The sequence below is a fragment of the Vidua macroura genome, chromosome 5 (assembly GCF_024509145.1).
Source record: "Vidua macroura isolate BioBank_ID:100142 chromosome 5, ASM2450914v1, whole genome shotgun sequence".
Classification (NCBI taxonomy): domain Eukaryota; kingdom Metazoa; phylum Chordata; class Aves; order Passeriformes; family Viduidae; genus Vidua; species Vidua macroura.
This window is the reverse complement of record NC_071575.1, coordinates 52,555,172-52,699,350: the sequence shown is the minus strand read 5'-3', so window position 1 is coordinate 52,699,350 and position 144,179 is coordinate 52,555,172. Positions and strand designations below refer to the sequence as shown.

The window sequence follows — 144,179 nt, the reverse complement described above, 5'->3', positions numbered from 1 at the left end:
CAAAAATATAACCCCAGCCAAAAAGACAAGTAAACAGCTGTCCTAAATAGTCATTAAAGAGCAACACCTCTGTGCATGTCTGGAATCACACATACTCTCCTGCAACAATCTTCAGAAAAACTATAACAGATCCACCTACTGAAATCCACTGTCTCTTTTCCATATTATTTATTTAATTTTTATTACAGAAGCAGCATAATAAAGACAAGTTAAACATAGAAGCTTCAGGGACTTATTTCACAGTGTATCAGGCAATTATATATTGAAGGACATGAAATAAGAGTATCCTTACTTCCCACCCAGGCCCTGCAAAAGAAACTGCTGGAAGTCAGAAAATAATAAAAATAAGAAAATTAGGAAGAAAAATAATTATAAAGAACTATCCAAGACTACCTTACTCTAATGTTCTTTTCTTTGCATTTGTAAGAGATTTAAACTCTTTGAAAAAAGACTAATAGAGATCAGGCAGAAAGGGGGGGATGAGAGAGAAAGGTTTGTAATTTTTATTAAATAGAAAAGACTTATGAAGGATTAACTCTACTGTTCATTATGCATATTAAAATATACTTGTATAATATAATTTAGTTTATTTTAGCTTTCCATTCTCTACATATCTCTGTGAGAGAGGGGCTGTATACTGAAGATAAACAGATTAGAAATACACAGATACTGCAAATAAAGTATTCCATATATGAAGAAAATATGTGTAAGGTTGACACCAAGAGAAAATATTAATTTGTCGGTAAATTTGTAATTGTAACTAGCCATAGATTTGGCAAGCAAAGAAAACATCCATGCAGAGGAATTTCAAGCCAGAAAATAAAGAAACTAAACTGAAGAAGATAAATTGCACCCCATCAGCAAACTGGCCAGGTATAGCATGAGCTTGTGCTCTCTAGCCAGTAGGAACTCAGGGCCAGCCCACAGATTTGCTCTATTTCTGGCAATGGCACAACCCTCAAAGAAATCAGAATGCAATAAACAAATAAACAAATAAATGTTAGAGTTACTGTCAGAAAACTAGGCCCTGGCATTTTGTTAAAAGGACGTTTTAGTGCTCAGCAGCAGACGTGCTGCTGTCTTACACAGCCTTGACAAATCCTTATAGTGCTTTGAACACCAATTTCAAGGAGAAAAGATATTACTTATTTATAACAGCACAACTTCCTATTGATGTCTGTACACAGGAGGCACAGGAAAGGGTGGTGCCTGCTGATTTTTGCTCAGCTGTAAGCTTCCAAGGCCTTTGGAATGGAAGCGGCTGCTTTCAAAACTCAGACATCACCCAGCAGGACCATGTGTTGTTACCCTCGTCTTAGAGCTGAGGAATCGTGGCCCAAGAAGCAATTACACCAGAATTTTGCAAAATTCTTATATTCAAATATAAAAATATAAATATTATATTCAAAAAATAAAAATATTATATTCAAAATTCTTATAAAAATTCTATGTTTTGCAAAATATAGCTATAGGGATCCCAAATTTCTCTGAAGTATGTATGTCTTCAATTTACCTTCCTTCTAACTACTGGCAACAAGGTTACCTCTGAAACCACACAGGCATTTTCTCCTTTTTGGCAATCTAGTCTGTTTTTACTCATAGATAGCTACTAATCTCTTTCTTTAAAGAGCTAAGATCAGTTTTGGGCTATGCATATCCCTACTTAACACTCAAAAGTGCAGAAGGTTAACAGATTAAAAAATAAAAAATCAAATGAGGAAAATAATCACAATCTTCCACAATAAACTACTGAGCTCCAGCTATATGGGAGCATTATGTGGCTTTCCAAGGGAAATAAAATGTGATGTGGGGCCCTGTACTGTTTTCTAAACTCCCATGTATATCCTAGATTCAAGAACACTGTGAGATGCTGAATTTTGTTTTCCCTAACAAAGTTAGAAAGTTAGGGTTGACCTTGCTGCCATGTGCTGTAACCACCAAAGGAAGCCTCCATATACTTTTTTTACAGATCATTCTACTGAAAGACCAGTAGAGAATATTCTCCTTATTAAATGTGATGAGAAATATATATTACTAGAATATGAGTTAATTTAGGCAAAGATGCTGGGTTAACTTGCAATGTAGGGTTGACTTTTGCTACTGTTGTACTAGCAAAGCTATGCAGCACAGAGGACTGGCTTCCATCTGCTCACTCTGTGCAGAATTTCACTTTATATTTTCATTAGTAAGGAACTACAGTGTTTGAGTCAGATAAGGAGACTAGCACTGATCTCCATGGTACTATTTTATCTTATATATTGTTGCTGTGTTTGCAAAACCTCTGGCAAGGATTTCATTCATATATATATATATATTCATATAAATATATATATTATATTTTCACCAGAAATTTCATCAAAATGCAGGTCAGAAAAGGGAAAATTACATGTATGGTGTATTAGCACTATTTTTCTCTGGACATGCATTATTTCTGCTTCATGACTGTGATGGCCACAGCAGAAAACAAAGAAAGCCATATCAAACTGCAGGAGTCTACTGGCTGCTATCAGACTGCACATGCTTCTGTGCACCACAATATATGCTGAACACAGCTGAGCAGGACAGCAGGCCTAGAGGAGACATCAGAAGCCCAATTATCACTAGTCTGTGTCAGTAGAGAATATCCAGACGATTTCTCTGCAGGTGAAATTAAAATGAACTTATCTAAATTTTTAACACATTTTGCATCTCCCTCAGATGGAAGGAAAAGCAAATTTACAGTCAGTATAACATGCTACATGGCAAATATTTGATCTAAGACAGGTTAGTGACTGAATTTATTGGGAAAAGATTTCATTAAAGCAAAAAAAATCCCATAACTGTTGTTGCATCTCCTGTAGTGAAAATATTGAAGCTTACATATTTCATTGTAGAATTGAGGACAAAATTCTGTTATACTTTCATGTTGCATCATCCTTAACTGTGCAAGATTTCTTTTTTTCTTCACCACCAAACTTTCAACTATAATAATCCATTAAAAGTGGCACAGGCTTCTGCAGTGCCTGATGAAACACAAAAACCCCAAAAATGCATTGTGACTATTAGTAACTAAAGAAAAGGCTACTATTGTCTTCTTTATGTTAGTCTATTCTAAATTTATTTAAAATTCATATTAAATTTTTGAGTTAAGAGCAGGCTTAGATCTGCCAGCTTCCTAGAGTTTACCTAGGCTCACTTTTCTTTTTTCTTCCTTAGATTATGACTGCACTTTTGAGAAGGCTATTTTACACTAACATCCTCTTAATAAATGAACCCAAAACAAGCAACTGTTTCTCAGATAAAACCCTTTCAGTACAAAGATGATAAAGCAAAAGGAGCAGAGGTAGCAAAAGCACTTGCCATTTACTTAATTGAAAGTAATATCTAATAAGTTTGATGACCTTATCTTCTTCCAAGACCCCTTTATTATCTGTGGATTAGTTTTTATATTGAGTAAAATTATCCTCTTGGAAATAATAATGCAAACTGTATTTACAATGGAGTTCTTGCAAGTATTAGTATCTTTATTTCAAATCCTTCTAATATGCACAGCCTGCTCTCCAGTCTAAAAGCATCAAGAAAGTCTTGAGACAGAAAAAGAGAGATCAAATTGTCTCTCTATAAAAATAAGATGAGGCAGTTTGCCCCAGTGAAGACATTGCAAAAACCTACTCATCATACAAACTACAAATACAGGATTCACATTTTGGGAGAAGGAAGCTCCAGTGCCTTTTGTGCAACAATTCTGGCCAGATCTAGCCCTGAGAAACAAAGACTGATTGAGAGATAGATGTGTTAAACAAGGTGATCTTGATCCTTGTCTAGGCTGGCATCCCAAGCAGTATGAAACATCCTCACAAGCCTCAGGCCATGTTTTTCCTGTTAATATAGGCAGCGTCCCTCTTTGTAGCCCTTCCATTCTGGAGCCCACAGGCAGGCTTCTACTCTCACCAATCTGCCCCATGTCTGAATCTTGCCATATTCTGTGATCATAATACGTGAAAAAGTAGAAGGACTAAATTCTTCCCCTAAAGTATTTTCAATAAATAGACTTCTCAGCTTCATGTGCACTGATAGATAGCATACAGCTTTCCTTTCCAAGTGTCTCTGGTGTTCCCTCTTCTTTCCAAGATTTATCAGTATCCCAGCCTACTCACATTTAACATTTTCATACAGTCACTGCCAAATTTCTCTTCATGTAAGATGCCTCCAAACCTTTGGAATGATGCACCAACATGCACCAAACCAACCAATGATGCACCATCAGTGCACCAAACCTTTCACTGATCTTCTTTCATTCATTTAAAATTCCCTTTCAGGCCACAAATTATTTTCATTCATTTCAGGAGTAGTTTTTAAGCATCCTCTGCCCTGAACCTTTCTGCTAGTTTTATTGTTTGATATTGCAAGTCCACCAGATTATATGGTGATTCTTTAAAATGTCACAAGTTAATCAGGGTCAATACTGAATAACAGAATTCAAGAGGACTGAATATTGGAGAAATATTGTGTGTATTCAATGCAGGTTATTTATTCCCAAAATTAAAAACCAAAACCATGAGATAAAAAGGGAACTGGATGAGGAAAGGACAATGTATTTCAACCAGAATAAGAAAGGTTTTGCTGGTTTGCAGGTAGTTGAAATCTGCTGGTGCTTACAGTATGTCTACCTAAATGTTTCAAACACAGACATCACTACTCATTTCAGAGTAGTTTGATTTCAGTTTACACAATGTCTAGTCCCTCTGGTGACTGCTACTTGATATTAATTCAGAGCAAAATTGCATGTCTGTTCTTTGCTGCTGCATGCCAATCTGAATTTTTCTGTGGTAGGTAAGTCCTGTTTACCTATATCTCCATGGATTTGTGATACCTAATTACTGCTTTAAAAGCTTTCTTAGATCACTGATTTTTAAAAACACCCTTCATCCCTCCTAAGAATCATAATATACTGCTCCTAATAACATTTTTAATTTGAAAGCCCCTATATTTCCTCAAAGTAGAGCTGAACAAGAAAGACATTATCATGATGCTTGCTGTTTTTGTTTGTTTGTTGAGGGGTTTTTTAAGCATAAAGATGAGCCAATTCAGCCATCACTGTAAAATATGTCAGGCATAAACTCTGTTCCTCCTAATACCAGTCTGATAACAAAATAGGTCTCTGACAGAAAAAAAAAAAATCTGTAAGAAGTCTATATATGGACCACAGAAGCACTTAAAGTCACTGTAATCTGGATCTTGACAAACTGGAGATAGGCATTTGTATTATTTATTTTCTATTTTACATGCTGAAACATCTCTGCAACTGGGCTCCAAAAAGAAAATCCTAAAGTACTTCAAGTAGAGTACAAAGAAATCCAAAACTAGACTTTGGCTCTGAAGTTTTACCAGTACTCTAATGCTAGATCTCACAGGCCACTGGAAGTGTTAAGAATTAATTTCCAAGATTTCTCTTGGGCTTCTGGGGAAAGAGTGGAAGGAAAAAGAAAAAAATCCCATACTTTTCTGGGCTCTACCAGAACAAGGAGCCTTATCAGCAATAGAAAATACTTGTGTGTATCCCAAGAATTCTGTTCATGAAAAGAACCTAGACACTACCACATTGGAGGAAACTTGAGCTGCTCTGTAAGAGATATTTCCAGTTCTTTTGTTGTTTTTTTTTTCCACCATCAAGTCCTCAGCTGCTACTTCTTAGAAACATATGCAGCTTCACTTTATTTCTTTCCAAATTCACCAACAAGAGGCTTATTCTTTTATCTCCAGAATCATGAACAGTTGCTTTTGTTTATTAAAAAATCGGTTTTTTCCCATAACTTGCACTCCTGTAGTTTACTCTAGATTATTATGATCTGTATTTTAATGTCTTACATCAGTAGAAACAGAAATAAGGAATTTATTAGAACATCTATCATTTGTTCCTCTTTAGGAACATAGTCCATGTCTCATTAAAAAAACTGATTATTTGTTGCCACAAATTTAGAGCCAGAAATCATTATATGAAGATATTTTCCCCAAAAAGTATTTTGGAAAAATAAAATCAGATTTTTTTGTCTTAATTGAATGTTGATTTCAATTAACATAAAACAAAAGAGAATATTTCTTTTTCAAAATCAATTTCCATGTCTATTTCTTCTAAATATACAGTCATATCTATATAAAATCACAACCTCATAAATTCAGTTATAAAAAAAGTCAATTCATTTTATGGGCTGTCACTCTACTTTCTGTTGCACTTCTTTATCAGACACATCAAAAGAAACCTTATTTCTTGAACAAACCCCATGATGTCAGTAACTTGACTGCCATCCCTGGGGATTTCCCATGCTGCCATTTGTTCTAGATGTTTAAGACTTTTTCTGACTTAAGAGTTACCTTTCCTACCATTAGACCATCATTCCTTGTCATGCCATCTTATCAGACAATGTAATTCCTTTAATTCATTTTTATTGTTACTTTGATGGTGTTTATAAACTTGTGATCATGTTGCTCTTGAGTCTTCTCCTTCCTAAACTATAAAATGTTGTTATTCCCCCCTATTTATCCTTGGAGTGGATTATTCTTGTTGGATCTCATTGTATTTTCTGACTTCCCTGGCTCAAGCTTGAAGTTTGTCAATAAGCATGCCCAGTGATGAGCCAAGTTCCTCCATATTGTTCTGGTGCATCAGAAAGGTACATGAGCTTTTCATTTTGGTAAAAAAAAACCTCTTATTGAATACTGAATTCAATAGATTCAATATTGAATCTACGGAATTTTATAATGGTTGTCTGTATTCTCACTTGCTGTCCCCAGGGTGGGAAGAACAGGACCTGGCAGCCAAGGTCCATTTGGCAGGAAGGCAGGTTCTGCCTGGGGTGTCCTGCCTTCTTTGCCAGCCAGGAACAGGGCAAACCACGGTTGCAGCAAGCCACAACTCCAGCTCCAGGTACCCTGACGAGGGGTGTGATTATTACTTTATTGACCTAAAATCACCTTGTTTCTACCTTTTGCAGCTTGTTCCATAGAACTTGTTGGTTTTTTTGGTATTGAAGGTTATTTTGCAATTGGTTTTCGTGTCTCAGTGTTTTCCTTACCAGTTGGTACTGATTTTCAGATAAACTTTCTCTTTTGCTGCAAATGAGACAGGGTACTGGATGAGACACACAAGATTCAGAAATGAAGTATTGAATTGTGCTGAGCTGGAAACTTCAGTCTTTCAAATCAAAAGAAATGTTTTTTAAAAATGTTTAATATGAATCTTGAAAAGAGGAGTGATAGATCAAAATCATACATATCATCACACAGGTATACCAAAACCATCACTTTTTACAAAAGCTCCAGCTCTATTAAATTATCTTCTACCAAGGGAAAAGAGATTCACTGAAAAAAAATGTTGTTCTGCTGAGGAGTACCAAACTGGTAGAAAAAAAAAAGATATAGCAAGTATTTGGAAAACTATAAAATAAACCCTTAATAGTTATAGTTGACTAGGTATGTCTGATGTCATCATTGTTAGGAATACAGCGTGGTATAGTCTTGTAAACTAATTTGAAGAAAAAAAATCCATACAAAGAAGCAAGCTAGAAATGGGAAATGAACAGTGACAGTAAGCAAGGACTGGGCGTGTTTCTGAGCATTGTGCTATCTTTGTACCACAATAGATGCTATCTACAAACATAATTGTGATTCAAGTTGCACTTTATTCTGCAGAAGTTCCATCCCTTTTACTCCAGTAATCCTATTTCCTTTCCTAATCCTGTTAAATTCTTCAATTTGCTATAGACATCAAATCAATGCCCCAGTATTTTGGTCTGGCTGGTATACATCATATAATGTGCTATTTTACAACTGATGGAAAGAAGTCCTTTACTGAATTCATTTTACAAGATAAGTCAGCTCATATTGAACACATGGGAATGCTATCATTTCACAAAATCACTTTAGTAAATCCATCTAGCTCATTAGACACCAAATATGGTCTCTTCCAAAAAAGAGTGGTGCTGTGCTGGACCTTAATCCCATGATGAAGAGCCCAGTGCTCATATATCAGTGGCTATATCTATATCTAATCCATATCTATATGTATATCTATATCATCTATATCTATATCTATCCATATAGTGCCAGTGGCACATTTACAGAACCTTTCCCACCTCCTCATCATGTTTCCTTATTGTTTACTTTTTCTTTTTGTATAGTCAGTTGGTAAGGGGTTAACACAGCTAACACTGTGTATTTGTGCAAAGAGAATAAAAGATTAAGCTGATAATCTTTCCATGTAGTTTTCTGTGTGTGCCCTATCAAGGATGGATTTTCTGGGGGAAGGAGAAATGTGGAGGTCATAGAGAAAAACCTCGTAGTGCTATGCAGAAGAGGGTGACATTCAGCAGTGTGTGGGTATGTATATGTTTGCTCACTGCTGTATTTTTTTCTTAAATTTAACTTATTGGAATTGAATTACAGTGACCTTTCTCTAACTCCTTTTTGACTCCTCAGTATGTAATATATGCATGTGTGTATATATATATATATATACACAGAAAGATAAATATTTCAGTTCTAATAACTAGGAGAACAGAATCATAGCCACTTACACAATTCCATTCCATGCTTGTCATTTCAGAAATACAAACAGACAAACAGTATGTGTCTTTATTTTTTTTCCTATTTTTTTTTTGAATATGAAACGAGACAGAGGAAACACATTTCCACACTGCCATCCACTGATAAACTCAGTAGGACTGTTATTAGCCAGATTCTTTTTGCAGCCTGCATGGCGTGCTGCTGGGAGAGCTGACAGCCAGAGGAGGAATGATGGTTTGGGGTCAAATTCTGCTCTGCTACCCAGGAGGAACCCTCCAAGTAACTCAAGTGACTTTGAAAGCAAAGAGTACATGTGTTGTCACAAAATGCCAATATGCATCAGGACGCAATGTAATCATTGAGCAGAGCATCTCCCTTCAGTAGATATCAAATTAATGTTTTCTGAGAATATTTTAGAAAACACTCTCATTTTCAACCCTGTTAGGCCATCTACAGGGACTGCCAAAGCCCGCTAGAATCTTAAAATAAGCCAGCCTGAACTCTCACTGGTATCAGTTATGTCCTTATGTTGAAGGCTTTCAAATGTTTCTTTCTTTATTTCACAGATGTCGGTCTGATTTTCCATTACCAGTCCTACTATGAAAGTTGAAGTAGGAACAAAATTATTTGTAGTTGTTGAATAAAAGAAAGTGAGTCAAAAGAAAATAAAACACTGCTCTTAGGGCTGATCTGTCTTGAAATTCTTCCTTCTGTTCACTCATTTTTGGCACCATTTCAAACATAAAGAAATAAATGTGAAAGTTCTTGTTCTAGTAAAAATCTCATTTATAGGGTAACCATGTATGTATTTGTTTCTCTACATTTTCTATTCTATAATTCTTAATTATTCAGCCTAACACTCTCTGTTTAAATACATTTGTTTCAAACAGCAGCAAAACCAGCCCACTACATTATCTTGCATTTCTAGTAGAGCTTTTTCTTTTTCATTTACAGCCTGTTTTCTTTCCATGCCAAGATTTATCTACAGTGCTGCTTGCAATCATTATTATGTGCAAACGTCAACTTCCCTGTGGGGCGCTGCTGTAATGAGGATCAAGAAATTCCATTTAAAAAACTGGAAGGGGAGGAAATGGGAAGTATTAGCACCACATTTTACTTTTAAAGATACTCCTCTGCCAGTCAAAGGAAATCAGCCAATGTTACTTTTTGTTTCCAAAAATGCATAAAAATTAACAGTAAGTAAAGCCCTTTTTTTTTTACAAAGTAATACCCAACAGATTTAATTATGAGAGAAAGCTGTGACACTTATGGAATAAATATGACATTATAGTCAAACCTTTAATATATCCTTCCTACACTAGAGATTGCTGAGCTGGCCCCACTGCCACAGAAGAGTAAGAAATTTGATTCTTAATGTCATAATCACAGCAATTAGCACATACTGTCTGGATTTTGACAGTTCAGGCAGGGACAGAAGAGTCTGTTAAGTATGATCTACTGAGAGGGGGAGAAAAAAAGCAAAACCAAAATATCCATACCCAAAACCCCACTCAAAAGAAAAGAAAACTCAAACAGAATTAGAACAATCCTGTAGAGCGTATTGTACATATGCAGAGGGATTGATTCCTCTAAGTGGCTCAACTTCATGGCCTGCAGTGTAATCAGTAAACTCTGGCTGCCAAACCTATGCTTAGCAATTTTTTTCAGAAAGAGTTGTTTAAATACTGACTTAATTTTCATCATCAAATCAAAATACATGCCTGGATGACTAGTTGAAAATTGCTTGCAGTATTTCTTGTGGGAGAACAGAATTAGAGCCAGGGGCTGCTGAGAACTTTTCCTTTGGACTTGAGCTGGTAACAGGGAGTAAGTGTCATTTTGCTCTCTCTTTGTTTTACTCTTCATTTCACCTGACAAGGTCAATTTTTTAAGGGAAAAGGAAACTGCATTACTGAATATAAAATTTGTAATAGGATAAAAAAAAATCCCTTATTATCTGAATGAGGTAACAATTCCTAATGTTCTATGGTATATCATGAGTGTCATCAGCCATTCTAACTCTGTGTTGTTATTCTGAATAAAAGAATCTGTACAGGAGCAAATCTGTATTATAAATGAATTTTAAAGTGTTTCAGTTTAAGAGAAATTGAAAGAGATGTGAGTATAAAAGACCATATTGTCTATTCTATTCCATCAACTTTTTTCAGCATCAGGCAGAAATATGGCTATACATTCATTTCTTACTTAATCTTTCTGCAAGTTACCTGCTTTGTGTGGACAGCTGTTGGAAGGCTACAATGCTGATGCAAATACTGATTAATAAGCTTTTAAGGTCTCTTATCAACTAGCCCAGATCATTTCAGGTCTAAGGTTAAAGTATGCTATGCAAAGTCTGCTACAGAGCAAAGTCTGCTCAGGAATCAGGGAGAGAACATGGGATCTTTTAGTCTTCCTTTTTTATCTCCATCTGGGTACAATGGGGAGAAAGGACCAAGAGACTTGATACCAAATAGTATGTAATTAGCCAAGATTTCTTCTCAGTTTTCATCTGTTGCAAAGTAGTGCCACTCTTCCAGCTTTTGCTGCTCACTGGGACAGGACTGAGTATAGTTTGGCATAATTTAGGGTATATTTTAAAAGGTTTTTTTCCTATGGTGGCAAATCTGGATAATGAAATGGGCTTCATGGCTAAAATATTGCCTGCTTTGAAGTTCATGGGATTGGATTTCTTCACCTGACTGGAGAAATGGGAACATGCTACTCAGCATGTTATAGTGCACAAGCTCTGCATCTCTTCATCATTCAGCAGTTTCAGTTTACAGCAGCTGCAGACCCTACTTTCTGTTTAACACAGGACAAAATTTCATTTTCAGTGGTCAATACACACATATGCATGAAATAAATTAAATAAGGGGTTGTGGTGAATAAACATCTGGTGAACAAATATCTCAGGACAATATATTCAAACTAATTCTGGAAGGAGAGTTAATAAAATTTCATCCTCTCCTTTATGTGTGTTTTGTTCACCTAGAAGTAGGATTTATGTCACTTAACTGTGTGCCTAGTTTGGACTTGTCATTGTGCTCTAACCTGTGGAGAGAAATGAGCACACCCAGAGGGAATTAATCCCATTCTGTATTAGAAATCTATTTCTGGCTGTAATGGCCCACACTGAAAATATCTTCACTGAGTAAAGAGCTGTCTATATAATCACCTTAGGCTGAACATGTAATTTCCACACAACTAAAGTTAGGTGAGACATATCCTATTAAAATGTTCATGAAGTTATGCTCATACCATTTTCTGGGCTAAAACAAAATGGTTATCCACAAAATTCATATGTAGAATTCTGTATTATCAACACATAACTTGTTTTTAATTAAAGTTTTCACTAGCTGTCAAGGAAGTATCAAGCCACCTACTTTCATGCTCTCCTCCACTTTGGAAGTGTGTAGCCCTCCATCAACAATAGCTATTGTTCTGTGACTAAAACAAATTTATAAATATTATTGCTCTGGATTCTTAAAATGTAACCTATACAGAGAGGAATCATAGTAAACAAGATCTGGACTCTTGAAGGATGGCAGGTAACATAATTTTGTTGTTAAAGGTGGATCTTAATTACCTTCCTGTATCTCCTTTTGTATAGTTGTTATGGACAAAGTCTATAACACTTGCTTCCAGAAATATGAGTCAGGCAAAATTAAGCTCTTAATTTCCCCTTTAGTTCACTTCAGCATCTGTAGAAGTAAAAAGCAGAATACAAATCTATTGATTGTTTATTTAAAAAAAAAAAAAGTGTTCTGCCACTAAATCCTCTAAGTAACATACAGTAATTTTTAACTGTTTAGAAAATCCAGAGATACATTTTTCAAGTGTTATGCAATTCTGTATGCAAGCAGTGTGTGATGGCAGTTCAAGGTACTTTTTTCTTATTGCCAAACACAAAACAAGCTTATTTCATTTTCTCTAATCTAGTCTTAAATAGAATATCCTCTTAAACAGGACTAACACTATCTGAGATATATTTACATTTTTAGCAGAAGAGTAAAAATGTGATTTGTAAGTCAAAAGATTTTTTTGAAATTATCTCAGACAGTGTTTTCCAAAGCCATCCCAGAGAGATCATGATTCTATTTTTATGCCAGGTCCTCTGTCAAATCATTTACACAGTCACTATAAGATTTTGTGATGAAAAGGAAGGCAGCAGTCATTTTTTTGTGTGTGACAGCCACACCAAAAACCGGCTCTTTTAGCTAAAAAATGTGAAATGTTTGTCATGTTATTGCCATGAATGCACCAGTCAACACAGCTCTGCAAAGATAATAACAGAAGATATGAACAATTCCTTTTTCTGTTATGTGTTTGTGTTACCCCCAGGTAATGTATGAGAGGCAATGCTTTCTGTGTCTGATCTAAATGGTATTTAGAGTTCTTACAGAAGACATTTAAGATCAAATTGTAATGATTTATGTTCACATGGCTGGAAATAACTAGTTTGATTTTTAGTGCATGAGAGAGCCATGGATATGGCAACAAAGAGGAGAGGACCAAGAACTGAGGCTTTGAGATTCCTGAAATTATGTATGGCAGAGAAAGGGTGCTCTTTAATGTTTAAAACTGAAAAAAAAAAAACCCAAACATGATTATACTGTTATTGTTCCCTTTTGTGCCTACTTGCACACTATGTGTAAAAGACTTACTGCAGTGAGAGACTACACCAAGGGCTGAATATGTTCTCTTACTCTTTTAACCTGACATATCTGCTAAAATACTTACTATGTTAATTCCAGAAGACTGAAAACTCTCAGAAGAATGCTCATGCATATTTCAAGCCTTCTTCTGTCAAGAGGTGCGTCCTATCTTCTAAAATTATGTGCCCTGAGCTACAAAAGTGCAATTTCCATTTACTTTGTCTGAGGTGTGTCAAAGGGGTATAATACTGTACAGTGCAGAATGGGCATGCACTGTATTTAATATATTCTTGCCTTTTCATAGAAAAGTCGTACACAGTAAATGTTTTCTGTTGACTCAGGATAGTGAGAGCAAACTAGATAGCATAAAAAGAGACAATAGTGTGAATGCACACTGCTGAAGCTTGAAGAAACTGATTCAATCAAATTTTTCCTTTTTCCTTTATTTCCTACTCATGTAAGAAGCAGACATACTATACAGATGAGCACAGTGTGAATGCTTGTATTAATAGGTTTTCCTCAAAGTATGCTTCCAAAAATATTAATTTCCTCAAATTATATGTGAATAGGGTAAATCACTTTAACAAACTAAAATCCTACAGTTTGACTCAAAATCCTATCATAGGTCATATTCACAAGTGTTAAAAGGCATACAACTGACATGAAAAAAGTGATATCAACTTACACCTGCTGAGCAGTAATATGATCTCAATGGATAAGGCATACTTTTGTGTTATCAAATATGAATAGAAAGACACCTCAGTAGAAATCCCTCAGTGGTCAGAGGAGGCTGGGCACACTTGCAAAGTCTTTTTAATGGCTAAAGGACCCTGCAATCAGAACAATGACACCATTTATAACTGCTTAAGCAGAGGAGACTATACTTAGTATAATGTTTTGCCACTAGTGTTTTCCACAAAGTTCACTGTTTATTTGCAGCCATGTGATGCAGGCATCATTGAGTTTAATACAGATTAGAATTTAATTACCACTTCAGTGTTTACATGCTGTATGAGTTTTAGTCCATAGACATGAGAAGCATCTGAATGTGAAAGAGTTTTGTCACTGTGTCAGATCAAGAACGTTTCTAATGTGCACTCCAATCTTTTGCACCAAATAGAGAAATTGATCATTCTATCAGAGCCAAAGGGAAAGGTAAAACTATGATATTTGGGAAACAGAAACATTTTCATTGAGTGCCTTAATGTTAAAGCATGGAAATATATGAAAAAATAGTTTTTCTATTTGAATTTAATGAATTCCAGTAAACTTCAACTACCTTTCAGATTTTTTTATTTGAAGAATATATTTTAAAAGATACAAAGGCATATGTGAATGTAAAATATTATTAATATTTCTAATTATTTCATTATTCATGTTAATTTGGACATCCCTTAAAGATATTAAATCTTAAGTCAAATGACTGACAGTGAGAAAAAGAACCTGGTCTTTGTTTCCTGGGGCCAAAAATAAAATCTTCTCCATTTCCAGGTGATTTTTTGGTCACAGCTGACAGTATCAATGACTTGTTTCAGTTTGAAGATTAGGAATTGCAGGTGGAGACCATGACTTGAAAGCTGAGAACATGTAAGAAACTTCTTGCATTTCACCACAGCTGATAGTCAATTCAAAATCCTAAATGAGAGTTATAATAATCTAGAGAAAAAAAATAAAAAGCTTTAAAAAATCACTCAATAAGTATAAGAACTTAAAGGATTTAGTGTCTGAGATCTGTAGATGAAAAGAAATCTGAAGAGAAGATCAGCAAGAATGCTGACACTTGGCAGAAGCATATCTATGTGAGTGAAACTTCATATTTAGCAATATTTTTTCAGGATATCATGGTAATGTTTCTAAAGTTACTTATTGCTCACCATGACTGAGAATATGCATTGTAGCTGGAAGGGCTGAAGAGAAAGGTAACTACAGGAGGTGTCCTGACTGTCCTTTACACCACAGTGAACAACTGCCAGTACCCCCCAGAGAGGGTGCATGGAAGTTTACACAGACCTGCAGGAGAAGCTTGCAGAAGTGAAGGCCAAAGCTTTTTCTAGAGGAGTAAGGAAAAGATAATGCAAATGAAAAGGCATTTCAATCATGTGAAAACTGGAGACGTCTTACCACTGGGAGAATTTATTTAAGCATTAATTCTCTCAACTGTCGAAATCTATGTAAGTACTTGAGAAAATACATTGAAAAGACAATTTCAAATTTCAGTTAGTAAATTGCTGAAGAAAGTTGTAAAAAATCATGTGGTGTCCATGTATTATTTCACTACAAAAGGAACAGAAAATCAGGCAATCAAAGACACAGGAAATAGATGGACTGCAAGAGGAGGAAAATGATAAGATTTATAGGCTAAAAGGGGCTAGGAATATAATCTTTGATAGATTGAAATCTAATATACTTGAAAAATTTCGTGAGGGCAGTAAAAGGCTAAGATAACTTGTGCACTCTTGCAAGGAACAAAACAGAAGAATCTGAATTACTGCCATAGAACATATAAAAATATTTTACAAGCAGCAGACAGATAAGAATAATAAATCATAGCTTCTGAAAGATATCTATTATTTAAGAGGTAGAAATAAAAGTGCTGGAAAAACATTAAGTAAATAATGTTCCAGAGAAAAGGGATTGAGCAGAAGAAACTATGTCAAGCACTGGAAAATCACATTAAAAAAATTGATCCAAGGTCTAAAATTAACTTTAAATACTGGTGGTATCTGAATTCCTATAACAATTCATTTACATTATGAAGAAGATTAAAATAGTCCTGAGAACAGAGGGTGGAACACAGATTTCCTATACTGCACTAGACCATTCAATACTTTCCTGTTCACTTTTTTGTGCACCTGGTGTGCTCTGAGGATCTTTGACCATGGGTTAATCCAGGTACTCTGGTTATGAAATAGGCACAGTTTTCTCAGATGCTGAACTGCTTCTGTGCATAAGGAGTCACAGAAGTTCAGTCACAGTTCAGACAAACCCTGAAGTTTAAAATGTTGATGCCAAAAGTGATAAGTTTTGGGGTATAAGCTTTTTTTTTTAATCTGGACTCAGCAAAATTTTAAAAAAATTTTGTTGAGATCTTCGTTTCATAAATATCTTGATCACAGCAGAGACATTTCTTATGGGCTTTTAGGTTTCTCATGGATTTAGGCCATCTTACTGGTAAGTATTAGGAAAGCCAGAATACATTACACTTCTGTGTATAACTTCTGCCCTAAGTCAATTGACATAGCTTGTGGAGAGGAAGAGTGTGAGATAGAAAGGAGACAAAACGAATCAAATTATTAGTAGCACATTTTATTAGACAGGTTAAGGAAATGGGTCCTGCTCCTCAAATATCCTACCTTTCTAGTCCTGGCCTGTTGCTAATGGAATACTTTGATGATTTATTTTTTAAAATAGAGCTAAGAATGGTATATATTTATGAATGTGGTGCTCCTTTCTAAATTCATTTACAAGTGTGTATATACAAATTTGAAGATATGTAAACAACTACCTGTTTACCTCAGGTGAAACTAATAAATATTTAATGTATTTTAGAGCAAAATAACTTTTTCAAGCCAGTGCCACAGCTGAATCTAATCCTTGCTGACAGACTGTATTTTCACAATTATTTTTAAAGGTCTGTTTCTCTTCATTTTATTAGTGAATGATAAAGTCAAGCCCTAAGGCATCCAATTTCTGAGCTAAATGATGAAATATAGTCGTTTCTGAAGAGGACTAAATTAAAAAGATACAAATTATGTTGGGAAAGAAACCTCCACACAGTGATTGTTTTAGAGACTTGGGATCTTACAAGGAGTATATAATGACTCTAAGGTGACAGTATTTTATTGACAGCCCATATGTTTTAGTTCCATTTCTATGCCTTTGAATTGTACCAGGTACATGTTATTGCAGAATGTGGGACAGAATATTAACCCCTCTGACATGCTGTTTACAGTCAGTTAAGAGACTTGATAGGAAACCTACTGAGAAAGGCAACAAGCTGGCAAACCAGCAACAGCTCTGCCAAGCGTGAGAAGATGCACCCTATCAATCAAAACCTCTTCATGTTAGAGTTACAACAACAGGGGCAGAAATCTGAACAGAAAAGCTCTCTATCATTTCGAAATATACCTTTCTGTCTAATAAAAAAATGAAATAAGTAATTGTCCCAGTTCTAGAGGTAGGAGGCAGAGTTTAGCTCTATTCCACATTACCTATGTCACCTTTGATGGGCTGTGTCTCTAATCACAGGCGGAAGCAGAAGCATGGCTGCTTTTCACTTGCCTGGAGCTCGGGGAGAGGGAGCCTTCATCGAGGACTGCACTGTCATCACTGCATGTTGTGGTTTGGTATTATTTAGTCAGGTGTTTTATTAATGTGAGTTAGGTTTGTTCCTTGTACTCCCCTATTTTTCCCCTCACAGTGGTTTGTTCCAAGTTGTTTACCCCGAGAGTTCCCGCCTCTCGGATCCACAGATACCTGTCAATCTCCTCACCTCTCCCTGTTTTCTCCTTATTTGGTCCCATCAGTCAAGGTTTGCTCACTCCCTGTTGGGTGTCAATCTTGAAACCACCCCCAGCTTCTTCATGAAAGTTCTGTATCAATCACCCCACCTTAACCTTTCTATTCGTCCCAGGACACTGTACCCACCTCTGTTATGTTACCAGTGGTTGTCATAATTGATGTCATTTCTCTATCGTTTGTTCCCATTGGGCGAGCTAGGTTTCCACCCCTGTCCGCCCACCCCCTACTTAATCTGCTGCAACCCTTTGATCTCCAGCATTTTGTCACAGCATTTTGTTCCGGGCTCGCAAACAATTGTCCTTCTCTTGTCCCTTCACCTCCTCTCAGCGTGTGAAGCTACCAAAGCTGTGTAACCCACGCCGCAGCGCTCAGCACTACCAGGGTGGCAGACGCCGTTCCCCTGGAGTGCCCACTCACGTGGCGGCCACCCGGCCTCACACGGACAGTGCCAGCTGGCGCTTCTCGACTGCTTGAGGTTGTGGCAGGCAGCCGCCGCAACTGCAGGTTCGCTGGTCATCATTTTTCCAGCTGGGTGGAGCCCAGGCATTGAAAAGGCAGCTGCTGTGTGGGATGCTGCCATGGGGGCAGCCCCAGGAGTCAGTGCCATTGCAGTCCCAGCCCAGGAGCCGCCAAGAGAGACCCTGCTCCTTGCAGACCTCACTTGGCTGGCACACTGGCAGTGGAGGCTCCTGTTTCAGAGGGTGTAATTTTCCCAGGTTTCTTTTTGCTTTGTCTCTGTCTCCCCATCGTTTGTCTGGTGGGAGAAGTGCATTGGCCCACAGAAATTCATTTACCACACTTTGTTCTCTTGGCCCATGTAGGCTAACACAGAAGCATCCCTGCCCCCCACCATATTGTCTGTCTCCTTGGGGCTATGTGGTGTGGGAACAGCAGCTGTCTTAGCTTTGTCCCACTGGTAAATGCCTTTCTGTGGGTAGGGCACCTTTTTTTGTGTACTTTTGCTGTGTGCATTGTTGTTGCTATTTGTGATTTTAGTAAATTGTTGTTTTTAATTTATAGTTTCTCAGTATTGTCCCCTTGTCAAGAGGGGTGGTGGATTGGAGAGCCCCTGAGGGTACACCACTAGTGACTTTCATCTGAATGGACTTTATGATCCCTTTGGTCCTGGCTGTTCAGTGAGCTTTTAATCCTTCCTCAGTCTCTGTTTATGTAACCCAGATTTTGTCATCTAATCTGTGATGATGTCATGGAAGACTCCATCAAAAACCCTACTAAAGTCAAGGTAAACACTCACATTTCTCCCTTCATCTACCAACATGGTCACCTCACTGTACAAGGCTATCAGGTTGGTTAAGCAGGATTTTCCTTTCATAAACATGCTGACTACTCCTGATCATCTTCTTCTGCTTTACTGTCTTGTGCTTCTAGTGACTCAGCACTTGTAGCTGCAACCACTCAGGCTGCATGAATTTCTGTATGTTCAGCTGAGTTCTCCTTAACATAGTCCTCCTCTACCAAGGGTTATTCTTCCTTGCTCCAGACTTTTCTCTGGTCTCAGGGGCTTGTGATTCCCAAAGGCTGGTCTTGCCAGTTAAGAGTGAAGAAAGAAGGCACCAAGTACCTTGTTTTTTCCCATACCTTTTGTCTGCAGCTCCTCTTCCCTGTGTAGCACTGGGGCCAAGTTTTCCTTAGTGTTCCTTTTGCTGTTTATGTACTCACATTATCCTTTCTTTTTATCCTTCTTATCCCTTTGCCAGATTCAATTCCAGGTAAGCCTTACCTTTCCTAACTCCATCCCTGCATGATCACACAAACTTTGCAGAGCAGCCCATTCCTGCTACTCCCTGGCACAGTGCTAACTTCCAAGGTTGGAGCAGGCTGCTCAAGGATTTGTGGGGCTCAGATTCTGCAGCCTGTCTGTGCTACTTGTTCCTGAACATAACTGCTCTCACTGTGAAGACATTTAATTACCTCCAAAGAGAGTCTAGATCCATTGTCTCTAACTCCATTTCAGAGGGAAAGACCTCCTTAAGCCTAAGCAAATTCAGCTTCAGAGCCCCTCTTCGTACACTATATTCCTCAGGCCCCCAACATCTTAATGGCCCTCCTCTATCTTCTTTTTAGTTTCCTGATACTGCTCTTCTACTGAAGTACCCAAACTGGACAATTGTAACAGGTTAATAACAAAAGATTTTAAATTATGGTCACCTTCAAAATTTTCATCTCTTCTGAGTAATTCCTTTATTTAAAGAAAATAACATCTGACATTACTAAAGGAAAAACTATGCTGACCTACAAGAGTTAAAAATTATTCAGTCTTTCTAGCTATCTGAGATGACATGATTTGGGATATCTGAGAAACAATTTAAACTCGCAACTGAAGCAACAGTTTCAGGAAACTGAAACTTGTTCATTGAATTAGGGTAAAGGTGAAACCTTCATGTTTAAACACCTTTTCTGCCACCTCAGACTGTGAAATTCTTCAACATCTGTTTTGCTTATTCTTTCCAACAAGAAAAAAGCAATTGACTGCAGTGATTTGATCATTTTAGACACCTTCAGCCAACGCTGTAGGTTTCAGAGTCAAAGTTTTTATTTCAGAAAAAAAAGTCCAGTAATTTAACAAAGTTTTCTTTTAACATGATCCCTTGGAAAGTTTGGACTTAGAATCTCAGGCTGATTGCTGAAACTTGTTGCATCCCGGGTTTGGGTTCAGATTAGGGGTTCTAATATATGTTAGTTAGCCAGTTCTGTGTACCCCTGTGCACCCCCCGCGTTCCCCCCCCACCACACGGTGGTCGGTCCCGAGTCTCTTGCCATTGGAGCTCACTCTGCCAGTCCAGTAACCACTCCCCTGTCCACTCCGGAGTGTTCAGTGTCTGTCACCCTGCTCCCGCTACCCCATTCGCCCCAGAGCCTGGTCCACCCCCGTCACGTTCCTGTTGGTCGCCGTGGTCCACATCACCGCCACGGCGCCTGTCCCCATTGGGCGGGAGGGCTTCTGCCGTCCTTGTCCCGCCACCTATAAAATCCCGCGCCTCCCTGGTCCTGTCGCCATTTTCATCCACGCGGGCGCAGGAGAGCGAGCCGCAGCTTCTCCGTCGCAGCAAGTCACGGCCATTAAAGCTTCCCAGCCTCCCACGAGGACGAAGTGGACAATTCCTTCTCTCTTTGCCTCGTACCCTTGCACAGGCAACAGAACCCGGCAAGCCACGACCGGCACGCCGTGGAAACGGCACCCCAGAGCAAGCGGCAGCCGCTGGTCCTGGAGAGAAGCAGCGCCCTTGCTGGGCACTGGAGCCGCCCGGGACCAGGGAAAAACAGTGCGACACCGCAAAACTCACAGGAAAAAATCAGGAACAACATGAAGGAAAAAACCCAAACCTATGTGATTTGCTTACATAAAAAGGACTAATACCATTATTAGCAATGCTCTAAAATATAGCAAAAAATGAAAGTAATTAATAAAAATACATGTTTAAATATAATTTAAAGCTTTAGCTAGACCTTGTAAGCCAAATGATGCAAGCTTTAACGTAGTTTCTTCCTACATGTTGCTACTACATGTCTTAACAGGAACTGCAATATTTTACAGTATAATAGGCAGAGATTATAATAAAATGCTAATTTCATATTCATGCTTTGTGTGAAGTGGGGACCTATGTATGATATGTTTATGATGAGAGCTTCCTGACAGCAAGAAAGATTTGCCCATTTTTTCCACAGGTAATTAAGAAACAGAACAATAAATCTAATAACATTAATGCCATGCAACATTTCTAGGCCCTGGTCTGAGAAGAGCTACTTCTTCCAAAATATAATTATTATCTATTATTATTTATTTATAATCTTTTTCCCATAGAGCACATCTAGGATCATTGATTCACTTTAGAACTTATCAGTTAATGTCTCAAAGGAAGACATTTAAAGCAACAGCAAATAGGAATGATGCTGATATGGAAATGATGTAGAAGAATTTAAACCAGAACAAAACAACACAAAAAAATATAATCAAAGGAAAAAGGAGAGTGTGCAAAATTTACATATTTGTTCTCACCTTCCAACAAAAATTGTAATATAACACCAATCTTAGAGTCTGCTTGTCCCTTCTATTAGATTTGCCTGATTGGTTTTATCTTTTAAAAACAGGTCTATTGATTCTATGCTTAGATTTTATTCTGAGCAAATTTTTTCATTTGTCATACTACAGAACTGATTGCACATAGTCTGGTTAAAGGATACACATTCACATTCCCCCTGGTACTCATATACAAACTAAGATTCTTCAGGTAGGATAGGGAAGAGAATTGGAAAAATGAGAATGCATGGCTTGAAATAATGACAGTCTAATAGGGAACACAAATGTCACAGGCATAAGCAAAGCAAAGCAAAACAAAGAATGTTCAGCTATATCCAGGAAAGCAGGGCTCCATCACATGACTGGGAAAGACAGATGTCATCACTCCAAAAGTCCCCCCCCTCCTTCCTTCCCCTCTCTTTATATGCTGAGCATGATGCCATATGGTCTGGAATGCCCCTTGGGCTGCTCTGGGTCAGAAGTCCTGGCTGTATCTCCTCCCACCATCTTGTGCACCCCCAGCCTCCTTGCTGGTGGGGTGGTACACGTAGCAGAAAGGTCCTTGACACTGTGCAAGCACTGTTCAGCAATAACAAAAACATCTCTGTATCATCAACACTGTTTTCAGCACAAATACAAACCACAGCCCCACACCAGCTGCTGTGAAGAAAATTAACTCTACCCCACTCAAAACAAACACAGATAAATAATTTTGTACTAAATCACAGGAATAATAGGCCATTGAAACAGAATTCGGCAGGGTTTTCATCTTAAAATGAAATGAGAGAATTGGGATTTGGGATATGTTCTCATCCCAATCACTCAGCTGAACAGTTCTCTGGGAGTCCAGATGCTGTAAGGGTATGAGCAGATCTTCAGGGTACTCTAGGCCACACAACCTGCCGAATTTGGCTCAGCAAAACTGGAACAGCCACTGAACTGACAAAGCTAAGCTCCATCCCTTGACAAAGCTATTGTTGAGCAGTAAGTCAGGCTGTTCCACAGGGAGGGCACACCTCAGCCGAGGCTACACCCAGCACAGGCATCACTGCATCCCCACCAGCAGATCCCAGACCCACAGTATCTGAGCAGGGTGAGCACAGCAGGGATGCCCACAACAGTGGGTTCCACCTACCATGCAAAGAAAGCCTAAGTAACGACTCAGTCCAATATCAGTCCAGGAAATCTAATCAACAGCTGGGGAATGATGTGGACAGGGCTGGAGACAGGCAGATGAGGTGAGACTAGGGGCTCAGGCTTGAGCTGCAATGAGACTTCTGGCCATGGCATGAGTGTAGAAGGGTAGGGGTCCAATGCTAAGCTTGACAGGGCACTAGAAATATTTCATAATGGGACTCAGGAGGCCCAGAGGAGGGGGGTTTTACTATTAGCAGGAGGAAAATGCTTTCAGCAGGGTCTCTAAGCTGTCCTCCAACGTCTGTAGCAAAACATCCCAGTGTCATTAGAGTTAGAATTACCTTGGGTAACCGACTGTGAAGGAAAAGTAAATGACTGTAGACAGACCCATAAAACCAAAGAAATAATTAAATAGGTCCTTGTGGATGAGGAGCTTTTCAGAAAACAGTGCAATGGTTGAGCCTATTTATCATTTGGTAGATGGTGTTCTGACTTTACGGGAAGAATTAAAGCTGCTTATTACCTCTCCCATTTTCAGTATTGATCCTGGTGGTGTAAAAAATAGTGCTTGGATTATGATGCCAACTGGTTCCTGGGAAAGTAGACAGTACACAAACCATAAATTTCACATTTCCCTCCTGATGCAACAGCATTGCCCATCTTGCCTATTTTACTCACAATTAGTGTTAGTTAAATTTAAAACTATTAAAACCCTGGAAATAAAGATTAAAAGAGACCATTCTGCTCTCTGATTCTAGCCCCCTTGGTTTCTGTTTTATAATGTAATTAATAAATTCCTTAGTTTAGTGTTTGAAGTAATTGGTGTTTTTGCCATCACTGTTTCTTCAAAGGCTATTCCAAGGTATTTTTTCACATAGCCTGTAGTCAGGATGTGAAACTGTCAATACTATTAACTCCTACAGTCAAATGTTCCTGACATATTTTTAAAATAAATTGCTAATTTTATGGCTGGTAATATAATATTATTTATTTTTTAAACAAAATGTGATCGATATGTGAATCTGTAACAAGGGAAGACCATTAAACATGTGATAACAAGGTCTCATCCTGTCAGGCAGGGATGGATGATCGGATCATCACCATTTCCACAGAAGCAGTACTAAGCCTCTTTCAAAGGTGTTTATTACGCAAGGTGAAATAATGGTCTGATCAAAATTAACATCTTCCCTTGTCATCCACATAGTATTGAAGTGCTGTAAGTAATTATGGTAGAGGGAATCTCTACCTGACAGAAATTCAAGAATAGTGAGAGTCTTCTGCCTATAAGTTTTGCATCATTCTCCATTCCTTTGCCCAACTTTTCTCCAGTCTGTGGCAGAGATATGCTAATACTTGTCCAATAATGGAAAAACATTGAAAAGACTCCTGTTTCCTCTAGCTCGGCATTTTTCAAGTCTCTGACCATTGCCACTCCCTATTTATTTTATATTTCATTTCTCTTTATCCTATTGTGGCTACAACAGTACTTCCAACAGTGAAAGAAGGTCACTAGGACAGCCTTAGTACTGGCACTAGGGGTCTTCTGTGACAACTGGTTGTAAGACCCAGGAGTACTCTCAGTATGTGAGTGCTGTAGTGATGGAATTGCTGTGTAAATTTGGATAACCTCAGGTGACTCTTATTCATAAGAAAGGAAAAAAACTGGCACTTGGCTTCTCAATACTACAGAAACAGAAACCTACCTTGGGCTATGGACCACCAGAACTCAAGGGAAGCTATTTAGTTAGTTGCTCGTTGGTCTTTTGTTGTCCAAGTATTAGTTAATACAACTATACTGCATTTTTGAAAAGTAAAAAATCTCATAGAGAAAGGGTAGATTCCTGTACTTCAATTGACAGCTTTAACTTTGGATGTTGAGAGCAGGATCCATATCTCTCTGAACACCTGCAATTACTTTTCTGTCAGGAAATCTCATATAGTACAAAAAAGAAAAAAAAAAAAAAAAAAAAAAAAAAAGAAGCAATCACTAGGCTATTCAGACGAGCTTGTAATAATTTACCTCTGGTCCTTAACAAATTCTTGTTGTTTCCTCTGAGTGAAATTACAATTTTCCATCATGAGAATCTGTAAATTACATTTTAAAAACCTGACGTGAAAATCTGATGAGATAGTTTTTCCTTTCTTATACGAACTTTCACTAAAAGAGAGATTTCAAAATCAGTAACTTCTTTTAAGAGATCTGACTCTTTGAGTTTTTTTTTTTATTTTGTGGTCATGAAAATTTCTGGTTTTTTTTACTAAGTCTGTTCCATGTGTCTATAGAATTTGAAAAAAAAAAATCTTCCTTTCCCTACATGTGATGCTGTTGCAATTACCAATACTTGTCCTTTATATCAGCCATCGTGAGATGTCCTACATATTTCACAAGGATTAGTTGTGTCAGTAATACTAAATGACTGCATCTGTGACTATAGAGAATTTAAAAGGATGTGGCACATTGATTACCGTATGCTTTTGAGCACTTCTGCAGTTAACTTTATGCGTCTTTTGCATTTTATGATATTTTGTTGCATATTTCATTTACAGAAAAGTCTATTGACAATATTTTTTCAAAGCATGGTGTATGGATTTGGGTGATTCACGAGGGGCAAAAGTGCTAAATTACTTGGCCTAGGTAGTTACAGAGAAAAGTTTGAACCTCTGATATATAACACTTATGGTAACTTGAAGCAATAAAAGCAACTTTGTTTCCTGAAGTAACCCTTCAGGCAGTTTCCTAAGTAGGAAAGATCCAACTCACTTTTCTGAATGCAGTCTCAGAAATTTTAGATTCCAAGAGATTAGACAGAATTTTATTGAGATCAAGTTAAAAATTAAGAGAAAATTAAAATGAGACATCTGAGAATTATGCTAGTCAATTAAATTTACTGAGAGTATTCCTTGGTCTTGAAACCAGGTGGTACAGAAAAGCTTGCTTCTACACTAGTAACCACTGTTATTCTGGGAAATTAGATGGTTCCATGCAAACTATCTATTGGCAGTCCTCATTGGAATCTTTCAATTCCAGCATCATGCCCAGGAATTCTTTGAGTAAGTTATGGCACATCAAAAAAATCCTGCCACACTAGCTGAAAAGATAAAAGATTACTAGCATTAGCAGTTGTGTTCCAACACTTAGAAGCATCATTACATACTCCATAAAGAGCTAGAAGTTTTTGTCAAGTATTAGGATTGTATGAAATATGCACATATAAAATTTTAGATCTACATAAAATAAACATATATAAATAAATGCCGTAACAGCCATATAATGTGGCAACAGCTCCTCTGGCTTCCTATGCACATTGCAATCTCAAACACTATGTTTATTCATCCTGATTCAATTTTACATCACCGCCTTATATTGGATTGATCTAATGATGTTTGCTTATTTGCTATTGATCTCACACCACTCTTCTTCTCCAAGTTACAGCTGAGGAGTCCCATTGACAAGGGAACCTGCTGCATTTTCACTGGAGCAAACCTACAGAACACACACAAAACAGAGGCAAAACACAACAATGTTCACATGTTCCTTTAGTCACACATAGTCTGATGTTGTTTATGGCCATTCTTCAAGAAAATCCTCTAACTAACCGTATTAGATCACAGAGTACTCTCAAGCTAGTTCATCATTCATCAGGAAAGCACCTTACCTGGACAAGGCTGGAGAACGTGGAGCTGAAGGCCAGTAGCTATTAGTAGGTTCCAAGTAGAATCTATGATAACACAAAACAAAGGGGAATTTCTCCTGTCTAGGAGACACATTACACTCTGTTGGTGTAATGTTAGCAAATACTTGCATGCACAGAGCCCAGCTGGACTAGACAAATAAAACTTGTTTCCATGCAGCTCCAGACAAATCCAAACTGTCTGGCTACTTGCAGCTCTCCTGTTCTATTATGCCTACCTTTGGAAGATAATTTTGAGTGCACAGATCTTGACTTAAAGCAGAGGAAACTTATTGCAGGAGACTATCAAACACTTCTTGGTAATAGAAAATAGAAAGAACACTATGGCTCTTGTTGGCCAAACCCAGCCATGATCATCTCCTGTAGCTGCTTCCAGTTGATTAACACACTGAACACTTTCTCAAGGCACAAGGAATTGTTGAAGACATTGTGAACAAACTGCTGCACAAGTTACAGGCTGGGATAAATGTCATGGACTCCAAAGAGTGAAAAACCATCCTCATATTTTGAAGCACTTTTCATCTTAAGGACAGAACATCAGGTCTGAGGAATTTATAAACTGCCAGGTGAAACAGACAAATTGATTTCCAGAAAAGTGTTTTGAGCAAGAGCAGTTTGATTTGTCAAATTTGATATTTCTCTGCTGACAGAGAAAATGTCAGGTGTACTAGCACAAATCAAAGTTTCTCAAGTAATCTTTGCATGCATGTCTCAAGAACAAAAGAATTTTGTTGTTACCCTGGGCTCTCTGACATATAACCACACAGCAGGGCCAAGTGTGGCCAAACGTGCAGGTTAGAGCTGAGAATGTGAGTCAGAAGCAATTGTATAAAAGATTGTAATTTCTTGTCCTGTTTGTGCCATAAATTGTCCAAGGACTTTTATGATTTTGTGAGTATCAATTACACATCTCTGCCCACACATTCAAGTAATCTCAAGCTCACACTCCTGTCACTCCTTTGGCCAGCACTAAAATATCATTTCTTGTCTTCTGAAGCATCACCATATATATATGTTGTTCTGCTAAGCAACAAATCTGCTTTGTCTTTGTTCAGAGCCTGCTATCGTTTTTCAGAAATCCTAATGCAGTTTTCAAAAAGCTGAACTGATCACTCCACCTCATGCAAGAGATTCAATCAGTACAGAAAACAGTAAGATAATTCCATCCCACAATATTTCTACGTCACGTCATGACGTGCTACAGTGAACAGGCTATCACTTCATTTCATAAAGTACAGTGATGTGAACAAAACTTAATAATTCTAGTTTAGAATTCCACACAATCCCAGTTGGTTTATATATTTGTATTCTTATTCACCCTCTTTTCCCTTATACCATGGTTTTAATCCCAGCTGGGGATGCAGTGATGCCTGTGCTGGATAGCTTCAGCTGAGGTTTGCCCTCCCTGTGGAACAGCCTGACTCGCTGCTCAGCAATAGCTCTGTCAAGGGAAGGGGCTTAGCTTTGGAGACCTTTGTCAGTTCAGTGGCTGTACTAGTTTTGCTAAGCTAAATTCAACAGGCTGTGTGGCCTACAGCACCCTGAAGATCTGCTCATACCCTTACAGCATCCCAGTGCACAATTCAGCCACATCATGAGGACTGAAGGATAGGGATGAGAACATGTCCCAAATCTCAATTCTCTGATTTCATTTTAAGATGAAAACCCTGTTGAATTCTGTTTCAATGGCATTTTCTCCCCACCACTGAATTCTGGAGGTTGAGTAAAAGTAAAGCTTGGAGGTTGAGATAAGAACAGCTTAATAATTAAAACCAAAGTAAAATACAATAATAATATTTAATAATAATAATAATAATAATAATAACAATAACAATAACAGTAACAATAACAAGGGAAAGAAAATAACAAAAAAAATTATTTATGCACAATACAATTGCTCCACCCGCTGACTGATGCCAGCCCCCATTCCTGAACCTAGATCAACCCCACTTCCAGGTAACTCCCGCAGTTTATATATTGGGCATGACATTCTATGCTGTGGAATATCCCTTCAGCCAGTGTTATCCACACCATTCTCATTCCAAACTACAACACTGTATCAGCTGCTGAGGAGAAATTAATTCTACCCTAGCTGAAACTAGGGCATTGTAGTAATTTACACAGTTTTGCTTCTTTTTTGTCATCTGTTAAAACATGGTAAAAATCAATTTCACTAAAATAACAAGAAATGTGTGAAAAGGAATGAGGGACAACTGTTAATATCCATCTTTTCCTGGTTAACTGACATACATATTGTAACAGCTTAATACCTTGCTCTTCTCTGCAATAGGGAAAAAATAGCAAAAAAAAAAAAAAAAAAGTGGAAAACTTCTTTACTAACACAATTTTAAAAGCATGACAATGTTTAAGGAATGCAGTACTCAAGATGTTTACCCAGACAGAAAAAGAAGTGGTTTTTTTTTGCTCTCCCAAGTGCTTAAAGGTTCTATCACCATCATTTTTATAACTCACACTCCAATACCTTATGAATCTGAACTAAATACTTTCTCAAAGGGAGCCCTGAGTTTCCCCAGACCATTGAAAATTTCAAACATAAATCCTTGCTGCACAGGAAACTCTCAGATGTTGTTAGACAGCTTTTAATGAAGACCTCCTACTACCTTCTAAACCTCATTCTTTTTTTGAGATTTAAAAGTATACTGCACTATTTCTAAATTTGTCACACTTGAAGCTATCTCCAGGGATTTCCTTCCAAGTCTCTCAGGCTGCACCACAGAAATGTTGATTATATGAACTGTGAATAGATTGGAGAAACTGACAAATTTGTCAAGCCTGAATTGGAATGTAAACACAGCTTGTTAGATGCAGTAAATCATGTGAAAACTATTTCCAAGGAGCCTTTTGACAAGCTGTCAGGACATTGGTTGGACAAGCACCAGGTAGCGTTACTCAGGACTGGAACAGCAACCACAGTGAGGAAACATGTCATTTCAGCTCTGTATTCCACTTCTTGAGAACCGACTGTCATATGATAGAAAATATCCTTTCTGTCAGATTGATTTTATGTGCTAGGGTTCTACAAACTGGCTGCTTTAAAAGGTGCACATTCCCTAAGTGTAACTTCAGGCATAAAAGCCTAAACTAGGCAGGTTCCCCTTTTCTCAGCAGAGGGGAGAGACAGGCTTTTCCAGAGACTCCTTCAGAGATCACAGGTGAGGTTCCTTCCATGAGTTCACTCTAGAATGGCTCATCTCCTGGGTTCTTCTCAGCTCACTTCTCTAGCCAGTTGAGGTCTTCCTGAAAAATAGGTAGCACAGCCATCAGCTGTTCTTCCCAGTTTTGCATGATATTCAAACTTGCTCAGGGTGCACTCTATCCCTTTGTCCAGGCCAATAACAAAAATGTTTTGGGCAAAAATATATCAACTGATGGTTCATTCCACTCACAAGTGTCCTCCTGCAGGACTTTTCCCTGATGACCACAGCTGGAACAGCCAACAGAAGAATGTGTTTTCTACTCTCTCAGACCAATCTTTGTTTTTCGATACTGTTTTACTGTTCTTCCAGTTAGAAAAGACAATGGCAGTTACTTATTCTTGCTTTCTGAGAATGCTTCTCTTCTTTGTGAAAAATTGTGAACAATTTTCAGTAGTATTTTTAAAAAGTGTAATTAATACTGCACTGATTTAAAGGAAAAGCATTATGTGAGTCTCATGGCCCCGCCCAATAAACTCTGATGTTTCACAATACCTACTGATATCCTTTGGTTTTCATAAGAGCCTTATAAAATTTTAAAATCTACTCTAGGAATATTCCTCTTTATTTATCAATAAAATGAAGTGGCTAATTGTTAGCCTCTATCTTGTTTCAGAGCTCTTTATCATCTTAGTTTATTCCCTAGGGGATATTGTATAGCTTTACAACAAGTTATACATGTCTGGTCAAATAGTAAAATGTTAATTGTATCTTTTATTGGTTTTTATTTTTCTTCTTGTCCTGTTGCTTTGTTACCTTGTTTTCCATTTCAGTTCTTCATAACAACTTTCTCTGATTTTCTATGTAGAAATGCCTATGAGAATAAAATAATTCATATAAGGATTGTTCATGAATTTCCACAAATATCCATTAATCTCTGAAATGTCACTCTATATAGAGTCCACATCAATTCTCAGATCACTACACGCAACACCTGTTGATATCAGAGGAAGCTGTGCTCTGTCATACATTAGCATTTGAAGTGGTACTGGTAGAATTTCCATTTTATCAGTACCACCCGACAAACATTTCTAGAACAATCTGATTCCTGAAATGAATATAAGAATGGAATATTTTTAATATTCTGAGTAGTGTATTACTTTATTTTGCAAGCACATTATGTGGGAAATCACTCTATATTACAGTGGTTATTAAGTTTAGAGTAAGATTATGGTAGCAAATAGACTACCTATCAATCAATGTCTTTCTATTATCTTGCCTAGGAACTTAATGACTGCCATCTCTGAATCTTTTTATCTGTGAGATGTGCCAAACCTCACTGCTCTAAGAAAACTCTGTAGAAAGTCCTTTCCATAGAGGCCAGAGACCCTGGCTAATCTTTTCTTCTTCTGATCCCAAGAATTTAATGAAACTGCTATGGAGAATGACGGATGAGAAAAAAGGCAGAATTAGGTAGCCAGAATTGTGGCATTTTCAAGAGTTTAAGAGATGCACAAAGTAATTATCCTCAATTACTACTGCAATCATTTTTTAATCATTTTTGCCTTTTTTATTTCTGTGATTTATACCATCATTTAATAAAATATACTGGTTGTGAGATATTTTAATCCTCTGAAATTGCAGTTGGCTATTTTTCCAGTGAAGGTAATATTGTACACTCTTTTTTATAATCCTTTTTTTACACCTTGTTCACCACTACTCGTGCTTTTGGACTTTTTCTCCCTCTTGACTTTTTCTCGCAAGTGGACAGTGGCTTCTGTCAGCTCAACAAGAAAATGGACAGATTACTCACTAAGAAATTGGACTGCTGACTGTGGCAAAGCTTAATTTGCTCCTGTGTTAAAACTACCTCTCATCAAGCTGACCTTATTATATTGCTGGCCTTCTCTTGTGCCAGTTGAAAGCACTTACTGTCAGTGGCTGGTGTTCTCCTCAGGACAATGCAGTCTTAGTTCCTTATAAATCTCCTACTTGCTAGAGTAATAAAACTAATAAATAAGAATAAAATTTGCCCATCCTGAAAGAAATTTAGAATTGGATGTCAAGGTTGAAACAAATGTGATCTACATGACTCTTCGTAATGTCTTCCTGGAAGAATGTCCTGTTTTCTTAGAAAACACTATCTTGGACATCTGTTATAAATAATAACATCAATCAATTTATGCAAATAATTTAACCACCTAATTTAAGAAAACACTATTTCTATTAGCAGAAGCTGCAAGCTCCAAATTTGGTATGCTATTGAGTTCCTTCAGGCTTGACTGCTTTCTTAAATATGCAGAAGTCAGTATCAGGAAGCTTTGTCTATATTCAACGTCACAATGCAGCATCCAGCTGCAATTTTTCAAAATAATTAGATGCTTGGTTGAGCACCTAGTCTTAGTCAATTCAGTTGAATGCAGTTGTAATTATGGTATATCAGAAAACGCTGTTTACAATGCTTATGACTTTTTGCTACTATCGAATAAACTTTAAAATCTATTTTTGAAACTTGTTAGCACTTCGTAGATTTTTATATTATCTAAAAAACGACAATTAAATAAATAACATTAAAACACACAAACCACAAAACTGAATGGCATTGTCAATATAAAAAAAGAACAAAGAACTAATGTGTCATGAAAATGGGGCAATGTGCGAACTGAGAATAATACAGCTTTAAGATATGAATAAATTTAAAGTAAGGAAAGGTTTCAAGCCAAATTTTAAAAAATCATAGAAAAATAGAGTTAAAATGACCTTCAGAAGGTATCTTACCTATCTATCCATCTACTCTGAGACAAATCATCTAGGTGAACTAAATATTTTATTAACCCGGCCCAAAAAAAATCCATTCAGTAATGCAGATCTCAGAAAAATTATTCCATGCCTCAACATTAATTTTTTTTGGTCAGAAAGTCTATCCTATTGTCAGATACAAATAATTCACTACAGAATTTAATGGTATTACTTCTTCACCTCTGTACCATGGACACACACACAAAAATCGTCTTTAAAAAAAAAAAAAAAACTTATCTTTTTATATACAAATGAATCCACATTAGAAAAATTTTAGGCTAAAAACCCCAACTCTTTCTCTCCATCTCTGGTGGTCATGTTTCCTAAGCCTTTCTTCATTCACACTGATGGCCTTCAGAATGCCTCCAATGGATCTATAGGGTTTTTTTCTTCAAGCTTTATGATAGAAACATGACACATTACTTCAGCTTATCAGAACTCCTGAACAAGAAGGTTATTTTATGCACATTAAAGGTTATTTGTGCAATTTGATTTTTTTTCTTTTTTTTTAGACCAGAATAACATGTCTGACTTGTCATTCATTCCTTCCTTCTCTAAAGAACTGCCACCTAGCCCATTGTTTATCCTTGTGTATTTACACTGTCATTATTTTTGTTGTAGTATCTTTTTCTTGTCTCTTTTGACTGCATCTTATTTTTTAACCATTTTCTTCAATTCAACAAAATACTTTTGTAGGACAATGAAGAATAAATATTATCAGTATCTGCTATTATAAAGAGTCTTCAATTTACCATACTTCCTCAGTGTGCTATATTTTACAGAGCACAGCAACAAGACCATTGCCAAGGTTGTAAGAACATACCAGCATATTCTCATAACTCTACAGGGCCTGAACATCTGCCCTGAGATTTCTGTGGAAATTGAGCTCATGTAGTACCTCTCAAGAGCTCAGCAGTCTGTTATATAAGGTCTTGACACAGGAAAAATCCTGATTTCCACGAGATTCCATGGGGCTTTAAGTGCCATTGAAGTCCAGAAGACTATGAAACATCATGTACAACACAGCTGCACTCTAAAAAATGTGAGCAGTAGTGGATGAAATCACAAGCACTCTTGAGTTATGATGTTCTGGTTCTAGCCAGGACAGGGTTTATTTTTTGCAGTAGCTAGGAGGGGGCATGGCGGGGACATGTGGTGGTGTATATTCTATACCACCTCATGTCATTGCTGGGGGTAAGGGAAAGGGACACTCTTCTGGGGAGAAGAGGTTACTGCTAGTCAAAAAAAAAACCAAAACCAAAATCAAAACCAAAATCAAAAACAAAAAAAAAAAAGAAAAGAAACAAAAAAAACACAAAACAAGCAAAACAAAAAAAAAAAAACCAAACAAAAAACCAAAACCAAAACCAAAACCAAAACCAAAAAAAAAAAAAAAAACCCAAAAAACAAAACAAAACAAAAAAAACCCAAAAAACAAAAACAAAAACAACAACAAAAAAAAAAAAAAGTGGTAGAGGTAGCCTGCTGATATTGTCTGTTATTGGAGGTTTTTTTTCCTATGTGAATAGTTTCTTTTGTTGTACCCTCTGTCATTAGTATTGTTGCTGTTACTGGTCATTTTCTTGTTCCATTGCTGTTTCCAGTAAATTGTTCTTATGGCAACGCCTTTCGTGTCTCTAATTCTCCTCTCCATCTCACTGCAGAGGAGGGAAAGGGGAAAATGGGGGAATGAGAGAGAGTGGAGCATGGTTTGAGAGTCTTGCTGGGGGCACTGAACTGGGGAGCACCATTCCTAAGCCGCGACATAAAAAAATATTAGAAGTAAAGATGAGTGTGAACTCATCACTAAACTGTTAGATACTAACACGGAGGTCAGTTTTTCTTGTGCTTCCCTCTTTTTCAGTTGCTGAGGGAGATTTTCGTTTCTGTCATGGTCAAAAAACAAATGGCATATTTTGCCTGATTTGAATAGTTTGGCTTTTCCAAATGTAAAATAAGGTTTATGTTTACCATGTTTTGGAAAATGCTGACAAAGAAGCTTTAAAAAGTAATCATCTAGCCCAGGAAAATAAACAGACAAAAATGTTTGGAAGACTGAAGACAAACACCTTCCAAGTTAGCAACATTTTTAAATAAGGTGGTCTGTTATTCCCGGTAGAGCAACTTCTGTTCAGTTTTTCACAGAATGTTGAAGCTGAAAAGGTTAAGAGCATTGGACACCCAATGCTTTAGCTTCAGGGTACTGAATAGCACTTAAGACTCTTTGAGTTAAAACCTGATGTAAAGATCTCTGAGAACACATTCAGAATATCTCAGGATAGAAGGTGAACTAATGTGACTAGATAAAATCATTCTGTTTAAGCCACAGGTTTTTTCCTCCTTTGTTTTAATTTTAATTTTAATTTTAATTTTAATTTTAATTTTAATTTTAATTTTAATTTTAATTTTAATTTTAATTTTAATTTTATTTTCCTTTTATTTTACTGAAAGCCAAATAAATGTGTTATTAAAAATACATTGATGCAAAAATGAATTGAGAATTTAATACAAACAGTGAAAAAACAGGGGAAAAAATTTGGAAAAATCCCACCATAGTCAATGAAGACAGAATTCTCAGAATTGAGCCCTAATAGCTAAAGGATTTTCAAGAAGTGAATAAATGGGTTTTGTGCTTTTGGGGTATTTTATGTATCTCAAAAGGTCCATATTTTAATAAATTATAATTCATTTTATGTATAGAAGTTTTCTCCAGGCTGGAGAACTCAATGATGTCTGGAAAACTGGCACCATCATCACACACATGAAGGCTAAATAACTTAATAGGAATAAGCTTCCCAGTAACATCTCTTCCAAAGTCTCCTTCAGCTTCTTGACATATTTTTTGGTTTCAAAGTAACAGCTCACTACATATTAAATTAACTCTAATTCTAAGTTTCAAAGTAAGCAGCTCACTACATATTAAATTAACTCCAATTCTCATTTTCTCAGTGTATTTTGACTACAAACCTGGTGAGGCAAAGACAGGCTCTTTTGTTCACCACCACATTGTTAAACACAATTATTTCAATTCATTATGGCATCTATAGATTTTCACAGTGAGGAAAGTGATGCCTGTGATAATAACCATAGTTAGACTTTCATTCTTGAAATGGAAGAACTTGAATTTTCCAGGTAAACTGGTTCATGAATTCTATTTAAAGAATATTTTCTAAAGAAAAAAACCCTCAGATTTTAGTACATGTCACAGAAAATAAATTGCTTCAGTTATTGAAAATAACAGAAGAAGAAACACTCTACTTTTTTACAAGTAATACATAAATAGCTTTTATAGAAATAGTTCTGTTTATCTGCCCTCACACAATTGTATCCTTTAATAAACTCTTTCAATGAGTTTTTTGAAAATGTATTCCTGGATTCCTGTCCATTCTTGTCTACAACTGATGCCCACATAACCAAAATTCACATGCAATAAATGGATATACAAACAAATGCTCCAACATTAAAAGATTAATCACTCCAGTGATGCCACTTTGTTTTTATTTACCTTGTAGTTATAAATGTTCTGCTTTTCTCAAAAAATATCTTAATACATCTCTGGTTTTATTTCTGTGTTTCCAACAAATGAAAAAATCCAGTGCTTCTGAAATGTAGGGGTTTCTTTTTCTTATCTTACTCCTGGGATAAGCATCACATTAACACATCAACTCTTTGGGAAATTATATAAATCAGATTTTTTTTTTTTTGCAGAAGCCTTCTTAGTGTAAGCTTATAGCCATCAATGAAAGAAGCACAAACCTCTATAGCTATTTAGACAGCTGAAGTTTTAGAATAAAGAACAGTATTTCACCATTCTTAGAGCTAGTGAATATTTCAACTGAAATACAGAAAAACTACTATGCAAAGAGATAATAAATTTCCATTGTTGGTTTCTACGGAAGGCTTTTGGGTAGATGCCTTATTAGAAAATAAAATCCTATTGCTAAGAAAATTAGCTAAGAACACAACCACAGAGCAAACATATTTAATGAGTGTATTAAATTTAGAAAAGAAAAATGTCTCATTTTAAACAAAGAAGCACACTTAATACCTGAAAACAAAAATCTAATCTGCAGTATCTGTGATGAGTCAACAAATAGGAAACCTTTGGCACAAGAATCCTTTGCAAGAGACTCCATGTATCACATATCATCTTCTTTTACAAGCAAACTTGGAGATTTCCAGATACACTTTAGACTTGCTGAACTGCAGAATTACCACAAGCAGATGTGACTCCAGGATCACATTAGTAGAGACTTTATTAATTTCCTTGCCTACATTCATCCTCTCCCATTTCTTTTTCCTTGTCTCCTAGATAGAGAAGAAAATTGTCTCCTGCTCAAAATTAATCTTTCTTCACCCAATACTCCATTAGTGAGTTATTTAAAGCTGTCTTCTTCTGATCAGGGAGCCAGTCATGAATCTGCTCATTGAGCTACTGAAATATTAGTCTGTGTAAGTATTCTGTGCTATCATACAACTTATACAAATCATAACCTATACAATTTGGTCTAATAAAAGATTTTTCCTACTCTGCAATCCTTGCTTCTTAAATTATCATAACATACCCATTAAATACTTATAAACATATTTATTTTTACACCCACATAAGTTATACCCATTTAAGTGAGCTTCAATCACACAGAACACTAATATAAGACAAACAGCAAAGAATTACTTTTTTTAGTACTTCATATATACTTACTTCAAACTACTCTAATTATGGCTCTGCATTTCAGATTTCCCAGCAGTTACAACAAATCAAGAATCTGACTGTTCTTGCCAGAAGGAAAATCCTTTAAGCAAAGTACTTTGTAATGAGAAGCATGCTATAGTAATATGATTTCTTATTGAGTGACTACACATTAACTATTTCCATAAAGATGCAATTAATCAAAATTAATCCCTGGAAATCATATAGAATTTTTTAAACATTTATACTGTAATAATAATTTATGTAATTTTAATAAATCTGGATTTTTGACTTCTCTTAGCCTATCAATTCTAGCATGCAACATGTAATTTCAGATGTACTGCAAAGGATCTCTGGCTGAATTTGGCTGGTATCCATAAAAGTTCAACTGAAAATCAAGTGCCATCATCAAAGCAAAGCAAAGTTAAAGAAGTAGAAAGGGCTGCATTTAGTCTGTGAAATGTCTCATGCTGAACTTGGAAAACATTATACCAAGGCAGCTGCTAATGAAAATAGCCTGTATTCCTATAGGACAATTCTTTTGCCACTCTTTACTAAGATATCCAAGGAAAATAAGATTGAAGAGATAGAATTTTCAATATTGCTTAAGGACCTGACTGACACTGCAATGTGTGTTTGGAAAGACATAATTGAAAAATTTGCCCAGTTTTTTGGGTGTGTTTTTTTTTGTTGTTGGTTTTTTTTTGTTGTTGTTTTTTGTTTTGTTTTGTTTTTTTGTGGTTGTTTTTTTTTTTTCCTAGGGTTTTTGGGGTTGTTTTTTTTTTTGTTCTTTAAAAAAAATGAATTCAAGGTTAGTTTCTAAAACCCTTATCTAGTTCTTGCCTCATTAAGAGAACAGTCTTCAGAAGCGCCTAAGACTAGGTATTGATTTAATGTATAAGGCTCCTATTCCTGGAAGCTTTGATTCAATGTCTTATGTTACATACAATTTTGATGCACAGGGGGACCTTGTGGTCTTCCTCAAGTGAATGGAAAGTTTTTATTATTTTCAGAGAGCTTAGAACTTCAGTTGCATTTGGGGATTTCCAAGGATTCCTAAACTGGTTAAGAGCATGTGTAACTTCCATGTGGACCCTGCACCAAAACATGGGTTCAAGAAATAATGCTACCCTCTTATTTATTTATGGACTTTTGTTTTGTACCGTAAGCAGTTTATTAAAAGCCACAAAGCAAACCAACATTAAGATCAGAATTATGGTTTTGGTGATTTTTTTTTCCTCTGCAGAGGTACTATTTTCTATTGTGATACATGTAAATTGCAGCACATTTCAAGATTACTGCAAGTAGTATGAAAATACACACACTTGTGTACAATACAATGGAACACCAAAAAACACCTTCTGATGTAATTCATCTAACTTCTCATAAAATGTCTTGAATTAAAACTAGTAACTGAAGAAGAGGAAGGTAACTACCACAAAATGCAAGGTTAAAATTAAAGAAAAACAGACTTCAGACTAAATTTTTGGCAGACCCAATTGTTTTTTTGACACATAAAACTAGGGTATTCTTTCATCAAACTAAAATTTTCAAACTAAACCAGCTTTTTCTCAGTTTTTCTCTTTTGATTATATACAAGACATAAAATACTCAAATTCTTCTAGGTTTAAGATTACTTATAGAATTAATTTAATAGTAAATTTAGAAAAAGTAACTGGAAAGAACCAGCAAAAGAGGAGAGAAGTAAGACCAGAAGATCGAGTAGCCATTTAAATTACTCTAGAGTGCAACTTGATGTTTCCAAATTATTTTAATTTAATTCACCTATAAGCTTTCCATGATTTCACTTCACCATAATTTTAATTGCTAAAGAGAACTTTCACAGACATGAGAAAAAGAAACCTAACAAAAAAGAGAAATGTACCAGTGGATTAAAGCACAATTTCCTCACCATAGTCTTTCAAATTATCTATTTTTTTACTGAATTACACAAGGCTCTAAAAATGTTTAATTCCTGAATGTATCCTTTGCCACTTGATCAACTTTTTATTTGCTGATGACTTTTACTTGTTGTTTTCTATATTGAAAACTATTGTTTTCAAAATGTAGATTTAAAAATAGAGGTCATAAAAGAAGACAGACAATATTCCACCAGAAATGCTTGCTTGACAGATTTTAATAGCCTAGAGGTAAGTTTGATTTCTCCAAATCTTTTGATGGAAACAAAGGATGTGGGCTAGTCACACTCATCTTCTCAGCCTATCTGCTATAGCTGGCTCTTCAAATGGCAGATCATTAGTCCTCCGTGTAACCAGCTGTGCTTAAATTCCCAGCTCTGACTTAGCTCTCACTCTGGGATACTTTTATCATGCCTGTATAACAAGGTCTTAACAATATTTTTGTTCATAATCAAGCATGGTACTTCAATACCCAATGGAAGGCACAGGATTAAAATTTGTTGAGAACTGTGATGATCAAAGAAAAAAAGCCTGTTCCAGAAAAGGTTGTCAATGGTGAAAATGAGTACAAAACATAGATGTCCCTCCAGAGGCTTCCTGAATATGGATGGATCCAAGTTCCATTTTTTGAATTAGATTTGAATTCTAAGTGTAACTTTAAAACACTCCAGAGAAATAACTAAAAGAGTTCCAAAACAGGAGGAGGGTTGTGAAGGAAATGATTTGAAGGTAGAGAAAGGAGAAAATTGTTTCCAGTGGGACTTCTTAAAAATCACTAAGTGATGAGAAACAAGAAAAAGAAAGCTGTCCCTGATATTCAGGATGCAGAGATAGGAAAGGAAAGAGAGAGAGCACAGACTGGCAGCAGACGTGTCTCTGAGGTACTGGAGACAGAAAGCTGAAATCTCTAAAGGAAGAAGCGTCACTGTTGCAATGCTGAGCCACGACTGCTGTAATTTTGAATTGGCAAGGGCCGCAAATGGGATCTTGGCATGTGTCAGTGGGATCTTGGCATGTGTCAGTGGGATCTTGGCATGTGTCAACTTGCAGCATCCAAACACCAGCAATCCTCAGGGACCCCGTGTCGCTGTCAACGATGAATACTGGTTTCCAAAGCCGTTTAAACATCAGACGCCAGCAAGCAGCAGGGTGTTCTTTTCCCCCGGATTTTTTAACCTTCTGCAGGTGACAGCTTTTAAGTTCGCCTGAACACGGCCGTGGCATCCACGTTTCACGGGCTAGCCCACATCGGTCCAGCGGCTGCCGGCACTGAACCTCCCGTTCCAGGGGGCTGGGAGCGGAGCGGAGGCTGGGGAGCCGCCGGCGGGGCCGGGAGGGGCTGCAGCGGCCCGGGGGACACCGGGGCCACAGGGACACGGAGACAGCCCAGCCACGGCCAGCCCGCGCTCTGCCGGCACCGCTCTTCCCTCACCCGCCCGCACCGCCCCTGCCCCTGCCCCGCGCCTCCTCCTGGAAAGGAATGTGACTACCGTTCAGAAACAAAACCCGTTCAAATTAAAAATTAAAGAAAAACAGGCTTCAGGCTAGATTTCTGACACACCAATTGTTTTGTTGACACATAAAACTGGGGTATTCTTTTCTCAAAATTCTGCGCTTTTTTTTCCTCTTTTGGACAGGGCGTAAGAACCTCCAATTCTTCTAGGCTTAAGACTACTTTATCTAAGAATCTAATAGTAAATTTTATGAAAAAGTAACTGGAAAAAGAAACAGCAAAAAAGGAGAGAAGAGGAGAAGACCGTTTAAATTAATCTGCAGTGCAAATTGATGTTCCCAAATAATTTTAATTCACCTATAATGTATAAGCTTTCCATGATTTCGCTTCACCGTAGTTTTAACTGCTAAATAGATCTTTTACAGACATGAAAAAAAACAGAACCAGAAGAGAAAACAGAAGAGCATCCGCGGGCTCCAGCCCGTCCCTGCTCCCATCCCCAGCCCTGTCCCCGTCCCCGTTCATGCAGGACGGGTGTGCCCAGCGCCGCCGGTGCGCATGCGCGCGTCGCCCGAACATGCGCAGTGCGCGGCCGGAGCGGGGGTCGGGCGGAAGTGGCGCAGGCGGCGGCGAGGTGGGACAGGGACAGGGACGAACGGGGTTAGCAGCGCACGGGACCGGCGGGCCTCTGGGCCCGGCTTTGCTTCCCTCCGGCCCGCAGATATCCTGCACACGGGCTCTGCTCCAGGAACTGAGTCCCCGCGCAGTGCTCCACGGCTTTGGAAGTTTCTTTCCGGGCACTGAGTAAACCGAAAGGGGAGTTTAGTTGATAGTTATGTTGATGGTCTTGGCTCTAAAGGTCTCGGCTTCTTGTAACTGGTGGATTGGCTTTCTGAAGCGATTAGTTCATATCGTGTGAAGTGTGAGATCTGCAGAGTAGCCTGCTCCTCCTGAGGCCGCTACTTTGCACTGGATTGCTGCTTTCTAGAGCTGAAGTACTGATGAGATAATAATGGCTGTGTAAGAATCCCTTTTCCACAGGTAATGCTTGATTGTAGTCTCTTTTGCAGTAAAAGTAAAGTAAATTAAAAGTAAATTTTAATCTGAAATAAAGGAAATTCTGTTTGCTTAAGAAACCTAGTTGTATTCTAAGGAAACTAAGTATCACCTTGTTCTTAAGAGTAAGAACAGCCGAGGACATACTTCCCCAAAAAAGATAAGGGCTCTTCATCAAGAGCAAGCTGAAGCCTTGCAGCTAAGGGAGTAAGGTGTGTCACACTGCTGACTTGATTCCTCCTCCTATTTTAGTTAATCCGATGTGATGTTTTCACTTCTTGAGAATTCTCAAGGAACTAATATATTAGAAAATTAGACTTCTGAAAAAAATCCAGACAGACTACACACTTTGTTCACTGATGGTCTTCTTGATTTCATTAAGACTGCTGTATGACAAAAGCTTTGTCTTGTGATGGCAGATTGGGTTTGTGGTAGTTCTGTACTGTCTATTCTGTTCAAGCCGCAGATGTTCATTTTTACGACAAAGTATTGCATAAAATATAGTAGGAATGTATGGCTGGTCTACACAGGTGTGTGCTTTTATAATGGAGCATGACTTACTTCATAATCATTTCGATTTTTGCACAATTAGCCCAAATATTGCACTCAGTAGTATTTGTGTTCACAGGGGCTTCAGGTATCTACCACTGTGACCACATCAATAAGATGCTGATGCTCTTGGCTATTCCTTCATTCTTCATGAGACTTTGATGAGGTTTCCTTCAGAAGTCCACATAGTCACGTGTTTTATTCTCTTCTGTTTCCCAAAATGACATTATTCTCTTAATGTAATTTTTGTGTGTGACTGAAGTATTCTTGGTAGTAGGGAAAGGACTCAATTTTCTAGTGAGTAGGCAGAATGTCAAGGATAGAGCAGAGCAGCACATAAGAGTTAAGACCATAGCCATCGTCAGTGTTATATTTTACTTGAGTGTTGCATATCGCATTCTCTCTGGCGGTGTTAAATTGTAGATTACATCCTATATACAGTATATAGTCTACTTTAAACAGTCTACATCCTCTCATATAATTCTTTGTTAAAGTTGTGAAGCTCTTTGTTTGCTCACTCTCCAAATTTTTGTCACTTTAATTACTGGAAGGCAAAAGGTATTTGTAGTTCACAGTCTTCTTTCTGCTCTGCGTATGTGTTGTATCTCACTCCTCTTCAAGGAGTGTCCCATGCTGCTGTCTGCCTTTCTTGCAGTCTCTGTTGGTTTTGTTTGGGGATTTTTTTCAATATCCGTTGTAGCATCCCATGAACCCAACCTGCTTTTCTACAGGAGAGGTTTGTTGGGAGCAGATATTAGGCAGCAGCACCCACAATCCATCTCCCGCATTTTCCATCCATCCTTCTGTATAGCTCTGTTGACACCACTTTCGAGCTTCTTAGGCTCAAGTTGGAATGATTCCTGTCAGCGTTAGTCAGGCTTTTGAGAGCAACAAAGGTACTTGACAGCCTTACTTACTTGCACTTAGTTGCTCTCCAGGAGAGTTGGGAACAGCAAGGACAGCACTAACAATATCTTCATGTGGATTTTGAAAGCCAACGCTCTTATCAGTTTGTTTTGGAAATTTACTTTTATAACTCTTAGAACTGGATATTCATATCTTTGGTTTTTAATTGCTGGGAACAAGAATCTGAAAGCTTCAGAGATTAGCAGTTAGAACACATGACATTAGTTTTATATATATAGGAGTTTAAGATCTGTAAAAACATCCCACTTGTTTTCTGCTGGAATGTTATTTACAATGCTATGTGTTGTTAAGACATCTTCATGGGAAAATAAAAAAACCAAACAGAAAAATCTATTTTTAATTGCCCAAGTAGTGTAACAGAGAGATACAGGATAAAAAAAAATAGTTAATCTGTTATGTTGTATGTCTCCCTGGCTCATTATACAATTGCTGGGTGAAGATCAATATTGCTGATTAACTTTGAAGTTGATTCTTTCTAGGTGGAATAGATCAGCTTCTTAGTCTGCTAGAATAAAGTGGGAAGTAGATGCTTTGAACTGAAAGGCTGTGTAAATCTTCCAGTTGCCAATTTTGCTGGAGACTTGAAATCCTAAGCTAATGACAGTGCTGTCATGGTGTGTGTTTGAAAACATATAGATAAAGGCATTTTTAGCCTCATTTAGTATCATCTTACAGAAACTCTAACTTTTAATACCTCACTAGTCAAAAGCAGGAACAGCATCTGCACCTTTGTAGCAGGCTTTTACTTCTGCTTCAGCTCAAGCAGAAATTGAAACCTGTCTGGTACTGCACCTCCCAGCTCTGTGCTGTCATAGGTTGACCCTGGCTGGAAGCCCCATTTTCTGGACATAGCTCCACTCCAATTTCTCTACCAGTTTCTCCCCCTGAGCAGTGCGGGGGACAGAGAATGGGGTTTGTGGTCAGTTCATAATGCTTCGTTTCTGCCTCCTTCCTTCTCATGTAAATTGGAAGCTAGGAAAAAACAAAAATTACTCCTGCTATATGTGCCATTGCAGCTGAGACATCCTCATACCAAAGTATTTTATTGATATGTCATGAGTGACTGTGACTTCTTGCTTATATCTGTTAGACAAGAGTAACAGCATTGGGGAGTTTCCTAGAAAATGGGAAAGGAGAAAGAAGGGTTGCTCACAACAAGAGAAATGAGTTATTAGTGAAGTCTGATATCTTTGGATACTAGAGTAACAATAAGGTGGAATTTTGATTTTTCTGAAGAATAAGTTACTGTTTAAAAGAATGTGTCTAATTTTGCTCTCTGCACCTGTATGTGTTGACTTATGTTTGTAGCTTATGAATCACTGGTCTTTCCATTTTGCAATGGTTTCCCAATTCCGTTTAATTATAACTGAATATTTTGTTGGAATTCAGTCTGCATTGCACTGCAAAAACTCTTTTGAACTGTAACTGAAATGTAGTTTAAGCTTTTAAGTTTTTAATTTTTTACCAAGGTTTTTTTTGTCCATTCAAAACTATAGGAAATACTTTCTTTCCTGTTCTTTACTATCATGTGAAAATTGCTAAAACTGTTTGAAATTAGGGCTGTGGCTATAATAATGCCATTTAGATTTTCAGAAAACAGAATTAGTTTTTTGCTTATTTTATTGAAACGTACTGCAAACAGAAGATTGATAATGTTGTGGCTTTTTTTAGATACCCACTTGAAATAAAAATTATACTGCAAAGACAAAGATAGCCCCAGAAGAAATGAGATGACAATGTAATGAGAAAATACAGCAATAGCTCCTTATTGCTAGATCACTTTTTTCTATTTCTCTTATGTGTAACTTCACTGCAATAGACTACTCTTCCTCTCCCCTATTCTCATCAATATAACACTGTCACTGGTAATTTATTTCATTGACTTTTGTTACAGTGAGGGCAGACCATAGATGACACAGTCATACATTTCTTACCTTGTTCCAAGTGCCTTCCATGCTTAGCATCTGTAGATACTCATCTTATTTTTTTTATTATTTTTTCTTTACTTGATTCCTTGATGAAGAATTTTCAATCTGTACAGAAGCATCTGTTGTTCATTTTAAGTTAAAATGAAAAATGTTTTAATTTCTTGCAGTCAAATTTTCTTATAGGGAAAAAACTGAATATGGGCTGTTTGTCCATGACCTTGTCTTGACTTTGAGTCATTCAAAGTCTTTGTGTGATTTTTATCTGTATTTCTGTACATAAAATATTAACACTGGTTACATTACTCTTTGCATTTATATGTATTTCTATTTATTTATTTGTAAAGAAATATTTTATTGCCATTTATGGTGTTTTTGAATGTTTGAAAAATCGAGTAATTTGGGTGGTTGTCTATTGCCAAGGAAATATTACTTTCTTCTTGCTGTGTGTGGTACTAAGAGATGAGGCTAGTCCCTCTGAAAATTCTTAGTTTTAAAAAATTAAGCTATCTTGTTGTGAAATAAGTAAATATTCCCCTTCTGAGTAAAATGCAACTTCTAGTAACTCTTAATTTGAACAAAATGAGGAGCTTCAGGACTCTTTTCATGATTTTTGTTTAGATAAAGCAGCTATGCCTGTTCAATTGCTGAAGATCATTGAAGGACAATCTGAGGCTCCACTACCAAGCCATTTGCAGAAGGAGAATTTAAAACATTTGCAAGAAGGGCGTGATCATACCAACAAATACATTCAGGTAAACTGACCAGTAAAAAAAAAATTGTTTTGCTTTGAAATAGCTCCTATTGCATTAGCAAGGCACTTTCATATTCCATCTCACTTGGTGACTTTCTGCAACTGTGTGTCTTTGTGTTCATCTGTTACATATTTTTAAGCAGTGAAAAATTATGACCTTCTTGAACTTCATTGCATGTTGCTATTACCTTCATTGATTCACAGTCCTATCCCTTTCTCTTATGTTATCAGACTAAAATTTTGTAGGGGTTTGTCTTTCCAGAGTTTATAAGCTGTGGACCCATTTAAAAACACATTAATATGCAGAATGTTTTTCTGAAAATGAAGGGATTGGGGGAGGTTAAGTGGTATTTTGTTTAAAAGAAATAATAATAAGCACCCCAATCCTGTTAAAGATCAGATTTCAGAGTAACAAAAACTTCTAAAGTAGTTCTCCTTTTGTATCAAATTATGCAATATCCAGTTTTATGAAAAGTGTTGTTTGTAGCAACTACCAGCATCAAGACACAATTAGTCTTTTTTATCATTACTAAGTGTGCACTTATGTTTGACTGTAATCCCAAATGTATTTTGGATTGCAAGTACAATCTTGCTATACTAGTGAAATGCAGAAATAACTTTTTCATGCCTACAGCATGAAAATTCTCTGTAAAATGCAGTGTCAATTCTTGAGTGTGTTCTTTTTCTATCCTGTTTAACTTTTTTTGTCTGTGGCTCTGAGAATCGTTTTAGGCATTCCTGATGCTTATGTATCAGGACATCAGCATTAACCCAGGCTTTCTTTCAATTTGTTAAAGGGGGAAAAAATTAAGGAAATTTGGTTCTGTAGAAAACCTAAATTGTCTTGAATCCTTAAAAAAAATGGCACAGACATTTTAAAAATATGAGCTGAACTGATCTAATGTTTTTCTGTAGCCGAAAGAAACATTTTTGCTACCACAGCTGTATATTCTCAGTTCCAAATGTAGTGCTTATATGACCCTGTGATTGAGTCCATTTATGAGAAAGAGACTGGCAGAAGACTATCCATATTGCTGGAGAGAGGATAATTTTCTGCTGCTGTCACTCTGCACTGGATCATTGTGGTGTCAAATTGATGCCAGGAGTGGTGCACTTCGGTATACTGAAGGAACAGAACTGCCCTGTTTGGAAGCAGGCAGCAGTTGAGTGGTGTAGGAGGTGATTTGATTGAGAATGATTCAGCCTCCCTCAGGTCCTGTAAAGGAACAAATGGAAACGTCAATAGCCACTGCTGCTAGCAAACAAGGTTTATTCCTCAGGGGGTAGTTTCCTGCCCCTGTTCACCTGCACAATACATAGACTTTCCTGCTTTGAAGAGCTATGTCTGCAAGCAGCCCTGACATGAGGAACGGGGATTCTTGTTCAGAAGAAAGTGGTGAAGGAGACAAAAATGCATTACAAATTAGAAAATGTTTCTGCCAAAATATATGTTTCCATTTGGAAAGCAGAGCAATTACTACCAGACTATGATTTAAAGCATACATGCAGTGCTATAGCTGAATCTGAAAGGGAGAGTATGTAGAATCTCTTTCTCAGACTTCTGCCTTATGTTAAGAGAACTTCATGCTGCTGCTGACATGGATTAGTAGGTGACTAAAACATCTTGGCATAAGCAGCCCAACTGGAGAGCTGATAATGCTGGTGCTAATGCACCATTAAATGTGAAGGAAAATCCAGTTCTGCAGGCTGAGCTTGAAGTGAACCTTAGAATGCACTGATGTTAGGTTATCTTAGTGGTGGCACGCTGTCACTCTAGACCTGCCAAAATAGGGATCAGGTCCTGCTTTGACGAGGAGGGAAGGGCAGAAGAGGATTTTTATGAAATGTGTTCTGGGAAAAGCAATAAAAAACATTTGGGATGCTTCTGTCTAACTTGTGTGCCTCAGTCCTTTCATTCTTCTGCATGGTTTTATCTTCCTGGCGCCTCTTTGAAAACTGCAAATTTCAAATTTGTGGAGAAACAGCACAGGCAATGTTTGTACCTCCTCAGTTGTGCCGTATGTTAACTAAATATGATGACTTCTCCTATTAGTTCATAATTATCTGCATTTTGCTGTGGCAAATCTGAACGAAACCTTAAAATCAGCTGCCAAATCAGCTACAGAACGAAACTGAGGGAGCGCGGCCTTACAAGGAAGGAGACACATGCAGCCAAAGAATTGTACATGGTGCGTTTGAGAGTGTGTCTGGTGGCATATGGAATGTCGAGGGTTTTGGAAAAATCCTTTAGGAAAAAGTTTGCTTCTGAGCTTAATAATCAGTGCAGGATTTGTGAGGGAAGAGCCAATTTGAGCAAGTTTTGCTAAGGTAGGTTCTTTTGAAGTTTGGAGCTCAGGAGTTTCAGGTGTGTGAAGAAGGCAATGGGGCAGTATGAGGAAATGGGTAGTAGCTGGAGAAGAGAACTATGCTAACACCTACTATAGTGTAGGTATTTGGGATACAAAGGAAAGTGGAGGGGACAGAACATTATAGCAAAGAACATGATCCCAGAATTTGAAAACCCTTTGGAATATACTGGGATATAAAAGGAAAAATAAAAAATAAAGATGGTCAAAAAGCAGCCACTATTGCATCAATGAACTTCACTTTTAAATAGTGTGCTGGTACAGATCAAAATTTCTTGCTAAGAAAGAAATATATCTGTAAATATTGAGTGTTCCTGAGGTGACTGTTTCATTGCAAAGACTTTATTACAAGAAAAATTCTGTAGTCTTGTGAGTACAATTCAAGACAATCTCAGTAAGAACAATTATATATATAATGTGTATATATGTGTTTGTGTATATATATATATATATATATATAGTGAAATTTTTAAAAAGGCTGTAATTTTGAAAACAAGTGAGAAACCTTTTTGTTTTTAACAGGTAAATTCCTGCTTTTCACAGAGAAGACTAATGAGTTTTGTTAAAGAAATTAAATTATCAAATTATTTTGGAAATCAGCATTTGTAAATAATGTTGAGGTTTTGTGGAGTGGTATTATTTCTTTATAAAACAGATAGTAAAATCTTGTTGAATTTGTTTTGGATTACTCCTCAGTTAGGACATTGTAGGACAAATTTTACTCTGGAAGACCTCTGGAGTAACAATTCCCTGCTGCATGTTTTATCCTGATTTGGTTTAAGAAGCATTTGCTAGCATTTAAGTCAGGCTTCCCACTGAATATGTGTACTGTAAAATCACTGTGATTTACCTGACTGACCTCTTAATGTTGCATTTATAGACATGTTACTATGCTCTCTTTTTACAAGAAACCTTTTAGTCTATTTTTGTGCTGTTTCTGTAGTTTTTTAAGCATTTTACAGAGTCTGTTTTCAATAATTTTATTTTTCTTTATTGGACCAATTTTTGTGGTTTTATCCTTGAGAAGGTAACAGTGCTATATCTGCCATACTGTGAAAGAATGCACTTGACTGACATTTTTGGTACTGTTAATGATACCATCTTTCTAACTAGATGCGATGATTCCAAAGAGATGTTAACATCGCTGAAGTTGTTGATTTTTGCTTCATTGTAATTTCAGCATCATAATAAAAAGAGCATTTTGGATTAATTGTTAAATCATAGGATCTTATAGAGCATTTGTATTATTACCAAATAATCAGGACACGACAGTTTCAAAACTTTGTAATGCTCTTTGTACAGCTGTATTTTTTTTGTCGCAGAAGATTATTTATCTTCATATGTGTCTGTTATATCTTGACTGTGATTTTGTTTTGATATTTATGTTGTAATCCTTTGCCAATATTTTTGGAGGAGTTGTATCTCTTAAGATTTTCATCTCTACCTTTTCAGATGCCTTTCAGCTTTTGTGTTAAAACTCTAGTATTTTTTGCTGTTTTTGTAACTAATAAAAGTTACATGTATAGTTCCATAGCTACTGTTTTATTGTTTAAGTTTATCATCTAGTCGGTGGTATCTAAATAGTATTGACATGTAATACTTCCTTATATCTCAAGAATGTTGGTTTTTATTGCTGTCTATAGCAGTTGATTTTTCTTTTTTTTGTTAAGAATGTAAATGGCAATTTGTGCTTCTTCCATAAATTCTGCCTTTTTTATCTTATAAATGTTTGAGCTGTTATCAGTACTGCAGTAACTTAGAGGCATACAGTCTTAGTTCACAACATTTTATTTTATTTTATTTTTTGCTTTGTAGGGAGTAGTTACTCTTTCCTACCCATTAACAAAACTCAGAGATGGAACAGACTTTTTCAAGATTGTTGTTCAAGGTACTATATTATTTATACATTTTAAATTTATGGTACTGCAGTAAAATCAGTAGTTCCTGCTTTTGTACAGTGTTCAATAGAGTGTTAGATTTAGAATACTCTCTTAAACTGTTCATTTTCTAAAAAAAAAGTTTAAGATAAACTTATGCCAAATATGTTAATGGCACCAATGGAAAGCAGTCTTTATATTTCAGTAGACTTCTTGTTGCATAACTTTTTAAAAGACTGTCCTGGGAATGTATTAGCTATATATACAGCTTTAATAGTATATTTTCAAACTGCATATCATAAGAAGGACCAAGAAAATTGCACATGTTACGATGTGTTAATAGTTACCACGTAATATATATATAGCATATACTATGTAAGAGCACCTTTAATGTCAGTCAGTATTTTGAATAGCAGCAAAATATTTGTGTTTCATTCTGTTTAATTTAAGCATTTAAGAAAAGGATATTTCACCTGACTACTCAAGTATTTGAATACCAGTAGCTACATAAGCGCTTTGAAAGACCTAAGTCGTTCATCATGATATTAAATGATATGAAAAATTAATATGTTCCTTTTAAGTCTTATTATCCCCTCCAGTCAGGAAGGTGGAGGAGGTAATTTGAACTTTCCAGTTCCTTCCATTTCATTCTCAGCTTTTCCTTACAGTGACTAGAGAATCACATGTGCTCCTTCTGAGCCTCCTGACTCCTGAGCAGCTGGCCTGGGGTGTGCAGGTGCTGCCTGGTGCCGCTGCCTCTGCCTGGTGTTAGCAGAGGTGAATGGAATTGTTGGGACCTCATTCAGTGTCCCTGCTGGCTCCAGGTTTCTCAAAGGGATGCTTAACCTCCCTGAGTCTTGCTGATTTCAGTGACTGTTCAGGAGAGGAGAGTTCATGCACATTCTCCATAGAAACATAAGTTTGCACATCTAAATCATTGAAATAGTAAAAAGTAGAAAACTCTAAAAATAACAACATGATTTCTGCTTCAGTCTTCCTGGAAGGCTATTAATTAATATTTCTATGACCTAGAATATATTCAGTTTATAATAGATTCTACAATAGGATCTATGTTAATGTGACTGTTAATCTAAGACTATGCATTGAATCATCCAAGTGGAAGTCTTTTTCATTTCTGTTTAATTGTACACTGGTGTACAACAGGCTCATTTTAATCCTCTTATGAAGAATATTCTGAGCAATATACCTGTAGTTAGCACATTTCCTATTTGTACATTGAAAAATGTACATATGAAAAATGTTAGACTGTAGATCAGCTTGTTTTGTAAATCTCATTCCACTGCTCTTTTGTTTTGGAGAAGGTATAGTGATTGGAATAACTTTCTCTTTTTTTCCTCTAGATTCAGATAACTTATGTTCCCAGATCAACAGCATCAATGTTTTCATATATGGAAAAATGGCAGAGGATTGTGCAAAAATTATACGCCATGGGGTAAAAAAACCACCAAAACATATGTACATATAAATTTTTGTATTAGGAATTGTTTTTCATAGATGTTGTTGATTTCTTTGCTTGTCTTGGTCTACCTATCCCTAAAATTGGAAATAGTCTGTTCAGTCCCTTCAAATCTATAATATATGCATATGTAAATTCTTTCTCACACCGATATTGAAATAAAGCAGTTATTTTTATCATTGCTATTTACCTAGCAAGCAAAGGATCATGAATATGGCTAATAGAGAAGTCACCCGTTGATATTCATACTTTGAATGTTTTGCCATTTCATAAGATATATTTTATAATTAAATTCACTTAAAAGACAGTTACACTAAAAGATTTTAAAAAAAATCAAAACTGTGCATGCAGGATTTTTTTATTGACTTGGTGCTGATGTCTTGCTTTGTCAAAGGTAGAAGTTTGTTTTGATTAGCTCCAGGTAAAAGACTTAGACAAGTCAGCCTATGAGTTTGTGAGAGAATGTGTTACCACTAAAGAAGGAAAACAAGATAAAAAATATTACCTCAGTCTTTTTATAAGACTGCCTATCAGTTTACTGACATTTCAATATTAGCCAAATATGAAATTAAAATTAGTATATGATTCATATGAGCTCATGTTAGTGCTTTTTCATTTGTGATATGAATTCACACTAAATCATAGAATAGTTTGGGCTGGAAGGCACCTTTAAAGATCAGACAGTTACAACGCTCCTGCCATAGGGAGGGACATATGGGCAGGGACATATTTCACCTCATTAGATTGCTCCAAAGCCCTATCCAACCTTACTTTGAACACTTCCAATGACGGAGCATCCACAACTTCTCTGGGCAAATTACAGTCTTTATACAGATATCTCAATTCCATGTAATTTTCAATTTTGATAGGGAAGCCAGTGTGTAAAGTTCCTGAACAAATTTGCTAAATATGCAAGCTGCAGAATCTTTTTAAATTCAATGAACAAATCAGTTTTGTCCCGATAAAAATACAAATGTTGAACAGGGCACTGTGCAGCAATTAAAAGATAAAGACATCATTACTAAAGAGCTGTGTTGGAAACTACAACCCATAGGCAGCAACCTTTAGACAGCCACGGTGTGCTAGAACCTCAGTTTGTTCTTCCTCAGTGAACTGAACCTTCATGGTGCTTCCCTCATGTCTCAAGTGAGATTTTAATTTTGGAAGAATATTAATATGAGGAAACAGTGATTTCTGAAGCTAGCAGAGTTTGAAAAAAAGCACCATTTTTAGCCATTAAAAAATTAACTTTGGTAAGGTCCAGAAAGTAGTGTTTATTTGCTGCATACCTTTTCAGATTTTAGTATTTTTTAATTTCCATATCATTCTTGGTATACTGTAAGAACTTCAGCTAAGTAGCTTGGAGGTGGAGCTGGTTATTTCAAAAAATGTGAGTAACCATGTTGTCTCCTGAGAGTCTTCTCGATCTGTAACAGAATAACCATCAGGAAAAATATTGTATTTCCTGTATTTCACACTTTCTGAATGAGGGAAATAGACTTTCTTTTTACCATTTAAAATGTTGTTTGAATCTCATAATTTATTTATGCAATATACTTCTGTTGACATCAAAATCCACCAATTTTTGTAAATAGCTTTGATTCCCAAGGCAATTACAAGATCTTCTTAGCTAAATGTGAAATGGAAACTAATCTATTTTGAAAACTAATATAACATTTAATTTCAAAGCACCATGCAAATACTAGGAATTTTTTTTTTGCCTATTTAGAAACTGCAAGTCACAACCTGTCAAAGTTGACTGTGAATTTGTAAAAAATCTGAGAATGTATCTGTTCTTTCTGCCTGTTGAACTAGATTTTGAGGTTAGTGTTGTCTTTTTCTGATGGAAGTTGCACAGTCCTTTCACAGTTTAAGAGGAGGTTTGGTTTTTTTGGTTTTTTTTAAATGTGGTGCTATGTATGGCATATATAATACATGAGAATAATCACTAGTGACCTAATACTACTCCAAAAATTTTTCACTTATTATCAGCTTGTTAAAAGGCTGAGTCTATGTAATTCTGAAGTTCCTTCTTACACAGGAGAGCAAGACAAGAGAAGTTACCTGTCTCAGCAGCCATATCCCAGAATCTCGTGCAGTACACATTCTAATAAAATGCTGAAATGGAAATAATGTATAAGCAAGACATAGCTTTTTAGATAAAGGCTGATTTTACTGTTGAAAGAACATTCTGGATAGCATCAGCTAACAGTGAAAGGAAACACATGTACTAACACCTGATTTTGGCAAAACTCACGGAGTTTCCTGAAGTTAATATTTGTGTGTTTCGGTATCTGGAAAGAATGAAACAATTTTCATGTACATTAGTAGGACAGCGTGTTAGAGGTGCAGAGAATACTGAGTGTTCTAATTGTTATGACATGTTTTAACTTAGCTTTGAGTATGGCTTACTTCTAGGTTTATATATTACTTTTTAGTCAAAGTGTACATTCTGACACTACCTGAAAATCACCATGCCCTAAGTAGTTTCATTTCAAATTAAGCTGTCTGATTAAATGTATGTTTTCTGCAGAAATTTTTTTCCCCAATGTTTTAATAAATACATATATCACTGTCACTTAATCTAGAAGCCTTTCTTTTTCTTGTACAAAATATTAAGGTTTTAGATCTTAAATCATTTAGCATAGCATTGTCAGATTGCTGAAATAGCAAAAAAAGTGCTGTCATAGTGCAATATTTGCTAAAACTGTCAACTTCAATCAGAAAACTCTTTTATTTATTGTAATCAAATAAATACATGAAGAAAAGTTATTCAGTAAAAGTGTATGGAAGTGCTTTTGGTAGAAGCTTGAATAGGAATAGGATTCCAAGTCTAACATGTTCATTGGAATGGAGCACACTGGCACAGCCCTGCTAAGCAGTTCTGATAGCAAGGGAGTGGACTATAAAGATAAAGGAGCTTTACATTGTATCAGATAGCTTTTTAATCACCTCTCATTACCTAAAGATACTTAATGTATTCTCTATCTTCTCCTCCTTTTTAATTTTTACTTTTTTTTTTTTCTTTTTGATTTGGTGAGGTTGCTGCTAAAAACGTGCTGCTGCTGGGACTTGAATCATGTACCCTTTAAATACTCTATTTCTTGTTCATTTTGAGGTGTCTGAGGAGCTTTGTACCAAAGTGAAGATAGAGTTACAATTGCTTTCTGTGCCAGAATCTCAGGAGTGATGCCAGAGATGTTTTTAAGGTCTCTGTTGCTACCAGAAACTTACCTGTTGATTGACCTACCTATTTAACCCTTTAAGAAAGCTGTTAGTCCAGCCAAAACAGTTTATAGGAGAGTTTCTTAAAAGTACAGCTGTAATTCAATGGGAAAGAAGATCTAAGAAAAAATGTTTTATCACTGCTGTTCTGACATGTGATTTCTTTTCTACCTTAGTTAAGCTAACCAGAAAGCAGGCAGTCTTTATTACATTCAAAGAGGAATGATTCTTATGCTTTATTCAATGTGAATCTTCCTCCCTAGGCTTTGTCAAAAATAGCACTCCATTACAGTAGCATCACGAGTGTGAAAATTTTAGCAGAATTAAAAAGAAAAGCTTTCTGGCGTTTGTTGTAAATATAAATTCCATGGGTAGAAGGACTAAATTGGAAAACTTAAAAACAGTTTTTACAGTTTGTTCAGGATTTTTGTTTCTTCAGTGTCTTGAGCCTTTAAGGTGAAATTTCACATTATATAGTCTTAAAATAGAGCATGTGTTAGAGTCTGTGTAATTTTCTGTTTATTGCTCTGTCTCCATAGGAAACCTTCATAGTTGCAGGATTTAAGGTGATAAAATTGCCTGCAGCGAGAGAGGATGGTAGACATGATTGTCACCTGGAAGTGTCTGAAGAAGCTGGATCAGCCATTTATGTATGTGGTTGCCCAACTTTTTTTTTTTTCCTTTTCTTTTACATTTCCAAAATGCTTACATAAACATTTTGCTTTATAATAGAAAAAAATCAGTAAAATCTATTAGAAACTGAAATGGTACAGGTTACTTTACCATGTTCATCAGTAAACATGACATGTATCCTCTGTGTGTGTGCACATGTAATTTTATAATAGCCCTAACCAAATTATTTTCCAGGTAAATTTCTATTTATTGAGTGCAAGAATTTGACTATGGTTGGCTTTTGATAGATTCCTAGAGCTGTTTAAACTACTGTTGTGCATAACACATTTCAGTAATGCAGACAAGGTAGAGAGTGCAAGAGTGATTTAAGGTCTATAATTTTTAGTTTTCTCAGGTCTATGGGTTTATACTGTTTTTACTCAAATCATCGGTTTTTACCTTTCAAATACATGGATTGCTATAATCTAAATTTTATACAGAGAATTGTACCCTTTTGTCCTGGGTAAAATATTTGTTCTTTTGTAGTATTCTCACATCAGTTCTGTTTAGTTTTATCTATATAGTTGTTGTCTAATTAAATCCTAAATTTAAGAAAAAAAAAAACTTTTGTTTTTAAATTTCAGAAAGGCACTTTTGTTTTGGAATTGACCTCTATAGGTAATGAAAACTTGGCACACAGCTCAGTGAGAAACAAAACTATTTAAAATGATAGTGCAGGCTGTTTCATGACATTCATTATCTGTTGATGATGGTGATACACAGGTAGAAAGAATATTTTTCATTGAAGATTATGGATAGCAAAACTGCCCTGAGTCTGAATAGGTGTGTGTAAACTAAAAGTGTCTAAATTTTAGAAACTACACTAGGTCTCAACTGAGTATTAGCAAGACCTCATGACATACAGCCTAATCCCAAAGACACTGTGTAGCTCCCTGAATGCCTGGGTTGTGCTGATGTGTTTATCTCATTACTGAGCACGGAATGGAGCTTGTGGCACTTCATTTGGTTACACGCATATTGGATGCTTAACATTAATTCAAATGAGCAGACTTTGTGTGTGCTTCACTTCCCCAGTCGTAACTTTTCAGTCGGCTGTTTAAAAGTAAGATCAGCTTCAGGAATGCAGCTGAAGTGAAGAGCAAAAGCAGTTCCCTGGCAGGAGTGGGCAGTGCTGAGGCAGGGCACAGCTGTGACATGGGGCTCTGTGTCTGGCAGCCAGGCTGGGCTGTGGCATCGGGATGGTGGCTGAGCCCTGTGTTCCTCACAGAGAGTGGGGGGTGTTGGCTTTTCATCAAATCTCCCCGATTAGTTCTTTAAAAGATCCTACATTGAAGGTATGTCTGGCTTATAAGTAAGACTCAAAAAGCTTAGGAACTATCTTTAAATAAAATTTATCCCTGGTAAACTTTTTCCCCCAAAGGAAAGTAACAAGTCACTGAGAATAGATCTGCTCTAAGCATTGACATGTACATACATCTTTATGTACAAAAACTTAAACCCATTTAAGGTCTATGTTAAGCAAATGCAGTTTTAAATTTGTGGCCTCCAGCTTTCAAATGCTACTCTGTTAATGTGACCTAACATATTCAACTGAATGACTTTAGAAAATGTGTGTATTTTTTTGAAGAACCTTTCGTATGAGTGTAAGTGCAGTAAATATTGCTTTCTTTTCTTCTGTAGCTAAAATTTTACTATATTCAGATGTGATTCAGATATGGTAAAAATGTCTGTAGGGCTGGTTTGTGTTTCTATATAGTGGTGTATTTGCTTCAAAGTTATCAAATGTTGTTATATTTTCAGTACCTTCAATTTTGTAATCAGAAAGTTTGTTATTTTTACTCCACAGATTTACACTAAACCAAGAACAACTGCTGCTTCAGAAACTACATCTGTGGTGAGTTTGTGTTTGGGATATTTTTAAATCACATGGGATTAACTGCATGTTAATAAGAAGGTGTGGAATTCATTTTTGTTCCTGGTTAATTTACTTCCATATGCTTGTCCCAGCAGTCATTTAGTTTTTATTTTTGCAGATAATATACTTGGAACACAAAATAAAATACAAAAAAAGTAGTACATTTTCTATACTTCTAGTATAGTTCCCATCTCAGTCTCCAAATGGATTTCATGTTGGTTTAGGAAATTTGAATTAGAAAGGTAACTGTTGGTCTAAATAAGATTGTATGCTTGTATTGTAAAAATTAAAAAGGAAATATGAAACTTCCTTTGATGTAAAATCAGACTTCGGATACTGGTTTTAACATCTGTTTTGATTTCTCTTTGGAACAAGGCCTTATGTGTCTGACTTAAAATTCTACAAGAAATAGTATTTTAAAGGCAGAGGAACTGGTTTATGAAATTTAATGTTCTTTATCATGATGTTAAAGATTAAGTACCAATGGTGATAGAGCTTGTTTTCAATTTTTATTTACAATTTCATTTTTTCAGTATAATACTTGAAAACCTAAGTTGTCAATCAGTTTGAGAGAACTCATATTCTTTAAAAGAGTCTAATCAGCAACCTTAAGATGAGAGGAGAATAGTCCTTAAACTGTAGAAAGTAGCCCTTAATTTCTTTAATCCTCCAGCAGCTGTGGTATTTTAATCAGAAGATGTGTGCAGTGGCTGTGAGAGGTCACCCCCGCCACCAGCCCAAGACAAGGATTCTGTGCAGTGACACTGCCAAGCAGAAATAAAAAGCTATTTATGTATGTGCTTTAAAAAGTCCTCTGGATCGACACGTAAAAATGAATCAGTAAAAAATTGTCTTTCATTGTTCTTTATTGTAATGACTTTTACTCACCTGGTTCATGTATTGAAACTTACTTCTGTTAGCTGGTTAGTTTATTGTAAGAAAACTGCAATCACAGAAAGAAATCTGCTTTCTAAGTCTCAAGTGAATAAGATACAAAGAAATAGATAATCTTTATTTCTTTTTTTAAGATGAAATAAATATGTCTGAGGATGAATGATGTTAAAAGACAAAATTCTTTGTGAATTATTCTTGAATAATTTTTTCTTCTGTTCTCTCATTGTATCATGTCTTTTCAGTCTGTTGCTCCAAAATATGTGTATACTCCTCTGAATCATCTTAAAGATGGAACTGTAGTGAACTTGTATGGCGTTGTGAAATTCTTCAAGCCTCCATATATTAGCAAAGGAACTGGTATGTACATATTGTACATATTCAAGAGATTTGAGATGTCCTCCAGCCAGAACTGTTCTTACTATGTTTGTTCAAAATCAACCAGAACAACAAATTTACATGATCCTTTGACCATAGCTTTGACCAGCTAATACCAAGGAAACAGAAAAACAAATAGATAAGAGATATCAGTCAGTTTAGGCAGTCTGGTGGAGATAGCAAATTAAGAGAGTTCTTAAAGGAGATTTATCATTTGTTCAGCAACTTTAACAAGACTTCAGGAAACTGAGGACTTAGAACATTTTAATTAGACAAGCACTGATTGCTGGAAATCATTAGGGCAGCCATTCTTTCCAGATACATAAAAATGGGAAGTTAAATACAGCAACTTTCAAAGTAGCATGTCTCTGAAGCAGCTAGGAGACATTTTTTTCAGCTGGGTTATTTGTCAAGTTAATCACTTCAATTTCTTTAGTAGAAATTTAATAGGGAAAATGATTATTTGTTTAGCAACTAGTCCTTGCCAAAATGTCATTAATAACTTCCTGATATGTCTTCCCTGTATGTTTTCAATTGACATTATTAAAATAATGTCAGTATCAGTGGAGAACAGGGACACAATCTGATATTTCTTATTTATGAAGATAGTTGTAATTCACTTGCTACTTTATAATGAAAATCTCTAATACAGTTCTAATTAGTCTGGGGTTTTAAATAAAAATGTTCACTAGCCAGTCAAATATTTCAATGTTGGTTTTTGATTTTTTTGCACAATTCAGAGTGATGTTTGCTTCAGAGGGTACAAAATGGTTGATGATTGTCCTGCATTGTCAGGGCATGAAGTGGCTCTTATCAGAAAATTCTGTAGTTGCTTTAGATCTGGCCCATTTCTGCACCAATACATTCTCTGTCTGACACTGTAATAATAGGATCATGTAGCTTCAAGCTGAAGCCCCCTAGAAGCATGGAAAATGGGGCCACTGTACTTTATACACATGGGTGTTTATTCACTATATAGATATGGCCTGAAGTGTAAGATGCTGCTCCTTCTCACACATATTAAGGCATAAGGCTGAGGTTTTGCAGTGTGTTCCCACTGAAGATGGGTACCACTGGACTGGTAGCTAATTTAGTCTTGTTGGTTTATAAAAGCTATAATTAAAAGTTCATCATTTTCATTGCCATTATTGCATTAGGTGAGTGTTAAAACACTGATAAATTAAATGAGTTTTCAGTATGTTCATAAATCATTTATTGCAGAGAAAGTTGTTTTAGCTAAGCATGCTTTTGCTCAGGGCATATAGTTTGATACCTCTATATATGAGAACTTCATGAGTTCTGAAAACTGTCCAAGAAAGTGCTTTGGGTCTTTCTTCGTATAAGAGACAGATAGGATTTTGTCTGCTAGAAGATCTGTTGGAAGTGTTCAAAACTATATTCTAACTTTCCTTACCCAAGAGTTTAAAATACTTTAAAATTTTAACAAAGATGATATTCTCCTCTCTCCCCTCCCTTAATCTCAAGTACTTAACCTTGAGATTTAAAAGAAAAGAGAAGTAAATAGAAGAAGAAAGAGCCTCTGTCTTTGTAGTGTCCAATTATGAGATTATGTGCTTGACCGTGAAAGCTTTTGGACATTACAACGTGACACCTACTGCTTCCCCAACCCTCTTTTATTCATGTAGATATTGGTCTGTGTTTTCCACACTGACTATTTCCACTATTTTCCTGGGGAAACCTCCATCTAGCATTTTATCATAGATACATGCAGTATATTTGTGTGTCACATGTTAAGTTAAAATCTCATTTTATCCTACTTAGCCATTCATTTAGATTGTAACTAATTTATATTTAATAAAGGATAGCAGTTTTGGAAATGACACTTCTAAAAAGCTTGACCACTTCCAGGTCAATAGTTCTATGTGCCCAATATGCAGATTAAGAATCAAATCAGATTCTTAAAGAATTTTTGAAGCCCTAAGTTTTATTTTTATTCTCAATTTTTATTTGATCTTGAGCCAAGTTCATCAAACAGCCTAGAATTTGTTTAAAATTATGTAGCTGAAAAAACAAACTCTAATTTAAACTATACCATTTGGTCAACTTGAATTACAATAGTCAATTTTTTGTAAGTAATAGCAAACCAACTTTACAGTGCATAGCAAACCCATAACAGAATGTTGTGGTATCCATTTGTGAGGAAGCAGACTCAGTTATATCTGCAGTAGTTTTCCCTTCAAAGTATTGTGTTCCATTTTGTTGGTTTTTTTTTTTCTGAATCAAAATGTTGAGGATTTATATCAGTTTTGCAGAACAGAATAAAAACTGTTGCAGAGGTAAAGACAGCAATTTTATTTCTGGACCCCTAGAGATTAGAAAAATGTTTTCCCTTCTGTTCACAGTGGTTTATATGCATTTCTTTTTAAAATAAGCATTATTTCTTATCTTAAAATATAGAAGATAAATAAAAGATTAAAAAATTAAAGGAATTAATAATAATTAGTTGAATAAATAATTAATAGAAATGTCAAGACAGTTATTTTGATCTACAGATTACAAATGATGGCATTGAAACATCTGTTTATCCAGATGCTTCTGGTAGTTACCAAATTGTATCTCTAAAGTGTCTCACCATGTTAGAAATAACAAGCTCTAGCAAACAGTTTGATTCTTCAGAGGTTTGTTTTGGACTTCTGCAATATATTTTTGTATGTACATATATGTACACACACATAGGAGTGTATTATTTGTATTTTTTCCTGTCTTGTTGAAATTTAAATGGTAAATTAGCTGGATCAGCTGTTTGGTGTTAGGGCAGACACTTGTGTATTGAATGGCCTCAGTAATTTTTCAAAACAGTATTAAATGTTTCATTTCATTTTGAAGAAAGCATAATTTGCTACAATAATCTGTCTTTTTTGTGTGTATTGAAATAAAAGAAACAGAAGGCAATCTTTAATTAGAGTCCCTGGCTGCTAACAACATTGCCCAAAACCTTTTTTATCTCTTGGAAGGGAGAAGTTATTAGTTCAGGGTAGTGGGTTTTCCAGTAAATGTTATTGAGGAATAAATATGTGATTGCCCAAAGGGGGATGTGTAATTAGATTGATGCTTTCCACCTTAACAATTTATACAAACATATTTTCAGGAGCTGCTGGAGTCCTCAGTGGAACTCCAATAAATTTTTAATCAGTAAATACTAAACAACTTGTTGGTCCTACCATATCAATAACTACTACTCTGGAAAGCTTTTTTAGCAATTTTGGTTTTCTTAGGATGACTGAAAAATGAGTTTGTATGTGAAGCTGTGGTGTATGGGGGTTTTGTGGGTTTTTTATCTATCTGTACACACTGTGGAGAAATGCTGGTTTTCTGCTCATGCTAATAGCCAGTATAACAGAGATTTCATAAAAAGAGTGAAAATACTATGGCATTATGAAGGGAAAGTTGTAACCTGAAGAATAAACCTAGGCTATCATGATAGTGGAGGCAACTTTAGATTTTCAGTAACTTTTACAGAGCTACAAGAGATTCCTATTTTAAACTATTTAAAGGACCTAGAAGCTTGACAATCAGCATTTTCCATGCAGACAGTGCAACCTTCTACTGATTACCAAATAGTTGTGGAATTTTTTATGAAATGAAATAACTTGTTACCAAGTTATAGCAATTGTATTTTTAAAGAACAATAAAGACTTACCTGAAAGAGTATAAAAAGTGTGTAAGATGCATGCAGACTGTCACTCTGTACTTTCATTTAAATTAAATATGAGCTATGTTTCCTTGTTTTCATAACACCAATTCTGGGGCGTCACCAGCATAGGTAGCTATCCATGGCAGATGGTTCCTCACATGATGTTAAGCCTAAGTGAAAATACCTCTTCATAAAAATTAAATATATTTTAAAAAAAGGTAGGTACAGTTTGAATTTCTGTGTAGCATTGTGAAGCACTGAAATTCAATGCTTTTACTGAGACAATATAGTATAAAAGTAGAAAGCTTTCTTCTGTAGCATATAAATTTGCTGAACTGCGCATCCATTGTATCATACAGGTTATTGCAAGTAAAATCTACCAGCGGTAAAAAAATCTCTTTTCAAGAAAATGAGTGGATTTTTTTAATCAGTTGAGTGAATTTCTCTAGTAAGGGAAAATTGACTCCAATATGTAAACTTCCATTATTTATTTATTTATTAGCTTGGTAATGAAGGAATTTTTCTTTTTTGGGTAGTATATTGAGAAAAATCAAAAGTATGACCAATGACATTATATTGTTTTGTTTAACTCTAGGACATTATGTAAATTCAGCAATTCTGTGTAGAGTTTGACTCACTTGTTTTTTCAGAAAAGTGAACTCATTGACTGATCTATAATGTGACTATGGAAAACAGGAAACAGTTTTCACATTTCAGCTGGAAAAGACAGGTGGCTTTTTATATTTAACCTTCAAAAAGGACTTCGCTGAATGAGGATTTCGTTAAAGAAATCAGTATTTATGCTTTGTTCTCAGAAACCTCTATTGTAATTAGGTTTGTAGAAGTGATGTTTTGAGGTGATAGTAAGGAATGGAAGACTAAAGTCACAGAGAACCTATATTATGTAGAAAGGGTTTCCTGGCTATGTAAAGCAAGTGTACTATTTTATACTGCTTTGACTAGGATGATTATCAGTCTTATATGATTATGCTAATTACACAGCAAATTGAGGTAGTGTGTTTAACTTCTACCATTAAATAGGCAGCTGCACATGTATGAAGCTGACTAGGTTGCATAATCACAACATCAAAGAACAACCACAATTTTAATGTGGAATGTTTTTGCTATTTCCCCTTGATTGTGATGTTGGATGATATCAGTGCACTGTAGCATGTTATTCTGTGTCCCCAAAGGATTGTAAATCTAGGAACCATATGGGCTTTTCTTCTTAATTGCTCATTTTGCTCATATTTGCAAGAGATCTTTTAAGTTAACCTCTAGAATTCATACCCAAAGAAATACATCAGTCTTTGGATTACAGTAGTAAATACTTGCAGTTTTGTCAGCCAGTGACTGGAGTTTATTCTTGACATTCATAGCATAGAATGTTAAAATAGACTATGTGGACCTTGGTATGAGGACCTTGTGCCTTTGGTGGGAGTGGAAAAGAGTGATCTCAGCAACTTCTGAATGCAAAAGATTATGATTTATCATTATTGAATCTGTATAAAATCTTGGGAAGGAAGAAGAGTACTAGTTTTATAGAAATACAGAGTGGTTTTGTATCTGTAGGAAAAGTTTTATTTTTTGGTAAGCCGTCATTGGCTTTCTTTCACACTTCACTCAAATCATTAGGGAATTTAAACTTTAAGTTTAAATGATAGCAAAATTTAAGGGTATATGTGCTGGAAACGGAAGAATATTTCTTTTGAAGCATGTGTTTTAATCCAGTCTTACATACCTGCCTTCATGCATAGGGAATCTATTCAGAAAGTTTACATATAACAATCATCTTTTTATGACTGCCTTCCTGTAGCTTTTTTATATAAGGCAAATTTGTCAGTTTTACTAGACTGATAGCATTTTTCTTTCAAAGCTGTCTAGCAGCAACTTCTCTGTCTGCATCTTTATAATGTGCATAATGGAGACTTTATTGACTTTGTTTAGACCTACGACACCTTTGTTCAGTTCCTAGCTGTATAAACTGGCATAATGTCATCATCACTAGGTTCCTCATAGAATTACAGCCAAGAGAAGTTGGGGCTTTGATAATTTAGGTATTTTTCTCTTCTGTTTGGGTTTTTCTTTTAAAGAGATGAGAAAGTGTCTGTCAGGGCAAAACAGATTTAATTTGGGAAATTTAATTGCCAGTTAACATAAGCATCTAATAACTTATTCAGATATTGAGAAACAAATAAATATTTGAACAAGTAGGGAGAACACCATTCCTCCACCTTTCCCAAGTTCAGCTTCACTGCAGGCATCCCTCCTTCCTCCTTCCTAGTCTTTGTTCTTCTGGCTATGGTTACAGGTGTCTCTGGAGGGACAATAGGATGGGATGTAGCCTTTCTTTCTGCTGCTACTTGGTTTCTCAGGTAGGTTACCAGCTGCCATGTTGCAAAAGAGCAAATGTACCTTTACTCTGTTTTACATTTATAAGGTATCAAAGCACACATATTCTGTAAGCTGAAATGGAAAATACAGGTTTTGTTTATGTCATCCACAAATACTGCTCTGTTCTGGGCCGCTCTGCATTGTCATCTTTCTATCTTGTTTTGATTTTACTTTTTAGATCACTATTAAAAGTGAAATTCTATGACGTTTAACTTCAAAAAGGCATATTTCATATTTTTACTCTGCTTTCTAGCTACCACTGTGTGACTCTATTCTTGTGGTATATATATCTATCTTGCATATTTTGTTGAAATCAAAGTTATGTAATTTATGCTTTAATTTGCTTGTAGAACTCATTACCTTTTCAGAAAGCTGTGCAAAATAAATCTTAGAAAATGGTTTTATTAAATTGTAGATGTGCACCTAATTTTGTAGGAGTAATTGAAATGTGAAAGAATAGCATGGCTGTTGCAGACAGAAGAAAAAGGGTCGTGTGTTCTTGCACACAGAGCTGTGCTTAATCACACATTTCATTTTCAGTTATTTAGGCCAGCTAGATCGGCCACACTTCAGTAATAATACTGAAGTATACTGTAAAAAAATTAACTTTGAAAAAGTTAAACAGATCATAGCAGAAAAAGATTTGCCATAGGAATGTTCCTCCCAGATTTTGTATCTGTCTATTAATAATTCCATAATGCCCGTACTCATCCAGACAATTTTATATTTTACAGATTATTGCTCAATTGTAACACTTGTGGACCCATCAAATGTGAAGTTAACGTGCAGTCTTTTTAGTGGAAACCTAGATTCTCTACCAAAAATTTACAAAGTTGGAGATATTGTTCGATTTCATAGAGTAAAGGTATGTACTAGGATGGGGGGGGGTTATGTGCTTGCTTTTCTGCAGTGAGAAGACCATAGGAATAATTTAATTCTATATGTACAGAAATTAACTCTTGGAGACATTGGATAAAGCAGCTGATTGTTAAAACAGCTATGGTTATAGTATAGACCAAAACTGAAAGTAAACTATGACATTTTTTTCAATAACAATATTTATTAAACTACTTGACAAAAAAAATCACGTTGTACTTCTAAATTGATAGAATTTAACTGATATAAATCAGCACAATTTATTCCTCTTCAAACTGATAGAACTGAGGAGTTTCTTTAGGTCTTCTGTTGTGGAGCAGTTTAGGTCAGCTGGCAAATCACTCCAGTAGAGGGAGTCTGTCTGGGTTTGTTAGTGTGCAGTGTACTGCTGCTGCTTCAATGTTATCCTGCATTACTCCCTATTTATCTATATCAAAGGGCGTGCAGGAAACTGTTTATAGGTTTGATGCTGCTTCTGCTGGATGTTTTTCTCATGTCTGCTGCAACTGTATAAGAAAGAGGAACCACTGTACAGGGACTGACTGAATGGAAATCTTGTAATGCTGGACCATACTTAAAGAGGTGCATAATAGGACCAAAGATGTTACCATTAATAGACAACATAACCATACATAATTTTGTATTTACTTGTTGTGTAAAATAATTATAGCAGAAATTGAATGTAATGAAAGAGGGCAGTAAAAAAAAAAATAAAACCAAGAACAAAACAACAACAACAAAAAAAACCCAGTTTGCATATCTGAATACTCTTGATTGTGTCCTAGGAAATTTAAGAGATGTAGGAAATTTAGGATTGTACAAAAGGATGATAAAAGGGGTAAATATCTGTAGTACTAAGCATGTATGTTTTGATATGCTGTAGCAGGAGAACAAAGAAGAAAACTCCATGACAATAAATGTAAAAAGTGGTAAGATTTATCCAGTATTTGAGTATATACTACTGAGATTGTTAAGAAAGAACTTGTTAAGATTCACAAACAGTCTTAAGTTACTCCTCTATATTATAAGTATTTATAAATGAGAGAGAAATTAACTAACCTATTCTGGATTAGTATAAGGTTTCTCTAAGGTCATCTATATATGTAATAAGAGTGGAATTAAATTGTACTTACATTTTGAAGTTTGTGTGCTGATCAGTACTTGAGATGTGTTATCAGTCTTGGAAGTTCGTGAATTTGACTTCAGATGGGAAAGTCTTATGCTAAATTTTAATATTTTCTCTGAATTGTCAGGGTAAATGTTGTACAGATAAATTCATTTTAGAAATTCAGTGGAGATTACTTGTTTATTGCTTCTGAAAACAGTACATATTTTATATATGTGAGGAAGGAGAAAGTAGAAAGGGATTGGTCAAAATACTGGAATTGAAAAGTGAAAAGTTATATGGTTGTGGTAGGTCAGTACTGGATTTCTAAGTACACATAAAGAAAATAAACAAGACCACTGTCAGGAAATTTCTGTATGCACCCTCTTTTATGCAAACATAGTATTGTCTAACCTCTACTATTTATTATCATCACAAACTTACTAAGGAAACTTACTGATGTAGCACAGGTGAGGGACCTCACTGTTTTGATTTGGCATCCCTTTTTTGAGGAGATCTAGAATTCTAGAATCCTTGTCAGTTGGTACTTTATGTCTCTTCAGATGCATCAGCTGAGAGAGTGTTACTTCCTAAGTGCAAATGATCTAGAGTGACTAAGATGTCTTTTTCTGGATGGGAATGTTCTGATTACCCCAGACTAAGAAACAAGTACTTTGCAAGTTTTCATATCTCAGCTGAGCAGGTAGGAATGTGACACAAAAGCCTGGTGCCAGATTCTGGGAATGAACTGGGAAGGGGAGGACCTCTTTCTCATTTAGTCATGAGCAGCATAGTAGGTATGACTTCTAATTACACTTTCTGCAGTTCCTCCATCACTCTTTCCTGCTTTTGTCTTCAGGCCTTAAGTACCTTTTCTTAGCTTGCTGAATGGAAAGCAAGCCAGGGTAGAAGAGGCCAGTCTGTCAAAGCTGTGCTTACCAATGAGGACAGATAGATATACACAGCCTTTAGAGTGTGTGCTTACGTTCTGTCTGCCCCAAATATGCTTTCAGGGGACTTCCAGGAAGCTGACATTGATAATAAACACATTTTAAAAATTACTGCTCCTACTTACACTATTGGCTTCTAAGAATTCTAAGAATTTAATGAAAAGGATTTTGTTGGAATTACTTTGGAGAAAGGGTAATTTAATTTGCTTAGTATTTGTTGCAGAGAAGGAAAATTTTAAGTGCCTTAGTAATAGAATTGGAAAATCGTCTAGTTTTAATTACATTTCTGTTAATATTTCTTGAAGTGCATCTTTATGCGCATCATCTTATGATGATTTCTCATGAATTATAGAATTTAGAGATTGACAGTACTGTACCTGGGCTTTCAGCCACAATCAGTGCTCTGCTGAGATTGTGAAAGGTGAGCCCCCCCATCTCCCAGTATAAAAGCCAGGCCTATGATCTATTTGTCTAGTCTTCTCCTTCTATCTTCATGGCAAAGAAGGAGTTTTCTTAGGTGGATTTTTCTTGGACCTTCTTGTTTATTGTTCACTGTGAATGCTTTTAATATCTTAGAAATAATGCCTAATGGTACACTGTTACAGAGTGGGAAGGGGCAATCTGCTCGTACTGGCTAAGCCTGCAGTATTTTATTCTCCCTTGACTTAGGAGTTTTGGCTGGTATTCTGCCTTTCTTAAAATGCCTCAAACCCTGTCATGATGATAGAATGGTTAATTTCCTCATTGCCTTTTCTCTAGTACTCCTTATTGCCTCTGAGTGATTCACAAACAAGAACTTATTTCCTCACTTCCAGTGAAGAGAATTTGTACTTGATTTCCGTTCTAGTGTTTGAGTATTGGAAAAAGTGAAGCACATTGTTATTTTGGCATTCAGTGTACTCGAGTTGTTTAATGCACTCAGGATGTCCAGGGTGTCTTCTGGTGGGTCTTTTTCCTGAATGCACAGCATTGCAGAGCTGTGTGATTCACGTGCAACACTTGGAAAATGAAGACGAAGACACTGACCTCTGATTATAAACTTCACTTGTATGGCTTCCTTGGCATAATGCAAACTCTGTAGCAATTACAAAGCCTTAATTCTCTAGCTTTTTGTCATAGTAATCCTGATGCTGTTCTTTTTTCTTACTTTCATTAACCTTAACTTCTTCTGGACATAGGCGCCAGTTGCTGTAACAAATGAGTTAAGAATTGTAAAGTTATCAATGTCTTTCTTAGACACTATTACTGCATCACCACCGCACTTCTCAAGTCATGCACCATGTCTGAAAATATTCTGTATTAAAGTAGGGTCATAGGGGTTATGGAACATGGTATCATAAAATAAATGCACAATGAACTGAACTGAGTTTGCACAGACATCAGTAACTGTCATCTACTAACCTTGGGATAATTATGGATTATAAATGCTATTGTTTTAGTTTTGTGGTTAGATCACAGAATTGGAGAATCATTAAGATTGGAAGTTACCTTCAAAATCATCAAATCCAATCTTTGACCAAATACCACTATGCCCAATGCAGCATCCTAGATCTCTAGAATAAAAAAATGGAGAAAAACACCAGGAAAATCAAATTCCTTGCCTGCTATTAATTGCATATTCATCTGATTCAAACTCTTTAGATTTACAATTTAAAAGTACAGTCTCTTTGAGCAAAAGGATTTAATAGCCACAATATAGATGGTTATTTCTTTCATAGACCAGTAGATTGACAAGTGTAAGATGTGTGTTTTGCTAGTGGGTTTCTAAGGTGTTTATCCACAGAGGAGGGGTAATCTGAATGTCAAATATATGGAGCATGGCTTCATAACAACATAGAAGTATCACACTCCCTTTTTTGTTATCCTTACTAGTTCTGATCTGTCTCTCTTCTTGTGCATCACTCTCCTAAATCTAGTCATATTTAACATAGCATTCATTCCGCTGTGTTACTTACTTTGATCTTTAAACAATCTGCTGTAATTTCCAGGAGCAATCTTACTCTTGCACTTAGCTAGCAGTTTCCTTGTCTTCTTATATTCTCTCCTTTAGTTTAATCCAGTTTGTCCAATGAAAGCTGATTTCTTTCCTTCTTCTACTTGATGCAATATAGAAGGTACTGAGAGAAAGACAGAGCAGAAGTATCTGCTCACTTCTTATTCCTGGGCAGCTCTGGCAGAATATAGCTCCCGGACTCTTAGTGTCTTCTAAGTAAATGTGGTCCAAATATATAAAGTTGGCCAAAATTAGGTTTGAGACTTTCTACCAAAAGAGATGTTGAAGACCAGGTTGCACTGCTACCCAGTCTTCAAAATCTTTTTCTGAAGAGTGGAAGGAATTAATTTTTTTTTTTTGTAAGCAGTTAGGAGATTTTTTTAATACAGAAAAAAACAACTTTTTTTTTTTTTTCTCAGATATGTCAGTATTACTATTGCTTTTGGTTCCCCTTCAAAAATTCTGTAAGGCATGCAACTCAATTTGAATGGAATTTAAATTAAAAACAAGTATTCTTCCTATAGTAAATAATGTCTGGAAATAATGACTGTAAGCAGTGATAGAGTGTCTCTGTAATTTGAAGTCTTAGCAATTTGCAAATATGATTTTCATATCAGTACTTTTGGTCAAGTTACTGGATCAGGTTTTAAATATGTAGAAAATATTCCAAAATAGTAATTTTTTACTCTAATAGAATTTCTAAAGCAGTATCACAGTGCCTGCTGGCTTTTTAAATTACTAAACCAGAAATTATTTCAACTGGCTTAAGTATATAAACTTCTTGCATACAAATTTTTCCACAAAATACTTATATCTTCAGGTGAATTGAATTGGTAAATAAAATACAATGTAGTGCTCATTTTTTTCTTTAATTTATGTTTCCGTTGCTACATATGTTTCAGATAATCTTATTTTGCAGGCAGCAATTCAGGAATGCTAGAGAATAAGCTATCATTTATGGTCCTAATATCTAAATCATAGATATCATGTCTCCAAAAAAAAAATCATTTTACTTCCATGTGACTATCTTTGTTAATTTTCTTCTAGAAGGTGCCTGCACATAGTTTTGGTAGTTCAGTTTTCTTCTTGTGATATTTAAACATATTCAAAATGGTTTAATTTATACTTCAAATAACTTCTCTATTTCATTAGTATCTCTTTGTTCATACAGCTAGAGATACAAGTAAACCAGGATTACATTATGAAAATATAAGAAAATATAATCAACATCCTGTGTTATCCAAATTTGTTTAGACTATTTACTTAAGATGAGAAAACATTTACAAAATATAATGAAATATACCAGATGCATTCTGGTGGGTTTTTTTCTGACAGGTTTCTTTCCTTCATACAAATATTATCAGTGACAACCATAAAAAAATGAAATCTTCCTTCTTAGTATAAAAACATATACATTAGTTTGGTATATGTTGTTTCCCTAGGCATTTTTTGATATTCTAAGATGATCTGTACCTGCAGTGGTTTCATAATAGTCTTTTGCTTCTATAATTTAACAATCAGTTTTGATGGAAAGCTACCATGGAGATGCTACTTTTCCAGCTTTACACACTACTTACTATCACAGTTTTCCATTTAGTGAAACAAATAACAAATAACATCATCTTCAGTTAAAAAAAAAAAGAAGATGTATTTTACTTTGCTGTAAATCTATTTATTAATATTTCAAGATGAGTTCTTTTTTAATAACCATATTCAGGATAGGGTTGTACCCCATAGAAATCACTAGAGTTTATTGTCCATGCAGTTTGTTAAGGTGACATTTCACCTATTGTTCCTTAGTTTACAAAAACTATGCCAAAGACTCCTGCAATATGTATCGGGGTTTACTTGCTTGCTTAGAACAAGCCAAATGCATTTTATCTGCTCTGTTTTTGTCCCAGAGTATATTTTTATTTAGCAACCAGTATTTATTGAAATGAGTTTAAATTCTCAGGGTATTTTTAAAGAGATAGCAGTCTGCCCCGCTTCCCTGTTAACCCCCTGTTTCACCCTCCCCCACCAATTGTTTAAAAAATATGTCCACATCCTCTAGAAATGACACAAAATCTACTGAAGGGGAAATTGTTGTCATATGCAAAAGTTCCAGATTGCCTCTTTTTATAGGTTTAATTCAATTTCAAAATGGTTTGGAAAATACAACATGTTTACACTATCAGTGCTTAACTTGATCTGAGATTTCTTAAGAGTGCCATAATGAAACAACATTTGTCTCCACAGATTTTGTTCATTTTGCACTCCAGTGATCCCTCATGACCTTAGCAATGATTTGTTTTTAAAGGACAAGCCCAGAGAGTTTTTGTTGGCCATCATCTGTTTTGTGGGTCCAACATAAGGACTTTTCCAGCTATGAAATACTTTGTTCTATAACCCACTCTACGTTTTCTTCTCTTGTTTCTTCTGTTGTTCACTAAATAATACTGTTGAATTCTGTTTACATTTGAGAAGACTCAGTGGCTTCTCCATCTGCCTGTGCCTGACTACATCTGATTTTGCTAAGGATCATTGGTCATTTTCTCATCATGACAGTTGAGATTTACCTTCTTACATATTTTATTTTTTTTTGTAATTATTATTTTATAATTGCCTCTTCCAACATTATGGCTGATTTCAAATTTACTAAATGAGGGTACTGGGAGATGTCAGAAATACAGTATGTCAGCCTCTTGAATGCTCAAAGCATGCCATAAAGGATTTGGGAAAAGAGGAGAATAACTGATGGTGGAAGCCCAGGGAGACAGAGTACTTTTTTTTTTGGTTTTGTAAAAGGCTTAGAGCCTTCACAGAACACTAGGACAGAATTTTTACTAAGAAAGAAATCAAGATTTTTTAAATGATGATTTTAAAGAACTAGTGAAGAAATAAATGAATAGGTAAATTAGAAATTAAAACACTTCAAGAAACATTTGACATGTTAGACAAGATACAAAAAATACTCTTGAAGTTTATTTTGATACAGGATGAATAGGTAAAAATGATGAGACTTTTCATCCCCTCTGGATGTTACCTGCTTAGAGAAGCTATGGGATATAATGCCAGTGATAGCAATTAAAGTAAATCTGTGTGTTTATATTAGATAACATCTTACAGGGGAACATGTTTTTCCAGATTGTAGATAATGGGGGGCAGATTGATTATGAAACCATGTATTTTCCTTATTTGTGCTTTGACTTTTCTTGTATTTTCAATATTTAAATGTAAAGGTTAAAAGATTGAAGTTTTTCAGTGTTTCACTGAAGAAAAACTTAATCCTGAATTGATGTGCTCCATTGGTCAGGTGTGAAGAATGCTTAAGTAAATCAAAGTTTATCTTAGAAATTACCCTTAATGCATTTATGCATTATGTCAGAGTAGTAAAGGAGTTCCTGTCACCAAGATTGAACTGCTTTGCTTATGAATTTCCAAGGTCAATGAATGCCTGATTTGTGTGCTTTTTAAATTTCGTCATGTTTATAAAATATAGGCCTAAATCATTGGCAGTGTTTTGCTGTTTATAACTTCTGACACACGTTGCATGTTCTGCACTTTCAAATCAGTGGAATTTTCAACCATTTGGAAATTTGAGTGCTGGGAATCCCATACTAGACTGTCTCCCAAATGCCATGTTCATGCATGTTACTGCTTACTTGGTAACCTCACATTAATTAGAGTGGGATGGATCAAAACAGACTGTTTCAGATTTCTGGATAATGAGTCCTGCAGTGCTTTGATATAGATAAATCTATAATTGCAGGGAGCAGTAAGACTAGACTAGACCCTTGAAGGAATGCTTCAGACTTTAAATACTATGTTTATATGGCAGCAGATACATAGTGAAATCAGGAGACCAGCCACGAGCAGGGCAATAGACATCGAATAGTTGTGATAGCTGTATTCATAATTCAAGGAATGAAAGCTTATCACTGCTTGCTTTATGGAAAAAAAAAAATCTCCTTGAACTGATAACATTTTTTTCAGTTCAGTAATATTAGGAAATTGCTATTGTGAGAGCCCAAAAACAAGAATCCATAATAACTCTGCTGTGTAACCCCTAAAAATTAATTTCTCTTGTGCCTTAGTTTCCCCATTTATAAAAGCAATCCTGATATGTTCCCCACACAAATATTTTGATGTGTGCAAATAAAATACTCTGCAAAGATGCTGTAGGTGTGTTACAGGTAGTTATTAGTCTGCCTCTTCAAAAATTTCTCATGTAAAGTTATATTTCTGCTTATACATTTTGTTTTCTTATTAATACTAATTTTACCTATTTGTTTTGTTTATATTTTAACTCTGTTCTCCCAGCAGAACCAGGGACAGAAATGATCAGTGGTACATTTTCCACGCACATCATAAAGCAGAAATATATTTGTTTATCCATGCTGTGCAAACTTTATTTTTTCTTTTTCATATTTTATTACAGATCAGGGAATACAATGGACAGATGCAGGGAATTACCAGTGGGGGATTTGCATCCTTAACATTTGATGGAACCGTAGGAGCTCCAGTAGTTCCTCGAACTTCCAGCAGAGTATACACTTTCATGGATGAAGAACAGAAAAGAATAGAAGAATTACGTATTTGGGCAGCCAGTAATATTTCCACCTCTGGAACAGCAACAAAATTGTCTTGTGTTCAGCCAATGCTATTCTTTGATCTCACTTGCCAGCTGGTAGGAAAAGCAAAAGTGGATGGATCTTCTTTTCTTCTAAAAGTAGGCTTCCTTTTTTAAAATAATTTTTTAGGTTTTTTTAAGACATTGTGTTACATTTTTCAATAAAACAGACATATTAATTTAAATAATATTATGTAGATAAATATTTGTAGTGTAAACAAATCTGTGATCCTTGGCTATTTTGTTTTTAAGAAAACAAAATAGGAAGCCTGGTTGTCTTTGAAACTGATCACCTGATTTGGATTTTTAGAGAGGTTTATTAAGATGGCATTATATAGATCATCATTTCACAAAGATTTGTAGATTAATATCACAAGATTTCTTAACCATGAAAAATATTGTTAGTTTTAAACTGTATCCTTGTTTTCTAGTTAGCAGGATTTACTGCTTGTTTTTCTAGATTTAATGGATATGATTAGTGCAATAAGTAGAACTGCCTAAAAAAGAATGAATGGATTATGTTATCATGATGGATTTCAGGTAGCTTCTTTTAGTTATACATAAGCATTCTGGGCATCAGTGCTCACTGAAAATGCAAAATGCAAAGTGCCACAAAACAGGAGAGCAGATTCTAAAGGTGATCCTTAACATTAACTAAATGAAAAGGAGGTCTCCATAATATTCCTAGTTTTAGTTCACATGTATCATTCTGGTGTTATTCCAAGACTCTATTTATTTTTGTACTTGATTGTTAAAACATGAGTACTGATCAGACTGTTATTTTCCACTTTGTGACTTCATAAAATAATTTTTTGGTTCTACTGTGTTAAACTGTGTTGTTACAATATTTTTAGAAATAGGACTTGGCATTATTCCTTCATTGAAGCATCAAAGATTTTTCCCATACAGAGCAATGCATTACTACAGAGAAACAAACCTTAAGTGCATGCTATAACATATTCTGCAACTGCTACAAGCATTTCCATTTAATTATGCCTTGTGAAATAGATGCCAAATGAGACCCAGTAAATTTTCATGACTTTGTGGACTGTAATTAAGTTGTTCATTAATAAGTGTATCTTCAACATTGAAGGACCTTTTGCAAGGACAGAGACAAGTGCTTTCTTAAATTATTATTTCTTTATACACTTTTCTGTGTTTTAAGACCTGAAGTCAATTTTGTCACTTTTATATAGTAAAGTGATGACTTGGGGAAATTTTAGGGTAGATTTAGGAAGGTAGAAGTCTGAGGTCAAATAATGGTTGATCAGTTTTTTAGCATAAAATGTGAAATACTTAAATATCTATTACAATACTTTGGGCAAGCTTAAAGATGCTACGTTAATATTCTGTTGCTAATTTCCTAAATTTTTCAACAGTGGCAAAAAACATTTCTGATATTAAGTACTGGTTGTGATAGAAAAGAAGCCTTTCTAAAAACTTGTCGACAGATTTCTGATATTTTCTTGATTTGCTCAATAAAAAAAAATCAAACAAAACAACCAATTCAATACCAGCTCAAATTGAGCGATAATTAAATATTATTTTATTGTATTATTTTGATTATCCATTTTATAATACTGTTTTACATTTATTTTATTCCAAGTATATCAGTGAAATAAATGGCTGATTATACTATGAAAAATTATTATTATTATTAGAAGCATTGATCTCATGTACGTAGTGGAGAGTATTTCAAAGACAACTAAAATCAATTTCAGCAATTTTGTGTATCTCCTGTAGCATAACTTTTAAATTACACTTAATAAATTAATTCCTATTTGCACAGCAGCAGAGTTGGACATGACATAAAGATGGTTTCATTGAGCTGTTAGTGTTTACCATTTTCTGAGAATTTTGTTAGTCATATTGGTGGAGACTAAAGAATACACACTAGAAATTATTCTGTCACTTGTGCCTCAGTTTTATTATTAATCTTTCCTTCCTTTCTGTCTGTCAGTTAAATTGTGTACATTAAGGTAAGTCATACAATGAGCATATTCTGCTGAAGATAGAAACAGGTATTTTGTCTTTCCCATTTCAGTGTTTTCCAATCATGGTGATCAAATGTTATCACTAACTTTTCTTTAGCTCCAATCTGTTCATGACTAGTAATAGAACAATTTGTTGTTTCTTATTTAGAATTAATTTAACCAATTTTGGGGTTTATTCCAGTATTCATTTTTTAAACCAGGACAGTTTGAAAGCAGGATGTTTTCATGTTTTGTGTAAAGTAGAGCGTTCCAAGCTCCTGAGGTAGAGAGGTTTATCTGTTTTTGTATTTGTGCTAGAAAAAACCCAAACCCAGCTACTTCTGAAAGACTTTTTTTTTTTAAAGAAACTTCACTAGCTTATAAATTCCTCTAAAAGGTGCCCTGATGCCAGCCCTGTTAGTTCCTCTGGTGAAGGACATTTTAAAACTAAGTCACCATCTTTTTTATCTGAACAGGGAGCATGCAGGTTATTTTAATCCATTTGTCAGATCATAACTGCAGAGTAGAATTACCAAAGTGTGCCAAGTAAAGCCAGTTGAAAAATAATGGAAAACTTCACAAATTTATGATTGTTTACTTTGTCAGTGACTAAATTTGTAGTATATATGCACTAAATCTGTTTGCAAGCTGAGTTCTGGGAAAGATGTGATAATTCAAGCAATAGACAACCTCTCTTTCAAAGGTGGTTTTAAGTATTTCATGGTGCAGGATCAGAAGATAACAGGCTTTTTTTTTAATCTGTGGCAGCATATACTACCTCATTATCTGGGTCCTTCAGAATACACTCTTATTTGGCAACATAATTTGATGTCATGGGTCATTTTCGCTGTAAACAGTTTTCTCTTTTATCTCTTGGTTCTGGATGCATATTCCATGAGTTATTCCTAGTGCATTTATACATGGCTCTGCTGATTCTTAGATCTTTTCCTGTGGGTCTGTTGATCCAAAGCAGTTAAGCATAAGGGGTAGAAATCCTTTAAAATTAGACTTTGGTATCTTTTTTTCTTGCCCTCTGCAGTGCCTAACTCATAGGACAAAGCACCTTGGAATCACAAACTGTCTGAAAATTGGAAAATAGGTTCTTCTGTTGAACCTATATGTATGAAATCCTATGAAAAGCAGCATTTCAGAAGTCCAAACGCTTCTAGATTTTTGTTTTACTATGCCAGCATATCAAACCATTATTTTTGAGTCCTTGAGAAGAGTATATCGTCAGAAACTCAAGAAACCATAGTTTACAGAAAAATGTTTGGGTTAAGAAGTAAGACTTTGGTTTCAAGTATTAAGTCAGTAAACTTATCTTTTCAGAACACTGAAAAATATAGCTGAAAAATAACTACTGATATTTCAGTACCTGGAGTGTATTAAGGATTTAGCTTTAGGCAAACAAGTTTTAAAATCCCTGTTAATAAATGTAGGTTAAGTACTGATGTTTTTCTAATATGTTCTGGGTAACTATCAGTGTATAGTGCTTTAGGAGATCATCAGTTCAGTATTTAAGTCAATATATGTGGTGCACTCAGTATTCACATGCTGTAGCTGGAGTGGTTAAAAAACCCTTATAGCAGGATTAAAATATTAAGTTCTGCATAGGATGAATTCTGATAGTTGTAACAGCTGACCCTGAGATTGTCTCAGCTGGTCAGATTATGATGCTGAGTGCATCAAGGCTAAGGGTTCAATCCCCATGTGGACCATTCCCTTAAGAGTTAGACTTGATGATCTTTGTGGGTCCCTTCCAGTTCAAAATATTGTGTCATTCTGTGCTGGATAAGCAGCTGAGGTTTTGCTAGAGCTATTCTTTTTCTGTCTAAATATTAACAAAGTCCAGATCTTAGGACTTGATTATGTTCTCTGTAGAGGTTATTTTACACTCTGTAAGGAGTAATAAGTTAAAAAATCCTGTAAGGTCTAATTCAAGTATTTTAAGGACTTTTAGACTGATACTTCAACTAAGATCTCTTATTGTTAATAATTTTTAATCAAACAAAATAATTTAAAAGTTATTTAAATTCTGAATCTAAAGTATTCTGAGCACATTGAAATAGTTCATTTGCACTGCAGGTTTGGGATGGCACTACATGTCCCTACCCCACATGGAAGGTGCCTGTGGAAGCAAAAGACCTGGAAGGAGAAAAAGTTCTTCTTCATCAGCTGAGAAATCTGGTGGTGGACATTCTGGTCTATGATAATCATGTACAACTGGCAGAATCACTTAAGGTAATGCACAGTTTGGTATTTCACTCTCTTTTTGTGGCCTGTTTTCTGCTTAGAAATCAGTTCAGAGAATGCATCAATTCAGTTCTGCTGTAATTATTTTAATGTGCCTCTTTATCTTTCACTGTATTTCCCATACCTTTTATTTGAATGTAAAACTTCTTCAACATGTGTTAAACAGGCTCATTACCCGAAAATTGCCATGAAAAAATTCTACAAATTAAGCACTTTCCAGACACTGCAATATAATAGATAATACAACGAAAATAATGCACTCAGAAAATGTATTCTGTGCTTTAGAATTATTTTTAAATTATACAATGCAGTGTTAAACCTGTACTCCTGTTAAAGACCTTTAATTCTTAAGTCAATAGAAGATTTTCTGTTTTATAAGCTTCTGCAGTTTGCAGTGCAGTCTTCATTTAGTAGGTCAGTAATGTTGTTCTGCTTAGATAGAGAAAACAACAACATAATTAAACATCACATCTTAGCAATACTGCCATCTTGCTTCTGAATACAGGAACTTGGCGAAGTTTCATGCCTTGCCCTCTATACTCAAGATAATTTTTAAGAAAACATTTTACCAGAAAATAAAGATAAGTGATCTTGCCATCCTTTTTTATGCTGGGTCTATCAGCAGACATGAATAATTTTGATAAATTAACACCTATTCATAAGTAAATTACAGATAGCAAAATAAGTGTAAGAATTTGTGTAAGAATTCATAACAAAACTGACAGAAGTATTTCATTACTTTCAAGTTCTCTTCAAGAATTTTTCTCTTACTAACTGGTGTAAAAAAAAAACAATGTTCTAGTGAAATGGTATGTTTTGAGTATGAAGGAAAAAAGTATTTTAATATTAATAAAACATATTTTCTTGATTAGCTGATAATACTCCCTTTTTATTCTTCTCCATTTATATTCAGGAATTAAATCACAATATATATTGAGTATGTGATATATGGGATGTCTTCATATTCGCTCTCAGTTTTCTACTTCCTTATCCACTTGCTCTTTCGTATTTCTGAAGTATTTTTATCTTTGCTGGATACTGCAGTGTGTAGTAGAAGCTTTAATAATTTCAAAGGAAGTTGTTAAGAAACCCCCCCACCTTGACCTCTTGTAGGTGTTTCTATCCTTCTGGCTATGTCCAAAGTTGCAGTAGTTTCAGTCATGCAAGCTGTAGAAGTTTCAAATTAGATAATTTTTATACTTTCTAGTTGCTTGTCTTAGTGAAGTTATCAAAGAAAAAGGATTGATATGCTGACAACTAAATTTCAGAAATATTTACTAATTTCATATTGCAACATGTAGGATTAATTATATTTCACAGAATAATTTTTATCTCTATTATATAATATAAAATTTGTCAGGAACTCTCCCTAAAATAGAAGGTTTTTTTTTAAAGGCTTTTAAATACTAGTGGAAATCATGTCATATCATAAAAAAGTATAATCCAAATATGTATGATATTTTAATTGAGTTCAGGATCTTGTTATGCAAAGTTTTTGGTTTTTTTTTAATTCATTTTTGTAGCAGTATAGAGCTGGCAAGTGTTTAGTGCATCCACATACACCTTCCCAAGTGTGATTAGATATTTTGCCAGTTTGTGGTTTCAGAAACAATAAAAAGTGCACTATTTTTCAATCTTCTTTTCTATACTTAGCACTAGCTTAGAGTGGCCTTTTCTAATGTAAATTGTTACAGAACTGTTAGGTTACACTCTTGCCTGTTGTTGTGTACCATTTGCAATGATAGTTGCAGCTTGGAAGTGATGTTTTATGTAGGAGCAATCTGTTTTACACAACCTTGTTAACAAGAAGGGCAGATTTAGAAAAACCTTGAAATACATGTTCTTATTTTAAAATTGTATCTGTAGGCACATGTTCAGACGAGGAAGCCCTGAGTAAGTACTACATGCCAGAGAAAGTGGGTAATATATTGCAGGGAATTTTTGGCAAATCCTGGAGCATGGTGTCAGGGATATTGCTGCAAGAGTTTGTTAAAAACTTCAGATCATCTATCCAGAGAACACTGAAGATATGAGCATTTTATCTTATTTTCTAAGACAAATAATATTTAAAATGTTCAATGGAGAGAACTTTAGTTAAAGGTATGGTGAAAGTATGTTGCAGCTGAATTCTGTAAGTAGACTTTTTCCCTCTATATTTATTGGCCTCCCTTTACTGCTGGGCAAGACTGTGTCTTTTCAGCAACAAAAAGAATTTTCAGAAATCTCATCTCTGAAGCAGATTATTTATTACCTGGGGCATAAGGACATGGCAAGACCTACTGTTAAGCAAAGAAAATTGTGTTCACTGTTTTTGCTTGAATTTCCCTCTTCCTCTGGCAATGCACCTGGAGTAGATGAGGCTTTCTCATTACTGTAGGAACCCCAGCCTACAACTGTCTGGAATACAGTTGCTCCAGATTCTTTAGCCTTATGCCAGTTTTCCAGAACTTCTCAGGGTTCACTGACTTTGCCATGCAGCTTGGGAGTAGGTCTGTGACATGACTTTCTCCATCTGGGGCATTTTTCTTAGGTGGTAAGCATCAAGGTGAGTGAGTGTCAGTGGTCAGCAGTGGTCCAGCTGCCCACAGTTGGTCAGAGATTTCCTTATTTCTGTCTTTCAATGTGATCAGTGCATTCCTCTTCTGGCTTGATGCCATCAATTCTGTATTGCCATCCATTTTATGGATAGTGCAACTAAAACAATTAACCTTGAGCATACATACGAGTCCTAGTCCATAGTTTCACAGTATTTGCTCTGTGTTACATATCTTCAGATGTAGAATTTGTATATTTTCAGCTGTTTCTCCCACAATATCTTTCATGATAGTACTTTGGACTAAGAAGTTTGCTTTCATAGTGCCAGTCACATTTTCAACATACAACTCAAATGAGTTACTACATGGCTGCAATATCTAGTTTCATATTTTTCAGAGCTAGGTAACATTCCTTTGACATGTGAGTTGTATTCTCCCCACTTCTGTCTTTTTAGTCATCGAAAAGGGAAAAACCCAAGACCCACTCTTCAATCCTTCAAACTCTTAAATGGATTTAAGTTGGTATTTCTTACTGCCCAAGATGGTGCCCAAATGCCATGTATATTCTTTGTCTCATTTGCAGAAAGTTGTGTGCTATTTACTCAGTAAAATTAGACTGTTGATTCAATAAAAAGGATGAGAAAGAAATACCACTGAATATAATCAACCATAAATATAGGCAAAAAAAAAAAAACTACAGGTGAATTTGTTAGATGATTCCTGTAGCTAAAGATAGCTTCTTGTGTGCCTTTTTGGACAAGCGTGAATATTTACCTGCAATGCCACGTGCTGTTGTGAATTCAATGAATTCCAGAGTGATTGTGAACACACTATACGATTTGTAATAATCATGAGAATTTCCTGTGCTAAAAGGTTGTTCTAGTTAACTAGCTACAGGGAGCTACATATATGACTTCTGCATTTCAATTCTCTCTAGCCTTAATATGTATTCTTTAAATAGTCATATTTGAATTAGACTGAAAATAGGCTATTAGTATATTTTATATTACTACAAGAAATGTTTTTATTCACTTTAATTTCACTTTTAAATGAACTTCCTCTAAACGAGGTAGGTCATAAACAGAACTGCTGTAAAGTCAAGTAAGGAGCTGGATTTGTAGATTTTAGTGATGGCTCTGGTGTTTGCTTTAATGTAGATTACAATTTCTTCTGAATCAGAATGCAAAGAGCTGTATATGTATATAAAGAGCTCGATCTGCATGCATTCTGTAAACAACAGAAATACAGTAACATTTTTATCCATAGCATCCACATTTGCTCCACGCTGTTAACAGAAAGCAAGGCTGCCTCCCAAAGGAATCCATGGAAACAGCATGCTGTCCACCCAGGCATCTCTGGGCTGGCATTCAGAACCTTACAGACCTTTTCAGTATTTGGCAATGCTGATTATTATGCATCATCTCTTTTTTGTAGTTCAGAGTGATATTAAAATATATAAAAGTTAACATGTTATATAAAATATAAGATTTTCAGAAAAGGATCCAATAAATGTTTAGAAGATTGTTTTTTAGTGATGATAAGTCTTGCAAAGTGAATGTTGCGCTAAAACTTGTAGTTCAGTTGACTTTTGTGTGAATTTCAGCACACATGTTTAGAAGGCAGACACAGCATTTTATATTCTTGGCTTCTGAGCTCTCCTCTCCAACATTTGTTTGTGTTTATACATAGAGAAAATACTAATATTTTATACACTATTAAAAAAAAGAAATTTATCAATTAAAATAAACTTTTCCCTGTTTATATGCAAATTACTCTTGGCAGTAGGGCAGTAGTTTGACACTGTTTTATTTGCATAAGGTTATTCCATAAGCAGAACGTAGGTAAGAACTTTTTAAAAAACTTTCTCCAAAAGCATTTGTCATTGTCATTAGATTAGTCTTATAATGTGAGTGTCCTTTGCTTTTTTGAATATTGATAATTAAGTGAAATCAGCATCTGGAAAGGAAAAAAAAAAAAAAAGTTGTCTTTGGATAAGCCTCTTAACTGCCATCTAAATGCACAAACTGTCCTGGTGGTGCTTTGAATGAACAAAATGAGCAGCCTACTAACAGAGCAGATCAATTAAAAGTCTGGTAAGAGCTCCATGCCAGAAGCAAAATAGGTGCCGGCTGAAGTGCACTTCTTATGTCCCTGCTGCCTGAATTGGAAAATATGCTGCCTTTTTCGTGTGTGATTATTGTTTAAAAGAGCAGTTTGATACCAGCATTATGTAGTCGTAGTTTGTTCCTTGATACAGAGGAGGATTCTAGACACAGGTTGCTGCTCCATCTGCTTTTATGCATATATACATGTGTTTAAAAGTGTTGTAGTATGACATGACCAATCCAATCAAATAGGAATACTTTTTCAGTTTCCACTGGTTAAAGTTGGATCTCAAGCTGAAATATGACTTAATAAATTGACTGCTGTAATATTAATTTTAATTGAAGTAAATTTAAAATAATTTGTCATTTCTATCAGGTTATTTAAAAGATGTTTAGAATTAATATAAAACCAGGTCATTGAGCATGTGTAGCTTCCCTGCTATTATCTGGATCTCAGATTATATTAAAATATATTTGGTATATTTGGTAGCTGTGTAATTGAGTCTCCATTTTATCTGCCTTTAGAACATTGGGCTAGGTTTTGGTTGTTTGGTTGGGTGTGTGGGTTTTCTTTGGGGGATAATGGGAGTGGTATTTTGAAATAAAACCAAATTTATAACGATGTGTTCAGTGTTCACCACTCCATAACTTTCTTTTTAATAGATGCTTGTATAAGTTAGCTTAAATCCATTTGTGTAACTTGACAAAACTCTTTCAGAAAGCACAAAATCATTCTAAGCAAAAAAAGAAACATATTCTTCATGTACCTAAGGAGATCTAACTGAGATAGGAAAAATGCCAAGATCTTTCAGTTTCTAACAGATATTGTCTTTTTTCCTGGTGCTATGTTACCTCTAATGTAAGATATGGTGGAGAAATCTGAGTAAGCAGATATGTTTGTATGTACATGTAAACATAGTAAGACATGTACAATGATTAACAGGAGGTCAGTTGCTAAATGTGATCATTCCCAGGACAAATCACAGAATGTCAGTCTCTGTCAGGCTATGTTGGGAATATAGAAGGCGAATTGTGCCCTTGGGAAAGGAATGTATTGACTTGTTTGGTGTGTCTTCTGAAGTGTGTTTGAGAATTAGATTTACTAAGAAGGCTTATTCTGGTTCTGAATGACCCTTTGCTGCCAGTAATGTTTCCTGATAAAGCAAAACAAACAGATCACACAGAGAGGTTTTGCAATTTCCATGCTTGAACATACTTAAAACCCAGCTGGAAACAGCCCTAAGAAGTCTGCTCTAGTTGACTCTGCTTTGGGCACAAGAGTTGAACGAGGTAATCACCAGAGGTCCCTGCCAGCTTCAGCTCTTCTGTGATTCAGTTAAAACAGGGAAGAAGCTTCATGAGCACTAGAATTTTCCATGTAAATAACTAACTTTGTGTTATCAAAGTGGGTTTTTCTTTTCCTTTCAGATTGGAAGTTTTCTGAGAATTTACAGCATTCATGCGAAACAAGCAAGCGCTGACAATGAAGATGTCTCACACATGGAATTTCATCTTCATGGTGGCACCTGTTATGGTCGAGGAATAGGACTCTTGCCAGAAAGTAACCCAGATGTTAAGGAACTAAAAGAGTAAGTAGTATGTGTAGATGTTTGGTTTTCTCTAGATCATTCTTGAAAACTCTAGGCTAATGTAACAGCTGTACAGTTTAGAATTGTAAATGTTTCTAAGAATCAGAAACTCAAAAACAGAATATGTCTTTAGCAAGATGAGAAGTATTTGGAGGGATACGTAAATAAAGGCAATTTTTTTTCAAAATTAAAATACAATAGGGATCAAGATTTCAATATTAATTAGTTTAATTCTAATTATGCACATTTTAAACCTGTGCGTAAGTGCTACTTGTAAGTGGTGAGATTTAAAGATGTTCACAATGAAGGACATAATTTACATTCTTTTCTAAACTGTCTTACAAGGAATCAGAATCATTTAGGTTGAAAAAGACCTTTAAGATCATCAAGTCCAAGTGCCCCACTAAACCATGTCTCTAAATGCCACATCTGCATGACTTTAAAACACCTCCAGGGATGATGACTCTTGCCTGAGCTGCTTTTTCCAATGCTTGACAACCCTTTCTGTGAAAAAAATTTTCTTGATATCTAATGTAAGCTTCCCCAGGCACAACTTGAAGCCATTTTCTCTCCTTCTGTGACTTGTTACCTGGAAGAAGAGGCTGACCCCACCTCAATACAACTTCCTGTCCCCTTGTTGTAGAGATAAGTGTTAAGGTCCCCCCTGAGCTCCCTCTCCTCCAAGTTAAACCATGCCAGCTCCTCACAGGACTTGTGCTCCAGCCCCTTCACCAGGTCCTTTTCGGCTGAGCCTCTTTACAGCCTCTCTGTCTCAGCCTGTTGCGCTGAATGGGGTTGTTGTGACCCAAGTGCATTTCACTTTGTTGAACCTCATACACTTGGCCTTGGCCATCAGTCCAGCCTGTCCAGAGTGCTCTGCAGAGCCTACCTACACTCCAACAGATCAACACTCCTGCTCAACTTGGGGTCATCTGCAAACTTACTGAGGGTGCCGTGCCCTCAGTCGCCTTGTCCTCATCATTAGTATAGATACTAAACAGAACTGGCCCCAGTACTGAGCCCTGGGGAACACCATTTATGAGTTGCCACCAGCTGGAGGTAACTCCATTCTCCACCACTCTCTGGATGGTCTAGCCATCCAGCTAGTGTTTTACCCAGTAAATATGCTCCTGTCCCAGCCATGACACTCAGTGTCTGTGGGAGAAGGCTGTGGGAAACAGTGTCAAAGGCTTTACTAAGGTCCAGGAAACATCCACAGCTGTTTCCTTATCCATTAAGCAGGTCAGTTTGTCATAAAAGAAGATCAAGTCAGTCAAGCATGAAGTCGGTCAAGCCATGTCTCATAAACCCTTGCAGGCTGTGTCTGATCCCCTGGGTATCCTTCATGTGCTACATGATGGCACACAGGGTGATCTGCTCCATGACGCCCACCACTGAGCTCAGGATGACAGGCCTGTAGTTCCCTGGATTGCCCCTCTGACCTTTCTTGTAGATAACCATCAGCATTCAACTGGGACCTCCTCACTTACCCAGGACTGCTGATAAATAATAGAAAGTGGCTTTTTGAGCACTTCTGCCAGCTCCCTCTGTATCCATGGACAGTTCCCAGCCAGCCCCTTAAATCTGTGTAAGTGGTGTAGTGTGTCAGTGACCATTTCCTCTTAGATTAGGAGACTTCATTCTGCTCCCCATCCCTGTCTCCCAGCTCAGGAGTCTGGATGCTTAGAGAATAACTGGTCTTATTATTAATACGGAGGTAAGGAAGGTGTGAAGTACACTGGCCTTTAGTTACTGTTTCCTCCCACATCCAATAAAGGATGGAGATTCTCCTTAGCCCTCCTTTTGTTGAAGATATATTTAGAGAAGCTATTTTTGTTGTCTCATACAGCAGTAGCCATATTAAGTTCTACTCAGATTTTGGCACTTCTAATTTTCTGCCTGCATAAAATCCTTGTAGTCCTGCTGAGTGATCTGCCCCTTCTTCCAAATGTTGTAAACTTTTTTTCTTCCTTAGGAAAGGCTAAGTAACCAAAGTCCATATTCCATTATCAGGAATTCTGTTTCTGGTAGTACATATTTCTTTTGGCACTATTTTGTGTTTAATGTTCCAGAAGTGATTTGGAAAGTGTCTCATCTGCATCATTAATATAATCTTCTGAAAATCATGGTTCATTTGAGTTTTATGTCCCTGCTGGAACATCTGTGTCTGAACATTATACCTGTGTATTGATAATAAATAGGTTTCATGTAAGTGTCTATGTAATCCCATATATATATATTTGTATAATGATATATAAAAGATTTCTTTAGATTATAAAATATTTTGTCATTTATCTTTAGATTCTTAGAATCTGTGAATCTGACAGACAGTCAGAATATGGAAAGCATGTGTTCAATGGACATCGACAGCACTTTTGGCAATGTTACAGGTAAGAGCAACTGAAAGCTGATTTGCTCTTTCTTCTAATATCTATATATATGGTCAAGATAAGGTCACAGTTACTGCTTCTCTATGTGTGTAATGCTACTTTCACATTCAAAGCCCTAAAGAATTCTTTCAGTTTATTAGACTGGAAATTTACATTACTCTTTCTTGTTTTCCAGCATAAGCATTTCATATTACATGGAAAGATACTTTTGTAGGAGTTAGTGAATAAATTCTTAAACATAGATGGTGTTTTTAATCATACTATATTAGATCACAAAGCAGAGTTTTGTAAGTGCCTCCCTCTAAAGGGAAATTCTGCAGGGACAGGCAATGAAAATACTACTAAACAGCTGCATGTTGAGGAGCCCTTCTTAAGCTGTTGGATGGAAAGTTGTGTCAGTGGCAGAGGTGTAATGTGCACTTCCATGGAATAGTGATACCTTATAGACAGTTCTACAGACCCCATATTACTTTCTGAATGGTATTTTTAGCCCAGGATAAGAATAACTAAAAGGGAATTAAACTCTAAAGCTGGTTGGACATTGTTTGTATCTTTGCTTCTAGGTTTTAAAAATCTGTGTTACTCAGCCATTATTAACATAAAAACATAGGATATCTCTAAAAAGATGCAAAAGTCAAGAATAAATAAATGCTTCATGTCCAGTCCATAAATGAAAATTTAGAAAAAAATCTGTGCCTATTTACTGCACTATCTATGTGTAGTAGAGGTTGTTCAGAGGGAGGACCAGTCTGTATTGGTCTTAAAATAATGTATTTATGCTCTTGTCCAGAAGGACTACAAGGGATGAATACAATTTATGTCAGCAGATCATTCAGAGTATACTTCTGAAAAGTGTTCACTTTGATAAGAATTTCTATTTAATATATATGCTAACTTTCCCTCTAATATATTAACTCTTGATATGCAATGTATGTCTCCTGCTTACTTTTGTTGCTTTTTTTTGGGTTTTTTTTTTGGTTTTGTTTTTGTTTTGTATTGCTTTTTTGTTGTTGTTGTTCTATTGTTTTCATACATTATTGGGATTTTTGTTTTCATTTGTTCAGCTTTTGGTTTTGTGTGTCTACCTGTCTATCTCCATACCTGTTTGTATGTTTCCATATGGATGTCCATATGTCCATTTTTGTATGATAAAAAAGAAAAGAAGGAAGGAAAATAATTAGGAAATTCTTCTTTATTTTAGATCTTGAATTGCACTTACAGAGATGTCAGCAGTTATCTGTTACCGGTAGGTAACATTTTTGACCTTACGGTGAATTTTAATTTTGCTGAAGAACAAAAGTAGTTTTGAAACATTATCTTAAAGGTTATTATAGGAAGAGCTATTCTAAGAGTATAAATTGCAAGAGTATAAATGCATGTATGTTGTACTGGGTTTATTTGTTGTTAAACGGAATAGAGCATATTTGTATATTCTACTTTCATTTAGGTTTTGTACATGTTGTGTTTGTGTACGCTGAAGTACACCATGCTCCCGCAGCCTGATGTGATTTATCTTACTGACTGTAATAACAAGTCCTATTGATAAAACTAAGCCTGCAGCTGGGAAGGAAAGAAAAGTTGGAAATCAGGAGAAATGCATACCTGCGATTGCCATTTCCAGTATTACAAATATGATGGTGATGAATAGTATGCATGGTGCTTTTTCATCTCTCCGTGTATTGTTTTGCAGTATTAACAGATCATCAGGATTTGAGTACTACAGAACTGAAAACCATAACAAACAGCACAGCTCCTCAACAGTATCGCATTAGAGCAAAGCTGAGAACTTACAAACCCCAAAAGCTCCATCAGTCTGTTAAACTTCATTGTTCCAAATGCAACTCTTTGTAAGTGTTTTGCACAGTATGAATAACTAGGAATTGCTCTCTATGTTTTGGGATGCCTAGATTTTCAGTGTGTTTTCAGCGGGGTTTTTTTTGTGTAAGATAAGCTGAATGTAAATGTGTATCATTATCTGCAAAGATTTGAAACTCACTTGTAATAAGTAGATTTTTTAAACATCAGATGAGTTCCATTTACAGAACCCTTTGAGTGCTTTCAAAACAATATTTTTTTCTTTATTTGCATATGCAGCAGTACAGTTTTTTCCATACCGTAGTTGTATAGAAGTATCTTAAATGTCTCTTTATTACAGTTTTAAAATAGTAAATGCAAAGAGGTATAATAGTCTCCAAATGAATTAATATCTTTGATGAAAGTGCATCTTCCAGGCAAGGCATCTTTTCTAGATCCAAAAATATCAGGGAAATCACACAACTTCAGGCCATTCCCTTGGGTCCTGTCACTGGTCAACACAGAGAAGAGATCAGTGCCTGCCTCTCCTCTCCCCTCAGGAGGATGTTGTAACTGCAGTGAGGTCTCCCCCCAGTCTCCTCCAGGCTGAAGAGACCAAGTGACCTCAGCTGCTCCTTATACAGCTTCCCCTCAAGGGCCTTCAGTGCCTTTGTTGCCCTGGTTTGGACACTCTCAGAGACCTTTTACAACCTAATTGATTCTATAATATTTGTGTGATTTGAATGGCCTGCATTATTGCTTCTCTGTGTATGACAAGTGGAAATGCACGAATGGTGCACTCCAGCAGGACAGCATAGAAACTGTGTGGTGCAGAGTTGCAGATTTTCCCTTGACAGTACTTATGTGAAGCTATCCTGGTCCTGTCCTTTTTTTTCTTTTTTCTCCCTCAGTTTATGCTAAGTCAAACAGACTAAAACATAAAACTTGAAATTACATAAGTTTATATAGTCTTTTCACTCTAATGATGTGGTATGCAGTTTTTGGCCCTTCTAAGGCCCAACTGAAATCACATAAAGCTGATAGATTTGGTTTTCCATGGATTTTCATTTGTGTGGGATGTAGCCACTAGGCTGCCTCTGCTCCTAGATAAGTTAGCGTATTACTTAGCATATTTAGTAACATGGAAGGTCATAATATACTATACAACTCTTAATGTTTAAAATGATAAAACAATGAGGATATTTTTCCTGTATGTCCTTTGACTCTCATGACTCTATCATAATATTTATTTGGAGTATATATATACTGTCTTCCTTGTTGGTAGATTGCCCAAGGAGAGGCTGTTAGAACATACTTAACTCAATTTGGAAATGGTTTTAGGCAAGAAGTTCCAGATAGAGATGACTTTGACTTCATTTTACATGGCTCTGCCAGTACTGCCCCAAACCCAGAATTACACAATACATCCTGGTATGAATCTGTAACATGGACTACACAAGAGCAGAAACAGAGGGAAATAGCCATCCATTTTGTGAAGCATGATGAAATGCTTCAACATCCTGAAGACACCTTGATTATGATAGAAGGTAAGTTAAATTGCAAATATACCAATTTTTATAGCACTGTGTCCAATCTGTGTATATACAAAGTAAAGATGTGTTGAAGTTGTATTCAGTTTAAGTAGTGATGATCATAAAGATATCTGCAAAGAAAAGAAAAACTAAGCTGGAACTGTAAATTACTGTTGTGCAAAGAGGAGATTGTAGTCTGTAAAGGTCTTGTAAGCTGCTTCTGTATATTTTAAAACTGTGCCAATATTGTTTATTGTTGGTTATGCTAAAATTAACATCTGAATATGGGGGTTTTATGCTATCTGTGCTTACTTGCTTTTCAGTTCTGATTTAAAAATTTGCCAAGTCTTCTAAACAAGCCTATTTTTAGTATTGATATAGAAAGTTTTGAAAGGCTTCTGGTAATACAGGCCTCGAATTAAATTCATCAGCCTCTGGATGTCACTGTTGTTTCAGATTAATAGAGCTTCTCTCAGTGTTTTTTTTTTTGTTTGGTGTGGTCTTTATCAGATTTCCTCAGGAAAGAGAAATAGCCACTGACCTTTAAACAAAGCAGTTTAGCAAGAATACTATTGAGGAATTTTTATATTATAAAAATAACAAATTGCATATAGCACCATTCAGAGTTCAAAACAAAGCTTTCAATTGTGCTCAAGTAGTGATGTGAATAAGCAAATGTAAGTCAGGTGGTCCTTTGTGTGAGGGTCAATGACAAAACACCTTCTGTTTTCTGCTTTCTTTTATACTAAATTAGTTCTGATAGCTGCTTTATTTCTGACGTGTTCCCAACTGACTTCAATCTGACCTTTTCTTTCTGGAAAAAAAAAGAAATCTATTTCTTCTCTATTTTCCTAGAACAGTGTGAGCAATACAACTCGGTAAATCTATTTTCAGATATTAAAGTTTCAGTAACTAAGTATGTCTGTGTGTGGATATGTGCATATAAAATGTCAGTTTGGTTGCTTTGATTTTTTTCTAAGAAAATGGCTAGTAAAATCATAGGAGTAATTATATGAAAGTGGTGTTAACTAAATACAACCTCTTGGTTGCACTGTTAGCTATGAGGAAGATATTAAGGCATCTGCTTTGATAAATGTCCATCTTTGTTTCTTAATTGAGTCTGTTGTTGAGTAAAAGTGAGAAGGTATTGGACTCTTTCTTGAGTTTTTGGTAGTGGATATCAATTATTATTGAAGGCCCTGAAATCAGCTGAGTAAGTTGTTCAATTTATTTCTGACTACTGTTAAAGAAACTGTGTTTTTTTGGTTTTTAATAGGTGGAACACTAAAAGAAATCGGGAAGCTTACAAAAAGATTCAAGTGTGTTGTTCCTGTGAGATCCACAGAAGATGATCTTGAATTACTAGATCTTTCTGCTCCTTTTCTTCTAAAAGGGAATGTAAAATATTATGGGTAGGTTAAAAGTATTTGTTGATGTTTCACTAGTTGCACTAATAGCTAGCATTTTCTTCAGTAATTCAGACTGCAGTGCTTGAAGGGATAACTTACCCAAAGATTCTCTGTAAAATACATAGCATGATCCACAGTACTGACATCAGGGATGAAATGCCATATCATCTAATACCTGGTATCAAATGACTGACTGCAGTTTGGCTCTTGATCTGTAAATCTTACACAGCACTCCAGTTTCAGTCTTGTCTGTGGTGCGTGGGCCAGGCAGTATCCTGTAGAAATGGAAACACATGTGGAGTGCAAAGTACCTAAATACCTCTTCTTGTCCAGATCTTCCATCTTCTGGTCTCACTTAGACTAAAGTCAAAACATATGTTGTTTTTAAAACTGTATGCTGACGGGGTTTAGATATATATATATATATATATATACAGCATAACAGATAATATCTAAATAGCCTGCCAATCTACAACTGATTCTCTCTCTTAGTGTTGGGCAAGCTTGAGGTTTGGAAGCAGTGAGGGATTTTGGACAGCCTTTCCTTACCATTTGTAACTTACTGTGATCCACAGCACTGCAAAGTGCCTTACCTGTTCGTGGATGTCATTCACTGTAGAGATGACTTCAACAGGTTTCTGAATTCCACAGTTCCAAAGCTGTGGAATACAGTACCCACACCTAGGTCTGGTATGTGTGATCTGCCATGCAATGCCATGTTCCTGCTCAGTAAGAGCTGTCAGCAGTGTGTTCGCCCAGTGCCCAGCAGCATGCAGCTGCTGAGCTCAGAAATACCAGTATCCTCCATGCAAGCTACTGAGTCTTCTCTCTCTGCTGTTCAGGCAGAGCATGGTGCAAAAGGGGTGCTATGCTAGGTCTGCAGGCAGTAAAAAAATTCCTATGCAGAAATATTCCATGTTTCCTGCGAACCCTAAGGTTTCCCATAAGGGGCCATCCATAAAATGAATACAGATAATTGTTTCTCTCTGTCATATATAGTTTTGACCTTTACGGATATTGTTGCCTGCAGTTTTTAAATAAAGGCAGTATATGGGAACTCCTAGTGGGACAGGATCTTCACCAATACAAAGTATTTCTGCTTGTACTTTCATAATCCATATTCATATATTTCCCCAGCTATACACAAGTCACCTTCAGATGTTGTTCTCTTTGCAAATGGTTGGACGATAAAAGTAAATGGTTTATCAGATATTTAGGAGGGAACCTCACAAATATGAGCTACAGCTCACTAAATTTCAGAGCTATGTTTCATGCATGTTTTTGTCAGTGGCGTATACTTAGCAAAGTCTAGAAGATTTTGTGTGGTAGAATGAATTCTATGTGCGTGTATTTGCATGTATATTCATTTATATATAAAAATAAACATAGACACACTGAATATAAAAAGCAAAAATCACAGTTAAGTTTGTTTATTGGAGTTTGAGTAGGTTTTTTAAAGGAAAAAAGTGACTTGACTATATCACTTAAGCAGAAGCAGTTTTATGGATTTTTATGACATTCTAAAAGACAATAAATGTTTATTTTAAGTTCTAACTATAATATACTAATACAGAAGCTTAATTTGGAACAAGTAGTTTTGTTCTGTAATTTCATTCCATGAGGTAAATGGAAGCAACTTTGAAAACAGTTCTTCAATATCCACTTGCAACATTAGCTTACTATGTCATGTGTAAAATTTATAATAATTGATGTAAATACACCAGGAATAAAATAGATTGTTTTAACAACTCTTTGTTAATATTCTTAACATAGGCAAAGCCAAATTTCTCCTGTAACTCTGTAATGGGTTTAGAGTGTGCTACAAATTCAGATTCATTACTACTTTTACAAAGTGAGAAGTAGTGGCATATGAGCATATGTTTAGCAATGTAGTGATCTTAGAATCATAGAATGGTTTGGGTTGAAAGACCCTCTCATGATCATCTAATCCAACCCCCTGCCTTGGGCACAGACACCTTGCACTACACCACATTGCTCAGCTTCATCCAGTCTCATCTTGGACACTTCCAGGTATAAGGAATCCACAGTTCCTGTTCCAGTGCCTCAGGTCCTTCTTTGTGGAGTGTTTCTTCTTTCTGCACAATCTACATCTACCCTCTTTCAGTTTAAAAATGTTGTTCCTTGTTCTTCACTACAGGCCCTGGTTAAAAGTCTCTCTCTGTCTATCTTTCTTATAAGCTCCTTTTATCTGTGGAGAGGCTCAGTAGGGTCTGCCTGGAGCCCTCTGTTTTCCAGGCTGAACAACCCCAGCTCTCTCAGCCTTGATGTACAGTTTTATTCCTGTCTAATCACTGAAGTAGTCTTCCAGATTTATTTCTCCTCATGGATAGTTAAAAAACAGCTGTAAGGGTTTGTGCTCTAAAGCTGGTGTGTCTGGTAAAATAGTTACTTCAAGCAGCAATAGAAATACTTCTGCATTTCCACTGTGTAAGAAAATCAGAGTTTTGTTTTTTTCTGTGCAGAACTCTTCTAGGACAAATATATCAATGTTTGGTTGGTCTCAATATCTTGTTTTAAATGCTAGGTGCAAGCAGTGTTCAACTCCAAAGCCTATGAAGAATTTAAGTTCCATTGCAGCAGAACAGCAGCCATCATGGGAACCAACTGAAATAGCACAAGGTTAGCTGACGCGATACTGTCCTGAAATACTTTGTCCTTTGATTCTGAAGTGTTGATGTGAAATTGTTTGATTTGCAGTTCTGGGTTGCAGTTTTGTGCAGAAAGCATGTAATTATGGTCATGTTGAATATGGTGCTGTAACATTTTTTCGCCTTTTACCAGTTTAAGTAACATAGTTACTTTTGGAACAATTTTGTATATGGTGCTGTAACATTTGTTTGCCTTTTACCAGTTGAAATAACATAGTTGCTTTTGGAGCAATTGTAGTATGAATTAAAAAAATTTATATGTTGACTAGTTTTTTCTATCATTGGTATCAATAGTAACACAATAGTGCAGGTGTCAATAATTTTAGATTGTAGATGTTACCTTTAAACTGTACATACTTGCAGTCCTTGAACTTAATCTTGCTTTTCCTTTTGTAGATACTGTTTTTCTGACCTGAACTAAAGACAGGCTTACTTAATGACTCATGCAAGTTAGACTTCTATCTTCTGTAAACTTCATGTTCCAGAGAGTCTGCAAGAAATAATACTCAAATGAAAGGAATTATTCCACAAAAATTATGTGTATTCTTGTGCTTGAACACATGTGCTTCATGTGTTCCTTGTGTTACTATATGCAGTCAATATGTTAAAATTATGGAAATGGAGTTTAAAACTTTACAAGGCATTAAGGAAAAAGAATATTTGCATGTGTTATCAATTCATTTTCTAATGTATTAAGTTGGAATATCTAGCAGTATATAAGTTTCATAAACACTTTCTAAAAGAAGAAAACTTTGAGGAATACAGTGATTTTCTTAAATAAACTTTCATAATTGTATCCTGTTAAATAATTGTAAAGTAATATTTAACTGGCAATGATTGAGATTTAATTCTCAAAATGAAAACAATATTCATTAATGCTTCCTGACAGTTGCACTATTTTATGTATATTTTTCTTCTATCAGCTGTATTTTGAGGCTAAATTATAAACCTGCAAGTCTATCAGATCAGTTGAACATAAAATGACTACCAGTTTAAGTAGGTGCACTCAGAAAAGAGTGATGCAGAGCAAAAATACTTTCAGAACTGCCAGCAAAGTTTTTTTTCTGAAAAAGCCTGGTAGATTTTTTTACATCATATCAAATAAACTGTTTTCCTCAGAAGACAGTTTTCAGGTGGAATTCTTATTACCACTGAATTAAGAGAACCTCACCTTTAATCTTCCTTGGAGAAAAGAACACAGGAATAGGAGGATCCTACTAAGGTCGGATCTAAGATCTAAGCAAATATTAGCTTTTTTGTTCTCTAGCATGGGAATAAGTACTTAAAAATCTTTGTGTTTTTATGGGCTCATCTATCGAAGTGTTTCTAGGAAAATCCTAGTGTTGTCTCAAGAGATAAATTACATTTTGCTGTCATACAGCAGAGCCTCTGTTTTGGTCTGTTAATTTAGACTAATGACAGTATTCAAAGTCAGCTACTATTACAAAAGGGATATTGTCAGGTCGAGTTGTTATAGTTTGCCTTGCATATTCTCTCAGAGAAATATCCATTTTTTTTCTTCAGTTTTAGGTATTGAACTGCTCCAGTATGTTTTTATTATGAAGTTTACACTGGTTGATGAAACAGCATCACTAAATGCATACCTTTTTGATTATGTAAGTAAATCTAGGTAAAGGTAGACTTCACAGATGATGAGAGTTTGGATTTTGTTTTTAAAATGGTAAATATATGTGCACAAATACTCATTCTATGTTACCTGCAGTGTTTTGTGGGAATAATTACAATATTATAAGTTAATACTGTACAGAGTATAGAATATTAAAACATAAAAACAAAAATGAAGCTTGAAGATAGATTATTTTGTATTTCCATAAACTTTTATATATTCCTGTGGCTGAACTTCTTTTTTACTGGCAATGTTAAATTATGCAGCCTGAATGCTGTGTGAATGATAGGAATGTCTCAGGATTTATGCAGCTAACTTCTGCGTCAGTTCAAAATCTCATTACCTCTTTTTTTAACTCTCAATGGAATCTCTCCATTCAGTAATGATCATGAGGTAAGGAGGCCCTCTTTCCCTAGGCAGCTATATCTGTACAGATATTTATCTTGGATTTCAGAAACAATTTATTCAACTACTTTACTAGCCTTAGAATTAACCTATCTTCAGTTTTCTCTGAAGCAACTTAAGACCATTGCTGCTGCCTGAGACACTGAAGACTGGATGGTTTCTCTGTCACAGCAATGTGGGTGTGACAAAATGGGAAGGAAAAAGAATTTAGTGGGACTTTTTTCTGCACAGTAGTGTTGTTTAATGTGTATATATTCGCACATTTTCCACCATTATATTAGATTACTTTGAATGGGACTTTAAAGAGAATACTCTTCCTTGTTTAATTTTAATACTGTAAGTAAAAATAGTATCAGGAAAAATGTGTTTTTTCTTAAACTACATGGTGTTTTAACAGCAAAGGAAATCAAAGACTACAATCCCCATTTCAGTCATTCATCTTTTCCTTCTACTGTCATTTTTTGTTTTTATATCAAGAAAAATAAAACTGCAAAATGAAGTTGGGGGAAAAGATTTAAACCATCTCTTGATGCAGAATTCCAAAAATTTTTACTTCAGGGTGGCTCACTTTCTTAGCAGATACTGCTCAATACTACAGTTTAGCTGCAGGAAAATACCCACAGTTTCTTCTGAAGTGCCAGCTGCTCGCATTCCTGCTGCTGGTACTTCAAAGACAAGCCAAGAGTTTCCAAGCCTAAACTCCAGTCCTTCAGCACCACCTGAGAAGGAACTGGGCTGCTTTGAAGTGCAGCTTTACATTAGCTTCCAGTTGCACTTCTGTAAGAACACAGTGCTTTTCTTTCCTCCCCTCCCTACAGAAAAAGTCAGTGAAGGGAAAAAATGAAGAAGTTCTATAGTCAGAAGAAGACTGAAGAGAGAGAAGAGAAAGTTATCTCTGTAATTTTTGCTGCTGGATTATCCTCTAACTTCTGATCATTACCATTAAACATGTCATACAAAAATTATACAGAGGCAGATTATACTGTATTTGTATCTCTTAACAATAATGAGAAATTACTACCAAAAATCTTAGCTCACTATGACAAGAAATAAGATGACAAGCCTTTAGAGATCCAAAATTAGGCAACAAACTTGGAAAGAGTAAACTTTTAGTTTTTTCAGTCATGCTTAATGTATGTAGTTTAATAATACACAGAAAATGTTTATTTAACATTTTAATGTTCTGTTTGTTATTTTCTGTCTCCATTCACAAGTGTACTCCACAGTATAAGCCTTTTTTCCATAGTTTCTAAAACTGCTAGCAAATGAAACTCACACTAAAAGAATTCCACAAATATAAGGCCAGGTTGCAGTTCCCCTTGTTTTCAAGTGATTTTTTTTCCTTTCAAGATATGAGGGACTGTTGAGGTGGACTGCCCATCCTCTCTGGCCCGACATTGTCTGATGTTTTCTGGTTATGGAGGTTCATGAGGAATATCTGCCAGTTATGTATAGAGACTGACATGTGTGCTTTCTGGGTGGCTGTAGTCCATAAATACTCAACAGACTAATACAAACAGACTAATTTTTTCAGACAGCTCGGGTTTTTTCTGTATCCAGACAGTTTTTTGAAATAATACTATTCTGTTGTGTTACCTGATTTTTATTTCCTACAAGAACGTGCAATCAAGGTTCTGACTAATGATTTCTTACACCTCTTTCAACACCTCATATTCTTCTGTTCTCTTTCAGGAGAAGTTTTTCCAAATTCCTGCCTCTGAAATCTTAACTAATAATTTTCTTCAGCAAAAGATGCAGATGACCATGAATACGCTCTGTCCTCCAGGAAGAAAATTAGGTCAGTTTGCTGATATTTTAAAAGGGGGGTGGGAAGGGATGCGGTCTTTCAGTCTGCTATTGCATATGAAAAGTCTTAGAATTCAACTTAGGCACAGGCAAAACTCAATACAGAAAAATGCTGGAGCTTGAAAGCAGGGTTCATGTTAATTTGTTCTGAAGCATGTCTTTCATAGTAATTCTACCTTTGAGAAAGACAATAAATGGTTCATTAAATTCTCACGTAGCATGCAGTGGTGTGTGAATACAGTCATGCCTGTGCAGCCACTAATATGCCATCTGTATTCATATGGATGTTAACCAGAACACCCTCATTCTGAAATGTCACAGCACAGTAGGGAAAATGGAAAGCAAATTCCATTTCCCAAAGCACATGCTTTGGGTGATATCCTGCTTTTGATGCTGGCTTAGAGCATCCCTTGCAATAGGAAATATCCATGGAAATTGAGCAATGCTTAATCCAAATCCATTTACAGAGATTTTTGTGCAGTGTATGTGTTGTGGCAGAAAGTAGCTCTGCCTAAACTACACATGTCCAGGGTTGATGGATGTGTGATGCAGCTCCAACCTCCAGAGCATACTGTGAGTACATGGCTGTCAGTGACCCCTGCAATCACCCTGGAGTCTTTGCCATACTTAAAAAAAGTTGTCCTGTAATAAAGATTGTTAAGGATTTTCCCTTTGAGACCAGTGAAATTGTCTCATTGAGACACGTGGAGATGAAGTTTTATTATTGGAAAGTCTTTACGTATATGTATTTTTTTTCTGTGGCATGACTACTGGGTCCAAGTGTTTCGTGGAGTGCTGGTGCAGGGAGTACAAGTCTTGGAAGACTGTCACCGAACACCAATTCAGATCTTGTGGGAAACTTAAAAGATACCAATTGGAATTTCAAAGTTAACAATTTTTCTTTGTATTAACTATTGTATACATTTAGATATCGTAGTTAAGATCTTGTTCAAGTTATACTTTCCTCCTATAAAAATTAGAATGAATATTGAACAGTAATTTGGATTTTGTTGGTAGGTGAATTGCCATGGCTGGAATGCTTCATCAAGTCCTATAATGTCAGAGACGCAATGAAAAATCAAGTTTATTACCAAATTTTTGACACCACAGTTGCTGAAGATGTTGTATAGTCATGTGTTGCTAATTGGAAGTAATCCAGTAAGAATCAGTTTCTGTGGGGAGCTGGATCAGAGACTGGATTAGAAAAAAATTATCTTTGTTCCGTTCTTAGGAATTCAACTTGTTTTTATGAATTTTTAGTTTATGTATGAATGGGAATGGGAATTATACTTTGATATGTTTGCTCTTTTCCTGGCTCATGACTTTGTGATCTAAGGGCAAGTGGAGGGGCTAAGCTTTTCACTGGAAGCTGCTTGGCAATCTATTTTCCATCTGTCTTTCAAAAAAGCAGTGATGAGGTTACTCTAAATTTGTGAATTTTACTCAGAAAAATTAGTCAGGATGATGCTGTGGGTTCATTTTTGTATTAAATTACGTCAACAGAGGCAGAGATACAGAGCTCTTTAGTAAACCCAGACTACTTAGTGCAAGCCAGTATTACTGTTCTCAGTTTGACAGGGAGGCTGGTTTTTAGAGACTTCTTTGATTTTGTACTGATATGTACATTTAAACAAACTCCTCCTGTTACATTCAGGTAACTGCTACATGTACCAGTTACTGTAGATTCTGGTGGGGTTGTGAACATGACCTTGTAGTGATTATCACTAAAATTAAAGTCAATCATGAAAGTAAGGTAAAATTGTAAAATGAATACTGATACTTGGTAGATGGCAATTATTCTGGGGTGGCCTTGTTAGATACCAAAGTTGTTAGCATGTTTGTTAGCTGGGTCTATATTTTCAAAGGCTTGATCTGCCTTTTCCATCTTACATAATCAGACTGTGTGCCTAAATTTGGAGATACAGAATTGATCTAGTGCTATCATGAACTGAAAATTCTGCTATATTAAAAAACTATGTGGTGGTTTTACTTTGCATTCAGAAGTCTCTAGGACAAGTTCAGGACATGTTTCTTTAAGGATAATTAATGTAGAATTCCCTGTCAAATCAAATGTTTTCTGTCAGAGCAAAATGACTTAGTATTTATAGCAGCTGTTTTTAAAGAATTTCAGAAGCAAGATGCAATATTTGTAAGTAGATTATTATTTTGATAGTAGATTACATTTTTTTTTCATTTTTGAGGGCCATTTAATAGACTATGCAATTTGTCTTAAAATTTCATCAAATATCCTCTGGTAATTTTCTTGTATTGTAAAAATTACACTGGGTTTATATGTCATAAGCCAGGATATTGTTCTTTATTGATCTGTGTATAGGGACAACCAATATTAAAAGTGGTTAGTGCATATTTCCTTTTAAAATTTCTAAAAAATAAACATTATTTGGAATTGAACCAGCAGTTTATCAGAGTCTACTGACTTAAGAATGTTTTCTTAAATTTTTGCATAAATGTATCAACAGAAAATAATTACAACAAATTAATATTATAAAACTTTAGACACTGGCCATACCCAAATGTTTTCACAAGTTAGAAGTTAAATTGAAGGGAATCTTCTTTGCTTTTATTTTATATAGAGTGTGAAAACATGAATTTCTGTTTTTAGATTTTTGTTAACAACCGTGAAAGATATTGATATTGTATATTTTTTCTAAACATGTCTTCATAAAGTAATAATTAAAAAGATGTTTTGAACTTCAGTGTAAAATAAATCAATTTCACCACATGCCTTGTCTGAGATCCCTGCCTAAAACCTCTACATATGCATGACATTATTTTTTTACTATTGAATATTGTATTAAAATGTTTAATAAAGATTTCTCCAAATAATGAGATTTTTCTTGTATTTGACTTTTATTTCAATTTCATATCTGTGAAAACTTTGTCATCAGTAGCCTTCACCCAGCATAATGCTCCAAATGAATGAATAGTTTGTTGGATTAAAATGTACATGTTTCTGTTTCTAAATATAATGCATAGAAATAAATTAATAACTATATAATTTTTCATACTAAGGATCACTGTGTAGAAAGGAATTGCTGGACAGACATTTAAAAATGGCTCTCATTGGCAGCCTTTGTATGGAGCAGTGGAAGTCAATGAGGTGGGACTTGGACCTTAGTTACCTGTCCTGGTCAGTGCTGAGAGCTGTGAGTGTCTGACTGGTGGGTGAAATCCTGAGATTGCTGTGTCCTGAACATGCAGCACCTGCAGGCTCTGGCTTCTGAAAAATGAGCATCTTGGGCAGCAGTGACTTTTAGCCATTATTTACAACTTTCTTAATTACAAATAAAAGTCTTATTTCCTTTCATGAGTTTCTTGACCGGGTGTGTGATTTCAGTTTCTAAAACATGAATAAAAGTTCAAATGTCTACTCTAATAGTTTTTAAATTACTGAAATATGTATTTTAATACACTCAAAATCTGAACCAATAGGAGATCGGGTTAATACTGGTACACTAAGATCCAGTGAAAACTCCAGACATGTCTTGCTGGTTTCACGTCTTTCTTCCTCCCCAGCATATAGGAAAACTTAATCAAAAGATCACGTTCCTACTAGAAGGGGAAAATATGCATGGAATGTGAAGTACATCACACACAGCAACATCATCAAGGGGGAAGAATAGTGTTTTTAGGGGTGCCTGTGTAATTTGGTTCCTTGAAGTCTGTGTTTTAAGGGAATTTAAAAACTTAAGGACTTTGGAAGTCTTTCCAAATTTACTTGAGTTTAAGCTCTTGGACATGTCATACTCTGGAAACTCCAGCTAGAAAGACAGAATGTAAATAAATAACATATTGCAGAAACAAAGAGGCATTCCTGGTAGGTGACCTGATGTTCAGTAGTGATGGAACTTTCTCATCAGCTTTTGCAGTTATGGGATCCAGAGATTTACAGACAAGGCTTTGAAATGCTTAGCTTAATGCTAATCCTTTGCCTACTGAGCAGCAGGAAGTGGGACTGTAAGAAGGGCAGTGGAGCTCAGAGGATACAAGCTGAGGTTTGCAACAGAAGGAAGAGAGTTTATTGTCTTAACAGGCATGAGTGCTTAGCTTTTCAATACCAGTGTTTTAGATCACAAGAATTTATGCACATTAGGTCACTTTTTGGCCAAGCCATTGCATTAAGTTGTAAAACTGGCAGGAACTGGGATACTACCATACAGGGCGAGGCCTAATATTTAAATGGAGTTGTGAAAAACATTAAGTAAATATATGTTCAAGTTCTTCAGGTGCAATGGGACCACTGTAAAAAAATTATATTCAGTGGAGAAGAGAAAAAAAATACAAATAAGAATTTACTTCAAGTGTTATTTAAAGAATACAGTGACTGTTAAGAATTGGAAACAAAAAATCAGCATAAAATGGAGACAGAAGGAAAGAAAAATTCCAAAGGATATTAATAAAAACAAGAAGTGATAGAGGGTCTTTATGAGACAGTTTGCTGCAGCTCCTGTTCACAGCATTTCCTATACATTAAATTCCCAATAAAAACTATGTCTTGGGAAAACATTGATCTGATGATGGAATACCAGCTCCAAAGTGCTTAAAAAATGTAGAGCAGCATTGTACTACAATTAATGAATTCATATTTGTGATTAAGCTATGGGTTGACTTCACCCCAGAACAATGTGCTGCAATATGTTTTTCCTTGTTTTCTGCTGCAACTCTGATAGATGCCTACAGAGGTATCTCCATAAAACTGCTGGTGTGAGACCATTTGTCTACGTAAGCAGAGTAGACTGAAAGTCTAGGAACAAATTTACATTTAGTAGATACTTGTTTGAATTTTTCACAAGGATATATGCTGAATGGTGAAATATGTACCAGCAGAGAGAAGATTTTGGGTTTTTTATATCAACTGGTCTATTACACAAAACTTTAAGCATAACTTTGTTCTGTACCTTCTGCTCTGTGTGTGCACGGCCTGTGGACTGACACTGCTAAACTGATGCTGACAAAAAAGTACAGTTTTGTACAAGCTACACCTTTAGAATTGAGTCCATATTCAGCTGTAATTTTGAAGGCCAGCTATCAGATAGTTTTGAATTATGGAGATGTTACTTCACTGAAAGGAATTCTCTGGATAAGGGCAGTTTATAAATGCTGCTTGAATTTTTTGGTTAAAAGAGCAGCAAAACTGAAACCGAAATTTGGTGCTGGAACAGATTTAATTACAGATTTTATTTTTTTCTTCTTCTGTCTACAAATGATGCCTTAAGCACCTGAAAGCCCCTCTGAAGCAGTGTTTGACGTGACAAATATCAGTCATTGACAGGGTGTGTATTAACCAAAGGGGCTCTTTATTTTTTTTAACGGGGTGGGTAAGGGGCTTTCACCAGCCAGCTGTCTTAAATGCTGACATACACTCTGACATACATTCATTTGCTATTCCAGCTTGGAGGATACACTTTTCCTAACATTCTTACTATGCTAAAGGAGTAAAATCCCATTAATAAGAATGGAAGCATAGGAGTGATTGCCTTTGACATAAGCCTGGGATACAGAGCTGTCAAAGGCCATCTAGACATGTTGCCCTGTGGTCTCTAGTTGCACAGAGGTGCCCTGGTACCTGTAGTGTTGTGGTGTCCTGGCTCTGGTCAGGACAGGGGTAATTTCTTGCTGTAGCCAGGAGTGGGCATGGCTGGGATGCAGAGTTTATTCTCTACCACTTCACATCACTGCCAGGGCTGGGGGAAAGGGACTCTCTTCTGAGGAGAAGAGGTTCTTTGCAGTTCCTTGCACGCTCTGCATGGCAGAGCAGGCCCTCTGGTCTACTATTGGGGATTTTTTTCCATGTGCATAATTTATTTTCTTGTACCCTCTGTCATTAGTATTGTTGCTGTTAGTGTTCATTTTCTTATTCCATTGCTTTTTCCAGTAAATTGTTCTTATCTCAAGTTGTGACTTTTGCCTTTTGTGTCTCCAGTTCTCTTCCCCATTCTGCTACAGGGGACGGAGAGGAGAAAATGGGGGAGTGAGAGAGAGTGGAACATGGTTTGGAGTGTCTTGGTGGGGGCACTGAGCTGGGAACTGCCATTCCTAAACCATGACATGTGTCTAAGGTCTCACTGCCCAGAAAACTGCATTTGACTTAAAGGAAAACAGCTGCTTCCATTGCTTGCTGTTTTGTTGAGAGTAAAGCAAAGAGCTTTAAGAGTAAGGAGAAAGGTGAAGAATTGCTTTTTCCCTACAGGTCAGTCAGTGCATTTGTTTAGCAACGTGCTGTGGCTTGGGTCCTTCTTGCAGGAAATAGAAGCAGAAAACTTCAAAAGCTTTGTTCGAAGGGTTGGGAAAGGTCAGAAGTTACACATGAAGGAGCAATGAGGAATAAGGAGTGAACCTTAAATATCAAACATGGCAGTTCTATAAATCAGATATTGTACCTTGCAAGTCCTAATGCAGGTCTGTTGATGCCGTGCTCTATATGATTTGATAATAAATAACATTTTGAGTATTATTCCAATCTGTTGGAAGTGATTAACTAGACTAATTCACAATTATATTTCTAAATGAGTTTAATTCCTCTGGGTCCAGTTACTGGAAATTGTTTTTATCCTTTAAAAACTGTATGGAAAAAAAATTGGCAAAATTACAATATTTGTCATTCACCAAGTGCCAGGACCTACTCAGATCACTTTTTCTGGCAAAGATGGTATTCCACAATGATACTTTCTAAGTCTACCTTTTCACAGCAATCTTTTCAAGGCAGTTTAAAAATAGCAATAATTTTCAAAACTCATTTAGCTCTGCTCTAAGGCCTAGAAAGATGTGAATGTCTGGCCTACTTTTCAATCTGGGTAAAGAGGTAGCTTATGTGATGTGATGGAGCAGGGAATCCTGAACTCTTTTCTTAGGGGCTCTGGCAAAGGTACTCAAGCCTCATGTTAAATATCGAGGTCAGTGACTAATATGTGTCAGGAAAGCACAGAGCTGTACCAAATTCTCCTGTCAAGAGCACGTGCAACAAAGCAAATCAGAATTGGAAATAAATTATAATTGAAACTGACACATGGAAAAATGGGACAGTGTTATATTCTGCCCATTTGAATTTGGTAATTCAGCTTTTGTAAAGAATTTTCATCTGAAACTTAAACCAAATAGTAAATAAAAACTTAATTTGATGAAAAGCACAACAAGATTACTTGCTCAAATAGAGCAGAGGCCCCAGAGGAGGCACCGTATTGAAAAGGGTTTTTCTTATAGATGCCATAAAACTGCTTTATACCATAGAATAACTGATCAAGGTATACATAACAAATTCACAGGTAACCAATTTTCATGTATTCAATATGTATTCAACCATATTGAATATTCTTTGGGAACCATACCTTTATTGAGCTAGGAGTATTGGAGCGTGTGGGAAATGCAAGCACAGAGAGCTCCCAAGGCCTTGAATGTACAAGCTCAGAGATAGAGATGGATACAGTGTTTGAACTAAGACCTTGGAGAAGGCTTGAAGCTTTAGAACAGAAAAGTGAAACAGACACGAAGTAAGAATAAAGATTCATAGTTTAAGCAGAAATATGTTTTAATTAAGTAGAAATATGCCTCATATAAGTGAATAAATATGTTAAGCAAGATAGTAGAAAACAATTAAGTCTAACAATAGAACTTGTGATAGAATTGATAAAAAGAAGATATAGCAATAAGTCTGTAGAGTTACATGATTGGATAAAAAGATGCAACGCAGCAGAATCATGTAAAACGTAGCAATTGGCAATTGCTTATAAAGATGCTAGTGAGCTTTGTGGAAGTAGCTGATTGGATAAGAAATTTATAAAATGCCTTAACTAGAATTAAAATGGCTTCTGATGTACAGCTTCTGATGTGATAGCTTTGGATGTAACAACCTTATGGTCTCGCCCTTCCATGAGACTGATTTTCAATAATACATCTTTTAATCACCTCATCAGTCAACCCCATCTATTCTGTATCCTGAACAGGAGTGCACTATCCCTGGGACTCTTCAAAGCTGAGTCCAGATTCCAAACCTGCCAGCTGTCAGTGGTGGATGAGTCTGTACCTGGGAATGCCAGGGAACACCAAGCTGGCAAAGCCCAGCCGCAACAGAACATCATGTGGTGGGCTGTGACCCACAAGGAGGGGCTCCTCTGACTCTGCAACAGCTGCACCTCTCAGCTGCAAAAAGGACTCAGATTACTGTCACCCCTCTACAATTTCCATAATTAATACATCATCTAACCAGCTCTGAGTGTCAGTGCCTTTCTTACTGGGATCCCAAAAGAGCTGGCACCTCCTCAGTATAAAACACAGTCAATTTTCAAAGAAAAATCAGTACTTTCCTGTTGGTCCTCAAATTAATTTTCAAAGGTTAGATATTAAAAAATGCAACAGTTGATCTAGATCTAAAAGAGAGCACTGACAAGTTCAAAATAGAAGCAGCAGATTAAATCATAGTTTACAATAATTGTGTCTGAACAGTTTCAAAACACATATGGACAGCTGTGCATCTGTGCCCAGTACAGCCTCTACCTTTGTAGGCTCAGGAGCAGATGCTTGCACTAAGACACTGATGTCTGGCCATTGCTGCCTGAGATGTCCTGATCTTCAAGACAAGAGTGTGAGAATTGAAAACATAATAAATCACTTAGAAAGTTGTATCTTCCCCTGCACACACATCTTAACTGATAGTTGGTAATAGAGGTCTTGGGCATTTTAATCAAGAGGAGAAATTAACAATTAAGGCCTAATTGTACAAACAACCCATCTGTTTTGTATAGTGCAGAACCACGACCATATTTTTAAGGTTAAATCAACCCCTTAGAAATTAGACAATCTGTTGCAACTTTTGCCCAGCTGTGCTTCAGGCAGTGGCACTATTATCTAATTAATTCATCTAGTACTAAGACAAGTAGATGGAAAGGGCTTCAAAAAATTGAGCAAATGAGTATCACATCTCTTTTTTTAACTGTACTAGAAATACTGCAGCCCAAAGATGTATGTGCTCATTGAAAGAAAATGTTGTTTTGTTTATCAATATGTAAAAGAAGGAACTGAGAGATTCTTCACAGATTTCTCTTTTTCTAGATATTATTATTATTATCTGCAGGTACTGGAAAATAAGTGCTTTCCTTGTAAATAAGAAATAAGAGGGTCTGTCCTTCATGACAGACCCTCTAGCCCAAGCCTTTTACTCATACTCTGTTTTGTAATTCAAATCTCTTTGGCATATATCTGGAGGATGTTTAAACTTTTCATGTTTACCCTTATTGTTCTGGCAGCATCAGGATGCTTTTAAAGGGGAATGCACTTAAATATACACAAATTGAGGATGATGACCAAAAATTTGCTGTAGAGAAGAGACGAACATAGATGCAAGCACAGTAAATCTTCCCTGAGTCCTAGACTGCTGTCCAAGAAAATGATGACATTTATTTTTTTGCATAAGTTTTGCCATAGGCTCATTCATTTGGCTAGCCATGTGTCCACTTTGGCAAAATCCAAAGCTCAGCCTGAGCAAACAGATTATCTTATTAGAAGTACATCTGAAGTATTTCCTATGTTATCTCCATGGACAGAAAATATCTGACTAATACATAATTTTTAAGCCAGTCTAGGCAGGAAGCACAGCCAGACTTGGGAATCATATGTGCTATGTCCCTCCCAGACAGGCATATGGAGACAGTCTCTGTTGTAAATTGTGTGTGTTTATGATGAGATGCAACTCATAGATGAAACAGATGAATGGAGGGCATCTGAATAGAAAAACCTGACTTTTTTTCCCCTTACCTACTCTTATTTAGGCAGGGTTTCCCTGAGAACATTCACAGAAAGAGATTTCATCTTTAATAAAGCTTGGCTTCATTCTGCACCAAAACCTGTTGGATTATTTCTTCCTTCCAAAAGTCATTAAAGGCCTGGCAGCTGTTCCTGACTGTCCTGTTCTGGAAATCCTTTCTGAATTTTGAGAATTACGCCATCAAAAAATGGTAAAACAGCTTAACTGAGAATTTTCAATTTTTAAATGATAGTGAGTTAGAGGGAAGCAGCTCTCTCTCCACACAAGTTGCTATTGTACTGGCAGCAAGTCCACTTCCAGATTTACATTTGTACCCAGCTATGTTCTCCTACACCCCCTCTCCAAAAGTTTAACATCTCCTCTGGATTTGAGCATGGCAGCTCTCCAAATGAATTTTAAGTGTTCTGGCCTGAAATAAATTATTTCCTTAAAAAGAAATGTTAGAAAGTGATCACTTGGTCTGCATTATTCCACAAGTGCAGCTGTGAAAAGAGTCACATGAAAAGTTGGGTTATCAGAGATAAGAAGGAGTGGCGATAAGTGACAGAAATGGTGGGTGTAACTATTTAAACTGTATTTGCTGATGAGCATTTAGTGACATGTAGCCACAGCTAAAAAGACCAAGTAGACATGGAAATCCTTGGGTAGTGTATCACAAAGTATTTGTACTTAATTTTTTAAAAGCTGTTGTATTGGAGGACATCTGGAGATCTGTTGAAGTTTCAGAAATGTCTCTGTTAATTTCAGACTTTTTAATATCCTTAGATAATATCAGCCCTTCTTTTCAGACTGAAAAAAAGAGAGTATTGTACAGAAGTGCACAAGCTATACACCCCCCCCTTACTGTGAGCCACAGGAATATGAAAGATCAGACCTAGCTTAGGACTGTACTAACCATGCCAGTATGGATTTCAGTCAGCTTTGAGCACTGGCAGGACAAGTTTACATTTTCCTATGAAATACCCCAAGTGAAAGACTCAGTCCTCTGCTGAATAATCACAGCACTTGGTGCAGAGATTATCATTTTTATAAGATGTGGTTAGCCTTGCCTCAGGAAAAGGCCCATGTTACATTTAACTCTGGAGGAGACAGAGTAAGATTTTGCCCAGATGAGCCTCCATAAGTGAGACTTCACCCAGGCAAGTACCTATGTGGAGAACTTAACCAAGGAAAGAAAAGGAACTTTCTTAAGAAGGATGTGTGTCCTAGCATAATTCAGTAGCATTTTACTGGCTAAACATCTCAGAAGTTTAAACTATGCAGAACAGAGAAAACATAGGAGTTGGAGGAAAAGAGAATAACATATTTTACATGCTTGCAATTCACCTTCCAAAAGAACTTGTAATTGCAGATGATGACCTTAGCCACAGAAATAAGGAGAATGACACACATTTTTGAAGTCACTGGTTTTGTTGCTCTTTATTTTGTTGTATTTTTTAACTGTTCAGAAGAGTTTCTAGTAAATCTCTGGTACTTGGTTGTCAAGTAAGTTTAGCTTGGATATGTTTTCATGTTTCCAAATTAAAATTTTAAAAATCTATCTTTTATCCCTAAGCAACTTAAAACTTTTTCCATCTCACAAGTTTTAGCCATGTCTGAACTATAAAGTCCTTACTTTCCAATATTGCTATTAGTACATTGATAAGTAAACGAGCATACCTATTTCCTAACACAGACAGAGGACTTCTGTATGTGGAGAAGCACAAATGGGGTGAGTTCAAATCCAAAATGTTAACAGCCAGTTAAAAAGACACAACAGTTGCAGTGACCTCAAAATACATGTGGCAAAACTCTTACTCAAAGAGTAGCTTTGGCTATTTTCTGAAACACAGGGACACATTTAAGAATTAGAGGGTAGAGCAGTGCTTTGCAGGTAGCCTCATATTCCTACAAGAGAGGAAATGGGCATAAGTTCTACTGCGGGTTGTTGACACAGCAAAAATCTAGGCTGGGATGTGGCAAAAGCAGTCTTAAAATTGTTTTATAAAATGAAAAATTAAAAGTCTAAATGCAAGCATTTCGCAGAAATGCATCCTGTTCAAAGCCTTCTGCTGGAACATAGACTATGCTCAGCTGGAGGCTTGCCAGCTGCCTGGCAGCAGCAGATGCTGAAGAGCCTTGGTTTTCAGGTTCTATTGCTCTAGGGCTGTGTCACCATGTGGATGGCTCTGGGCCTCCAGGGCTCCCAGGTCATCTGCTTCCCATCATGGAGTCTGGAAATCAGACCCTGGATCTGAGATCAGTGTGTGAAGGACAGGCTTCTCTTCCCATTCCTTTGCAGGAAGCTGTCCATCCAGAGCATCTGCATTAAGATTCACTTCAGGATTTCTTCTTGGGTTTAAGTAATTGTTTCAGAATTACCAACACATCTGAAAAACTCAATTTGATTATAAGAAACTGGCACCAGATCTAGTCTAAAAACCAGATGTTTAAAAGGACATTCTAGCCCTTCTCCCACTCCCATGCAGCACTAAACATTTCTTACCAATGTTTGCTTTGGGCAGGTGCAGCTGACCTTGCTGCCCACGGCAAAGCCAAGGAAAGGACTTGGGCAGTGACTTCTGTGGGGAGAGGTTTTTCAGTACGGCAGCAGCTGGCATGTACACGTGGCTGTGGGAAGCACAGCACCTCTAGAACTCTATCCCACCACTGCAGAGCCAGGATGAGCCACACCTCATCCACACAACTTCATATTTCTGTTGGGAAAGACTGAAATAGCCGCCTCATAATGCCATGAAAGCTCTGTGGCAGGAAGTCTGCAACAGGGATTTAAGTTTGTAACGAAGATCATCCATACTTAATTTTTTAAGTAATAAGTACCAAGCAATAATTAGCTGATTTAAAAAGTCACAAGGATGAGGGAAACAAGAAAGAGGGAAGCACATTATAAAATATGAAGTGATGAATAATATTTTAATAATCAGTGAATATAGCATGTCTATTTCTTAATAAACCACAATGAACTTATATTTGGATTTCATTAACGTGCTGTAAAGCTTGGCATATTATAAGACATTGTTTACAGAGAAAAAGCAGCCTTAATATCTCTCCCAGTCTGTCACTACCAAAAGAGGCTAAATCACTAAACTAAGATCTTGCTTGGGGAGCTTTGCTGGCTATCTAACAAACAACATTCACAACTGCCTCACATTTGAATAATTTGAGATAATTTTTGTGAGAAAAATACTACACATCTGGAAGTGAGAATAAAAAAAATATGTCTGTTAACAATTTTCTTAAGCTCTTATTTCAGACCACACAATGAAAATTTATCATAAATCATAAGGAAAAAAAAAAACAGATTGACATAGATATTTTGGGAAAGTAGCAAAATGTAGAAACATGACAAGATAAAGTCATACCAGCCATTTGTATTTATTTTAATTGTGTCAAACCTTCCATCAAGTTAGTAATAAGCATGCAGGTCATTAAACAGCTTAATTGAATTTGAGTGACATCTGCTTTTGAACAATTAGATGGCACAGCATATTTTCATAATGAAAGAATTTCCTTAATTTTCATCCTCTTTCACTGAAGGGTTATTAAGTAGTTCAGCCATTAAAGTGCTTGTTTGTTAGCGAAGCCCAGATGGCCAACCACTATAAGTGTAAATAATAGCTGAGCCATGTCAGACCTTAATTAAGAGATTGCAAATTAGAGGAACATCATTCAGATCACAGGGGTTAACATTACACTTGGCTGCTATTAAAATTCCATAATAGTTTGTGCAAAGAAAAATACCCCACACCCTAAATATGACTCATTCAGAATGCAATCTGAGGTAAGGGAAGGTAAGGAAAATGTGTGATATCCCTGGTGTGACCCCTGTACCAGAGCTCTGTCATTTATTCTGTTGAACTTGCAACCCCTGAATAGTCTTTCCTTCATGTACTTGCAAGGTGCTATTACTCCTGTGTTCCACATTACTTTGATGGGAGCTGAGAGTACTTAGAAGCTGAAGGATTAGGTGAGAAGTCTGTCATACACATTTAGTTGTAAATCTGTCTTGCTTTCTCAAAAAAATAATTGTCTAAATGTAACAAGTAGCTAAGGATTACAGTACAGTGTGAGGCAGATACCTCTCTTCTCTGAGTAAATTTAAGGTACACCTGCTCCTGTAGGACTATTTTCTTGGGTGAACATTAAAGTAGAGACCCAGAGCCCTGCCAGGACCCATTTTAGCAGTTGTTCTGTCCCAAAATACCTTCTTTACACAAGATAAAGGAAGGAGTTCTGATTTAGACTGTAATGGATTTGAATTTTCTGATGATCCACAGGTACCACTCTGGCCAGTTTTCTGCCTGCTTTGTACAAAGCTGGTGGAAAAGACCTCAAAAGACCAAATGTATTGACAAAGGATCATGGCAAATTTAAGCTCTTTATAAACACAGATTTATGGTTCCCACGAGATGTGCTTTACAGCAGCTGGGTTTTTCTGTGGCTCGGCTTCTGTTTTCATTGTTTGTTTCTAAGCTGAGTACTTGGGCAAAACTATCACAGCTTAAATAGAAAAAGCTTTTTTTTTTTATATATATTTACAGTTCCCAATTAAATTCACCTCAGAACCACAAGAAGAGTTTCCTTAACAAAACATAATTCTAAACCAAGAAGAGAACTGTTGCAACCCAGGCATTCAATTCTGCTATTTAAATAACTGTAGATACTAATTAGATCCATTGTCCAGGCCAGTGCTCAAACACTGAAAATCAATTTAAGCTTAATGTTGCACATAACTCTTCCCAGTGTAAAGACTGAAAAATCCATAACATACTTCATTTCTCCTTTAAGCATTTAGGAATTTTCTGGATGCTGCCATCAACAAAACTAGAAGACACCAACTTTTAGTTGAATGCAGTCATGGTGCAAGCCCACCATTCCTTGTACTCCCCCCACTGGGTCCTTAGTCTATGCAGTGCCACAGGGAATTATTTATTTGGCAATGCACAAGGGGTGGCATCATTCCAAAGTTCACCTCATTCCTTCTGGCTTTAACTCTTTTCAGTCCAAAAGGCCACAAGCAATGAAGATTGCTTTGCTGACAAGGTTGGTGTTGCCCACTGAACCACTCCATCTCACTGGGGAGTTACTAATCAATTGTGGCATGATTTTAGTCCATCAGTTGAAACTCTCAGCATTTTGTTCTTGTGGATTGAAAAAGCTGCTGGTTACACAGCCTTTCTAGCTTGAAATAGGAGGTGATAGTTACACTGGATGCATCAGGGATGAGAAAAGCAAACAGGTCAAGGACAAACTGGCTGGTGAACTGGTAAGTGATGCAGTCAATACATTGCCAATGCTGCTGAAACCCAATAGGTGCATTTTGCTTTCAATTTCGGGAGGAGTGGGATTTCACCAAAAGCTTCCCTGTGCTTAATTCCTGATGGGTTCTACACTCACAGTTAATTGCTTAGCAGTTCCTACTTCCAGGCTATTCCTGACTAATTAGAAATATGAACTCTCTGGCACAGCATACCCCTAAACCACTAAAACACATCAAAGGATATTATTCATCAGTGCTGTTTCTTATACTCTTCCTCAGCTTTTGTCAGATGAAAGACATTTTCCTGATGTTAAATCTGAACTTCCTTTTATTTCCTCACATCCTGTTGCTGGTCCCCAAAGAGAGGAGCTCAACAGCTTTGCCCCTCTGAGGGAGTTGTAGACTGTGATTAGGCACCCTCAGCCTTCTCTTCTCCAAATTGAACCGACTAAGTGACCACAGCTGCTCCTTTTAAGTCTCAGCATATTTCAATATAGTTTAAAATTGAGTCTTATAATGAAAAAGAAGATAATAATCCTTATGAGATTTTGCTCTCTTTTTTTCTTTGGACTATAGTGTATTAATTCTATAGTTAAATGAAATGGATATCCACCTATTCAATCTTACTTTAAAAGTCTTGCTTTGTATTATAATATGGGTCTGGCTTCTTATACCAATAACTATTCTCAATATTTTGTCTTTGCTAATGGGTTATTTTTGAAAGACCAGCACTGCAAGCTACATGTATATTTATATGTTTGCACATTGTCTTCAACTGTGGGCCAGGGTGTAATTTGAAAGAATCTAGGGCATCATAATCAGTCTCAGTAAGATTATTCCCTTTATTGTGGCTGAAAAATTAGACTCCAGAGTATGAAGTGAAACCCAACAAGAGTGCCAACAACAACCAAAATGTAATTGCAAGTTTTAAAATATTTGCTGAATGAAAAAAGGAAAAGGAAACACAGGACAGTGCATCCAAAATCCCATGTTACTAATTCTGCCAGGTTTATTTCTCATATTCCAGGAATAGTTTGGTAATGACTGTGATCTGAATTCCTATCCCATCTTCATAAAAATTCATCAGGAAGCAAAGGAAAGACTAGGAATGGTTGATGTCAGCAGTGACAGGTGGAGACCTGAAGTGCTCTGTACCCTGTACCCTGCCTGGCAGCCAGTTCTCATGGAAAGGAGAATAGACATGTAACCTGTGAATGGCTCTGGCTGGGATGGAGGGAATTTCCTCCCAGAGCCCCCACGGTGCTGTGCTTTACATTGGGACCTAGAAAGGTGTTGATAACACCCCAGTTTCTGGCTGCTGCTGAGCAGTGCTGGCAAAGCATCTGTGCTCTCATCCCAACATTCTGCCACTCCACAGGGAGGCTGGGGGTGGGCAAGATCTTGAGAGGGGACAAAATCAGGACTGCTGACCCAAACTGACTGAAGGGATATTTCATACCTTATGATAAATATAAGAGCTAAGAAAAAGGAGAAGGAAAGAAGGGCATTTGTTATTTACAATGTTTGCCTTCTGGAGTAACTACTATGGGCGCTAAAACCTTTCTTCCCAGGAAGAGGCCAAACATTGTCAGCTGATGGAAAGTAGAGAAGAAAATCTTTTGGTTTTCCTTTTGCTTACACATGTGCAATTTTCACTTTTTCTTCAGTAAATTACCTTTTTCTCAAACCACAAATTTTTTTCCATCTTATTTTCTCCCTCTGTCCTGATGAGAAGGGGATAAATAGAGCAGCTTGGTGGGCACCTGGTGTCCAGGTAGGATAAAACCCACCACAAACTGTTAGCGCAGCATCATTTTTTTATTGTTCTTATAATAGCCAGTTTCCTTCTGACAACTTTACTTACATGTATATGTTTTACCAGTTGATAGGATGAGTATTGCTGAAGGTAGACATGCTTCTTAATAATCATACTTTCAGAACCAGAGGAACCATATTAGGGGAAGTAAAAATTCTGGACTCTTCAGTAGGTTCTATAGAGCAAGGTAAATAGCTTGTTCTACAGCTGTGGGCCTGCAAAATACATCGGATGTGAAAAACCTATAATATATTGTTTTCTAACCAAGGTCAAACATAATTTCTTCATCCAGTTTTAACATCCAAGTGTCTTACTCCTTCTGCTCACACTGTTCCAGAAGGGGACTGAGATGAGCAGGTTTTCATGCCACCACATCTGGTCCTGCCCATTAAAAAAACTTTACAAATTTACTGGATAACAACAGAGAAGTTTATGATTACAAATATTATTTCTATTTTTTTAAAAATTTATTCTAATATTTCTTATAATTTCATACTTCTAATCCTAGGACAAGGGAAGATGGGGACTTTGATCTATGTTCACAATACATTTATTATTTTTATTACTGTTGTACCCAGGGGTCTCAATTAGTATGGATATTCGTAAATACCAGTTAAGCAAATGCAAGCAAAAAATATTATCTAAATCACTTTTCATCTTTGGTAAACCACTAATTTTCTTCTTAGGCTGTACCTCTTCTGGAGGAATCTGTAATCTGTTACGGTACTTCACACATTTTCTTGCAAGAACCTGACATATTACATGAAAATTAACTCTAAAGTTTTATCCTGCAGGAAAGTGGTAGTTGGAGGGCTTTGGGATGTTTTTTTGTAATGAAAAAAATTGCTCTCTGTGTATACTAATCTTGCACTGTTCTCAAAGACTTGGATATCAAATACTTTTTCAGGACTGACCCAACATCTGCAGTTCTTGTAGTGTTTGCATTCTGACACTATTATGCTGTCTAAATTATGATTATGAAAGAGATGCTTCTTTTATCTTCTTTTTATTGAAAGACTGTATAAGCCCTCCAATCAGAGAAGAAAAGTCTTTAAGAAGATTTTGTTTGGTTTTTTCTAGGGAAAAATTTCCTTAATGAGCTTTTTCTATTGTGTTCTTTAGAGACTCTTATTATATTTGTAAATGAATTTACAACCTAGATGTCTGAGTACAATTCACAAATTACACGCTAAACATAGCAAATACTGTACAAATGTATCAGCAAGTGCAATTTACCACTGCAATCCAACAAAATGGGCTGATTTTCCCTTTAACACTTTAGGAATTGGTACAAGACTGGTCCTCTATGACTTGCAGCAATACCTTATCTTTTGCAGGGGAGGGAGCTATTCCCTACAGATTTTAGGATGTAGATCTGTAAAATCAGTGTGCTAAGGAGAAATATGCAGCTATGCTGGGTAGGTTAGGGGTGCCTGGGAAATATTTTGTGCTGTCTCCAAGATTAAAACAAATAAATAAGATGATAATAATGGAGCAAACTGTCTTTCCTGCAGACCTTCAGCTTAACAATATGTTCCAACTGCTTGCTTTGCCCTACAATCCTATGTCATCTAGGGAGGAAGGAATACCTAGCTGAGGATTCAGATTTGTTTATATGTAAAGATGTCTGCACAAATTTGATGACATTAATGCTAAACTCTTTTTCTGTCTATATAAACAAAATATAATGTTGAAACACATTATAATTCTTCTACCAAATCTTGGCTATTTGCTGGCATCTGGCAGATTTCCATCCCATCTTTATGTCCTCTTATCTGGTATGGCCCCGAAGGGAAACTGCACTAAGAGGCCCTTAAACTATGAGTTGGAAAGTCACAAAGCACTGAAGGAGAGTCTGTTTGCGTATTGGTAATGTCTTCATCTGCAGTATCAGTAGCACACAACTCTTTGGGCACACACCAGATGTGTCCTGCAGGGCAGGCAGCCAGCACCTTCTGTGCAAGTCAGAACGTGGCACCCCTGGTTGTGCTCTGTGGGTACACCAGCTTATTGGTACCTGGGTGAACAATAGCTGAGTAAAAATGGATTCCTGTTTTTTGACATACATAGCCCCAAACTTGTATTTAAAATTGGAGAAGGATGTGTTAAAAAAAATGGAAATATTAATAGTGACAGCTGGAATTATCTACGCATCTGCTCATTTAGTTACCAATTCAGATTTTCATGCAGGCTCTATTTATGCTGCATAACAGTTAACACTGTAAATTGATGCAATTTCAACACAGCCTAAACCACACAGATAAACATATTCACTAGATATTCACTACATTAATAAGAAACATCAGTCAATCACTTGCACTGTAAATTGAAAATCACAATAGGATAGATTGTATCAGCTAAACGCTTTCTGAAAAGCCCTGATCACCCTCTGGATGGGAGGCAGGGAAATGGGAAATAACTTCTTGGTGCTTATAACATTGCCGCAACCTTGCCTTGCCTTCCTAAGGTTGTGTTTATTTGTATAACATGTACACAGGGAAATGACTATTCCCCCATACCTGCTGCTTTCTACAAAAGGTCAGGAAGAAACTCAAATGTGACTCAAGCTCATAGAACCACTGCAATTTCAAATTAGGGAAAAAGTGTTGAAACTGGCAGGCCTGAAAGGTAACTTCCTCTGTCCTCATTTTTGCTTTGTAATGTTAAAGCAATTTTACAGAATTTTTTGTTGTTTTGGTTTTGGTTTTTTTGTTTGTTTGCTTTGGGGGGTTTTGGGGCTTTATTGGGGTTTTTTAGGGTTTTTTGTATGTTTTTGTTTGATTGGTTGACTTGGGTTTTTTATAAATTAATCTTTCTTTATTTTCTCTTTAGGTTCCAAAGGGAAAATGAGTGCCAGAAGCCCACCAGTTTATCTCAACAAGCCAACTTGGACACAAATTAGAGGAAAATAATTGTAGTAAAGAACAGATTCACTTTCACACCGACTGATGGTTGTAATGGAACACACAGAAAGAACAAGTTCTATAGTAATAGTCATAATTTTGAATGCCATCCTCCTCTCTCTGTTGTTTTTCTCTCTTGGGCAATTGTACTTATAGATGTTAAAAGGCTGTTTATTTCTGTGCAAATTCTCCACCTGCAAGAACAGCTACAAACACCTGTATAAATTGCCTACAGAATCCTCTTTAAAGCTCTATTTGTATCAATATAGAACAACATTGTTGAAAAGAAACATGAAAATTATGCTTGTTATTAAACAGGGTACAGAAATAGCCATCCCTTGCTTCTGTCTTGGATTCTAATATTTTTCACCACCTAATGATACTCATTACCTAGATACAATTAATTTTGATGTAACCTTACATTTTAAGGCCATTATTGAGAAAAAAAAGTGTTATACTATTGTGAGACAGATTCATTATCAATATTTTAATTTTAAAACATATTTATGTACCATTTTTGATACAGTATTTTTCTGCAAGTGTTATTGTAATTCACTCTGTTTCATGATTAATATACTTCAACAAATTCTTCTCCATTTCACTTTTGTATTGGAGTTTCTCTTGGGTCAGAAAAAGGAACTTCAGGTCTTTGAAGCCATGGATCCTTTTTGCTTGATATTCATATGAAGCTCTATTTGTTCCCTTCTGTCAATTGAAGTAATAACAGCAATAGAATGATCATTGTATATGTCAGGTTCAGGGTTCCACAAGATTAATTAATAGCGAACTATCATTGCATAGAACCATCCTTTTGGCTAAACTTGAACATCTTGGCTGAGATTTCACTCACAATTATTCGCCTCAGTAAAAAACAGGAAAATAGCCTGGAGGCAGCAGTACAAACAAGTGTCTGATCAAGTGTCTGATCAGTCAAATCCTTTTCTTTTTTGTATGGTTTTTCTGGGTCTGGGAAATGCCTATTTAGAGTGGCAGGGTGAGTCCTGACTTCAAGCTAGAAACAAATACCTGAATCTTTGAAGGACCCTCAGGAGAGCTCAGCAGACCACCATCAATCCCAGGGTTTTAGGACTGCCAGGACTGCAGCTCCCCAGTTCAGAGCACAGCTGACAAGGTTTTTCATACGCTTCATCCCAAATAATTTCTCTTTCCCATCCATATTAAGACTTATATTGTCAGTACTGCTCAAAAAGAGCTTCCTCCTCCCAGTGGATGGATAGGCAGTGAACTGCTCAGCCATTGCTCAGTCACCAGCAGGTACAGGTTTTACCCTTGGTGCTCGAGATCACTTCTCAGTAAGGAATGGAATGTGCAGGAATGCCCTGGGGAGCAGAGGTGGGGGCTATGTTCACTTGCTTTCCAGGAAAGTCCTAGCCCTAGGATGTCAAGCAGGCAGGAGTTAGGTGTCTGAATGACTCCAAGCAGGGAACTGAAGGTAGGTTGTTATTTCCCCATGGAAGCTACTAGTCTCTAACCTGTAATTCAAAAGATGAGTGTCTAAGCCCTCATTTCTGGAGCCACTCTTTCTTCCTTTGTGTTCCTGAAATTCTTACATTCCTGACTACACAAAGGAAGAAAAAAGCTGCACTGCTCTGGAAATGGTCGTCTTCTGGCCAAAAACCTTAACCATTAGAATATAATTGAAAAATTGTCTGGTACTACTATAGTATCATCAACTTCCATCAGTTTGGATGAGTCATTTAATGCACTGCTACCTGTCAACTTCAGAGCTACTAAACTCTCTTGTCCCTTCAATAATTATTTCTCTTTGCTGCTTCATTTCTTCAGCCATCCATTATAGCCACCTCAGCATTCACACTGCATGCTTCTCGCTCATTTCTCAAATACCTGTTTGTTGCCTTCTGTTAGTTACAGCTATGAATTGCTATGCTGCAGCAAATTTGAATAGTTCACTTGATATCTCACTGTTGAACACTTAAGTTGCAGCTCATCAGTTTAATTTTTATGCTGCTACAGCAGGATTGCTGAGTTTTCAATGGCAGTAATAGTAGCATCCTTAGAAGATTTTCAGAGATGGTTATTGCTAATGGTACTCAAACTTCATCAGTTTTGCAATGAAGTGAGTATATTTCTTTTGAACTGACAAAGCATATGAAACATTTTTCTTGTTAAAACACATGTCAGCAGACATGGTTAAAACCTCTCACTCTAATTCTGACTACGGTGCTGTGGTATTCAAAAAGCCTTTGTGGATGAATTTTTCTGATCCCAGGGAAAGAGAAGGACACATTACTCCTCCCTTCACATTTTACTAACATTTTTATTTCAGACTTTTTTTCCTTAGTTCTTTTTCCAATTAAAACATTTCAGGCAAAAAATTCAACAGCATAATCACTGCAAGAAGGAGCATCTTCCAGTAGCCCTCGAACATCCTCGATTGCTTATTAAGAGAGAGGTTCTCTCTTTTCAACTTATTGTAGCCTCAGAAAATAAAAACACATTCTGTTCTCCCACAATTGTTCTCTGTTATGATCTGAGAAGTCAATCATACGGAATTTATTTAACAATAAAATATGATGGGGAGAGAGAAAGAAAGGGGCGGGGGGGGGAGGGATGGGGGAAAGAGAGAGATCAAGCAAAGAATAGTCAGGACCTGTGTCTCCTTCACCCTGGGCTTCTTGGTGGTGGGGCTCCTGAGCTCATTCAACACTTTTTGCTATTTAAGATTTTAGCAAACAAAGGAATTAATGCTTGTTGGTTGCACAGTTCTCTTATTGACTAAATTATTTCCTCACTTCTAATGCTAAACAGTTCCATGTTCAGTGTTTCTCTTCTTTTGAATTGGTGGGTTGTGAGTCAGTGGGTTTCTAGAGTCTGGTTTGTGAGTTGGTGGTCACAATCTCCACCCACCAGAATTACCTTTTACCTGGTCTGGGCTAATTTCAGCACAGTTGCTGAGCTGGATTTCCTTGTGTCCCATAAATTCTGCCATTATTAGTGATATAGTCCTCTCCCCCAGCTTTGTTAACCTCCCCCTTGGTCTGAGATAACACCTGGGCAACAGTACCACCTTTACCTTCCCTCAAGCTCCTGTCATGATGACTTAACTTACAGTCCATGTTTCAGGCATGGAGGCATACTCAGGGGGGCTTCAATAGTCTTTGGTATTCACAGATGCCATCTGTCACACAAATTGGGGTGATCTTGGTTTAACCAGTTATATGTGTACCAGCAGCTGCTTCTTTGCAGAACTTGCCACAGTGGGAATTTTTGTCTGGATGTGTTATCCAGGATGTGCTAGGTAGCTCCCACCAGACCAGAGTCAGCATCATCCTGCCACTCCATTCTGTGCTTATCCCATGGCAAAGTCCTTTTGCATCCTAAACAGTGTTTAAGACAGGCAACTGTGGTCTTTAAGTACTTACACTCTCCTGTCTCAGTCATTACCTTTAAGCAAATGAGAACAGGCTCCCTTAACATCTCAATCTAATGCAAAAAATCCTGTTTTCTGAGGCTGTTCCCATAGAGGCTGGGAGATCTCTGCTGGAGAATTTTATAAACATGCATCACATGTATCTGCTGGAGACAATTGTTACTTAACCCAGAAAATTGCTGGAGAATGAGGTTTGTTTGAAGATCTTTCGCCAGTCCCCAGATCTAGAGACGAGGATAAGACAGTGATCTCTCACCATGGCAGTTTAAGACAAGAGTGCTGTGTCTAGTCTTCCCTTACACTGTCTAGATATTAAGATGTCAGATATAGCAATATTCTGGAAATAGGAGACAAAAAAAAAGAGCTGCTCCTTCATTTGTTATGATTATATGTGGCAGGGGAAATCAGCAAGAAAAACTAGGAATTTGGGTGTCTCAGTTATACAGAACCATATACCACCACCCATGAGTGACATAACATGTCACAGCAGAAATATGATAGACATATTTCTGCAGAGGCAATGCAGCATTCATAATTTTGTGTGTGTTTGTGTGGGGTAACCAGCTTCCTTAAAAAAGAAAGCACAAGGGAACATGCTAATGAAATTACATTACCATTCCTAAAAGTCCTGCCTATCTGAGCTGGGCTGTCCGACTTGACAGTGACTCTCTAGGATAACAAATTACTGCAGACCATGCACAGCTGGTACCAAGATTTATCACCAAATATAATTTTAAAAATTTGCTGTGAAGCACATAAGTAAATGGCACAAGTGTTCTGAAAAATATGAATTCAAATATAAACAGTAATAGCTTCTACTGAAACACTGTTACATGAAGGTACAACATATTTGCCCTCTGGCTCTTCTGTGAATACATAATTAACATAATAGGAATCTTGTATTAAGAGACATAGATAATTTTCTCAATTGTTGTCTCCTTGCCCTGATACTTGCCCAAGCTATTAGTCCATGTCAGTATGATATAATAGGCATTCCAGAACAAGTGGATAGAAATACATCAAAAAGTAATCAGAAACAATAACATGTTAGATTGAAAGTGTAGTCACTTATTTAACAGGCTGGTCCATAAAATATTAGCAAGGCTCCCCTTATTTTATCCAGGATGCTGTAGGATCCAAGTGCTGTAGGAGATGTTAGCATTCAAACACCTCTCGCTGCAGCCAAGGTCCTGCTGCTTCTCCTTCGTGCTGACAGCCATGGCCCCTCCCCTCTCCTTCACTTTGTGAATACCAATCATTCAGATCCAAGAAAAAGATCTTTAGCAGCATATATGGCTGAGATCAAGAGGCATTTTGCTCAGAAGGGGCAAGACCTTATATATGACAGCCCAAAAGCCATTTCAGTGTGTATTCACTGTACGAAGCAGGTAGAGGCTTAGAGGAATTACTGCTAATGGAGCCTTTGCAGTTCCAGCAGGGCACGTGGAACAGCCCACTCACCTGTGCTGCAGCACTCACCAGCATCACCTCCTCCGATTTCCCCTGCATTCCTTCCTCCCCTGTCTCTGGTGACTAACAATTACCAGCACACACAGAGAAATTTACTGACAGGGTATGGCAGGGGCAGGACACCCAAGACAACGTGTGTGTGTGTGCGCGTGTGTGTGTGTGTGTGTGTGTGTGTGAGGGGAGGACTCCAAATATCCAAATATAGCCTTGTCACGAGCCTACAGTGCCTCGAGGTCCCGCCCTTACACCAAAAAAGAAGGGCACAGCTTGTCACTTGCAGAGAGAAAAAAACAGCCTCAGGGGAATATGATTTTAGGGAAACAGTAAAAGGGAACCTCCTCTTTCTTTGCCCTATTGCAATACATTTCAAGCTTCTGCTTGAGAGCTTCCAAGGGAAACAGGTGTCAACATTTCACAGTGATCAAAATAATAGATCATTTCCTCAATGCTCTACCCAGAAGCTTTTCAAGAAAATTATCTAAAAATTCAGCAAATAATCCTACTCTATTTTGCCAGTTTCTAGAAAATGGAAAAACTCTGGAATTAAATTTGAGGAAAGCATCAATTACAATTGTGATTACCTGTTCAGTCCCTCAAGAAGTTTAGTATTGTTTAGTTTTTCCTGGGATTATTAAATAAATAATGTAACTAATCCATATAATTTTCTTTTAGCAGACAGAGGAAATGGCTGGTGTTTCTAAAGTGGTTCTCCAGCAGTCTCGTTCACTGTTCATCTGAAACAACTGCATGCAGTGCAAGAACTGTGTGCTTGGAAGTGCATGCAGGTCCAAACAGCATTGGAACATTTTGTGTCTGATACTTTGTAGGTGTTCAGTGTCAACCCATGGGCCTAGAAATATTGAGAAAATTAGAAGACCAGAAATAGTGATCCTCTTGTAAATAAGGAGAAAATAATAGCCAGTTGAAAAACTTATTCAAGGGCACACTAAATAAGCTCTCTCAGAGCCAGCTACTGAGCTTGTATTTCCTAAGGTCTTACATGTAAGAGCATCCTTCCTCTTCCAGCTGTCTGAAAAATGGGAGGTAACTGGCTCTGCTGGGTAATTATGCATCAGAGTAAAGGAATTTGAAATGTGACACCCTTCAAGGCTCTTTTCCTTTCTCATTTCCCATGCTGTAAATACAAAATCTCAGTGACATCATTACTGAACACAGGACAGAGCATTAGCATTATACTGATGATGCGAGATCTTTTCCTAGCCTTGTAGCTGCAGGGCCTGGTCCATGGGAAATTTTGAAAGACAGGTAACTGAATGCATCAGAAATTATAGTGCTGTTCTTGGTGGAGGTCACACACCTCAAGAGGGTACTCAGAAGTCTCCAGCCTATTGCCACACTGCACACACTGACAGAGTCTTTGTTATTATTTTATTCAGTTGCATCATTCCAAGACCCCATCACAGGGCTCTCAACAGGGCAGCTGACATCATTGCAGCTGTACATTATCTCAATGTGATGGGCTACTGTGATACATTATGTCTACTAGCAATTTTTTTTTTTTTTTTTTGCATCAGCTGCTGTTTATTATTCCTAAATCTTTCATCAGGCTGTACTTTAGCTATATTTGAGAGATATTCACTGAGCTCTAAACTGGTGTGACTCTGTGCTCATACACCACCCACTGCTGAAAGTTTCTAGCACTGAAATGAAGTCAGCTGGATAGCTTAATTCTGTTATGACAGCCCTCCAGAATAAAATTCCTTCTACATCACATCTGTTCCCATTACCCATTCCCAGTGTTACGAATTTAGACTGAAAGTATGCCTTTACTTTCTTGGTTTTAACATTAACATACACCACAAAATAGAAAGTGTGACATATACTTTAATAAGTGTATGACAGAACATGTGTTTGTGTGAAACAGTGCATGTGCATATGTGCACTTACAACATACAGGTTATAAAATACAATTAATATTAAATTTGAATGCACAATATGTAAAGAAATCTATTTCAGAATATCAGTGTTTTGCATTTTCATATTCCTCTGATAATTTTATAAGCACACTATGAAATACTGTGTAACTTTTCTATTTGCCTTCTCTGTGTGCACAATTGCATTCTAAATGCCATTCAAGACTATAGACTCTTGCACTCTACAGATGTCAAAGAACATGCAAATATTTTATTATTTATTATTTTATTGTACAATGCACATGCTGTAACTTGTACTTCATAGGCTATTCCCTCATTTATAAGGGCTTGATGAATATGTTTAGATTTCATTTGATTTCATTTATTTTTGATGGCATAGCAGAAAGGCTAGCGTGCAGGGGATAATCTTGATGGATTTGCTATGACAGATTTGGTGCTTATAAAATCTTCAACCCCACAGAATTTGGTTTTCCTGCAATGATGGCTCATGGGAAACTCGGATCACTTCCATTAGCAATGATGCATTGGTAACATTACTGTATTCAGATATGGAGAACTCAGCTTAAGATTTTTACAGCAAGCACAGAGAAAGGAGGGTGTTTTCTTGGATGGACTCAGGGCAGCTGCTGTGCATTACTTTCCAGCACAAAGATACCTGCAATATTTATATTTTTCCTTCCATATTGCCAGCCTTCCTTCAGAGTTGCTCAGTCAACACCCTGTATTTTTCAGGGAATAAAGCCACTCTCATCACCAAGAACACTCCAGGGCCCTCTGACAAGAAACCCCTTCCCCCACACATGGCCTCTGAGTCTCACATCTGTCTGTCTGAAGTCATTAATCCAAAGACTTCTATGGAGGCGGGATTCTCACGCTAACAAGCTGGCAGCTTGGTTTGTGCTCTGTTTTCTGGCTCTGGCTAAAGCCTTCCTTGCAAGAGGTTAGAAAGAGCAGTGCTTCATTTTAAGCAATGTTCTAGCGAGTGACTTGAGCTGAATGATGGGTGCATTTCAGACAGTCTCAGCCTGAAAACAGAAGGAACTTCACAAACATAACAGCCCAGCCCTTTCCTATTTAAAATATTTATTAAATAAAATTTGAAAATTCTTCACATAAATCACTGCTGCTGTTCCTTACCTTTATAATGTGGGAGGGGATGTGGCAGAAGCCTTAGCTCACAGCGACATACAGTTCAACCATGCTCATCTATGACACATGTGTTCCACATGAAATGCATGTGTGTTTCACTCCACAGGAAGCTAACATTTTGCCAGCACACAAATGAAATACAGTTTCAGAGTGGATACTAAGAAAGAAAAAAAAAAAAAAAAAGCATTCTTAAAAGAAATATTCATTTCACAATTAGAATTTAATAATCCTTAACTTTCATTCTGGAAGTAAAGGTAGAGAGAAAAATAATTGCATTAGCTTTCTTTCAAACCATAGTAATTTGAAGGGGGATTCAAGATTATATTATTTGGAAATTTGAAATACTATTTAAAAAAACAATTGCAAACACCTCTTCCAGCCAATAATATATTTTTCTTCCAGAAAACATATGGCTTTCTCTGCTCTTCAGGCTTCCATGGAATTAAGTTCTTTGGGAGGTCAATAACATATTTCTAAAGCTCTTTACAGAGATCAGACTGGATCCTTGACCTTTCTTTTCTGGTCTCCTTGTGCTATGAACTACACATATTAAAAAGCAGCTAAAACAAGGCAAGTGAGTTTTCCCTGATTAAAGAAAGTTGCTGATTGCCAAACACCATCTAGCATGGCTCTGTGACACCCCTCAGGAGGAAAGACGGCTGCAGATGACAGTCCAGAGCACTATTTCTGTGAGCATCCCTGAACCTCAAAGCAATTTTCAGAGTCAAAGTACCTAAAAGAAAATTTACTTTAACTCTGTGTTTTTGCTGGCTTGTTTAACAAAGAACAGCCACAGCCAAAAATGTGTCCCACTGTACAAGTAATTTACTTACCACTCAAGTGAAGAGATTTCTGCTAGGGAAATGACCATGCTCTCAGTGTCAAGATATTTTCAGTCTTGTAAAAAGTATCCTAGAATTTATTACTGGGCACAGATAGCAAGTGCCCCCTTATGATATTTTATTTGACAGACATGTTCTGGTACCAAAGGTCATTGCTTAAATCAGGGTATTCACTGATGATTTTAAGAGAAAAATATACTAACTCATGCAGCAAACTGAGGTTTACACCTATACAGAGATACGTGCTGATGCTATATATGTAGAAAAAGCACAACCTAATTTAACATCACCACAGACAGCTTTTACCAATACCCTCAGATGCCATCTGTGGTCCTGCACATCTGCGATTCATAAGACCAGCGACAGAAGAGCTGGCATCCCTGACTGCTTCTTCTCCTTGATGACCTGCTGACAATGCCTGTGACTTTATACCAAGCCCTCATTAATAGATGCTGACAAATTGGAACAATGCTATAGAAGGCTGCTATTTCAGCCTTTGAAACAAATACAGACATTTTTCTAATACAGACTATCTACATAGCATAAAAATGCACAAAAAGTAACCCACCAGCTGCTGAGATGCAGTTAGCTGATCTCCTTATTTCCTGTCATTCTTCAGAAGCTATCAATTCATCATGTGATACAGAAGTGGGAGAGAGGAAAAAAAAAATAGGAAAAAAAAAAAAAACCCAAAGCAAACTAAAACAGAAGAGACCCCTAAGCCAAAATATGACATTTGACAAGTAAGGGTGTGATAAAAATTAATTGTCTACAACTTTAACAAGTGGATCTGTTCTTAACAAAGAACAAATAAGTCATGAAAGGGAGAATGTGTATGACCTTTATCATAGTTTTAAATAACTCTTCTCCCTAGGGTGTTGTGTTTACTTCTGATGACAATACATACAGTGGCCTACTCTTCAGGGAAAAGATGAACTTATATGAGCAAAGCATAAAATCTTGTGCTTAAGCTGAATGTATGAATATTCCCAACACCAGGGAATAACCAAATTCCTGAAGGATGAGTTGAGCAATGAAAAGGAAATATACTCTTACAATTTCAATAGACTTCTGTCAAAGTGTTCAATGGCTCTCAGGATAAAGACAAGAACAACTTAATGATACCAAAAGGAATTATTAAAATATATAAAATAAATGCAAACATGGTTCAAATGTAGGGTTTCTTTGGTGGGAGAGAAGTGGGCAAAACTCATGTTCTCCACATACGTGTATTTATTATTTGTTCCCATTGAAAGCAGGTTTGACTGAAAACAAAGTATCATGGTTTAACCACAGCCGGCAACTTAGTACCACACAGCCCTACACTCACTCCTCACCCCTCCTTCCCTGGTGGGATGGGAAAGAGGATCACAAAAAGGTACAGCCTGTGGGTTGAGATAAGAGCATTTTATTAATTAAAATAAAGTAAAATATTATAATAGTAACAACAATAATAAAAATTATATAAAACCAAGAGAAGAATAAAACCCAAGAGAAACAACTGATGCATTAAGACAACCACTCATCATCCACTGACCAATGCCAGCCCATCCTCAAGCAGCTCCCAGGCAACTTCTCCCAGTTTCTATACAGGGATGATGTTCTCTGGTATGGAACATCCTTTTCATCAGTTCAGGTCACCTGTCCTGGCCATGTTCCCTCCCAGCTTCCTGTGCAGCTCCTCACGAAAAGTCCTTGACTTAAGGTAAGCAGTAATATGCAACAATTAAAACATCAATGTGTTAAAACGTTCTTCTTGTACTGAATCCAAAACACAACACTCCACTAGCTGCTAGGAAGAAAATTAACTCTATTCTAGCCAAAATCGGGACAAGAAAATTAACTCTATCCTAGCCAAAAAACAGGACAAGAAATAAAAAATTGCTATGGATAGCACAAAAGTAAGAAAAACAGTTGTATCCAGTCAATTAGCCCACAATAAAGACATCCCTGAGTGCACACTGAAAAGAGTAAGCCCTCAAAAACTATTTCTGAAAAGTCATATAGCATAGGAAATATAGCCTCAAACATCAATAAAGGCAAGAAATGTGGTTTATTAAACAATGAGTTTAATTTCAAGCATATTTTGTAATGAGAAAGAACACTTGCTGAGGGGAAAAAGAAAAATAAACAGAAAAAAGAAATAGAACTCATAACTCCAAAACACTCCTAAACATTCAAAGGATAATGGTACAATAAGCAATAAGCAGCATGGGTTCATAAGGAACATGTAGTGCCAAGGAAACGTGATTGCTTTTTTGATAGAACTGCAAAAATCCTGGATGAGAGATACACAGCATGATTTTAATAAAGGATTTAATACAGTGTCTTACTAAATCTCCCAAAATGAACCCAAATTGCTTTGGACATAAGCACTGTCATGTAAATTGAAAACAGGTTGAAGGATCACAAACACTGGCTGATGGAAATGGCAGCAGATTGCACTAAGTTGTGGGGAAGTAGGCAGTGAGTCTACTGCAAGGTATGAAGTGGTTTCTTATTAAAATAACTTCATTAATAAGCTCAAAAGAAAGAGAAACAATATGTAAATTACCTTGGCAGTTGAAACTACTGAGAGTAATGTTAAAGTGGCAGAAAATAAAAAACTAAGGTCTAAATTTAAAAAAAAAAAACAAATGTGAAGTACCAAGCTACTGCATTGGAGAAGGGAGATCCCACAGCAGAAAAAAACAAGCACCTTCTACAGTCAAAGCAATGGCCTACACTTAGCCTAGCAATAAAAGGGTAATTAATATGTTATTTATGATACATATGACTGACTGGAGTGCACCTCATTGGACATAAAAGTTAATGCATGTCCAAGCCTCATATTTAGTAGTTTAATGTGGAATAGGAAAGGAGAAAATCATCTGCCTGTAAAAATCATTAGATTTTGTTAACTATTAAATATATTTTAGCATACTAAAGTACAGAAAAATCTTGAAATGCACACGTAAGGGAGAGACAGGGATCATAACACCAGGAGATAACAACAGGGACTAGGGACAAATAATCTAAAGATGTCTGCTCCATGATTTCAAGGGATGAGGCAGTGTCTATGCTATAGTCTCTCCCTTCTCTATGCTATTCCTTAAGGTTTTCCCCTTTTCCTCATATTCTCTCAAGTGAATCCCTTCTTCCTCACTTATGACTTTTTTTTTTTCTGCCAGCCTTCTTGATTTCTCTCCCTCTTTGTCTTTCAGAGTCTTTCTCAGCTCCTGTCCTCTCATTTTCTTAATTTATATTTAAAGCTGCACAAGGCTGCTTAAAACCAGCTACTGAGATGCCACTCAACTACTTCTGCCACTCTGAGATACATGTGATCATCCACATCCACAGACTTCAGGCTGGATGAGAGGAGGTGCTGCTGTACTGGGCAATCTTGGCCATCCAAAGGACAGCAGTGCTGCCAAAAACTTTTGAAATTCTTTGGAATTTCTCAGTATGGTTGCAACTAGAAATGGTGGAGCTCCCATTCTTCCATCAGTTTCTCCACAACAGCTGTGAAACCTTTGTTATGGCCTCAAAAATCTTCCACAGTTCATGGAGCATAACTAAGAAGTCACCACAGTTCAGATCTTAATTTCCTTTGAACTTCAGGATTGCATTAGATAACAAACTAGAGCAAGTAGTGACTCACAGGAGCAATGTTCACGCTGAGTATCTACATCACAGTGGCAGACTTGAAGCTTTGAATATCAGTTTGTACTTTTTAGGGTTTATGGCTCCAATTCAAATGAGTTGAAATAGTCAAACTCATAAATATAGAAAAAAATACTGTGTATAAAGCAGATAGCAAAATCAAACAAAACCCCACACAAACAAACAAACAAACAAATTAACAAATATCTAAAAATTCTCTGAAATGCAATGATCAGAAGAATTTCACCATGGTGGATGCTTAAAGAAAAATCTCTCAGGCTGAACATGACCGAACACTTTCAAAGTCTGTAAAGGTTTAAACTGTGTCCATATGACTCTTATTGCCTTTCGACACTTTTTACCAATTATAGAGTGAAAAACTCAGAGAAGATTTTAAGAAGGAAAGGTTTTATTACTTTTGCACTGATCTAAATTTCATAACCAGGCAAAGAAAAAAGAGAAGTCTTTGCATCTCACCTTTAGTATTGAGACCTTTACTGTTTGAGCACTTTCTGTACAGAAACTTGCGAAGATGATCATAAGGGATGATGCTAACAGAAGAGACTGAAATAAATTGAATTTTTGTGGATGGATATCACACGTTGGCTTTACCTCGTTGTCTTAAACTATGTTCTATCAAGGATACCTACTAATAATAGATACTCTTTCCCACAGTTCTACATCATATAAAGATAACTTATTCCTCAAGTCATTCACCTTAAAAAAAGAATTCATGCCTTCTCAATCTAATGATCACTGTTGGTAAAAAGTCAATATCTCATTCTGCCTTTTGGATAAAAAAAGACAGAAAAGCAGCAATGTGAGTATCAACCACATCACAGTTTTCCATGTAACATATATACTTGGGGGTTTTTATTACTAATTGTATTGAAGAGTTGCTGAAACTTCTCTTTTAAAACAAGGATAATTTATTGAACAAATCTATTTGGACTGTGTGACATGAGCACTGACATTTATCCTTTAAAACAGAATTCAAACTTCAGCAAATGAGAAAGGTTAAAGGGAAAAGCATTATAATTTAAAATGTGAAACTAGACAGGAAGAGCAATCTATACTCAGGAGCCATCAGAAGGTTTCCTAATGATGTCAATAAATGCACTAGCAAAATACTAATTACAAGAAACTTACAATATTACCATTAAACTTCAAATTATTTTTGAAATTAAATTTCAAAATTTTCAGCATTTGTTTATTGTTATAGAGCCTGGCCTAACCATATAAGAAACTGAATTCAAAACCAAAATTCCTCCTGTTAGTTAGAGTATGTTTATCTGCCTGAAATAAAAAGCCCAGTTATACCACATCATAGTAATTACGCTCTCTCCAAACTCAGATTTTTATAATAGAATACACAATAAAATCCAATGAGATGTAAGAAGACAGCATAAACAAATCTACCTTTTTTATAGACAAAAAAGTTGTCCTATTAAATCTACCTAAATGAGAAAGAAGAAACAAGCACAAAGTAGCTGAGCACACTGTAGTTCAAAACCAAAAAGACAGAAGTTGTTTTGGGAAATATACTCTTTCTTCTTCAGTGATGAACTGTTGAACATTGCTAACAGTATTCTGGGCTGCAACCAAAATGTGGCCAGCAGGCTGAGGGAGGGGATTCTGCCCCTCTGCTCTGCTCTGCTCTGGTGAGACCCCACCTGGAGTGCTGAGTTCAGCTCTGGGGACACCAACATAACAAGAACATGGGCCTGTTGGGGCTAGTCCAGAAGATAATTAGAGGGCTGGAGGACCAAGACAGGCTGGAGAAGAAAAGGCTCCGGGGAGACCTTAAAGCACCTTCCAGTATGCAAAGAGAGCTGGAGAGAGACATTTCACAAGGACAATGGGGAATGGCTTCAAAATGAAAGAGAGTAGTTTTAGATTAGATATTAGGAAGAAATTCTTTACTGTGAAGGCAGTGAGGAACAAGTTCCCCAGAGAAGTTGTTGATGCCCTGTCCCTGGAAGTGCTCAAGGCCAAGGTTGCATGGGGCTCTGAGCATCCTGGTCTATGGAAGGTACATGGCAGGAGGGCTGGAACCAGATGATCTTGAAGGCCCCTTCCCACACAAACCATTCTGTGATTCTATGAACCCTGAGGAGCAGTAGAAAGAACAGCAGCTTCTTGCTGTTTCAGCTTCTTGCTGAAACACAGTAACATGTTCAGTATTACTTATTCAGGTAATGAATACTGGAGATGTAAAAAAAACCCAGCAGTGCAGGCATTGAAAGCCTATTGATTTTTTTATCATAGATGAAATATCATAGAACACCAACAGAACAGAATGAATGTATTTGGAAACCTTTCAATTTTATGGTTTCTTTTTTTTTTTAATGTAGGAACATGCTTATTGGTGTTCCTTTTATAGATTTTGGCTGCAAAAACACCTATGAATTTTAGTTCCCCCATCTAACAGAGAAAAATGTTTTGGGTGTTTCTGGGTTGTTTTTTTTTCTTTCAACATGTTATAAATATAAAAGTCTGCTTGTGGTTTTCAAGATCATTTCTAGGCTGATGCATGAATTGGTAGAAAGAGTGTCAGAACATATACAACTTCTTTAGCAGAGTTGTGAAAGCCTGAATGAACTGTAGGCTGTATCAGAAAATAGTGGAGTAGAAGCTTTATTCAAGAGAAAATCTTGTCATAAAAAGTAACAGAATTATTTGAAAGACATGGGACAAATGCACCATCAGCCCCAAAAAACCCACAATGAACTCGTTCTCTAAAAAAACCCAAACAAACAAAAACTCAGAAATTGTACGGACTGCAGCAAAATTTCAAAAAATATTTCAGACTAAAGATATTTGAAAAATGCAATTTTCAGACACTAACTTTCAGTATTTAACAGCAGCAATAGTAAACAGGAGACTATCATAATGGCAAATCAACTGCTTCTAAAGCCAGCAAAAGACCTTTTTAGCTTGGCTGAATGCAATCCAAAATCAAAATTTTCTGTATGTGTTGTTCTTTGCAACAAACAAAATACTTAATGAACCATAAGAAATGCGACAAAGATAACAGTTTATAAGACTTTTCTTTGTGTTCAGAAATAATTTTTCTCTGTTATAAAGCAGGTGAAATGCCGACACTGAAAAACCTATGCACAACTCAGTTCTTATCTCACCATTACAGGATCAGTGATGTCAACCAAACACTGCTTAACCTTCTTCTTGATGATCCATATTTCTTGCAGAAGTATATAGAAGGGCAGTATGTCTGCTAGCTCCTGTCTGCTCCTTTCATATAAAAGCCAGCAGCAATAATCCCCAGTACCCTTTAAGAACAAGCAGAGAATTTATCATATCTGGTAGTAATGCCCTTTGGGACTCTTCAGGAAGAAAGGCACTGTAAATGTAAGCTCATTATCATCATTAACTCCTTTTATACACCAGCTGAGCTCAGAAGGAACAAATAGGAGAAAAATGTAAGGGAAAAAAAGGTTAAATACATTTGCCATTCTCTTCTTTTCCTGATAGGTTTTAACACTTCCTAGTTAGTTTTTAACGTTTATAGATACCTTTATTAGATTAAACATTATTTATTAGAAATTCTTGAAATTACTTTTTTTTTTTTTTTTTTTTTTCCAGGAGATTATATTTACATTGCTATGGATGAAGAAGAAAATGGCTTGACTTGTATTTAGGGATATGCAACACAGCAGTGCCTAACTTACTACACACTCCCGTAAGCTCAAAAACACCTTATGGTTTCCACAGTTACACCTCACCTACATGTGTGAGAATGGTTTGAAAAGGAAAAACACTGTTTGTCCTGTTTGTGTTTTCTGGGTGGCTATCACAGACATTTTTCAAAGGAAAAACAGCACAACACCTTCTCAAGTTGCAAGTTATGGGAAAAATATTAAACTTTTAAACTAGTTGGGCATACTTTACAAAAAAGCTCTACAAAATGGCAATTGGCAGGGGCGATGGAGAATCCTTAAGGGTACTTATAATTTTACAGAGTTACTGCATCCAAATTCGGCAAGCTGTCACCTGAATGAAATAAAAATCAGAGAAACAAGAAGAAAAAACTGTGAAGTTTAACCGACTGTACAAATGCAAGAAAGAAAACCATACACAAATGTCCATAGCAGGAAAGAAATTTGTGGAGACGCTTCTGATGCTATTCCACTGCGGGATGATGTGTGAACACCATCTCCTTCGCTCAGCCTGCTGCTTCGTTTTGCGCTCTCCCAGGGAACACGCGCCCCTTTCTCCCCGTCCGTGGCCTCTGCCCCTGCAGCAAGGTGCCCCCGCTGCTCCTCTGCCGTCCCGCTGCCGACAGCTTCCCCCTCCGCCTGCCAGCCACCTGCCGCTCCCACCGCCCGCGGTCCGTGCCGGGGCGACACTCCCGGTTCCAGAGCAGGGCGCTCCGCTCGGTCCCGCTGGCACCCGCGGCCCGAGGAGGGCAGCCAGACGCTGAGACCGGGGCGCGCCGGTGAGCTGCAGAGAGCCGGCGGCGGGAATGCATCCCCGCCCGGGGCCGTATCCCCACAAGGGGAGCTCGGGGTCCGGCGGGGAGCGCAGGGCCCGGCCCGGCCCCACACCCGCCCCTCGCCCCGGCCGCCCCGGCGGGCGGTGCCTCGGCCCCGCGGCGCCGCCGGGCGGCGCTTGCGCACTGCGGCCGCCGCGCCGCTCGCCCGCCTCTCCGGCGCGCCCCGAGAGCCGCGGCGGAGCCGGTCCGAGCCCGGCGAGCCGCTCCGGGCTGAGCGGGGCCGGAGCCGCGAGGAGCCGACAGCAGGAGCAGGGCCCGCCGTACACCAGCCCCTGCCTGCGGGGGGGCCGTGGCTGCCGCCCCGCTTCACTTGGTGCCCGCACGACTCGGGAGGCAAGAGCTGCCCCGAGGGGTCCGTCCCGGGGTTTGCCCGCCCGGCGCTGGCAGCATCTTCGGCTCCCTGGCCGTGCTCGCCGTCCTCTGCCTGCGTGCGAGTGCTTGGGGGTGCAGTGATCGATCCCGGCAGGAGTTTTGCAAAGCTCTGAAACACCTTAAGCTCTGCGCAACAACCTGTGTTCTTCGAGGTGCTGGAGATGCGGAGTTAGTGTTCGCGACCGCCCGGCGAGGGGAGGTGTCTTCCTAAAGGGACCTTTCCTGACCCGTAGAGCCACTGGGTGCCCGCGGCGGCGAGAGGACGCAAATGGGCAGCACGAGACCGGTGCGGCTGCTGGCGAGGAGGCAGCGGTCCCGGGAAAGGGCGGAGCGCCGAGGGGGGGTTCTCCCGGCGCTGCACTTGCTACATTAACTCGGCGCGTCGTAGACAGTGACACAACTTTCCGGGTCTGCCCCGGGCGTCGGCGACAAGAGGCTGCTCGCCGCTTCGCTCGTCGCGCCCCCAGCGCCGGCCGCTGCCCGCGGCGGACCCCGGCGGCAGCGGGAGTCGCGCTCCGGCGGCAGCGGCGTCCTGGCTGCTCCTGACCCGGCCCCGGCCGGGCAGGCTGTCCCCGGGAGCCGGGTGGGCATGTCTCCCGTTCCCAGCTCCGCCGAGCGAGGCGGCCGCCGGGTCTGAAGGAGAGAGGGCGAGCCCCGCCGCCTCCCGGCCATGCGGCCCCTCGGCGCTCCGCTCGCCCTGCTCTGCCAGGTGCTGGGCGCGTGGGCTGCCTGCGCCCTGGCCCCGGACCCCGTCGCAGCCTCTGGGCCGCCGGCGGCCCCGCAGCGCTCCCGCTCGCCGTTGGCCCCGCCGCCCCTCGCCCCGGGCCGGCGGGCGGCCGCGACGCTCCCTGGGCGCGGAGCCTTCCCTCGCGGGGCCGACGCCGCACCCGGCGGAGCGCCGGGGCCGGGCGGCAGCTGCGCGCCACGCGGGGCGGCGGGGACCGGGCGACGGCGGGCGCGGAGCAGCGAGCCCGGAACCGGCGCGGCGGCGGGGAGGGGCGGGGCGGGCGGCCCCCGCTGGCTGGCCCTGAACGGCTCGACCGGCGGCGAGGGCAGCCCCGGGGGCCGCGGGAACGCAACGGGGCGCCGCGCCCGGCTCCGCAACCCCTTCTACCCGCTGACCGAGGAGTCGTACGGCGCCTACGCCGTCATGTGCCTCTCCGTGGTGATCTTCGGCATCGGCATCATGGGCAACATGGCAGTGATGTGCATCGTCTGCCACAACTACTACATGCGGAGCATCTCCAATTCCCTGCTGGCCAACCTGGCCTTCTGGGACTTCCTCATCGTCTTCTTCTGCCTGCCGCTGGTTATCTTCCAGGAGCTCACCAAGAAGTGGCTTCTAGAAGACTTCTCTTGCAAAATCGTCCCGTACATTGAGGTAACGTCCGTGGGTGGGGATACGCGGACCCCAAGCTCCTCTCCCCACCGCTTCCCCACCTGAGCCGTATGCGGGGCCGGCGCTGCTCGCCGTAATTGCTGCCGGCCCGGGGACGTGCCGGTGCGCCTTGATTCGGGTTTCCCGGGTACCCTTTCGACGGAGCGGGGCCCCGTCCCAGCCCCGCAGTGACCGGAGTCGGCAGTGGTCGCACCGCTTCCAGCGGCACCGGGATTTCTGTGGCTCCCGCTGAGTGCGTCCGGCGCTTCCTGCCACTCGCACGACTTCTGCCAAACTTTCCTTGCTTCCTGTGACCCTGAAAAACAAGTGATCTTGTCAGAATTAGATAATACGTTTTTTGCTTTGTTTATTTTACTAAAGTGAAGATGAGTCAGGAAAACGGAAGAAGGGCTTGAGGTGATCGCTTGTTAAGGAGGTGATTGTAAAAAGTACCATCAATGGGATGTCTGGGCTCTTAACTTATATTTCCGCGTTCAAATCTCACGTTTATTTAGCTACTGGTTTGTTTTAGGTTTTTTTTGGTTTTGGTTTGGTTTGGGGTTTTTTTGCTTGTTTGTTTGTTTTTTTTGTTTTTTTTGGTTTTTTTTTTTTTTTTTTTTTTTTTTTTTTTTTTTTTTTTTTTAAGACACCAGCTCCGTTTAAACTGCAGCTTCTTGGCAGTTGTTCAGCGGCTCTGTCAAAGAAGCTCTCAGACAGCTGGCCACAGTCCTGCCGGCAGTGCTCAGGTTGTCTGCTTTATTTATTTACTGGAACTGAACACTGAGGCTTGCTGCTACGCTGGTAGCCTGGAGTTCTGGCTAGGTCTCCTGTATTCCCAAAACCTTACGTCCAACATTATTCTGTAACTGAGAACTGGGGAAACAACTGGTGGTTCTCTTGTCCTAAGAACGAGCTATTAGAAACGAAACCCAAACAAACAAACAAACCCTCTATCCCCCTCCCAAAAAACGCTCAAATACCCAAGCTGTTATTAATACAGAGAGTATCAGTTTCAGCAGCTCATTAGTACACAGTAACACAGAATGTCAAATGATCCTATGATATTTTAAAATGTTAAAAAATATGTGTGACCTGTGTAGCCATAACACTGACGCTGCTTCTTTCATCTGTTTAGTTTATTACTGGTGGGATTGGACAAAGGGTGGAGCTGTGCTACACTTAGTTGAATTCTAGGCCAGTACTATACCACTGCATTTAAAATACTCAGAGTACACTTAAGTGATTTACATTTAAGAAGACATGATGCAGTAAATATGTATTTATTGAGAAATTGATAGTGCTTGAATCCTTTAAAAGTCCTGAAATGGATTCTGGGCCTGCTGTGTTAACCAATAAAATAAAAGTGACCATTTTAAAAGTAACCATTTCATTTAAAATATATAGTGTAGTTTGTGTTTCAAGGACTTTCATGTGACATTTCATGCTTCCTAACCCTTTTTTGGTGCATCCACATGCAAAGTTGAAATAGATCAGTAGTTTAAATGATTTGTGTGGCCACACTCTTCCTCAAAATTAGTTGCTTATGCTTTGCAGCTTTGGGCACTAAAGAGTTTTTCAAACTGAAAGTAGTTTAGCTGAAATGTAGTTGCTGAAATTCAAAACTGTAATCCAAAAAAATATTCAGCTGCTGCTATATGCCATTATAATTGAATGTTACCTTATTTTTTTTCCCTTTAAAGTTCTGTGGATGCCTAGAGTTGGTCTTATTCAAGAACTAGCACCAGTCCAGTCAGGATAAACTGGTAGCTTGGTCCCTGTAATAGGCTAAATTAATACTGGTGTCTAGAAGTAAAGCATTTTCCTTGTCCTCGAGGAAGTACAATTAACTTAGTTCTTAAGTTAAGTTCTTGAGAATTTAAGTTCTTATTTCTTAGTTACAAATATAAAGAGGTCTAGCCTTAGGGTTTTGTGTTGCTCCCAGAATTGTATATTTTTTGCTCAGTGGCCATTAAATATAATACTCATGCATGTAAAGTATGTTCATCACCTTAAGAGGAGTAAGTAAAAGGTTGGATTTCCATCTCTGTAAACTGTGGCAATGAGTGGCAGATACTGAACACTAGTGGATCATGACTCTCCCTCTACAGTTCACCTGGAGCCTGGAACGACGGACACTGTCCTATAAATCAGGATTTGACCCTGCTGAGGCAGAGAAGGCAGTTAGAGCAAAGGTTCTCCGCTTTCCAAGTGTTGATTTAACCTCCCAGGCTTTACACAGTGACACTGACACAACCGGGAGCAATGCAGATGTGTAGCATGTCATGAAATCCATGCCATGCACAGCTGCTGCTCCTTGCTCTGTCAAGGATTGTTTACAGCAGTACATTCATCTGACAGCTGAACAACACTCTCTTTTCCTTTGTAACTCACCTGGGCAGGCCCATCTTCTTCTCACACAGAGGGAAAGGGTGAAGTCTTCTTAGCTCCTTGAGAGGAAAGCTCAGGAGAAATTTCCAGACCTTTGTGGAATACAAATAGAATCATCTTCCTGAAGATGGACACATTTTAACCTCTTGTCTCTGTTTTCTATAAGTTTGCACAGCGTTTAGTTCTTTTAAGGGTCTCTTGGTTCCATCTTTTCATCTTTTTTTTTTTTTTTTTTTTTGCATATGCTATTTGGAGAGAGAGCTACATGTCTCACCTGGGTTTGTAGATGCAGAAATATCTCAAGCATCAAAACCCCTTATTGACCTGAGTCTTCTGTCATACCAGCTTTTACTTTCAGAACTAGAGAACAGGGGATGGCTGATTATCCACAGCAAGTGATTATCACAGCATTTTAACATAATTCAAACATGCTTTGTGTTGTTTGAAGGTTTCAAGTGATCCCAGGGAAATACCTTGAATTTCTTAGTTCAGCCTCTTGTGGCCAATTGGTTTTTATTTGTGCTGTTTTATGGCTATTGTGTAGAATTCCAACAAAGCATCTGTTGCTAGTGATAACACATATGCACACACAGTCTGGGGAAAATGTTTTATGATATCTTCCTGCACATTTGTATAGGTAAAGACTGAGCTTCCAGCAGTAGAATGTCTTCAGAAATTTAATTTAAAGGGCAGTTTTCCCATACCTAATAAAGATCTCCTATGACAAGTACATTAAGTAGTAATTTCACCTATTATTATTACCACTTGTAACTTGTAACTACTAGTTTTGAGTGTACTGAAAAGGAGAAGGGAATTTGAACAACTGATGCAGCTACTCTGCCTGTAAGGATGTGTGAAGATGTGGTTCTCCGTTGCCATTTTAATACTCTGCCACTTTTCTGCATGGTTCAGAAGTCAAGGTTTTGGCATGCATGTCTGAAGTGTTTACCTGCACACTGTTTGTTTTGTCTTTCATATACTTTTGTCATTATTACTCAGAATCAGGAGACATGAGGCAAATGACAATAGAAAGACAATGAATTTGGCTAATTCCTGCTATGTGGAATTCTTTTGGTTTTGTTGAAAGCAGTCAGTCTGTTGAACTTTTGAATATAGTTCCAGTTTCCCTACTTACAGATTTATTCTAGGCCTTAATAGAAAGAAATATAAATGTAGACAAAATCTGTACTGTGACTGTGCTTTTAAGTATTTTACAACTGTTAGTCATGTGAAGTTGCATTCTTTTCTTTATTTTATTTTAATGCTGAAAGCCAGTAAAGAAGATGTTAAATAAGTTGTTTAAGGCCCAAAGCAACTTGCACAAGATGACAAATGGATTCTGTCAGGTAGGACTAGAAACCTTCTTTCAGGCTTAAGAAGGAACTTTGCTTGAGTTGTGTGCATTTTGCTCTTGGAGGTTGCACAAGAAGCTTTATTTGAGGGGGTTGCATTCCATGCCAACAGATTGAAGCAAGCTACTTATAGCCAAGTAAGGGTTTAGAATTGAGGAATGGTCTAGCAGATGCTGATTTACCATCCAGTGCAGTCCAGAACAGAGCGAGAAGTTGATGAGGCCAGTGTATGGTACACAGCCCTGAATTCTGTGCTAGTAAACATGAGGCCCTCTGCCTCTCCCATACACCTCACAAGGAACAGAAGGACAGAGTATGTGGTGTCCTCATCTGGACCATATCATGCATACAAGATTGGTGTGATTCTGGAGCAGGCTGACAGTAAAAGCCTTTGAAATCTGATGCCCAAACTCTGCATGTGCTTTTGGCAATGAATTTGTGGCATTGCTCCTGTTTCTTGTGGGCAAGTTCCAGCTCAGTATTGTGAGTTCCAGCTCACAATTAGTATTCTTAGTGGAAAGCATAAGGATTGATTTGGACGGAAATACGAATTGCTCTCTTTCCCTGGAGCTGATCCTCCAGGGCAATTTGAGGTGAGGCTTTTTCCCATTTCTCTTTTACTTGACAGAGATAAGCAAGAAGCGCAGAGAAAGTGGCCATTCTCTGCCTCTTCCAAAGCTGTGAGAAGAGATTCCTATTTTAAGTTTCACTGTAGGGAAGCAAATACATTTTTAATGGGAGTTTATAAAAGCTGTGTATTATCTGTCTTTTCTGTGTCTTTTGATGTGCAGCATTTTCTTTATGTCTCTTTGACTGTAGTAAGAGCTATGCTCCTGAACCTCCAGTGAGTGAGTCCTCTGGGTCATAGACAAAGACAGAGGTGTTTGCAGTTTCAAGGCTTCATCATGAGAGTTTTCTAGGGCAATGGCTTGATGTATCTTTAACTGAGCAGAATATCTTCAGTGCATATCACACAATAAATAATTATTTAAAACTGAAGTGTTAATATGTCTCTGCCCTTTAGGTATTAATAGCATGATGATGATAGCTGCCATGTTGGTTGTTCTCTCAGTCTTTCTTTCGTCTGCAAATCCTGTCCTTAGGATCTTCTAAATTTTTGCTTTTGGCTAACCTTTGCCTGTGGCATTTCAGCATGGAAATGAATTTGTGTCAGAGTAGGTTTAAAATTGGGTCAGTAATATTTAAGTTACATATGTGTGGAGAGGAAAAGGCAATATCTGTGATCCCAGCTCTACTGACTCTGCTCTGAATACTAGCATGTAATTTCTCCATATGACAGGATTTTTTCTGCAAAAAGAGGAAGTGGTAGATTTCTATCTGTAGTTCCATATTGCTACTATTAGGAACTAGTGCAGGAGTCCCTTGTGGAATGTGATGAGAACTTGATCCTCAGTGGAGAGTGACACAGAAAAAAGAAAAAAAAAAATTACCTATTTGGTAGCATGGTAGATTGCAAACAGGAAAATGAACAAAAATGAAATCCTTTTGTGTTTTGTGATATTTCCAAGCTTCTGGATAAGCATGTGATGTACTAGTGAGTATTTTCAGTGCCCTGTTAGTCTGTTGGCTTTTGCTTCCAGCAGTACTTACTGTGGTGCATGGAAGTGGATTCTGATTCTAAACAGTATATCTTATGATATACAGAAGTGCAAGATATTAAGAGTAAATATCACATAAAGCATGTGTGCTTTGTGTCTCCTTGGTGTGAATGTTGATAGTACTTCAAAGGAAGCAACAGTATTGTACCTGTTATTCCATGTGTGTACAATCATCTCTGTGATAGTAGATTTCAGAATTATCATCTCATCTTTCACAAAGGTGATGCAGATTTTTATTTGGAATGCATAAGGTAATTGCTGATGTCAGAGCTATACCTGGCCCCAGATCTTCTTAGCCACTAAATTATTCTTCAGTGTTTAGTCTTCAATTAGTCTTCAATTAGTCTTCAATTATTACCACACCACAGTAGTGTTTTCACTGCATGACTCTTCCTTATTTTAATGCATAAAGCCATAAATGTTTAATAGCACTTCTTGTGAAAAATACAGATATATTTTTGTTCTTTTTAAATAATGACTGTTTTTCTTGGTTTTGTTTTGGGGTTTTTTGGGGGGAGTGGGGTGGGACTTTTTTATTAAAAGAACAGAAATCTAGATAAATATTACATAATTGTTTACAATGGGTTGATCTTTTATTTTGCAGTAGTCTGTTCTTATTACTGGAGTCTGTACTGTAAGTGTAGAGTAGCACAAAAAAAGTATTGCAGTCTGTGCTAAATTTATTTTTTTATTTTAGGGAAAACTGACAAATCTACAGGAGTCCCCCTGGTATGTTGCATTAACATGTTCAAAAGCTATGAAATTTAATGTGGATGTGGAACAGCCATAAGAAAATTATAAACTATAATGTCTTGATGAATAAAAAGTCATTTCTATGATATAACAGGAATGGATATAGAGAGTTTACAGGGTGTCACTGATAGCTCAGAGGTGGCTTGGATAGTAGTCACCAACCTTGTCTGTAGTTCAGCTTTCCCATTACAATGGGAAAATATTTTGTATACCCATCTCATCTTGTAACAAAGGAAGAGTACCATGTAGTTTTAAGAAATTCTTTGCTATCAACATAAAATATATTCTGTCTTAGAAACGTCAGCTTCAGCTGGTAGAAGGGTCTACTTCTTATAACACCTTTATTTTAACTTGTTCAATATAAGCGTAGTCTACATTGTTTCCACTCACTTCTTCATCAGAATGGTCACTCTCATTTCCAGCCTGGAGTTGCTCAGAGCTGGTTGATTTCCATTCTGTTATGCTCACTGTCTTTTGGCTTAAGTAATTTTGGCTCAAGTAACTTTTATATCTCATCATAGATTTTTTTTTTGTAGATAGCAGCTATATCACTTGTTCTTTGCCTTACTGGCTGGAATGACCCAACCTCTCTTTTTATATTCACTTACAGAATTTGATCTTTGTTGGTCTTTTCACCAAGTCACCTTTTCTGATTTTGTTTCTGGTTTTCATTACTTTTGACCGGAAATTAGTGGGACAAAATTGAGTCTTATTTCCACAGCCATAACTCACTGTAATACATCTACACTGCTCTGCTGGTTAGCCAGAGTCTCTGCTCCTGGAAGCCAGGGCCAAGAGCTGTGGGACCACAGCCAGGAGAAGAAGTAGGGCAGGCCAGGAAAGGCCTGGGAACATTTTGGTAATTTTAAAGTTTGTGAAAGGCAAACCAGTGTGTTGGAAGAGTGGACAGGAGAACAGCAATTATGCTGAGCATTTCATGAGCTCACTATTGTTCTCTGTGGCCTCAGTTCCCCAAATGAGTTTTGACACAGTTGACTAACAGCTGGTGAGCTAATGACTGAAGGTTTATGCAATGTCTTGAAGGGGCATCACAGTGCCCACTAACTCTGTCAAGGCTTTTAAAAGAGCAACAGTGTTTAAAGAGATTATTTTGTAACAATAATGTCTTCTTCTGTGTGTGTGCTGTAGCTAGCAATCCCTTCAACAGCAGTTCTCTGCCAAAATGGTGTGGTGGGTATCTCCTCAAAGCAGGGGTTCCTTCACCACTTCCTCAGAGCAGATTGATGGTCATTCAGTTCGAAATTTAGGGACTTTTCTGATTTCATGTAGTAAGAGAAAGTTGTAAAATTATGTCATCCTGAATGTCTAGAGACTGCAGGAGAATCTTCAGTGGACAATAGGAAAATAAACCAGACAACTAAGTGATGATCA

General features: G+C 37.1%; 2 protein-coding genes across 5 annotated transcripts in view; both read left to right on the top strand.

Annotated features, from left to right (window-relative positions):
* The first annotated feature begins 41,277 nt into the window (after nt 1-41,277).
* POT1 (protection of telomeres 1) lies at nt 41,278-101,509 on the top strand. 4 transcript variants are annotated; one of them, XM_053977667.1, is made up of 20 exons: nt 41,278-41,642; nt 45,680-45,813; nt 49,994-50,066; nt 51,417-51,508; nt 55,297-55,407; nt 57,237-57,284; nt 58,442-58,556; nt 65,358-65,488; nt 73,968-74,258; nt 78,218-78,373; nt 84,453-84,613; nt 86,915-87,003; nt 88,205-88,249; nt 88,694-88,850; nt 90,139-90,344; nt 91,606-91,741; nt 94,284-94,378; nt 95,932-96,023; nt 98,132-98,237; nt 101,279-101,509. In XM_053977667.1, exons 2-20 carry the CDS (start codon nt 45,691-45,693, stop codon nt 101,422-101,424), a joined length of 2,373 nt encoding a protein of 790 aa, XP_053833642.1. In that variant the 5' UTR covers nt 41,278-41,642; nt 45,680-45,690; the 3' UTR covers nt 101,425-101,509. The 4 variants fall into 4 exon arrangements, with proteins under 4 accessions (XP_053833642.1, XP_053833643.1, XP_053833644.1 ...); XM_053977668.1 differs by lacking the exon at nt 101,279-101,509 and adding an exon at nt 99,263-99,617; XM_053977669.1 differs by lacking the exon at nt 101,279-101,509 and adding an exon at nt 98,713-99,252.
* A 33,568-nt stretch (nt 101,510-135,077) lies between these two features.
* Nucleotides 135,078-144,179, top strand: part of GPR37 (G protein-coupled receptor 37) — a 16,129-nt gene continuing 7,027 nt past the window's right edge. The window contains exon 1 of the mRNA XM_053977671.1: nt 135,078-136,678. Within this exon, the coding sequence (XP_053833646.1) occupies nt 135,968-136,678 (711 nt within the window). The 5' untranslated portion in view covers nt 135,078-135,967. The remainder of the gene's footprint in view (nt 136,679-144,179) is intronic.

Coding starts and splice junctions, on each gene's coding strand:
- POT1 (XM_053977667.1), top strand. CDS start 45,691: ATGCCTGTTCAATTGCTGAAGATCATTGAAGGACAATCTGAGGCTCCA. Junction 57,285..58,441: donor CTTCAGAAACTACATCTGTG/GTGAGTTTGTGT, acceptor ATGTCTTTTCAG/TCTGTTGCTCCAAAATATGT. Junction 58,557..65,357: donor ATATATTAGCAAAGGAACTG/GTATGTACATAT, acceptor TATATTTTACAG/ATTATTGCTCAATTGTAACA.